The sequence below is a fragment of the Pagrus major genome, chromosome 8, assembly GCF_040436345.1.
Source record: "Pagrus major chromosome 8, Pma_NU_1.0".
In the NCBI taxonomy this organism is placed as follows: domain Eukaryota; kingdom Metazoa; phylum Chordata; class Actinopteri; order Spariformes; family Sparidae; genus Pagrus; species Pagrus major.
Window position 1 is genome coordinate 29,242,053 of NC_133222.1, and position 144,179 is coordinate 29,386,231.

At 40.4% G+C, this 144,179-nt stretch overlaps 3 protein-coding genes across 4 annotated transcripts in view; all 3 read left to right on the forward strand.

Annotated features, from left to right (window-relative positions):
- Positions 1-27,615: 27,615 nt before the first annotated feature.
- Positions 27,616-65,078, forward strand: smpd3 (sphingomyelin phosphodiesterase 3). Its single transcript, XM_073472845.1, has 9 exons — positions 27,616-27,917; positions 31,573-31,824; positions 31,951-32,908; positions 51,348-51,423; positions 56,045-56,206; positions 57,284-57,373; positions 59,814-59,877; positions 61,381-61,549; positions 64,977-65,078. The coding sequence occupies exons 1-9, from the start codon at positions 27,616-27,618 to the stop codon at positions 65,076-65,078; spliced, it is 2,175 nt and encodes a 724-aa protein (XP_073328946.1).
- Positions 65,079-78,095: 13,017 nt separating this feature from the next.
- Positions 78,096-80,797, forward strand: LOC141001048 (monocyte chemotactic protein 1B-like). Its single transcript, XM_073471982.1, has 3 exons — positions 78,096-78,236; positions 79,876-79,993; positions 80,085-80,797. The coding sequence occupies exons 1-3, from the start codon at positions 78,170-78,172 to the stop codon at positions 80,197-80,199; spliced, it is 300 nt and encodes a 99-aa protein (XP_073328083.1). The 5' UTR covers positions 78,096-78,169; the 3' UTR covers positions 80,200-80,797.
- Positions 80,798-93,402: 12,605 nt separating this feature from the next.
- Positions 93,403-144,179, forward strand: part of septin15 (septin 15) — a 57,942-nt gene continuing 7,165 nt past the window's right edge. The window contains exons 1-8 of one of the 2 annotated variants that reach the window (XM_073472257.1): positions 93,403-93,657; positions 97,738-97,837; positions 123,307-123,413; positions 131,435-131,535; positions 131,636-131,770; positions 135,363-135,480; positions 136,221-136,313; positions 137,284-137,380. In XM_073472257.1, coding sequence (XP_073328358.1) covers positions 93,619-93,657; positions 97,738-97,837; positions 123,307-123,413; positions 131,435-131,535; positions 131,636-131,770; positions 135,363-135,480; positions 136,221-136,313; positions 137,284-137,380 — 790 coding nt within the window. In that variant the 5' untranslated portion in view covers positions 93,403-93,618. The remainder of the gene's footprint in view (positions 93,658-97,737; positions 97,838-123,306; positions 123,414-131,434; positions 131,536-131,635; positions 131,771-135,362; positions 135,481-136,220; positions 136,314-137,283; positions 137,381-144,179) is intronic. The other variant, XM_073472258.1, reaches the window with a different exon arrangement.

The following is a 144,179-nucleotide window of genomic DNA, read 5'->3' on the forward strand; positions in this document are numbered from 1 at the left end:
AGGTCTTGGGGAGTACTACTGCATATGTGAAAGAAGTAGTATAAAGTCTGTAGTGGCTCCAGAGGAAGCTGCATCATGTTATGATGGGCTGGTAGTTGTTTTAAGACCCAAAAGTGGACACCAGAGCTGGGAGCAGTTTAAAAGGGATTTATTTTACACAAAATAAAGGTGAAAAAAAAGGTGAATGAATGAGCTCCGGCTCGGGTTAGACTCCACCGGCGGTGCGGGGAGAAAGCTCACTGTGGCGGTGGTGGATGGCTCAGGAAGAAGGCTCAGGGAGGGTCTCTTGTGTGGGTGGGTGGACAGAGGTGCTGGAGGCTGGTGGCGGGTGAAGTGGAGCAGATCAGGAGATATCCGATCTCACTAGGGAAGCAGCAAAAAAACAAAGTTAGATCATCATGAAAGTATTCTCACTATAAATATAGGGGCTAGAAGTGTCGACCATGTGCAACTCAGTAACTGGCAAAATCATCTGGCAGCAGGCATGGTGCAGACTGGGGCTTTTCAGCATGCACTGATTGCCAACACGCTGCAGGTCTGCAGCTCCGATGAAGGGGACGTCCCTCCCAGCCTCTCCACAGCACCTCTGAAACACACCAAGCACAAAAACCACCACACAAAAGGCCACAAAAATGTCCAAATATGACAAATCAGTGGCTAAAATGTATTGTGGTTAATGTAGTCGGCAGGTTTTGAAAAGCAGTCCACTGGTCTAGCATTGCGCTCCTATAACACTGTTGGACTCATTATTAACAGTTTAAAAACTCATGAGACGTTTGCCTTTTTATTCCATGCAGTCTAGACCAAGACCTGCAAACACAAACAGTTAGACTTTAACCTCTTTAAAGCAGCATCAGTCTTCAATCAATCTAACTTTTTTTTATGGCTAAGATGTGATAGTGTTGTCACAATGCTGAAATTTCTAACTTCGATACCATGCCTCGAAACCATTTTTTAAACCACGGGGAAAACTGACACAAACATAAGCATAAAAAGATAAATATAGCGAGGCTTGTGTACTGTGTGATAAGCACAACAGCCTTTGAGGTAATTGGGTGTGAGGAGGCGGGCCTGTATGGACACTGCAGTGGTGTGTGTGTCGGCTTGCTGTCAGAGAGAAGAGAGGGCGAGAAAGCACAGCTGGTGTCAGTATCAATACTGTGGAAAATGACCATTGAAACAGTTTCAAATATTCAGTATCAATATTTTTAAATATTTTGATATTTTTGACACTACTAACATACATCCGCTAACTGCTTATTGTCCACTTAATCATCCAGCAGACACTGAGGAAATTACATTACATTACATGAATTTGGAGTTGTGTTTCTGGCCACCGGATATTCTCATCTCTTTCAGCTTTCTTTTAGCTCTGCTGGCTCTTTAGCTGCTAAATGTTCCACTATGTACACCAGCTCATCACTAACTGTCTGTCTGCCTGCTGTTTGGTGCTGAGCAGGTAGTGTAAAGCTGGCTTATCAGAGGTTTTTTACCTAAAACCACAGCTGATAGAAAAACGTTAGAAGCGATGAGTGAAACAAAATTGAGTTGCAAGGCCAAAATAGGACACTAAGACATTGCACACTCTGAGGCAGGACAAAGAAGCTGCTCTGTAGTCCGGTGGTACGCCAGCGGATACTTCTGTATCTTGTGCCAGATGGCAGCAGGGTGAACAGATGTAAATCACACAGATCCTGGATGGCAGGACTGTTAAAACTCTAGGCAGTCTGGACAAGAGCACTCCCAGTCTGCAGTCCATATGCATAGTTTGGATTTACAGTAACAGGATCTTAAGAGTAGAAGGCAGACAACCCACCCAAGGTCAACTGTCCACTGCAGGGACTGTGACTGAGCACATACACAGACACACATACACTAACATGGTAGATGCACATTAACCTCACTTGTGCTCTGTGACACATAGAGGAGATTATATAAATCATCCCGTGCGTCATAGATAGGAGCACACACACACACACAAACACACACACACACACACACACACAGTCCCTTGTCTCGCCTGTATTGTAAATCGTTTTGTTGCTGTAATTCTAAATCCAATTGGAGAGCAGATGAGGACCATGGGTTGAACTGCTGTCCTCCAAGTCTTGCTCACTGCAAATGCTGTGAGAATGTGTCCTTAGGCACGTAATCTTTTCCTACCCTGCCATGCCGTCCCAATATATTATAGGGACTCACAACGTACACTTGTTTTAAATATTTAATTCTGGTGATTTTTAGACTGGCAGAAAACAAATGAGTCTTAAATCTAAAAAACATGACAGCCTTCATCTTCATCTCAGATTTATGGATGGAGTTACTCCACTGTGGCCGACTTTTTGAGAAACATCCAAACACTTTTGCAAAATCCTCGTGAAGTGGTGTGTGCCATAAATCAACTGTAACTGTCATCTGCTGCTGATCAAAGTCTACTGACAAAATCACAGGCATAGCTTTAAAATAATACGGATCAATACGATCGATCTTATAAAAAGGGGAAACGGCTCTCGTGCCAGAGTCTCTGACATTTTAAAATGTGATATTGCCAGTTGTTACTGAGGACTGCACATGACGGTTTATAGTTGATAGCATAGCAGTGTAAAGTTTACAGCAATGTCATAAAGCAGACTTGTAATGAATGTCACACTGTTTTGTGAGCGACGCATGCACATAAACTGGTGAGAGAGTATATGAAAGGTATTGGGGGGTCAGAAAAGGGGTTGTATTGTGTTTTATGTGTTTGTTGAAGGGAGGATTTTGTATTTTTCTTACCGCTTATTGATTTGATTCCCCTGTGAGTCTGTATTATATAAAGACAAGAGGAAAATAGTTAAATGTGCATTTCACCATATGAATGAGGCCAACAGCCATGTCTTTGTCTGATCGTAATAATTTAACAAGTTCTAACAGTGAGTGACTTATCTACAGCAAAAGCGGTTCATTATTAATTCACCTCTTATGTGCGAATTGGTGGTGTACATTGTGAAAATGTATGTTTAATTAATTTTAAGGTAGTTCTATTAAGATATTGTAATTATATGGTCAACAGAGATGTAGCAGTTCAATGCAGTCATTTTGAGATATAATAGAGAAGGGGGCTGCAGGTTGTTTCCAAGATAACAGGAAATATTAATATTGTGGGGGAGGGTCTCACTTTTTAAAAGATTCAGCCCATCTCTTAAGACCAATCATTTTCACACAGTCCCTAAATATGTTCTGGTGTTAATAAGAAAAGTTTGCACTCAGGGAAACAAAAAATGAAACTATACTTGGTTTCAATCAACTAGTGTTCTTAAATTTAAAATGTAAATGTTGAAATCAGATCTCAGTATCTAACCATGTAAATACACAAGTGCCCAACTGACCCGACTTCTTTAAAGACTTTGTTACAGATGCTAATCTTTAACCACTGGCTTTGGTAAGTGACTACTTTATGTCCGCTAATGTAAACTAAACCGCCCATGATTACAGCATCAGCATGTTCAAATTGGGGGGTTTTTGCAGGAGGATTAGGAAAGGGAACGGTTCGTCTTTGTAATCCATCTGAATGAGATTGGCTGAACGATATTTACTCTGGATTATCTTCATTTTGTTGAAATATGTGCATCTCACTAAAGCTACATTTAGGGTGGACAGATGTGCAGTGGATCGTGAGTGTGTGTGTGTGTGTGTGTGTGGGTCAAACAGGGGGTTGGTTGCCAGCCGGCTGCTGTTGGCAGGTCATTGAGAACCGACTGTGTGAATGTGGAGAGATTATGTTTTCACCGCTGGTCCTGTCTTTACCTCTGCTGAGAGGATGCAGAGAGGAGGATTTGGGTTTGGTTGAGTTAATCTTCCAGTCAGAGGTTTATATTTGGAAACCGTGTGAGTGAGTCTGTGTGTGTGTGTGTGTGTGTGTGTGTGTGTGTGTGTGTGTGTGTGTGTGTGTGTGTGTGTGTGTGTGTGTGTGAGTGCTGTCAGTCATCTACCCTGTTAACTGATTAAATCATAGACACCCACATCATTCAGACTATTGACTATGTGAGTTGATATTTGGCTCTATTCCTTTAATATTTATGTATCCTGTAACTTAACCCTAGCTGTTCCTATCACATACACATAAGCTGCAGCTGTGGTTCTGTTGCCTTTCTGTCTGCCCTAGAGGTGCCCTCCTGTTCTGTCTCCCAAAGGCCCTAATCTACTTCTCATGTGAGGTCGTAAAGAGGTGCTTTGGGAGTGGAGTCGTGTGTGTCAGATGTGGTCGACGTGACTGAACCATATGGTTTTAGAAGTGCATGGAGAAGCGGCCACACACTGATAATGAGATGAAACTCAAAAAGTACATGTGAAGACCGCACAGTATACGTCTGGAGCTCTACACATGGTCTCTCATTACCTGCATGGACTACAGGCCGTGTTCTGACCTCAATGTGTGTGTGTGTGTGTGTGTGTGTGTGTGTGTGTGTGTGTGTGTGTGTGTGTGTGTGTGTGTGTGTGTGTGTGTGTGTGTGTGAGGTTGACAGGGGAGGAATGGGGAGACAGGATGAGAGGAAGCCCTGTACGGTAATTAGTGAGGTGCTGAGGTTAAAGAGCTACTGCTCGGTGCTCCATGTTAACCTGATTTTAGACTTCCTCCTCATTTTCTTTCTATTTTCAGCCTCCCATGTGGTGAATTCAAAGTGTGTGTATGGCTGAGCTGATTCAAAATGCAGAGTTCGAGATGCAACTCGTGCAGCTGGCAGCATTGATTAGGGCGGGTACATGCAGATTTTGTTGCAGCCAGCGGAAGGAACAGAGACGGTCTGGAACAGGGCCTGGTGCTGTTTGGCCACAGCCTGGCTGCTTCCAGGTAAAACAAGGATGATCAGGCTATGCAGATGGTAAACTACAGTCTTAATCAATATCTCTGCACATGGCACTGTACAGTAGTGTCCGTATTTATTCTTTACCATCATTCTTTCTTGTTGTCTTAGTTGTATGACTGTTTCTGTGTAAGAACACTGAGAGCAATGTAGAATTGGGTTAAACTCCATATACTGTATGTGTACAAAAATTTGGCTAATGAAGTCAATTCTGATTCAGAACAATAGATTAACTGTATCATTTTAAAGGCACCATTCATAGTGATAAACCTACACAAAATCACCACCCAACTCTGTTGTTCCCTTCAGCTTCATCTGACATTTCAGACACTCTCAGCTCATGGTTTTGGTTCTGTCTCACCACTTTTATAAGCATTGTTTTTAACATCAGCAGACAGCCGTTGTTAGCAAGAAAAAAATCTGATAAATCAACTAAAACTGCACCAAAAAGGCAGACAGACAAGGTAACAAATAGCTGGTGAACATAATGGAGCATTTAGCAGCTAAACAGCCTGATATTTTTCTCAAGAGTTGGTGGCGACCAAATGGACCTAAACGGAGAGGGAATTTGGAGTTAAAGCAGGAACAGACAACTTTTCAAATTCCCCCCACCTAGTGTTTCCCTGTGGTATTACTGTTGTCCACAGCAAAAAACAACCTTAATAATCCCAATTTGACCTAGAAACCCTGATGTCAGTGTAATGAAAAGGTATAAAACACCTGGTTGTTTTGATAAGGTGGTAAGGTGAAACACATATAAGCGGGGGAACAGACTTTGACTCAACACCAGTGCTCTCCGTTGAGTGAATGGCCTTCTGTTCAGTTTCTCTTCGCCTTCTTTGCCTGTTCTATCAGTGGTGTTTCTTTTTCTTTTGCAGTGTAGAGTTTTCACAGTTATTCCAGTTGTTCCTCTGTTACCCAGGGATAGTGACCGGGGAAAACAGCGCCTCTTCCTGTTTTGGTTGCACATCGGCAGGTGCACTTTCGTTGTGCCTTAATTCGACCTTCACTGCAAAAATCTTTTCAAAGTCATTTTTTTTACAGCCACTGTGCAGTCAGTATTTTACTTCAGAATGACAAAAGCTGTCTATTGCCAGTTTAAGATCAACTGGATGTGTACTGTTCTGTAAAGGCAAGTGATGCAAAAAAAAAAACAGAAGAACTAAACAAAAAACATTTTCTGTTGAAGCCTTCAATGTTGCAAACTGTCGGTTATGAGCAGCACCAGCTCCCTGCCTCAACCCCCTGTCAGCTGAAACAAGCAGCTAATATCACACATATGTAAACAATCCCGTGGGAGCAGGATAAATACAGGGCACCTGCAGTAAATCACAGGCACAGCCAACAGGATTATATGTTACATAAACTGTGACAATCTCAGTCTTTCACATTTACTGGTTCATCTGCACTACAGCACACGAAGAAACTTTAATTGACTAGAAATAAAATGATTTTCAAGATAAGGCTTGTGTTGAGTGTGTGTGTTGCGAGGTTTCCATCACTTTCAATATTGCATTTCATTTGCAAGGTACTCAAATATAGAGGCTGACAGAGAACGATGTTATCGGCCGATATTGGGCTGTCACAGACGTATCGGTGTCGGTGTATATGTTGTCCCATATGCATGAATGAAAACAGTTTGTTTTTTTTAGATTATAATGCAGAAAAAGATGCTTGGGATGATTTATATTTTTCAATTCCAAGTAAGTTTTCTTTTTCAGCACACTAATGTCACTTTCGACAATAAAGTTGTTAAACATTAAATGTTATAGATATCAGAATATTGTGCGCTCTCTCTCTCTTGCACACACAGACACACACAGAAAAAAAATATTTGAGTGACACTGCTTTGTGGTTGAATTTTTAGAAATTAGACTTGTATTTCAAAATCAATAATTAATTGTAAAAGCTCTCGGAAGAGCATACCAAATGGGTGCCTAAGAAATCAGCATATACTGTTGTCTTTTTGTTGCATTGATAAAACAGCACAGTAAATCTAACATACTTGACGGGCACATCAACCCAATGACAAACCTAAAGTCTTTGTAACAGCACCATTTCAAACTATTGCCTACCTGAATGATGTAAGGTCAGCTGATGGTTAATTTCTTTATTCTAGCAGATGGCAGTTCTAACAGTCCTGTCACACTTATTCAAATTAGTTATTCATTTTTATTCATTTCCTTGGCGGCTGTCGCTCAGGAGGTAGAACAGGTTGTCCACTTACCAGAAGATCGGTTGTTCATTCCGCAGTATCGGCTGCATTTCAAAGTGTCCTCGGGTGAGAAACTGAACAAAATACAACTACATCCAACAGTCTCCACAACAGATCACAACAGTGATGCAGACACCTTAATAACAATAACCATACTTGTAAAAACTAGACAGTGTTGCTGTGAACCATGCCCTCTCATCAAAAGATGACTAGATGAGTTCTCCATTAGTCAGCAGCTATAGTATAACTCTATCTGCTCTGTGCAGAATGAGTCACTCCGACAGGCCAGATACAGTATGTGCTCTCCAACAAATAAGCATTAGTAATACTATCTTCCGTAAAATGTCCCTTAATTGCATTAGGAAGAGTATCCTTAGTGAAGCGTAGGTGCAAATAAGACCTGGATTCAGCACACTGAACACTTTCCAGACTTGTGTCTGGTTTCCAAAGGAGGGAGTGAGTGAGTGAGTGAGTGAGTGAGTGAGTGAGTGAGTGAGTGAGTGAGTGAGTGAGTGAGTGAGTAGTAGTAGTTGGTGTAGAATATTACTAATTTAAAAAATAAGACGATTAAGTCAAATAAACACATTCATTTTATAGTCTGGCTATCTGCCGGTTATTTGAAGGCCTGCTTTCCTCTGCCACATCCTTTGCTCTTAACATCAGAGTAATTTGAGACGAAAGCAAGGATTACAGAGCATCCCACAGTTCTTAATTCAACATGACTTTATTGGTCCCACCGGGAAATTTGTATTGGACATAGAGCAAACAAATATAAAAATGCTTCAGTGCTTTAACAGTCTCAGGGTACGGAGTGCAATATGCAACACAAAATAGGCTACAGATACACTTTAAATCTAAACTTTATGTCTTTAATGTGTTATAGCAGTTCTAACATCTCTAAAGGGAGCATGCCTTCTCTATGTGGCTGCAGTCAGATCAGATTAAGATCATTTCCCTCTTCCTGTATTAAATCATTTTCATATAAAAATGCATACTCTTAAAAATCCTTGGACATTTCATCACAGTGAGTAGTGTGAACTGAAGAATTAGAAGAAGCTGCTCAAGAGATAATACCAACCATTAATCTGTGGCTCAGCCAGCCATAACATGGAATATTCAATACAGGCTAGTCATCTTGTCGAAGGCATCTGTATGAATCTGAAGCAGTCTGGTGAGTTATACAGTGTGTTTTATTTGAAATACAGTATGCATTATGTAGACTACAGTAAGAGCCTTAAAAACTCCACTGGTGCAGGTATTCTTCAATTAAAATCACCCCCCTACAATGCAGTACTGAGTTCCCTCCCCAGACAGCTTAACAACCATTCACACCTGGGCTCACCTAGCTCTAGCAACCCACATGAAGGCCAGTTGGGTCAACGACCCACAAGTGGCCCTAACGACTCTGTAAGGACACTCCCACACAGAGTTTAAAAGCCTGCGACTCCCCTCCAGTGAGTTAGAACTAAAGAAGCCTCTTGGATGAGAGCTGAAACGTCTTCAAGAAACTGAAACATGTCCAGTTGCCTACGATACAGCACCTAGATTTACCATGACCTGGATGACTGAGAACCTTCAACAACATTCATGCAATAACTAAGTGGTAAAAGGAAAAATCAACACTGAATGTACTGTCAGCAATATTCATTTCAAATGTAAAAGGACATGTCACTTCTGTTCTCTCTCTCTCACCCAAACACTTACCTGTGTTTGCCATGGCCTGAACTTTGGGCCATTTCCATAGCAACATCCACCACACCAGTGACGACAGCCAGTAGACATTTGCTCTTGTGCTCCTTCTACTCTATCCCCCTTTCCGATTCATCTTTCCGTCACCATTCCCCCGAGCATATATAAAGTCTGACAGGTTGAGAAAGTCTCCATACCTCAGTATCAGTGATTTTAAATGTGTTACGATTAGGACTTTTTAATGATGGTGATGAGAAAAAATCACCATGAAGATTGTTTAGGCACCTTAAATTCAAAAACACATTCATTATTCAGGACAGAGTTCCCTTTGGGCTAATATCTCAGGGTGCTGCACAGAAGGATCCAAACACACTAAAAGTTGAACCTGAATGTGTAAAGGAAAAGAATATTCAAGACCTGTATGGCTATAACGCATACATTATGCACAAGGAAGGAAGTGCTGTCACAAGTATAATAAATAATAGCTAGAACAGGAAGAAGCTTTGGTTGTCAAGGGAGAGATGAGCACAAGCATTAACAGCAGCATGTAGGGAGGAGGGAGCAGTGTTGTGCTGCTGGTCGTCATTTCTGAGCCCACGGCCTTGCTCGTGGCAATAACAAGGGTATTTCTGAAACATAACATGCATTTATCTTTTGGGGTGGGAGGAAACCTGCAGAAACAGAGACCTTGCAAACTCAACAAAGTAAGGCCCCATGCAGAATGAGTGAGTTTAAACCCAGGACCTTGTGAGGCAACAGTGCAAACCACAGAATCACTGATCAGAGCAACTTTTTCTGTGCACAATGTGGGCTCACAGTCTTTTTCAAGTGCCACTTTAATTTATGATTGTACTTCTGGTTTTCAAGAGGAGACAGAGACCTTGGTTTTAGTTGAGTTATTTAATTAAAAAAAAACAATTGTTTTCTGTAAAAGCAGAATAAATGCATTTTAATCTTACATTCATAGATTTTTTTTTTAGTCACTTGAAAGCAATGCTACAGCCTGTAAACAAGACGATGGCAGATTTTTAACACATAAAGTTGTGATGTTGTGAGGCTATTGCCCATTTGCACACAGAGCAACAGCAGCGTGCATTTGGAGTCACGTTTCTGACTAATGTAATAATGTAAGTTCAGTACTCAGCCTTATTGATTGGTCTCCACCAACTTCTGTTATCTGGCTGTTTAGTTGCTAAATGCACCATTCACCATGTTCACCAGTTACTCGCCAACTTGGCTGTCTGCTGTTTGTTGTTGGACATGTGTACAGTGTGTTAATCAGAGCTTTTTACACTGAAAACAGCTGCCTGAAGAGAGCAGCAAGACTGAATAGAGTAATATTAGAGTAATATTCCCTTTCTGTCATATTACACAGCCATTGTTAATATAAAAATATTGGTTCGTGAAGCTTTGAAATGTATAGTTTTGTTAAAGCTTAGACTGCAAATTGGACCAGGTCCATGATATCTTTTAACGTTTAAGATTACTTTATATTTCCAGTGTAGGTTCATAGAGTTTGATGCATTTAAAATGTACACACATTAGCAGTTATCCTTTCAATATGGGCCCATGGTACCATGGTGTGGGCTTACAGCTTACTTCCTCAGAGTTGTGAGTATGTGACATTAACCTTTGTTTCGGTGCTGCTTTTTAAAAATAGATTTCTTTCTATTCCTGTATGTGCTCATGTGTGCGTATGTGTGTAGGAAGAAAAGGCAACACTCCCACTCAGTGACCCATACACTGGTTAAAGAAGCTTTGGGAATAGAAATACTGCACCTTTGCTCAAGTTCCTCACTTCCATGTTAGGGAAAAATCAGCAGGTCTGTTTTACCCTTCTGATGTCAGAGGGATGCTGAACTTTGCTTGTTTAATTACTGACATTCTAGTGAGAAGATATGTGTTAGATTTCTACATTAAAATGTGTAAAACGACTAAACCTTTGTTATATATTTAGTTCAGTTGTGTACTGCAAATGTTTTCAACAACGTTCAAACCCAGAGAAATTCACAAGTTTGCACAATGGTGAATATCATTAAGTCGCCTGTCACCTTTACTTACTTACTCTGTGAGCATTTGTGTCTGAGTCACATCAGATTTTCATGAGCAATGGAGGTTGTTTAACCACCAGCGTAGCAAATTTTTGTCTGGTGTTACTCGTTCAAGTATTTACTCGGCCCAAGAAGCCAGATTACTTTATTGTACATTAGCCATAATCTAGCAGGCAACGGCATACACCAAGGGTGTGTGTGTGTGTGTTTGATTCAGGTAAACCACTCAGTGAACTCAGCAATCACCAGACGCTCTGGTTCTCTCTCTTCTTTTCCCCCTCTCCTCTCTGTAACTAGAGTACATTTCCCATCCAGCTCCAGTCAGCAGTCAACATTACAGAACATAAACACCCAACAATGGAGGTCACCTCAGTGGATCACTGCTGCAGTCAGGTTGATAAACAGGTGTGAAGATAAATCCACTTACAATCCCAAAAGTTAAAAAGTAATCTCTGAGCTCCCCTCCCGTTGGTAAACGGCTCTGGATCAGAGCAGAATCTGATGTGACTGTGGGTGTTTATTCCTCCAGAAGGTCTGTCTCTGCACCTGACTCCCTCCTCCAGAGCTGGCCAGCTCTGAGCAGCTGAGCAGTGGGCATCATTTTGGCCAGACTCAGGTACAAGGGTTTAAGATTATTAATATAAAATTGAGGTTTATAAAGAGAGTTTAAGGAAGCTTTTACTGCCTCACCCAGTATACATTGTTTTTGAGGGTACAGAGGTACAAATTAAGGTCAAGACCTACAGTCACAATGGCCAAAACTTTGAGAATATGACCCTGGTTGAAAAATACACAGAAAGTGGTCACAAACTGCTTTTGTGAAAAGAAAGACAAACTCGCCACCAAATTTCAAGCTAGTACAGCTATTTTCCATCTGCTGTTGGTAGGCTACGTCTGTTTCTAGTTCTTTTTTTGTCTGTCAGCCTTTATAATTTGAGCTGAAAGACAACCTCTGGTTGCTTGCTGGTTTGGCTTTAACAAATACACATTTCCCCTTGCACTGCAGTTGAAGCCACATGGGAACTCATTTTCAGCATTCTCAATGCTTTCACTTGTAAGTTCAGCATTTACAACTTGCTCTGGAGTTTAAAAAACACCGAGTTGCCAGTGTGATCTCCTACAATGTTTTTTTTAATTATGACAAAGCTGTTGAGGGGTTTTAGTCTGAAATAAAAAACAAATATGACCTTCTCCCTGGAAGCATGTTTGGAATGACCTCAGGCAATATGTTTTCTAATTCAGGCCACATAATGGGAGGTTTCCCTGTTTTTTGTCTGTCACGGCAGGACGCCAAATATAATTTTAGTCCTAAATCATCAGAAACATCAAATGTGTTGGTGATAATGAAAAGGGGGCTTGTGAATATTAGCATTACCATTGGCAAGTAGATATAAAATACATTTCCATGGTGTGACTAGCAGTGTGATTGTGTTTTGACGGTAGATCAGCACATAGCTGTTAGCTATAACAAATGTAGAGCAAATCAATGGTGAACAATCTATATTGCACTGTCTGCAGCAGGGCCAGAGAGCAGAGTACAGTGTGAGTGTGACTGATATGTGTATGTGTGTGTGTGCGTGTGTGTGGTGTGTGTGTGTGTGTGTTCTGGGGCCTGGCACACTGTGTTTGCACTCGTGTGCACAGATAATGTGCATCTTAACGCCCCGGTCAAGTATTGATGACTTAATGTACCGAGAGTGAAAACTCATGTCTGTCTGCCTACATGTCTCCATGCCTGTTATTGGCTCTGTGTGGGTGCATGTGTGTGTGTGTGTGTGTGTGTGTGTGTGTGTGTGTGTGTGTGTCTTTGTATAACGGCTGTTAGACTGATATGGGGGGAGGGGACAAAGGTCAGAGTTCAGTGGGACAGAGAAGCCTGAGATTGGAAACGGAAGGAGAAAAAGAGAAGAGAAAAAGGGTGAAGAGGGCGGATGGGTAAGGGAAAAAAATAATGGGAAGTATGTAATGTGTGTAGACGCTCGTGCTTGTGGTTGTTTTCGCCACATATTTATCCATCTGCTGTTCCCCTGGCAGCACTGGTTATTTGACTACATGGTTCTTGTCTTTACGTATGTACATGTCATCTGCTTGTACATATAGCTGGTGTGGAAGATTTGCTCTGGTGATACAAATCTCTGGCACCATCTGACAGGGAATCATGGTTACAAATACCATAGATACGTATATGGCAACCAAGCCCCTCAGAGAGAGGAGCGATGTGGGTTAGGGTTTACATTTCCAGTTCACGTGATATTTCAGTGGATTTCCTGTTTTCCTGTTCAAGTTGTAGTTGAATGCTGGAGCCAAGAATTGGCTACCTGTCAAATTCATTGTCAAAACAAAAGGGGCAGCATATCGCCAGAGTAGCCACTAACTGCTGCTAACTGTAGCTGTTGTTAGCTAGTTTGCTTGAATTTTGAATGTTTACAGCTAAAATTCTTACATACTGCACCTTTAAGCTGCATTGTGGGTGCAAGCTCCAAGTAGAGCATTGATACCTGACCTGAGCCCATCAGGGTCTAAGCGATGTCGGGTTTGGGTCGGGTTTGGTTACGTCAGTTGACATGTTGCTTTCAAGTTCCTTTAGTGAAAATATATTGGAAAAAGAGTGTGATAAGAAATTAGTGTAATTTAGTGATAAAAGATCATTAGTGATGTCAACACTGTCTGCGTTGGGGCTATTTCCCCTGTCAAGTGCTGGGTTTCTCATTTATGTGACAACGCTTTGAATGCTGAGGATAGAGGACATACAGCAAAACTTGTCATCTGGGAAGGTTAAAACTACTGAAATCCAGGGTAAACAGGCACGCTGTAAACAAAGAGACAACTGTGTGACAGGGTAACACAAACTTTTAGCTTGCATGTTTTAGCTTGCATTGACTTACTTGGGCTCCAGTCTGGTGACATAAAAAAACAGAATGCATTTTGGGGGTTCAGGTCAGGCTTACTTACTCCTCTCTCAGAGAGAAAAATGCGACCCAAGCCAAGCTCTAGTTCCAAGAAAACAGGACTGTATACAAGTGACAGAAATCCGACCACTATGATGATAAAATAAATTTGATCTTCAAGCTGAAGCGAAAGAGAAAGAGTGACACTGTAAAGCAGAGAACACATACTTTGTTTTTCTCGTCCTCTTTTGCTGTTGATCATCTGACGAAGGGAAACAAGAGTGATGTGTTCAAGTAAATGAATTAAACTGGGTCCATCCTTCACAAGACATTCCAGTGTCTACACAACAGAGTGCAAAATCAGAACACTTGCCCACCAGAGACAATTCCTAAATACATAAGGTGACTAAACAGTGACATGCGCTTTGACACGAGTTGGAAGCAGGGTCCCTTGTCAAATTTTTGGGGCCCTGGCTTAATTTGCATTGTAAACATATAGGGCCGTCTGGCTCTGTTTGTGAGGAATTGATCCACTACTAACTGGCTGCTCCAGATTACACAGAACAAACACAGCAGCAGCTCTGCACACATTCATGCAAATGTACACACAGGCAGAGGCCATGTGCACATGAACACATGCGGACACACACATTGTTCGCCTGAGCTCCTGTGCTGCCTGCTCTGACCGGCCAGAGGGCTGTTGGGTAATTATGAGTCATGATTATAATCCGCTCAATGTGAAGCTAGCAGTGAGACGGGGCTTTGCAGTGGGCAGGTCTGAATGCATTGGATTGTCTTGTCATGTCTGTCAAGCAGTCATGCAGCTGTGAGGCGAGATAATGATTTCTAGAAAGCGAGGAGGGAGGACATTAGCAACTCTTGTCAGTGTAATTGAGTGGCTTCTCTATGTACTTAACTGCACTTTGAAGGTTATTTTTTTAAACGCCTCCTTGTTCGATTGTGACGCCAATTAGTGGTGAACAGTTGGTAGGTAGAGAACAGAAGGAGAGACACACATAGAAGGCAAGATAATTATTGATTTGGCTTTACTTGTTCTCCTCACAAGATCTCGTCTTCATAAAAATGTAAGCCGGTTGTGATTTTTTTGTTTTGTTTTGTTGATACAGAGGGTTAAGAAGGAGGAAAGGAAAAACAAAGGCAGGTGGGGGATGAGGGAATCTTCTGGCTCTGTGGTATCTCCCCTGTGGTCCTTTGTAATAAGAAGAGAAAAGACGAAAAGGGAAAAGTTAATGATGTTGCAGTGCCTCTGCTGAGTTTACAGGAAGTATGCAGCCTGGCCTCGCCCCTGAGCTCTTCATTCCTGAGTGTACGGTCTGTAAGCTGTTGCCTGGGACAAGGATGGACACTGGCAGGTGGTACATGCTCAGTATAGATAGCAAAGGGCCAATAAGCCTGTGAATGCCTCAGTAACAGGCACCACACAACAACCCTATCATCACTATTAATATTATTATTATTACTATTATTATTATTACCACTATTATTAAGAATGAAAACAGAAGGTTTTTTTGTTGGACAAACGTTTCTTATAATTTCACAAAATATAATGTTGTGACAGACATGAAACATGATATACTGTAAACTTGAAATATTCTATAATTGCACTTATACGGTAAAATTTTATACCGTACATATTGCAACATTGTGGCTACAGCAAATAAACTGTGGTTAAAGCAGCGATAATAAGTATTATTATATCAACACGGGATCACATGACCTCTTGTATAAGATAGGGTCACTTAAAGCCAGTTTCCCCTATCGTTGTAACTCACTGTTTTGGTTTTAATGTTTTTGATTCAGTCTCACTACTTATATCATCATTGTATCCAGCTGTAGCAGACAGTAGTTTGCAGCAAAACACTGTTTCTTTAACCCTTTTCTTGCCCTTTTAATGCTATTTTCAAGGACACTATGCATTAATGGTATAAGTGTTAAATCCTTTTACTCTCAGAAAATCACACAATATATTTCAATTAAATAAGATGTTACAAATACTTTCAATTCAGATTTAAATAATACTGTTTTGTCGTGGACAGATGTATTTACAGTAACAGAAAAAATGCACTAGAAAGATTATTATTGTTATTAAAATATGGATAAAAGTATTTCCGACAGCTTATGTAGTTGAAAGGTATTTTTTTTTACCTGTCTGGTTTTCTGGGAGAAGAGGATTTAACAGTTATTCCAGATGTGGTTGGTGCACCGCCTCTTCCCTCTGCCATTTTGAATTTATGATGTCATATCTCAAAATGAGATATAATAATGCTCAGTGGTCAACTGGAAATGTTGTCAAGGTTTTGGGGTCTGCCATTTGTTGGTTGGTTCATGGTACTCCAGCTTAAATAGTTAAAAATGACTTCTCTCCAATGTCTAAATCTGCTAAAATCAGACTACACTACTGTACGCAATCCACCACCTCAACCCACGCCCTTACCTTCTGCCTTGCTAAATAAAGTGCACATTACCTCTTGCATTTTCACTGGCACTGGATATAAAACGTTAAACGATTAGTCCAGTATGGTGATAGGGTACTGGCCTGCGGGCACAGTCACAGATTTTACTGCATAAACTAAATGTGGTCGCTGTACTGACATGTCATTGTGACAGTCATACACAGCAAATGCCAGTCAGGGCCCTAAATCAAAAGCAGGTTAATGGTAGAGAGGCTCTAATAGCAGCCTTGTGTTACATAACAGTCCAGAGGTGATGCTGTGCTGCTCTGCAGAGCGATTTATTAAATCATGTACAGGAAATAGAGAGGCGGTAAATGTAGGAGAGAGAGACAGACAGCCAGACTGAGACATGAAGGAGAAGGCGACATGAAACAAAAGGTCATGGGTTAGAATCAAAGCTGTAATGTCACTCAGATTGAGGACACTTGTGGTTATGTTCTAACCCATTTACACCAAATTATATTTCATGCTACCGGGAATGTTTCCAACCACTGAGTTCAGACTTTTGGAGGTATTTTGTATACCATCGAGGCAGTTGTTGGTATATGTTCCTTTCCGTATGATAATAGATGACCGACCACAATGAAAATCATAAGTCTCATTTTTATTAAAGCTACTTGTGATTTAGGGCAGTTGAAAGTGTCTTTTGTCAGAAAAGCTTTTCAGAGTGCAATCATGTGCTTTTGTTTGGCACAGTAACATGAATTTTCTCCCCGCGTTTAATTTTTATAGCGTTTTTGCAAAACAAGAAGCTGAAGTTTTAAACTAGCAGCTGAACTTTCAAATAATTGCACCCTTTCACTCTAATTTCTATTCACTTGTAATCTAGAAAAAAAATAAAAACCTACCAGCCATTTCAAAAACCTCTGTGTTCGCTCCTGCTGTGAGTCAGCCTTGTCCAGTTCATTTGTTGTCATGAGAGCAGCAATGTTGCTCAAGAGCAGGTGGCAGCAGGTCCTGATCGAATTATAGCACTGATTACATTGTGTCTCATAGTGATGGTATAATATGCTTCCACTAACTATGTTATACAACCACAATTACACTGACGAAATACACACACGACAGAGACAGAGGAGCAGGGTGTGATCTCTTGATAGCTCAAGATACTGATGGATATTCAAAGTGTAGGGGACACTGTCCATTAACTTTAATCACTCAGTGAAACTGAGTGTGAACATTAAATCTTTAGCTTTCAGCCATTTAGCATGAGTATAGATTTGACATGGATTGGCACCATTTTTTTGTACAGACAGTCATGGTGCCCAGAGACTTTGGTGCTCCCCTGGCTTTTCCTTTAGTGCCACCAAGAAGTGACTTTTTGTTTTTTATTAAAATATCTCAACAACTACAGGATGGACTGTCATGGAATGTGGTGCAAACATGAAATCACCTGGCATGAATTGTAATAACACTGGTGATCTCTTGACTTTTCATCTAGCACAGCCCCATGGTCCAAATGTTATTGTATCCAATACTTCAGACTGAATATTTGCTCAACTAATTACATTTCCATCAGCCTGTTGGCTTGTGGTTTGTGCTTATTAGAAAATGTCAGCATGCTAACACACGAAACTCATATACTGAATGTGATAAACATTATACCTGCTAACCATGAACATGTTAACATTGCCATTGTGAGCATGTTAGCATGCTGATGTAGCATTTTGCTCAAAGCATGTCTGTCTAAGTACAGAGCTGCTGACGTGACTCTATACTCTTAATCTCATGCTTCGCTTGAGAGTCCAGAAAGCATGTGTTTGGTTGGTCACAATATTAGCCATCTAATCTCACTTTAGACTCCATCACAGAATGTCCATCACTACATAAGTTGTAGTTTGATGTACAGTATATTTACATCTTTACATGTGAAAAGAGGGTTAATGGAGCAGTTTTTGCAGTGGTCTGTGGGTGCACCCGGCAACTTGACATGAGGAAGAATGAAAACGCCGAAACACAAGCACAATTCTGTTGCAAAACAAGTCCCAAAATTTGCCTCGCACAAACTGATTTGTAAAAACACAATTTCACCTGTGCCTCTTGACCATCCTCATTGCTAGTAGGGTCCTTTGTGGCCAGGAATCTAAAAGGATGAATCATCAGTGCAAGGTTGTCTTGTGCCTGATGAAAAGAACATTGAAGCTACATTTTGTCTTTGTTGTGTTGTTTGTGTTACAGCATTCTCAATGACTGACCAAGACAAGTGCTGGAGACATCGAGGAAACCACACACTGAACACACAGCAAAATGTGCAGCAAACATACACACACACATGTTTTTCTAACAGTAATCCATTGTGTTTGTTTGTGCCTTTTCAGTCATACCACACAAAAACACATACTATAGCATACTGTATATGTGCAGCTGCACACAAACACACAAATGAACAGACAACCTCCTGACATCCAAGCCATGATACAGCTGTGAAATATTGAGGGTAATTAGCTGCAGGCTTTCCTCTGGCTGATGATAAATAATTTGACAGTTTATCTAGTCCAGTTGAGAAGCCAGTGCACTCATGGGAGTTGTTGTTCCGTCCTGCTGTTCCCACAGGCCTGATCTCAGCCCAGATTGCTTTGTTGTTGATGGAAATATGGAACCATTCAAAGAGATACAGTTCTTAATTGATTGGAAAATAACCATTCAGGAGGGAACGTGTGACATGGGTATCACCTGTGTCAAGTATAGCTGTGGTTGGACCATAAAAAAAAACTAAACACCTGGCGTGCTTCATTGTAGCAGTACACATGCACTACTGTGAGTGTCTCACCACATTATATAGATACATACTTCAGCATGCATGTGAGAACTAAAGCTGTGTCGTCTCTGTGCCTGTGTGCGTACAGGCAGCCATACTGGTACAGTTACTAAGTGCATGTGACTAGGTCGCCATGACAACAGAACTCACTGGAGCATGCTGAGCGCAGAGTGATGTCACTGGCCTTTGCATGAGTGTGTGTGTGTGTGTGTGTTCATGTCAGTACAGTACATATGGCACTTGCTAAATTAACTGCTGGTCCTGCAGAAGCTGCTGGAGTACGCTGTGTGTGAGAAACAGACAGTGGAAATGAAAGACTCTTTGTCTATTGCTTTTTTTTCTAAATGTAGTATATTTTGGGTTATATCCAAATGGTTGACTGCACTAATTATGAAGTTGACTTGGATTAAAGGCGCCAGCTAAATACATTTAATGCATTGTAAAAAAAAAAAAAACAGAAAAAAAGAAAGAAAGAAAGAAAGAAGAATAAGGAGAAGAAAGAGAGGAAGAGAAAATAAGTAAAGCAGAAACGCAGATGAGAGGAGACAAAAGACTGACAGTGAGGGAAATTAGAAGCTGCATTAGATGCAGAGATGGCATAATTACTCTGATGTGCACTCCAGCACTATTTTAGTTTCTGCCAGATGGTCTTATTTGTGTTATCACTATTCCCACTTTATATATTTCTCTGTGTGTGTGTGTGTGTGTGTGTGTGTGTGTGTGTGTGTGTGTGTGTGTGTGTGTGTACTTGTACAGCTATTTTTGTGAGAACCATGTTGAGTTTTAGACCTTAAGAGTGAGGACATTTTGACTTGGGCTTGGTTATTATTAGGTTTGCTGCAATGGTTGAGGTTAGGATAAGGGCTAGGGAAAGCATTATGTCAGTGAGGTTCCTCACAAATACAGACATACAAAAGTGTGTGTGCGTGTCTGTGTGTGTGTGTGTGTGTGTGTGTGTGTGTGTGTGTGTGTGTGTGTGTGTGTGTGTGTCTGTGTGTGTCTGTGTGTGTGTGCGTGCATGCGTGTGGCTCGATGCTCTACTCTCTCCTACATAACAAGAGGAGGACATTGATCCATTCTGCTGCAGCTCTATAATCTATTGACAAACACTCTCACATACAGTACGTGAACACATGCACCAACGTCATACACACTCAAATACAGCTACAAAGTAAACACACATGGTATTGATGGATTCACACCAGCATAGTGAATGTGTCCCTTTTTACTTTCATTACTCACATCCATACATGCATGCGCGTACACACATAGGCAGTAGGCACTCACACACAGTTTTACTCCTGTGTATCCAGACAGACAGCATTGATTGGAGCTGTGGGGGAAATTCTCTGAGGCAGATCTGTGGGAAAACTTTAACAAACTACAGCTCCCAAGCTGACACAGTCATTCATCACTCACTTCCTGGTTGTCGATCTATGCGTCCTAATGAGCCTCCTAGTGCACTGAGGTGCATCCTAACGGGCGATGTGTTTGGGTGTATGATTAGACATGTGAAAATGTATTGTTAGTCCATGCTGTACTTCAGTGCTATGTTGCTCTATGATGCGTCTGCCTATAGACCATTTCCACAAATAGTATTGAAATAAAGAAATAGAAGGACAAAGGAGAGAAGAAAATTCGGTCTCTGTTTTGTAACTAGCAGCTTCTATCCCTGAGAATATGTCATATATCATATTTAGTTTCATTCCACTCACATTGTTCATTATGTATGTAAATGAGGGAAAGGTTATTTTGAAGTGTCATTGCTTTTGTCTAATTAGGAGACAAACTCCCACACTGCTCTTTGATTAAAGCACCACTCATCATATGTTATTCATATTGGACACTAGCTGTGAGTTTTCATCACTCTGTCATGTAAAACAGGGCACTCTCTTGGGATTCATTAATAACAGCCGCACGCAACCCACAAAGTATGAACTATTTTAAAAGGCTACTTGTCCTTTGGCATCTCTGAGAACTTAATAGAGTGTCAGTAAATGTGTAATTGTAAAAATGTGCTGAGCATGAACAGGCTCGCTGCCTCACAGCTATGACGTTTTTTCAGCTAGACACTAAAGCTGATCAGTTTTTGTTAGTTAGACATACATGCACAAATTAAATCTTCATCTAAGTCTCCACCCTTAAAGCTGTATCTTTATACAAACAATAGATGAAATGACTTTGCCTGACATGAAAGGTACTCTTTATAAAACGATCTACAGAGAATAACCGCCCAGCTCTGCAGTTCCTTTCTCTATTACTCAAACCCCCAGGAATAGGTCCTGGCTTTGAAGCCAATTTGAAATAGCGGCCAAACTGTGGAATTATGTTGCATGATCCACACTGGCCCACAATGTAAGCTTTTTCCCATAAGCTCACATTGTGAAAGAAGCGACTGTAAAACTGTGGATACATTTTTTCTTTAATGTCACAACCCCCGACTAAATGACAGAATTGGATCCATTCTGTCAAATAACATTTGTAAAGCCATACCATTACTTTACTTTTTCTTCCTCATTCAGCATAATGTAGGGCAAAACTGGAAGTTTGGCTGGTGGAAGTCTTAAGCACGGATATTTTGGATGGGCTGTACAATGTCAAAGCCATGTGGAAGATCCAGGTAATTTAACACCCAGTCACATTTGTTCTGCTTCATGCACTACGGAGCAGCTTTCATAGGAATGGAAACAGTGCTCCGCCTCCGACGCTGTACCCAGAGTTGCCTTAATTCATCTATGCTTCTACAGAGCTTTTTAGCATCTTTTCGCCCATTGTTTCTGTTTTCAGACCTGCAAACTTGGATCTCATCAGACTCATTTTGAGCATCAGCAGGCTGTTGTTTTCAGTGGATAAAACCATTGCTCACTACCAGCCCAGTACAGACAGAACAAGTTAGTAACTTGCTGAAGAATGCAAACACAAGCATTTAGCAGCTAAAGAGACAGATATTTTTTCTGGTTGGTGGAGACCAAAACAAGATTACTATTGTCCAGTGGCCAGAGACATGACTCCAAATGAATGCAAATGTTGCTCCGAATCTGCTGGATGTGTAAATATGGAACTGCTTGCAACACAGTCACTTTTACAACTTCATATGGTGCTAATACATGCTGACTATACTATTAGTCAACACACAAGCTTTAGAAATCAAAACTGATTCTTCAGTATGATGTTGATAAGCTCATGTTGATAATATCCTGGTTCTAAAATACCCTCTACCCTGTTGCATGTGTGTGTACACATGTTCAACTGTGATTTTGATATTTTTGAACCGGAGCCATGAGGATACACACAAAATCATCCTGAATCTGCCTGATATATCAACACCCCCATGCCATTGGCCCAAGAGGAGAGAAAATCACACAAGGGAGAACTCGGCTCCATCTATATTTACAAGGCTGACGTGACCCATGTAAATCTGAAGATAGAATCTATATTTTTCTGGCCCATAGCACAAAAAACAAGCAATTTCTGTGGAGGTTAATCAATAAAAATGCCGTTTGGCCAGTTGACCTTATAACTTCTTCTCTGGCTGGCAGTTCACTATAGACCAAAAAGTTAGTTTCCAAGATATTCTTCAAGTTAAAGTAGAGCGCTGTGTCTGAACTCAGGGGAGGCATTTTAAATTCGAAGTCTTCTTGAACAGGAGGTAGAAGTATAGACACAATGTTTGTCTCCATTAGTCAACATTGTTCCTCTGGTGATACCTCAGTGGCAGCAGGATTTCTGAAGCAGTAGCTCTAATTAGCACACTTCAGCTCCTCAGCGTCCTCATTTCTCTGTGTTACAAAACCAACTCACTGTAGACATGTATAGGCTATGTCTGTCCGTGAATCTGCATGAATCTGTGTCTAAAAGTATGTGTGTTTTTTACCACTGAAATGTCTGCTGACATTCTCTTGGATCTCGTCGTTATGTTTTCCAGTCTCTTCCTTTTAGCCCTTGTTTTGGGGTATAAATTATGCACTGCTGCGTTTCCCCTGATAAGTGTGACAGTTTGTGCTTGCTGATCTACCAGCTGTGTTTGATGGGTGTTTTTCAAGGTTTGGTTGTTTATGGAGCCTGCAATTCCAAAAAGAAAAAATCTCCACAGCATCAGAGGAAAAGAGGAAGCCTTAAAACGTTGCAGTTTATGGGATTTAACACAACAGAATAAAATGAATAAAGTTTGTACTGTAATTAAAGGTTCTCTCAGTTGGCCAGCTCCACCTTCTACCACTTGTCAATCATTTTGGCAAGCTGCCTACCTTGAAATGATGTCCAAGGAAAAAGGGAAACGTAGCCAATTTGCAATAATCAAATGAGCGCTCTTCATTCTGCTTGTCTCGCTTGTTGTTTACACTCTTTCCAAGCTTTACCTTGATAGAAACAAGGTAGAAGCAGAAAAAAGCTCACCTAGCTCAGTCCAAAAGTAACAACACCTCTAAATCAACATGTTACATCTCATTTTTTTATCCATACGAAAACAAAAATGTATGGTTTTACAAGGAGGTACACGCTTGAATTTTTCAACTACCGTTGGACAGAGCCTGGGTAGCTATTTCCAGTCTTTGGGTTTGGGCCCTGACACACCAGGCCGACAGGTGAGCATCTATGGCCCCGACTGGTGTGGTGTGTCCCGAATTGTGGCACTCGTCGAGCATTGTTGGCGGCTTTTAGGCCAACTGAGCATGTTGAATTGGCCGCTGAGCCCATCCATGAAAGAAACTAATCTACTTAACACGGCTTCATTTGTAACTTTTTATCAGACATAATTGGCAAGAATTGTGTGAAAATGGTAGGCAAATGCTGCTCATGATGTCTTCCAGCCTTCATGAATGACAAATTGAGACTACCACCACCTGGTGGTATGGAGAGTTATTTCAGGTGTATGAGCTAGTTGGCCGCTGACAGTCGTCTTTGCAGTGTGTTCAAGTGCAGCTTTTTAGCCGCGACACGGGCGACATGAGACGATGCAACAGTTTGCCTTTGATATTGGTTCGGTGTGTCTGGACCCTGAAGTTTAACCTAAACCTGTTATTTCAAGCCTCATGTTGGACATACAGAAATGAGAGTGGTTTCAATCTTGTCATCGAACTCTGAGCAAATGTATTTCCTGAAATGTGAAATTATATCTTTAACTCAAGGTCCACTTACTAGCTTTTTCTTGGTCTCCATCTGAGTCCATAAGCGGATGAAGACCATGTAATGTCATATATTAAATCATCAGGAAGCACTTTCTGAGCTGTACTCACCATTATATGACGTTTACTGTAAACTGTGCTGAACAGTGTCCTTTAGCAAAGGGAAAATACGTTTTTGAATACCAAGAAAATTAGTATCAACTGATCTATTTCTTTTGAATTTTTGTCAAAGCTAAAACAGTGAGCCACAAATAGCTTGTTTTAATGAGGAAATGCCGCAAATTGCAGCTTAAATCCCAGGCAGCAGTGCAATGAGTGAATTTGTGTGGATTAGAGTTTATCTGAGAGGTAAGCCTACTGTTTGCTTCCTTTCATTAATGACTGCCTTTCTCTCTGCCTGCTCAGGCCTCAGTTCATGCTAAACGGACACAAGAGTTTCCTTAATAAGTATGTTAAACAGTGCTTTAACCAGTTACCATCACAGTCATATTCACTGTCTTAAATAGCCAGTAACCACCAACTTATGTCACAAACCACCAGGAGGCTGAATTTAGTTAGTTAAAAGTACTCTGTGTTGACCTGCTAATCTGCCAGACTGTTGCACATCAAGTCAGTGAGTTGTTAAGACAGTAAAAACAGCCTGTCAGTCAGTCAGTCAGTCAGTTCGTAGCACACCAGGCCAAATGATGAGTCAGCAGGTCATCTTTTCATCTCTTACCCAGTCAACCAGCCAACCATTACACCGAGAAGACCATCAGTAGCATCTGGCACTTACTAAACTGACAGCTGTCCTGTAATAACATGAATCATTACTGTACACAGGATGGAGGAGACAGTGATGATTATTATTCTGATATAGATGGGTGCTTTTCAGAGCATGAGCCTGTCCAACAAAAGAGTCTTATTTCAGGAGAAAATACTAGACTTTTATGACAAATTGCACACATAGTGGTGTTTTGTTGAAAATTATTAAATCTTGAAAGTATAAAAGAACAGACCTCAGATGGAGAATGACATGTCCTGTTTTTGTTTTGTTTTTTAACTGGGACAATGTGTAGGTGTACTTACACGGGCAAAAAAGATGTCTAGCTAATTATTCAAAACAACTTTAATAGCATTATACAACACATCCGCATACCTAAACGACATACTGTATATCTCCGTTCCTAATACAACATTATTGTTGCAGCAAACCAGCAACAGGTGTGGCAGACTTTCATCGTATGCTGTTTGGTTAGGCATAGGTCAAATCATTACCTGGTTAGGTTTAGGCATTAGAATAGGTTTGACTTCAAATAACTACATTACTGATGTAACTTCAGTTAGGAATGTACCTATGTAACATACATAACTGCAGTTTCGCTTGTGGTGTCAGTATGTTACCAAGTTGAAATAACTCACTGTTGACTTTCGCTTTCACACTGGACTCTTACAGTGGTCTCCAGGGTCAAAGTCCAACCATTCATCCACCCCCCTCCTTCTCCCTATGCGACTTGTCCCTCTTTATTCTAATTTCCCTGACTTCCTCCTTTACTGCTGTGATAATTACTATGGCCACTAGAAGACACTGCCTAATAAGCCTAATGCAGGATGGCCTGCATTATCCAGCTCTTTTACTTTTTGAGGTTTCAGTGAAGTCTGGGTTAAAGAAGCTCTCAATTTATTTGTCACATCAGTACAGTCGTTTAACAGTTATGTAAGGTGTAACTGGAGACATTACCTTTGCCTACTGCATGGTTTTAATATGCGATGTGCATGTAACATGCGTTAACATAATGTGAGAACAACATATGGTGAGTCTCAGCTGTGTGGTTTGATGGATTATGGAGCCATTTGGTCATGCTGTAGATGTGACACTGCGTTAACTTAAAAGGTTGTACTATTGCTCTGGTGGTCCCAGGGGGGTATATGAGGTTACACTGAGGTCAACACTCTCTCTGACTCTTCCTAAACCCCCAGCTGTTGACATGAATGAATTAATCTATTCATTATTTATTCATGCCGGTGGGATTGATTCCACTCTGGCCTGCGTTGGTATTATAGCTGATTGAAAAGCATTCATTGTCTGTAAATTCTGGTTAAGTCATTTGTGGGCAGGAAGCGATAAGATCTTTTAAACAGCAGTGGTTAGCGTCACATTGATAGTCATCCTTTTTGTGACCATTTATTAACAGTGCTTTCAGGGATTACTTTCACAGAGGATTTCCTATTTAAAAAGGGACTTTAATTATTAAAATGTGGTAGGAGCATGATTTCTGTTGTTAGGCTGTAATGTAAAACCTTTTATTGTTATCCTACTTGTGCTCAAAAAGTTAACTCCAGTATTAGCTCAAGCTTACGCCGCTGCATTTATCTCTAGCGTCTATCCATTTGTCTATTAAACTACACCCAGAATTTCAACCGAATGTAATAATAATGCTACAAGGGTAGCTTTGTTTGTGGGCCTAGTGTTAAACAAACCTTGCTCCCAGGAAGGCAACAGTTTTGTGTTAGCCTGATTTTTGACAAGCTAGTTTTCTAGTCCTGCTCAGTAGTTTTCACCAGAAACATTAGTGCACTGCAATTATTTCTAAAAAAAAAAAATAAAGATGAGTAGCCTATATTCATGTTTTTAACAAAAACTGAAAACTGACTTGAATATCAGGAGTTAGTTTTAGAATTTCTTTGTTTATTTGTAAAGAAAAGATTAGTCTTTTCTAGACTCTGTCCTGCAGCGCCACACAAGATAAAATCATACATACTACTTAGTAAAAGAAAACATATTAACATCTCAACAACACATAGCTTCCATTTTACTGTTAGCACAACACCCATAGTCAACATCCTGCATTAACTGTTCATGTTGAGGGTATTCATGGACATAGGCAGGAATGATTGTTATGATGGTTCAGCCTGCTTGGGGGATCCTCAATCTTTTTCCCAAGGGTAAGAGCTGGAACTCTGAGTGGAGTATGTGAGTTGGATTTTCTTTGCCGACATAAGAACACCTGTGGGAACATAAATTTATCATGCACACAAAAACGTTAGGAAATGCACATGTTTTATTTTGCTTCCAGCATGCTTACAGAACAAGTCAATCACTGATGTTCTTTCTTTTCTTTCCCCCATCTCTCTCCCCCTCCCTAATTACTTCCTCTTTCTTCTATGGATTTGCTCACTTTGTCCAGGTCATAAAACGCTGACGTTTAATGGGTGCCCCCTCCCGAGGTCGTTGGAGTCCTCGCAATCATAGATCCATCGTCAACGGAAAAGCTCTCATCATGGAAACCCGTTACCTACACGCAGAGCTCCATGATCCCTCCGGTAGAGAGTATACTTGCTGAGAGAGGGGAAGTGAGACTGAGACAAGCTTGTCTGTGAAGACTAAAATCCCCCAAACCATGTAGTGTACCTCTTTCCAATGAGGGGGGAGGGTCTACATTTGAGTTAGATTTATTTTCAGTTTGTTTCCGTTCATGTAATCTTTAAAACAGATTTGTGTTCGCTTATTTAAAGAGTGCATGTGGGTGAGGACAGAACTTGTGAGGTGAGGAGAACGCGACAGAAAGGAAGAAAGAGAGAGAAAGAAGGAGAGAGATGGTTCTCCACACCACCCCTTACACCAGTGCCTGTCTGCACTTCCTGGATGGCTTGTCGTGGAGCCTAGTGTTCCCCTGCTACTGGCTGCTGGACCGGCTCCTGGCCTCCTGCGTGGCCACCTCACTGGAGAAGCGCCAACGCTCCCAGGACCCCTGCTCCTTCCTCACCCTGTGTGTCCTGATTGCCGCGCCCCTTTACCTGCTCCTCTTCCTCGCCTCCCTGCCCTTCGCTCTGCTGGGCTTCTTTATCTGGGCTCCCCTGCAGGCCATCCGCCAGCCATACCTGTACACCTACCACAGGTTAGTATGGAACTTGGTGACAAGGTGAAGGATTTTTTTTACTACTAAATGTTTTCAAGTCTAGTAAGGAATGTACATTTTGTAACCTCTATGTCAAACCTGTGGTGCTGCTGCTGCTGCTTTTCTTAAATCCTCCAACTTCTCTATTCATCCTCCATGGTGTCCTTTACCAAAGCGCAAAGGAGTTACTGCTTTCACCATCTAATCCCCATCAAATATACTTACATACTGACCATAGGAATTATGCAGATGTTGCAAGAATTGGGCTTTAGACAGTGGAGTCCAGGGATGCATGCTGAGTCCCACATAGGGGTAGATTTAGGGGAACAAAGGCTCTTTGGATAAGATGTGGAAAATATTATAGTTTCAGTGAAATATTGATAAAAACAACATGTCTTGATCTCCAAGTCAATGTTTTTCACTGTTAAACCAAGACGACAACCTATTCCTTACCTGATGTGGGGCAATATGGAATATATGACCAGAATGTTAGTTCAAAACAGAATGTGAAGGAACAACTGTGTTGACGTTATGATAAAGGCATCTATGTACTGTGTCGCAGAGATGTCTACTGAGGATAGCATGATAACCAGCTAGCCCTGTCCAGTCCTGTCTCTCTCCTAATACCACTTTGAACCAGCAAGAGGCGATAGTCCAATAGTCCCCGTAGCTCTACCTGGGAGATATCAGCCAGATGGTAGAGTAATAAATTAACAATATAATCACAAAATGTCAAGAAATAAAATGCTCTTCATTCTGTTTCCTTCTTAAACAGAAAAATACAATCAAGCACCTTCTGAATTCAAGTTTCTTTTACCGAACCAAGACAAGCTTGAGATATGAATATAAAAATAGTGTTGTTAAATTATACACAAGCCTATTGTGTTTACATGTTGGTTAGATTCAAGAATATTAATTAAAGAAAACTTTCAAATTGGATTTTAAACACCTGTTTGGATAAACCCACTATGCACTCGGCCATCAATGGTCTTTGCATCTGATTTTTATACTCACTGTTCTGAAAACAACTTTTCATTCAACAATTTTCCCCACAACCATACATCAAAATGAGTTTTTCAATCAATTTGCGGTGAGAAATGGGCCATGCATTTGCAGAGTCATGCTTCACTTTAAATCTACAGTGCCTGTTGTTGACAAGGTTTGGAGAAATCCAAGAGGCAGAAAATGGAGTCATTATGACTGTAAATAGTTTCTTCATTGGTCTGGCTTCCAGCCGCCAGGCTCTACAAGTTCTCAGCGAGGGTTTGCTTATCCAGACAGCCAACCAAGTGGCTACCCACCATAACCGAAAACACTGAAATACTGTATTTGACTCTGATTGCTGAGGAAGAGCAGCACTTTCCTCCAGTAACTCATCAGATGTCCTGATGGCAAACAATGTAAAATGTGTTATCTGTGTTTGTTTCCAGTGATTATATTGCTGCCCCAACATTAATGTAGTGATGGTTTGTTGAATTTCATTGGTACCACATTTTTTCATAATATAGGATCAAAGAGTAGTAATTCTTATGGAGTGAGTCATAGAGTGCAGGAGCAAAAAGCAAGAGGAGGATAAAGTCTGATTTGGGTAGAATACAACAGAACAGAAAAGGAAATTAAAATGAGCAAAGACGTGAAAAAAAAAGACTTCTACAGTACCTCTGTTGTTGTGAGTTAGTGCAGACAATATCCCACAATACTATTTAGATATGCATATATTAAAAGGCCATATTTTTTTGACACAAAACTTAAGTATCTTTTTTCTGCCCCCTTTCACAACATAACTAGAACATACCTGTACAGTATCTGCACTCCTTCCATTAATTCTATGTGTCAAAACTCACTCAGTCTGGAGTTTAAATTTTAACTAATAAGGCAGGGTACTAATGTCATGTTTAGATTACATACAAGCTACTTTAAATCAAGCAGAGTGTAGGACAGAAGGCACCCTATGAAAACTTGTATAGGAAGAGAAACGTTTTGTCATTGTAATTACTACTGTTTACCAATTGCTTACTGGTCAGCAAGAAACATGATTTACTTGATTCCTTGATTTCCCTAAAAAAGACTTAACATCATTTCTGTATCTTAAAAATCATACCAATGTTTTGTTTGTGTATTTTTTATTTACATCGATCAGCCAGAACATTATCATAACTAACATGTAATGTTACGAATATCATTCTGTTACAACGCAAGTTTGGTAGCTTTGGGTCCTGACATTCATGTGGATGACACTTGACATGCACCATCCACCTGTAAAACATTGCTGACCAACTACACTCGTTACTCGTTACTCATGTAACGGAGCAATGGCACTCACTGATGTTAAAGGCCTTCCCAACAGGACAGCACTCCTGGGCCACAGACGTCTGGGATTGCCGTTGCCGTTAGGGATTGAAATTGATCCACATTGGTGTTTTGGTGAGTGGTTTGTGTCAGTTAGATGCCAGGACCAGAGGTTTACCAGCAGAGCATAACATTGTAATGATATGATGTTATTCACTTCACCCGTTTGCCCATTTAATGTAGTGGCCGATTGATGTGTATAATTTGACTGTTTCCATGAAACTTTCTTGAAATTAACATTTTGAGGTAAATAATGCTGTTACATGTCTGTCCCCATAAATGTGGTAAGTCAAAGTGACATTAACTTAATAAAACTACAGTACGTATTTACACCACAGAGCAGCTGATCTGATCAGGTTTTACAGCAGCTTGCTGTTTAAACCTGTGTGTTAATGAGGAGAAACCTTGAAACTACCTTGACATCATGATTGTTTAAGATATTTAACTTTTGCAGTATTACAGTCATACTATCCATGAGTTCAGACAAATATGCTGACATAGTTCAACCTTTTGTAGATTATGCTAAATGTGAAGTTGAGTAACTTTGCATTATATAAAGAAACGGTACAGGGTATACCAGCTAGCCTGGCTCTGGAACAATTTCTTGAGGACATTTCTTGAGGAAATATGAGCCATGATGTAAGACTGTACCTAATAAGTAAATCAATATGCAATGATTGTTTCTTGGAACATTGGTATTTCTGTTTCCTCTGACACTAAGAATAGCATAAAAGACAAAGGAATCATGTTTTGCATTAAAATAGCTTTGTTCCAAACACAAAACAAACTCTAAACGAAGTTTTGAAAGTCCTGTGAGTGACCCACCCATCCACCCGTGTTGTTGTCCATCGTTGTAGGCTAACTGGTTTGTATGTGTGGATTTAATTTACATTATTATGCAATCTAGTACTTGTTTTGACTGGAGCCATTATCTTTTTTCCCATTTTTGTTACTAAACAAAACCAAATTACATCGTTTCACACCATTAACTATGTGACATCGGGAACGTAGACCTTATTCTTGTTGTGTTGTCAGGTACCATGTTGTGAGCCACAAACACACCATGGACAAATTTTATGCAAGTGAGATAAAGCTGGTTAAACACAAGCTGTTTCTCCCTGCTTCCAGTCTATATGCTCAAACTGCTTGCTTTACCTTCATATTTACTATACAGAGGTCAGAGTGGTATTCTAATGCAACCCTCAACAAGGAAAGTTTATTTCCTAAAATGTCAGACTATTATATATTTCGTGCTCCAGAGCTTCTATTTTACTTGACATAGTATTTTGTTGCTTGCCCTGTGCAGACCAGATAAACACCAGGCCGAGCAGGGCCAGGCCGGACCAGGAGGTGTTGGGATTGGGGAATGGAGACCACAAGGCAGAAGTTTCTGTTTCTGCAGTGCCAACGTATGCTTGCTGCCCGACTCCTTAGCCAGGTTCAACAACCTGTCAGACACCCATAGGAGAGCCCGGGAGGTGGGAAGGAGGATCCGCAATGGTGCCAGTCGGCCTCAGATCAAAATCTACATCGACTCACCCACCAACACTTCCATCAGGTGAGGAGAGCTTGCTCCTGGGTGCCTTCTGCTTATGTTTTAGCAAGGGTAAAGGCATTAATTCCTCTGTATTATTTTATCAGTCAAACAAATCCATTATTTCCTTCTTTCTGCTCCACTCTTCAGTGCGGCATCCTTTAGCAGCCTTGCCACAGGTTTCCGCCGTACCTCCTCTCTGGACCAGCGTCCAGACCAAACACACACCACCAACGGCCCAGCTGACCCCGAAACAGAACCCCTTACTGAGTGCCCAATTCACCCCTCAGGTGCCATCGATTGCCCAGTTCATCCCCCTGCAGGAGACCAGGGCTCCACCGAATGCCCCCTTCACTCAGAGAGAGCAGACACGACAGCAGAATGCCCCCTCCATGCTGCAGGGACCAACGGCAGCTCAGACTGTCCCGTTCACACCTCAGGGGAGGCTTCAGACTGCCCCATGCATTCCACAGGGACTCAGAATGGCCAAGGCCATCATGACTGTCCCATGCATGGGGAGGGGACCAAGCCAAAACCATCCCCAGACTGCCCACTTCACACCTCAGGGGTTCAAATCAGCATCAGCGCCCCAGAACCAGACCCCCAGGATGAGGAGGCCGAAACAGGGAACCATCGGCCTGGGGAGCATACAGGTGGAGACAACGGCAGCATGACTGCCTCCAGGGAATCCCTCGCTCGTTATCATGGAAGTGACTGTGGCATAGGGATATCTTCCAACAACACTCTCTCTCATGTCCCTCGTACATCAATCTTTAAACGCCCTGGACGAAAACGCCGCCATGGAGATGAGACATTCGACCATGAGATCTCTGCCTTTTTCCCTGCCAATTTGGATTTCCTGGCTCTACAGGAAGTGTTTGATCACGGAGCGACAACTAGACTGCGGCGGCAGTTGCATCGCTACTTCCCCTACGTGCTGAGTGATGTTGGGCGGTATGGCTGGAAGGGCTGCTGCTCAAGGTTCAAATTCCTGAACAGTGGGCTGATGCTGGCCAGCCGCTACCCAATACTAGACGCACGGTTCGAGTGCTACCCCAACGGGAGAGCGGAGGACGCACTGGCAGCCAAGGGAGCGCTGTTTGCCAAGGTCAGAAACTTTACTTTCTTTACCTCCTTTTATTCTTGTTTTTACTGTCTGATGCACAGCAATGCACAAAACCTGTAAAACTTGCTGAGTATTGTCATCACCATGATGTTGGTAATGGAAAAACTCCAAGATATTGTCTGACACAGGGCTTCCAGACTCTAGTCAGCATCCAGACTGAACTCCAAGTCAGTCCTGACCTAGTCCCAGCCCACACCTCGCGTTATGAAGACTACAGTACTTCATGAAGTGTAAAGTTTCACAGATGAATGTGGTGTAATGCAGCTTATTTCCCATTCATTGACATTGTGGCAACGTTAACTGCTTGGGAGAGTGACAGAGCTTGGGAGAGTGCTATTGTTGCTGCCGAGTTCATACATAATATTGTATCGCAGGTACATAATGTATACTAATGTATCAATCTTTTCATTTAATTCTCAGCAAGACAGCAAATTAGCACATTTCCCAAAATGTCAAACTAAATAATGGGTGCCACACAATCTGGAAAGCAATGAAAGAAATGATCTTTTTCTGCTAGTACACACAGTCGCCCCAATAATAACATTTTTAATTATAATATTTTTAATAAAGTTTTACCTACATAAAAAAGTGATTATTGCTCCAACAACTTTACTATAAAGTTTTGAGACAGTTATTTTTCAGATTCAGATTTGTTTTTTGAGAGGTCAGTGCAAAGACCAGTTTAATAAAGCAACAAGCATCTAGTATCGATCTAAACAGGGCTACATTTTGAGGTCTTGACTGAATGATTTTTAAGTCAAAAGAATGTGACAACTTTTGTCAACTCACTATTATCCTGGAATCCTTTTCATCAGGAGTCAGAAAGTCTATCTTCCCCTTCACATTGTGGACATAACAGGGATCATTCTTTTCATCATCTCTTTTCATTTCAGACTGAGCTGAATTAAAACTAAATCTCACTCTGGGTCCAATTTTATGCTTTTCCTGCAGCAGCGATGTGTCTGCTCTGATCGCTGCTTGGTGCCGTTACAGCCAAAAGCTCATCTTGTCATCTCTGACGCCGCTGTCTGTAACTTTGGCAAGGCGGTAATTGAATCTGCACATAAAGTCTATTTATACTCAATTATCGTATTATACAATTGTGAAAGAGAGTGTGAGTGTATAACAGACTGTGAAAGAGGGACGGAGCCAGCTGTCTGCATTAATTACCGTAGATCTCTGTACTGTAAAGGCATCCGACTGCAAAAGATCCCTCACTTCTGATTTTCTTTCTACTGTACCAACTGTGATACACCAGTATGCCAGTACTCCATTTCATAACCCATTTGATGGCCTCATTTACATAATGCCATTCAGTACATGTTTGCTGCACTGTTGCCACAGTATCGCAGTGATGGAGCATCTGCAGATTGCAGACAGTACATGGTAAATACACTTTCTGGTACTTGCACCCACATCCATTCACACACTACACATCTGTCATTGTGGTGACCGCATACACCACAGTAATTACAGAACACTCAAACTTTTCACATCTCCTGCTTCTGTGTCGAAAAAGAAAATAATACATGTCATCATCTGTTTTCAAGGTCTTCATCATTACATGTTGTTAAGAATTTAGCATAATTCCAAATACTGTATGTGTTTAAACACATACGGCTTATACAGGGCTCCAGACTAAGTTTTTATACTGGTTGCATTGGTGCGCCTTACTTTTTCATTCAGCACATAATTTAGGTTTCCCACTCCGGAGAATCGGGTTCGTATGTCGCTTAGAACATGTTATTATACTGTTCACTTACTATTTTTAAACTAATTCCACTTATTATTTGCATTATTTTCACTTTTGTATGTTTCTTTTCAGTTCTCCTTCACTGTTTGGTTCGGTTAAAGGAGCAAAAATACTTTTAGGAAAACATGGTTTGGTTTTAGACAGGTGTTGATGTACATAACTTTCTCGTCTTTTTCATCCCGAGTCACTATGCTATGATATTACAAAAATGTGATTGGTCAGTTTCAATGATGCCTCCTCCTGGTGAGACATTTATTTTGATGTTCCAGGAACAACACATCAGGTGATATCAGATGGTGAATCTGTTACTACCATGATCTGTACCCAGGTCAGCACTGTGATGTAAGGTCTGTAATAGTGGGTATTTTGCTTTTGTTAGAATGAAATGATGCTGACTATCGTTATACTGTGAGACAATGGACAGTCCTGCACACAAAGTTTTTATTTATGGAGACTTAAAGGTGCAGTAGTCCATTCTGGAGAAAGATAGTTACTGTAAATGGTGAGTCTCATTCTTCTGTCGTCAAATAACAATGCTTTGGGTGTGTGTTTAGACCCAAGAATTGGTTGTTGGTCATCAGCGTGAATGTCAACAACCAAATGATTGAGTCTCATTTCCGGATTGTCAAATACATAAACTTACGTAAAAATATGTAAGCTCCTGGGTTGCCTTCAGAGGCAACCCAGGAGCATTTTCTGACATCTACTACTGTAAAAGTTATGGAGTCCATTAGGCACTTTCAGCAGGAAGTCAGATCCCATATAGATATGGCAAGACATTAATGTACAGTGGAAGTACTTTCAGCCTGATTTTACTGCACAAGGCTAGAAGCAGGATGGGTTAATGACATGGATAACAGTGAACTAATGTGGGCCACATGCAGAGGGATGGATTTCTACAGTGGCAGCCATTGTACTTTTTCTGCTTGAGTTTAATTGGTGCTTCTGTTGAACTTTTTTCATATAAAAAGAAAATACAAAGTGTTCTGCCTTAAGAGAAAAAGCAGTAGTGCTCAGTGTAAAGCCTATAAATCCAACCTCCAATGAATCAGTTAGCAGCGATTGTGTGTGGATGTCATGTTGTATGTGAGTGTACCTGCATGTGTGTGACGAGTGTTGACAGTCTGTGAGTTCATTAATCAGCCACATACTGTGACTGTCAGGATGTGAGTCTGGATCTGATCCAGCTCCTGCTGGGATGGATCCGCTTCATGTGACCTGATGGCAATGACGGGTACCTCTATGTGTGTAAGCATCTATTTGTTGTGTCCGTACATGCCCTTACATATAGCAGATCTAATAAAGGCACAGTCCATCACAGCTTGCATGCTGACAGTCTCATCCTGTTAGCCCTGATGCCTACTGACTGTCACTACAACTTACAAGCTGGCCTCACATCACTATTTCACTGCCTCTTTGTGTATGAGGTCACTCCAGGTAACCCTGACAAGCCGGCTGTCAGCCAGCTGGCAGGTACATGTCTCAGTGCAAGCTGCTTCCATAGCCAACTGACAAAGAAGGACACCAAACAATATTAAGCAAAAGGATTAGTTATATGAGATTCAGACAATGTTTTTACTGAAGATTGGTGTAAAAGTAACATTGGCAAGACGTTCTTAAAGGAACAGTTCACACAAAAATTAAAATTCAGTCATTATCCACCCACCCCCATGCTGATGGATAGTCAGGCGAAGTTTTGTAGTCCACAAAACATTTCTGGAGCTTCACAGCAAAACAGCGTTGCAGCATTCTCCTAAACAACCGAAGTAGATGGGGACTTGTTTTAAAATGTTAAAAAAACAGCAGAAAAAGGAAACATAAAATGCATACAGTTCATTTGGCTGAATCCAAACCTACGGAAGCCCAGAGATCCCAAACTGCTTTGAAAAAAAAAACACCAATTACACCCTCGATGCACGGTCAAGCTTGTGCCTCTACTTCACACAGGGTCCACGCTAATGCTTTTAGCTTAGCAGCTATTTTAAAGATTTAGGGCTTAAAAAGGGTGTAAATAACATCTCTTCATATCAATTTGGGATCTCATGGCTACCATAGGTTTGGATTTATGTTTAACACAAGTCCCCATCTACTTAATTTGTTAAGGAGAAATACTGTTTTGCTGTGAAGCTCCAGAAATGTTTTGTGGAAAACAAAACTTCAGCTGACTTCAACTGGTTAGTGATGGATAATCACTAACCCTTGCTGCCACCATCTGATTGGGAAATGTCTTCATGGGTTAGTGTTACATCAGTTTGTACTGATTTCCTATCAAATACCCAAGCAAGTTAATCAATCATGCCAGAGTTCAAGTGGACATTTGAGACACTATTAAGGGCCATTTTGTGAGCCATGCTCTCAAGCATCAATGTTGGAGGAGCTTCTAGAGGCACAGTGCTTTTCTTCATGCTTTATGCTCGATTCCATCTGCGTGTTGTTCTCATGAGTGGAGTAGCATTTGCATTGGCTTTTGCTAGTCCTTCCTTATAACCCATGTCTCACAGCCAGCTGTAGGCTTTGATGTGCCTGCTGTTCGTTCCTCACCCCTCTCCGTCCTCCAGACGTCTTGGCAGGTTTCCAAGCAGCATCTTGATATGAACCATTGAATGAACCTTTGGTCATTCTCGCTCATTACTACTCGACACCCTGGCTCTCTTGGCCGCCAGCTGGGATGCATCTCATTAGATGCAGTTTATTTGATGTACCTGATGTTCATGCTGAGTTTGTCCTCGCAGCTACCAGACGCTGTGTTTGTTCTTTCATATCAAACACAAACAAGGATTGCTCTGTCAGAAGTCACTGTTAAGGTGACGATCCCTAAAATTTTCAATTTTGTGTTGTTTGGTTCTCAGCACTCATTACTGTGGTGCCTAACAACGGCTGTAATACCTTTTTCCATCTCTGTTCTGTGTCTGTTCAACCAACAACTTGCAGATGTCAATGTGAAAAGTTAATTAAGGGTTCGTCTACATTCATGTAGCTACCACAGGTGTTAAGTTCTCAGTTTAAAGTCTCATTGTGACTAATAATGGACATTGATTACAAAAATAAGATCCCATGAATTACTTAAACTGGCAATGAACAGTTTTTTAATCTTTATGATATTCTTAATGTTATGAAGTAAGTGTTGATGGCCAAAATCTGTATTGGAACCAAAGAATGTAATAATTTGTCAATGTGTTACAATGTTCCCTCAACTAAAAAAAACAAGGTCTACTAATTTGACCCTAGAGACAAACCTTTAATTATTATTAAAACATCAGTCTAAGCAGCATAGTATCATTTAGGATGATTTCACACCTCAAGATTAATGTCAACGTACAGTGTCATTGCAGAGTTGGAGATCGTAGTTTGTTTCCCATCATAAACAATTAATGTCCATGAATTTAATGTGTGCTTTTTTGTTGAAGCAGCATCAAGGATCTTTCTTTTTTGTAGATTCTAGCAGCCCCTGTGGACAAAAGCAGTATCAGCACCACTGCCTCATGTCATAAACATCTTGATCTGCATTTATTTTGGCTGCAAGTGAAAGAAGAACGCAGCATATTTTTAATACTCTTTTTCTTTATTAAACACAGCCGATGAGATAATGTATCCATTTGTGGCTATGTAAGATTAATAACTGATATGATGATGGTGAAACGAGGTAAACTTTGGATTAGTGCCATTCATACACCTCAGTTAGGTAGACTTACCTCAGTTGACTAAGGTCAAGTTATCAACAGTCCCTCGTCAGGTTATGATTTCTCAGGAAATAAGACCCAGTGACAGGCACTAAGAATAACTTTGAAGAAAAAGCCAATCTGCTGATGATCTTGTTTTCTTATTTTGGTCATACAGAGGCATCAGTAACTGAAACAGTTAAAACCTCCTTGTAGTATGTTTAATTATAACTTTGACCTATCCCTAACCGTCACCACATGTTTAGGTTACCTAACCATAACTTAATGTTAACCTTTCCATGACCTTAATCAGATGTACCATGGGCAGATGTGTAGAAAGTGGAATTTTAACACATTGACATTACATTACTGAACATGGTGCAAGGGTTTTGCATAATTAGTCACTACTGTCTGACACTTAGATTGGTGTGAGAATGTTCTCATTCCTCTGGCAATACATTAAATTGACAGTTTTTTTCCAGAATGGTGTGTTTTATGAGGGTCACTTTATTTCTCTATGTTACCTTACAGCAATCTGGATTACTTTGAGTTATCAGGAGCAACTTGGGGTTCGACATGCAGCTGGGGAAGCCGGGGATTCGAACCAGCGACCTTCCCATTACTAGACATTTCCGATTTCTCTACCTCCTGAGCTACAGCTGCCCCATGATTAATGGTTATCATTACGATGAACTGAATTTGATACCAGATGAGCCCATGATGTCAAAAATCAACCTCCAGCAATCTACACTATTGTTCCCAGAATGGTTTATTTCAATTCTAAGCAATTTAAAAGTTCTTCTCCTATTTTATGAATTTAGCCTCTAGCAAATCTCACTCAGGGCACACACACATTCTCATAATTTCCCCATGGAAGTATTTACCTGGAGAGCAGCAGGAGGTCAGCAACATAAATCTGGATTGTCTCTTGTGGAGAAGTGATGCACTAGAGAGAGAGAGAGAGAGAGAGAGAGAGAGAGAGAGAGAGAGAGAGAGAGAGAGAGAAAGGGAGAGAGAGGCAGAGATAGAATATTAATTAAAAAATGTTTCCCTGAAGAGAGAGCCAGCTCTGGCTCCGTAATTAAAGCTTTTCAGTCTCAACATTTATCCCCTCTTATAATTATTTCAAACTACTAAGTGCATGGTTGAAGAGTCGTGTGAGTGTGTGTCTGTGTGTAAATACACAGTTTGAATGCATTACTACGGATTAGGCTTCCAGACAGGGACACACTCCAATCTCGATTGGATAGAATGGAAATCAATGGCAGAATTTCCCCAATCACCCCTGGCCTTTAATGACCAACAGGACTGCTGTTCACCGTCGAGGTCAACTCAATTTATTGACACAAATTGCTTTCCTATTCAGGGCCAGAGGGATTTCAGCCCGGCTTTTCATGCAACACTTAATCAAACACTGATCAAGGTAACAGTACACAATACAGGTCTCAGCCCTAAAATACAGTGTCCTTTCCCTTTAAGCAGCACGGCTCATCGTTGTCACACCAACTAGTCTCCTTTTACGTTTATGTCAAAATGCTTTGTCTTTGTGATAGCCAAATAAGAAACCATGGCTCATTAATAACTGTGTTCATACAGTTTCTTTGTGCTCCAATACTAACTAAATGATAAACCAGAGCTTTTGACTTGTGACCCAACTTGAGTCAGATTCAAGTGACAAAAGTAGAAACTTGAGACCCTAACCCTTTGACGGCTACCTGGACTTGCTGTCAACAAACTAATTACACACTTTCAAAGTTATACAGAAAATTGAAAGAAAAAAGTTTGCATGCCATTTCATTTTGATGTTAAGCATTCAGAGACCTGAAAGACTTGTTTTGATTCACTTGAAACTCCACTTGAACTTTCTTGTTTGACTTGAGACTTGATATGGTCATGTCTAGATTTACTCGAGGCTTGACTTGAGCTTGTCTCTACTTACTCAAGAGTTGATTTTAACTTGTGTCAATTGACTCAAGATTTGAATATGATCCTGTCTTGATTGCTCAATATCCATTTAGCCCTACCCCTTTGTGTGGTATGTTCATGCCTAGAGGCAGGGTGGCCCGGTTCTTGTTGGATTAGAGGGGTCGAGTGAAGCGTTAGAGCTACATTACCCTCAAAAATGAGGTTTTTCAGAGGCACGGTTCAAACTGAGAGTTACACTGTAAGAACTCGCTGTCACAAAGTATTATGGTCCTTTTTTTTATAACAAGCATACACGATCGCTGCTAGTTTGCTGATGTTTGGTAGCTAGTAACGTTACATTGTTATTGCTGATATGTTCGTGACAGTCCTGAATTTTGATGGTGCACTGCAGTGCAGACTGGCAGGGTAGGAGCATGGGTTGCTAATGTTAGCCTATGCTAGCCACCACTAGTGAAGCAGTGTTCCTTTTTATTTGATGATTGATGGCGTGAAGTTGTGAATGAATTGCAAGCATCCATACTTTTTTGCCTTTATCAGTTAAGTGGCAAATGGCATTGTGATAACACCAGGATTAGCACAGCAACGCAAAGAGAAATCACCTCAGCTGAAGACAGCAGATTTTTTACATAAATACTCAGACATAAATTGCCATGAATAAATACTGATGACATATGAGGGTCTTGACGTGTTGTCTCATGGAAATGGGATTCAGCCTAAGACTTGGACTTGTATTGACTGAACCAAACTTGATTTGAACTTACTGGCCCTCAGCTTTTTTTGAGCTTGGCTTACCCAAGTAAATCTTTAGCACTGCCTATGATTTACAACAGCAAAACACACTAACTACACCACATTCTCTAAAGACACACTGCTGCCAGGCTTACACTGAAAAGACGGAAACATAAGAACGTCTGGTTTCGTTCATCTGGACTGAACAACAAAACCACGGCTCATCTGTCATCCTGCTGCTTTCTGCCGCCTGTCTGTCATCACGACATTTCGGCTGCTTGATTTTCAAGTAAAGCAATCAAAGTCATGCGAATAATGCAAGGTGAAATCTCGGTTCACTTCTTGTCTGATGGTAAAGTTAAGGCAATTAGTTACAGCAGCTTTGGAGGTTTCATAATTAGGCTTTTATAAGTCAGCTTGGTTTGGTTGGCTTGCAGTGTGAAATCATTTCTCACAGCTCATTTCAGTTCCGCTCGCTTTTGTCTCAAAGCCTGTAATGAGGGGAAGTCCTGGGAAGTTTCAGCATCTCATATCCGGCATACTGACTCACTTGCGGTTTTATTCTTAATGAAATGCAGTTAATTTGATATAATATTATTTTTATTCAGACTGAGCAGAAGGGAAAAAAACATTCTTTTCAGCATGAATAGCTTCCAGTAGAGGCTTTCCTTCGTCACTACAGAGAACTCCAGTTAGTGTCTTCATCATCTGAATGGATAATATATACACATTGAAAGTCCACTCTGCCTTGTATGCATGAGTGCGTACACACACATACACATACTCACACACATAAGAATCCCCTCAGGCCTCTTGTCAGTTTCAGGGTGCATACACACCTATTGAAGCATAGATAAGCCCCTAAAATATTAATGCAGATAGAGAGAAAGCAGAGGGGGGAGAAGAAAGAGGAATAAGAGGAGCGAGAAAAAAAGGAAAGAATGAGGACAGAGATGGAGAGATGGGAAAAAAAAAAGAAAAGACAAGATCATTAGATGAAACTTTTATGATCCTTGTGGGGAGCTTTACCCAGACTGAGAAATAAACCTATGAATGTCATTAATGTATAAAAACAAATACGGGCTTTAATGTTACTTTTACCATTTTTAACACACTAAAGTTTCGAAGATACCAATTGGGAAAACTCCTGCTAACAATTAAGTGAAGTTGGTTGAAAGTGAGATAGATTTCTGCATTAAAAGTGACGAGACCATTGTTATTATCCCAAATGTTTCCAACAATGTTCAACCTCAGAGAAATCTACAAGTTTCCTCAAGTAAATGGTGCGTTTCATTTTTTTGCCTGTTGCTGTAACTTCAGGGAGAGAGTCATAGAGTGAGGAAGGAAGTTGGCAAACAAGACTAATGCTGTTTCCCACTAGCGCTTTTGGCCGCTCCGAGTCAAACCGAGTCGCGCTGATTTGCTTTTCCATCACTAGTTTTACTGCACCGAGTTGAACCGAGCCGTGCCGGTGATGGACCTGCTCCGGAGTAGGGCCAAGCCGCCTCCAAGTGGGCCGTGGTGACGACTCAAGACTGTGACCAACCAGCAACAAGCACCCGTCTCCCCCTTAAATCGATACTCAACTCATGTCTGTGCAGGAAACCTGAGAGAAAGACGTTTTTAAAAGTCTGTGTTCAACTCTCAGTACTTTTGTAGCTTCTAACTGAATCTCTTTAGTTTCTGTTTGTTCTTTCAAACATCTGCTGTGTTTTACTGTTGCGTCTGTTCTGGAATTTTGTCTCGCTTGACCATTCAGGAGAGATGAAGAATACACAGAGACACCGATGACTTAAGTTGAAGTAGTTTATACAAACTTGATCAAGGAGGAACAACATAACAGTACATCTGTCTGTACAGAGCAATATCATGTTAATCCTACCAAGTCTTCCCAAATGCTCAAATTATATCTACAGCTTCAGGAAGCATCTCTCCCACACATGGTTATCTGTTTAACAACATATCAAGGGGGGTGAATGCAGAGTTTCTCACCTCTAGCCAGAGGAATAGGAGGTAAATAGGTCACAGACACTAAGTCTGCTAACATAGATAGATTGAAGGCCTCCTTACGAGTTTTACGCAAACAGTCAGCTTTGCCTGGGCTTGGTTTGTCAGACATCTGTTCTGTAGACATATCTACAGTAGCTTTGAATAACTAGGTTGCAGAGACCATGAGATATGCTCCTCATAGAGCAGTCTTCACTATCCTTATCCAGACTTTAACGTCTGTACAGGATACGTATGACCTCCTATTGTATGAGGACAGAATGACCTGGGAGAATCATATTTTTCTCCCACAGCGTTGTGTTCACTTTCAGCTGTTTCAGGAGTCATGTTTAGTTACTGGTGCTGAAAACACGTTTTCTGGAATGCTGCTTCATAATAAAAGCTTTTAAATTACTAAATAAAAGGGGGCTTTTCAGAAGTTATAGCAAATGAAATGTGTTTGTAAGTGAATTAGCTGAGCCACTTTGTTAGCGGTGATTCTTCAATCGTACTGTAGGGATTGGGACAAGCGCGTCATTGGTTTAAGACACACCTGTGAGCAGGTAGACCAGTTGTGTTGGAAATGCATCATACCCGCCGCGTCGAAACTCGTAAACATCACCTTGTCTGTGAACATTTCTGCCTGAGTCACACTAGATAGATTTTTATCTGCAATGGTGGTTTTTTAACAACAAAAAAAATTGCCTCCAGACAATAATATTACTTTACTGTGCATTAGCAGTAAGGACAATGGAGGTCACCTTAGTGGATCGCTGCTGCAGTCAGGTTGATAAACAGGAATGAAAATAAATCAGAGCATGATCCGATGTGACTCTGGGTATTTATTCCTGCAGAAGGTCTGGCTCTGCAGAAAGACTACTACTGGCTAATACTAAATACTAATTATAAGTTATTCAATTTTTTGCTGTGTGAGTGTTAGATGGCCGGTGTTTCTTGGCAGGCATATTGTCGTAGATTTTACACTTCAATTTGTGCACAGATTAAAAAAACAACATATATTGTGTTACTCTGAGCTTTAGGTGATCTCCTGGCTCGAACTTCATGTTTACCAGATAGACAAAGTGGTATCAATCCTTCCATCCAGCTCTCAGCAACAAAAGCAATCCATTATTTCCCACAATGTCAAACTATTCCTTTAAATATTGATTCCTAAAGATGTGATATCCATTATGTATGGAATGTAGAACATAAAGAGACATAAATATTTTTGGCATCTGATCAGGTTAGTGGTTATCAGCAAACCAACACAGTTTTATTGACTCACCTCTTATGCAGTATTATTGGAAAATTTCATTTACCATCGATTAGTGCGTTTAACAAAATTGGACAAGTTTCTTCTGTGCATCCAGCCCACTCATTCTTACAAAACACTCATTCCATTAAGAGCTATTGAATTCCAAATCGTTGTGTCCTTTGCTGTAAGGTGTATTTACTGTATTCGGTCTACAAAGTGAGCTATGTGTTTGGTATAAAAGTCAAGCTAATTAGGCTAATGCTTTGTTGTGGCTTTTATGATTTTTTATTGGGAGCTCTGCACGGATCCCAAGCCAAAACAGCCATTGCATTATTGGCAATCTGTTTCCATTTGTCGAAATGAAAATCCCCTCCGCAGAGGGGTGCTTTAAGGTCACATTTAATCGACCAGAGAGATTAATGCAGAGTTCTTTCTTCATTATAGTTGACATTAGCTAATCTTAATTTATGCACATTCATTTGACTGAATGAGAGCGTCACACAATAAACATGTTTTTAAGTCACTGCAAATGAAGTCACTGGAGGTAACATGGAAGTTAAGGACTAGGGAGCAGCCATAAGTCATAAAAGTTTGATAAAATAACTCTGAAAGTTAATTTACCTTTATAAGTGTGTTCTTAATTTTTTTATCTTTGACTAGATCAGAGCAGTTTATTCACCAGCTTCATTAGTGTAATCTGGGCAAGCTGCATTTAAATAAAGACACAGCTTTATAGCACATTTTAAAGGGCACAGGGCTCAGATAGATTCTAAAGTCCACTCTTTAAAGCTAAATGAAGGTTTTTATATTAACAATGCATCAAATCACTATTTTAATGTAAAAGGTGTCACTCAATGAAGAATCATCAGAATATCATCATCTGACTGCAGTTTCTCTCAGCTGAAAGGGGCTTTTTTTAGCATCTTTGAGCTCACTGTTTTGATTTTACAGCCCACAAATATACTATTTTGGTTCAGTTTCATCAACCTTATGTCAAACAGCAGCAGGCAGCTGTTTCAGTGAAAAAGCTTGGTAGACAGACAGAGATCGCATGTAGCTGGTGAACACTGTGAAGCAATTAGCCACTAACTGGCTAAATATTTCCCTCAGCAGTTGGCGGAGAATAAAACATAGCTTAAAAGAGACTGAATATTAAACTTAGATTTATTTCGAGGCAAGAAATAGGTGACTTTACAATATAGGCGATTACAACAGACATTTGAGATACATTCACTTTGCACTCTTCAAATAAGGTACTTGGATAAGGACATTTGACTGGGCTTTTTTTTCAGACCTCTTTAGTTGTCTGACCAATCACTCTGCTTGACTTATTGGACTCTGTTGTAAAGTTGTGGCTACTGGACTTGCCGGGAACCCTAGATCTTAGCCATGATAATGATTAATGCAATGTTATCATAACTGATGGTCAAGCCTTGGACTAAGAAATCCCCGATTGTCAAAAACAGAATTTTATAATTGCATGCTGTAAAGGGTGTAATAATTAAACAGTAACTACATACCCAAGATCTGCTTAGCTCTGTGTCTCTCAGAACTGGACAGAAACAAAAAAAAACTCACCAAAACTGTCTTGGTTTGTCTGTCCACAATCACCTCCAGTCTGGACAAAATGTATCCTCAAGTCACTGAGTAAGATGTGAAAATATTCTGGCCCTACATGCAGGTTTTGACCTCTCTCTCGCTCCTCGCCAGCTGCTTGCTTCTGCTGCCCCCATCTGCCATGTCTTCTCAGACCTGTTATCACAGTCCTGGTCAGAGCAGCTGTACTAATGCCCTGTCTTCAAACTGACCTCCGTCAGTCTTGGACGCTGTATTCAGAGCCGGTTTTGGCTTCCAAATCCAGTTAAACTGGCCTTGACTGCAAATTGCTGTGCCACTGGCTCCACGGCTAACTGAGCCATGAGCTAATTAGATAACAGTAGCTAGCTACAGCCAAGGATAGCTAGCAAGGAGCAGCAGTCGTTGGTTACTCAGGTGAAATGGTGCTCCCATGTGTTTTTGGGGCTACCTTCAAATTCTGGCCATATTTTACAAATTACGCCTTTGCAGGTGCAGTAGACTCAACAATCAACTGTCTTTCTGCAGCAATCAGATGTGTTTCTCCATGGACTTTGACTTGATGCAGTTTTAGTTTCTGGCACTATTTTTTGTTCAGCATTACTGACTCCTCATATTCACTACCTTCATCTACCTCTTCATCCATATATCCATCCATTATCTGTTATTATTTATTACCATTGGTGTATATCAGACTTGGTACACTTTGGACAAGTCACTGTTCTATCACAGGGCAAACACATATTTACACACAAACATTAACTAGTGTGATATTTAGAGTCGCCAGTTGCCCTAACCTGCATGTCTTTGGACACCCATGCAGGAACAGCGAGGACATGTGAACTCCACACAAAAAGGCCAGCTGTTGTCCTGTTAAATACAAAACATAAAAAGTCCCATTTTCCTGGGCAGAGGATTATTCCTGGCAAAAACCTTGCCCGCCAGCAAGCTTTTAGAACAGCAGATGGGTAAACAACATTTTAAGTGACTATTGTGTTGCAGCAGCAATAGTCTATATTGTACATTATCTTGTGCATACAGTATAGAGTAGGCCAAAAAGTCTGACAGCACTAGTCAAAATACTTTTTTTATTTGTTTCGAGTGAAAAGTTGATTCCTTGAAAAAATGTCCGTGAATTTTAGAATACTATAGTTTTTGGTATGTCTTCCCAACTCAAAGTTTTGCAAGAACTACTTGAAGACCAAGGAGTCCTGACTGTCATGGACTGTCCTCCACAGTCACCTGACCTCAACCCCACTGAACATTTATGGGGACACTTAAAGACTGAGAAAGTCAATCATTCTGTGACATCACAAGAAGCTTTGTGGACCACTGTCGAATCATGCTGGGAAAACATTTTCCCAGTTTTACAAAAACTTGTGGAGTCCATGCCAGCTCAAGTGCATGACGTTTTTAAGGCAAAAGGGGGGACATACCAAATACTGAGATATTCTGAAATTCATGAACATTTTCTCATGGACAACAATCCACTTTAAACTCGCTGTTGGGCTTATATTATTATTTGTAATGAAGAAAATAGTATTCCCTTCACGTTCCACAGTAGCTTTGTAAACATGATGGAGGCAGATGACTAAACGCTGCTGAGCATAGGCCTACTGAATGGAGTCAGTCCCGCTGTCACTCAAGCATTAGGTCTTCTTGTGTATTGAGGAGCTGCAGAGTTTATTCATGGGCAAACTGTAACCTGTTCTATATATTTACTGCCACTAGACCAGTTCACTGCTAAACTTTCCATCTGCTCCGGTGGCAAACAGCTGTCAGCTCTGAGCTCAGCCACCGAATGTCCATTATTAACTGATTCAGTCACCTACCAAAATCCATTTGCATTGAAACATTTTTAAATGCCTTTGGCAAATATTGCAATGAGCAATTAATTTTGATTGATTAATCACAAAGCTTGTAATTAATTAGATTTATCTATATACATACAACAGGTGTATTCCATTTTGTTATATATCTACTCCACCGAAACACCTTCCCACTTTAAACTAACCGCTCCACAATCACCATCTCCCTTTCTTTGCAACCCTTTATTCCTCCTCCTCCTCATCAGTCTGCATCCACCCACCAGTACTTCAGAGCTGCCAGCCTCTGCCTCGCTCCGTGTCTCGTTTCTGTGTTGCAGAAGGACTTCTCAGCGCTGATGCTAAAGGTGTCTGATTAAATCTTGAATGATGTTCAATCTATTTCAGCTTTGCTTACACTCTGCTGCTCTGGGAATGGAGAAATTGAGGTCAGGAAGAAGTACTGAAAAATGTATAAAGTGTATGAGGACATGTTGAAAAAATAAACTCTTCAGCTCCGTGTTTTGCTCACGGTGATTGAGTCAGCGAACCTCCTGTACAAAACATCGCTCACTCATTTTAATGGTACAATTGCACATACAACACAACAAACAACACGACTATAAAGGAGGAACACTCCAAACAAATGGCATTTTTTCATCTACTCTCTCTTCACTTCACTTGGTTTTGTTGACCAGACTGCGTTGGAGTGTTATCCCACTCCAGTCCAAATATATCATCTGTAAGCTGGCTGTTGTAGATTGTATTGTTGTAGAATAGTGCTACCTCCATTTTGTCTTTTGTTTATAGTGATCAATAGCTGGCATTTTTTTTCTGTTAATAAGAAATGTTTCATACCCTTGTGACCATGCAGGCCATTCATCATGCAGTGTAAAATGTCAAGACCACAAATGTCAGGAGGGAAAATGCAACATTTTCCCTTCCTTCCAATAATAATGGACCCATTTATATGTCGGAAAATGCTTTTGTCTCTACCTGTTATTCTTCATTGTTACGAAAATTTATACCAGCAATTCAGAATATGTCTATATGATAAATGCTGTTGAATTTTATCACACTAACCATCACTATCTGGAGCTCTTTTCTGTCTAAAATCCTGTGTTGTACAACAACATTTCTCACAGCTATAGTTTGGTTCATTTTGTCCGAACCAAGACATGAAGTCATACAGACTGAAAGGTAACTGTGATTCAAGAGTTTTGGCGATTGTTATCCTGTATCGTCATGACCCACGTGGGAAAAGACTGCAGTTTATGCAGCACTTTAACGCTTCTGATGTGTATTTATGTTCTGTGGTGTCACAGAAGAAATAACTGATCATTAACATTAATAGTATAATTAGACTTCAAATTAACAGCATGTAATGAATAGTGACTAACAGGTGGAGGCAGGATATAAAGGAGGCTTCTTGTACAGTAGTGATTTAGGCCTCATGCTGTGGGATCACTGTCACACTTTTTACCAGACGTAATGAACTGAGAACGTAAATGGAGCAGCACTATATACAGCACAGCAGTTTCAACAGCTTTTGACATATTAATCAGGGAAAATTCCCTTTGCTGATATGAATATCAGCCTGTGCTGTTATGAATATCAGCACAGGCAATCATTTATAGTAATTGAGATATTTCAGTCCTGACATAGCCACTCCTCTCAGTGCCAAGCTTTATATTTCATCCACAGGAGAGCAACTGGGATTGTTAGCATAAGCAGTGGAAGACAATACATAAAACACTGAACATAAGAATTAAAAATTGCCACTTAATCAAAAGGAAATCAAAAGAACTGGAGACTGTTCGATGGACAGGTGATCTCTGTAAAGTGCAGAGAAACAATAAGCACTCAGTGCTACATTATCATAAAGTTAGGATGTTTCTGTAGCCCACATGACAATTGTTTCATAATAGATATTAATAATTCACACCAAAAATGTTTGCTCTAAGTGCTCCTGGATGTCTGAAACTGAACACAAGAGGCAAATACAGCATCTGGATGTTGGATGCTGATCAGTAGAGACAACAGAGCTCACAGTAGACAGCAGCTTTCCAGCAGCGCTCACTGCATCAGCCTTATTTAGCAACATCAGTCAGCTGCAGCAAAATACATGCTCATGTTCTGGTTGCAGCAGCCTGCAATCAACTATCAGAGCACAATCAATGCAGCAGAAGAGGAGTGTTAACATATACATTTTAAATATGAAAGTTAAATCCTGTACAAGAGACTTGATTTGGACTTTTTTGGACATTTCACATTTATACCTCTTTCACAGGCTGCATTTTTAAATGTGGGAACCAATTTTTGTCTTTAGTCATGTGTACATCTGTAATTAAAAAAAAACTTCTACATATATATGACTTAATCCATGCTCTGTGAGATGTTTTCTCCATATTGTCATATCTGATCTGAAAGCTGATTTTTTCTTTCTCAGTTATGACACTGTGCATGCTTTACTCAAGCAATCTGCAGACAGTCGCTCATAATAAATAAATAATTACATAATTATGATAAATTATTTTAGAATTGCAGGATATAAATCTCGCAATCATAAGAAAACATTTTTTTATAATTAGGAAATAATTGTGTCGTGATTATTGGAGCCTTAACTTATGATCGTGCAATTTTAACATAATTATTACAATTTAAGTATCTTTCAAGGTGAGTTATTTGCCAGTATACCACACAGGGTAGCATCAAAATAACAGTGTGAAACTCCTTCATGCTACACAAACATAGGACATCTATGCAGACATTTCTATACATATATACATAAACTTTTTTTTTTTATCTAGGCCTGGGTGAATGTAAACAGCAGCAACAAGATGGTGATGATAATATGGTCAGCATCTACATTTTAAAAGTTCGACATCAGATAAGCACGGTCCATCGGTTTGAGCTGAATGTGAGCATCAAGCATCAATGACGTAAACACGGAGTCCACCTTTCCTCATCCCGCTGTAGTCCTGCACTCAGTCAGCTCAAAACACGGTCCACTCGTTGAGTGCGGCAGCTTGATCCGAGACGTTGAGGTGAAGACAGGTCCCTGTAAAGATTTATCTGATTTCGCGTTGTTTGTCCAGCCTGACTCCTAGTTGTCCATTTCATTTTCCAGTTGCAGATCTTAAATTACAGATTGGAATTATGGGATATAGATTGTATAATTCCCAAATGTTTATCTCATAATTCTTTGTTATGTGATTGTTGCCTATTTTGACACAATCTAATCATTATTTGGTGTGTATCTTGTAATTCTGATAATTAGGAAAATAATGATTATGACAGCGCAGGGATATCACAATTAGGATGAATCTAGTCATTATTAGATTGTTTTCTTTTTCATCATGAATTCCAGTTCTACTAATTAAGAGCTGGAAAGTACAAGGTACGGAAGTCAAAATTGCATTACATTATTACTTTTTAATTAATTTTGACTTCAGTGATTACAATGTTTTGATATATAATTTTATATAGTGCGCTTTTTGCCCCAACTGCTGTGATGCAGCACACCCTGCTAACTGCTGTTATTACATCACTAATGACTGAGTTTCCCTCCGGGGATCATAAAGTTTCACCTCGCCTTGTATGATGTAATTGTCGTCGCTGTCACCTGCCATGCTTTACATACGTTAACACACTTATTAAGTGTGCTTTGATGTTGCTCGTTTGAACACGGCTGAGTGACATCATGTCATGTTTGTCTCTGGTCCCCCTGCAGGTTCACGTGGGCACCTCCCATCAGGAGCAAAGGGTTGTGGGATATCTCACGTGTACGCACCTCCACGCCATAGAAGGTACAGTTACATCTTCTCTACTGTCCAAACTCTTGTCTGTTGCCCTTTTTCTGTCAATCAAATAAATACATACACACAAGCACATGCACACATAAATGTATTGATATCATTGGTGTGGTGTCTCTCTAGAACAGCCAGATAACAGCCATCCTTCTACACACAGAGCCTGTGTGTGTGTGTGTGTGTGTGTGTGTGTGTGTGTGTGTGTGTGTGTGTGTGTGTGTGTGTGTGTGTGTGTGTGTGTGTGTCCAGATAGTTAATAAATGGGCGCATCAAGACCCCTGTGTGCCTCCTCCTACGGTTCCCATGGCGACTGGCTCAAGCTGTTTAAGGCGTCACAGCCCTATTTAAAGCCTCCGGTCGATGCCTCCCTCATTTTTTACCAGAGACACGTCTCCCCCCTTTGCCTGCTATTCTGGGCTCCTCCTACGCTTCTCACAGGCCTAAATATAGCAGTGCCAGGGCTGTTTCTAAAGATACATCAAACATAAAGCCTTTGGGGGGGGATGTGGGGGTATGGAGAGAACAGGGAGGAAAAAGGGGGAGGAGCACGGAGACCTGATTCTTTTCTGGAGTTGTATACGTATAATCTGCCCTGAATTAGTGCAAGATACATGATGCAGTGTGATTAAAAATACTCAACCTAATACTACACTGATGATAACCCTTCATCTGACATCACTGTGATTTGTATTACACCAGTTTCAGAGTTGTTTTGATGTGCAACTGCAGCGCGTCAGACATTTCTATATTTTTGTGTGCTTCTCTCCTCCTACACACCTATCGTAACAGCTGGTGTGCTGGTCGTGACATCAGTTGTAGTAACAGCTGTAGTAAGGATTTCAACAAAGTGTGTGTATTTCAGTCTGTACATAATAACACAAAAAAACTACAGCAGAAAGAGCATAGCAGAAAACTACAATAAAGCAGAAAGGTGAGGGCTGAAGCAAAACTACAATACACAACCCATTTCATATCAAAAAGAAACATCAGACAACATTTTTACACTGTCTGTATTTTCACTTTACACATTGTCAGTTTGAAGATCCAAGTCTTTAATTTAATTGGGGTCTTGCAGTCTGACACACTATAAAAACCGTTCAGTAATGGCCCAAGGAACGTGACCACGAGTTTAAGGTGTTGACCTGGCCTTCAAATTCCCCATATCCCAATTCCACTGAACATCTGTCTGATGTGCCTGAATAAATCAGGTCCATGAAGGCAACACTGTAGCTCGAACTTGGCTCTGACCTTTCAAAGAATGGACACAGGACCTCAGGGGTGGTAGTGGTCCTTTGAGTCCTGTGGGTTGATAGGTGGAGCTTCATAGATTGGACTTGTTCATCCCATTGATGTTTGATCAGACTGGGATGTGGGGTATTTGGAGGCCAGGTTGATGCCTTGAGCTCTTTATTACATTACTCAGGCCATTCCTGAGTTTCCATTCCAGGCTTTGTGATGAGCAGAGTGTATTTTACCTGTTGGGGAGGCAACTGACATCCTGACTGTTGGTGCCATGAGGCCGTGTACTTTGTCTGGATGGGTGGTGCGTGTAAAGGGTCATCCGCATGAATGTCAGGACAAAGAGCTACCCAGCAGAACATTGCATTGAAATGCGATGATCAATGTCTTGAGAAGTTTTAGTGCCCAGGTTTTTGAACCCAGAATAAAGTAATTTTGATAGAGATACTGTGTCCCATTTAAGAAGGGACTATTTCGTTTAACCATTCCGTAGAAAAGCTACATCTGTCCCACTGACGCTATATTCGATTATCATGGAAGCTGCAGTCGCTATTAATAGGAACGCTTAACTTAATGTTTGTTAAATTCAGTAACATGTGAATACTTGTCAATACATCAAACAATTTGGGCAGCATGGCTTGAGATGTGATCAAGCCATGCTGGTTGAGCTTGTCAGCAGCACAAACATGTTTCTCAGTATTAAGTTGTAGTCAAATATAGTAATTAACATCATTATGAAACAATCTATTTACCACGAACACGAAACACTTATTAGTGTTGAAATGAATCATCACAATCCACATGAACTTCGACCAAATTCCCCCGCTGGTATTTACCATCTAGTTTTCTATTCAAGGAGGAATTCCTGTTTTTCAACTTGGAAATTCCCAAATGCATGAATTGACAATGACTGCTGAAATGCAGCAGTAAACAAGTGTTATTGTGCTGAGAGTGACAATACTTCCAAAGATGAACAAAAGAAGGCAGCATTGCTCATCTGGATTTGTAACAAGACTGTTACGCCATATTAGATGTAAAAAGTAGGGAGTTGGCACTTAGAATAGGTTGTCTGTTGAGTTACAAATGTATATATTATTATGTTATTCAGTTCTAAAAATGCATCATCCAATTTTTCCAGGCAAGTTGTCCTCACATAAAAGTTTTCACACATAGAAAGCCGAGCTGACACAGGCAAATGTACAGCAAATACACCCCCACATCCCCCAGCTTCATCCAACTCTAAGTGATCCAGTAATACAAAAAAACACACAAAAAAACATTGTACTTGAACCGGAGCTGAGAGTAATCAAAGCCAAAGCCACCTACTCACACACCAATATCTTGACACCTCTTTGTTTCTCACACTCTCCACTATTCAGCTGTTATTTCTCTCTCACAGGCTCTCACCTACCGCCTCCCTCTCCTCACCTCCTCCCTTCTCTCTCCAACTCCAGTTTATCAGATTTACTGGCAGGAGAGAGGAGAGAGGGACACACTGCCAAAGCAAATTAGCACCACAAGTGACTAAATATTATCTGACTAATATTAGTAACATGATGAATAAACTTACAAACTATATACATACAGCTACACACTAGATACACCTTAGGGTTTTTTTTGTTTAGTCATCAGAAAATTAATATATACCAGAGAAAAACTTCTTAAGTGATGTCACTCTAATGCATAGAAAAGCTAACACGTCCAACAGACACAAATCAACAGTAGCATTTATTTGGAGTCATGTTTCTGACCACCTGTACTAGTTTGGGTTTATCAAAACTGTCTCACTGAAAACATCTGCCTGCTGCTGCTGGAAACAAGATGGAACCACTGAACCAAAACAGAAAAATCGTGACCTTTAAATCAAATCAAATAGCTGAAAGATGCTACGACACTGCCGTGTCAGGTGATGATTCTGTGTGGGTTTGTTACTCAACGAGACCCCTCTCATATTGCACATAGTCATTTCAGCCATAGTCTTTAGAATACGGACCAGTGCCTGGTGGCTGGTGCAGCTTTAAATCAGTAACTGGGCTCCATCAGCTATGTATTCAAACACAGCCCAGTTCGAACATAAATTCTTACTTAGGATGGAGTATATGTGCTATTAACATTTTAGGGCTTGCAATAGCTGAAATAGTTCCAACAGTAGGCATTAGTTATATCTTACACCTACCCCCCAGTAGAGTTTACCACTGTGTCACTGTTATTTTGCACCAGCTGTAGTTTTAGGATGTATACCTCTAGTTATTCTAGTTTATGGAACTTTTTGTTGTAGGTGGTGATTATCGTTAACTGTTTTTAGCTGTTAGCCTCTTTGCTAAGTGTTCAACGATAACGAGACAAGAGAGAGACAACGCAGTATTTAACACTTCCTTAAGAGAAGTCCTTTTCACAGGAAGTGAAAACCTCATTTCTGCTACAATAATTTGGTTAGTTTGGACTTTATGCCAGAGTAGTTAAAGGTGCAACTTTTTTAAGTAACAGTTTTGGTTATGTAGTCCATCTACATATGTATATGTAGATGGACTACTATATGTGTATATGTATCAAGAGCTCTGTCTCATATAGGCCTGTAAAGAAAGCTCACCTTTAAGACAAACCTTACATATCAGTGGTTCAGCCACAGCGCTTACTAATTAGTTTCAATGTTCACTGTTTAGTCTGGACTTTGTACACTAACCTTAGACAGAACTGAGGTATGGCTGGTGCAGCTGGCCACAGGACTGTAAGGATAAGCTCTCAGAGACAAATTCAGATTTTTGGGCTGTATAAATAGAGTGCAGCTTTTGCACACCTTAAGGTGGACAGGTGCATAGGAGAGGATCGAAGGCCGACAAAATCAGGAAAAAGACTCACACACACACTGTCTTCCTTTCTTCACTTGCAGTTAAGTTTATTGACAACAACGTTTCGGTACTGAGACCTTCATCAGGTTATCTTGTTATCAGATAACCTGATGGGCTGTATAAATAAAAATGATTTAGAAAAGTTGTACCGCTTATTAAGTGGAAAACGTATATTTTCAGATAAAAGTGGATTGGACCGTAACATTGTGCTGGGTTGTTCTATATAACATATATATTTTCATATTTTATATTGTATGGTATCATATTGTATCATATCCTGAGGTTTCCCATGGTCTGAATATAATATATGCTAATGTCACAATTTCTGAATCATGGTACTGATACTGATTAATGCTGATAATACCCAGACCAGCCCCCCCTCTCTGACCGCCCCTCTCTTACTCCCTCTGGTAGATCAGTTCGGGTCGGTTTCATTCGGACATGGTTGGCTGGCTTTATGGCAGACATTTTGTATTCATTTGCTTCCTCTCTCCCTTTTTCCCACCTGCCTCCCTCTCTCTACACACCAGCTGACGCAGCCGTGCGCTGTGAGCAGCTGGACCTGTTGCTCCAGTGGGGGGCTGAGTTTCGCCAATCCTCATCCCAGCCACCTGCAGGAGAGAAGGTGCTGGAAGACCTGGTGGCCTTCGATGTCATCCTGGGAGACCTCAACTTTGATAACTGTTCTTCAGGTACACAGTCATCAGGGCTACATCAATATACCCTATTTTAAACTATGCATTTAATTTATGCCAATTCCTTTAACATGATGGAGGTTTCATCTTTCAATATCTCTTCCACCCCCGTAACATGTGTAACCCAAGAAGCCTGTCTGTGATGTATAATCTATAGAAGTATATGCAAGACCTCATATAGCTCTAACACAGGATAGTTGCATGGTGCCAGGGCTTTGACAGTGGAAACTGATGAAATATTAATGTATTCACCATCAGTGTGAAAGCTTGATTGTAAACTACTGCACAATGTAAAAAACACACGTCTCATAAGCAACACATGATGGGAGGATTATTGCTTTTCCCACAAATAACTAACATCACAGTCACTAAATAACAAGTCGTTATCTTCTTTCTTCCTCCTCTAAGTGTTATTGATGTGAATTCACCAAAAAACTACATGACACTGTTATCCAGCTTCATCACAGATCATGTCAGTCCATCAAAATGAAAGCATGTTACACAGCTCTTCTCCAGTACAGAATGCTTTATTCACTAAATACATCTGATTACCTTGAAGAGTTGTTCACATGTTTTAATTGTCTGCACTTCACTGTGTTTGTATGAAAGATTTTAAAAGTATTTTGCTTTTTATGTATGCATTTGCTGTCATAATTGAAAAAACTGTGTGAAAGACAATTCTTTTTTGTCTTTAATAACTCAAGAACGATCATTGTTATGAGGAGGTGAACAGCAGCTTTTTCTTTTTACATACCTGCCAACAATCAACAACCAACAACCAACCTGTCACTGGGTTGGATGCCGACTTATCCAGATTGGCTTTGTTATCTCTTCTTTTGTAAGAATAATGTCACAGATAGAAGTACGTATCACCTTTATTCAGACAAGGCTGCTCTATATTCTTTTTCTTTTTATATTCAGGCTTATTCACTTATTACCCCGTGTTCCCAGGCAGTAACTCATGAAACATCTTCAGAAGAAGAATCAGGAATGTGTTAGTCTTTTGTCATGTATAGACTAAAACTGGGACAGTGAGTAAAATTGTACTGTTTGTGCACACTTGTGTTTTTCCAGAGGACAAGCTGGAGCAGCAGCATGCACTTTTTACTCAATACAAGGACCCATGTCGCCTGGGGCCAGGGGAGGACAAACCATGGGCTCTGGGTAACAACACACACACACACACAAATCCACGCAAGCAGAGTCAGATGTTCCTCCAGGGACACAGTCGCACATCACATATACCGTAGCTCTTTAGGCTCATAAACATCTAATGCATTCATTCATCAGCAAACAAAAACTAATCCTCAGAAAGTGATGTTAGACTCCATTATGAAATGCAGGTGTTATTATACACTCGTGACCTCAGTGGCTCAGGAAATGTGGCGATCCATACAGTGCATGAAGAGCAGAGCCGCCTATAATCTGGCTCTGTCTGGCTAAATCAGGATGCACCCTCTGTGTGAATTAAAATGCACCCAGTACAGCGTGCTGATACATGGGCATTAGTGACGTAAAGACTGGAGGGTTTTGGTCTGGATGTGAAGCGTTATTTAGGCCAGCGGTATTTCGGGGACAGTGTGGGCAGGACAGAGTGAAAGGGCTCGTTGAGAGGAGGGCTTATTTATTTTGGACAGGAACATTTTGCGCGGCGAACCAAGGGAAATATCTGTGCCTCCTGTTTGGAGGTGCACATCTACGCAGGAAGGGAAAAAGGGAGGCAAGACAAGAAGAATGGATCAATGAATCAATGAAAGAAAGGGAGGAAAGATGATCCTACTTCATAAAGCTTATCCAAAAGAGATTAGAGCTAAATGAATACAATAGTAAGCCAAAACATGCAGGCAGGGAGCCCGGCTGCCCGCTACGGTCAGATGTTGTCCCGATGGTGTGACGACAGTTTTCATGAAATGTGCTGGAATCTCAGAGCTCCAGGAATCTTCTGCTGCCGACCGCCCGGCCTGCCAAAGACATCATGCAGGGCTTGTGCTGCACTCACATCACGTGGGAATTAGGAGAAGCCTGAGACCACTTCATAGCTATAAGTTTATAAAAGTGAGTACATCCAAAACAAATAAACGCTTGGGGCTTCACAGAAGCGATAGAGAAAAATTCAAAAACAGAGTTTGCACACTCTGTAATGCTCCCATGAACACTTACTTCCTCCAGGTTCAGGCAATTTTGTACATATGAATTATAGTTGTAAGTATAGTCTAGTATTTAAGTGTATTTCTTGTATTTTATGTTTCTGTAAGGTGTGTCTCTGCACTAGTTTTATATCTAGAAAGGGCTTGACCCCAAAATGTTACACAAGGAGGTAGTAAATGTTCATGAGAACATTCTGTAGTGAGTGGATTTCCCCTTTTGTTACCTTTTCACTTCCACAGTGAAACAGCAGTGACACGAAGACAAAGTAGAAGTGTATTGCTGTTGATCAGGGATCGTTTGGTAATGCCTTTGAGTTCATGTTTGATGGCAGATTAAACTTACCAACCACAAACCCAAAATGCAACAAGAACGGTACAGAAACTGTGGTTTCCCATATATTTTAGGAGTTGTGGTCAAAATTGGTGCAAAATAACATCCATGTTCCTGCCCACACTTACTGAATACTTCAGCTTGTTGGTGCTGCCAGAATATATGAGTGGAGAGAAACTGAGGTCACATTGACCAACTGGAAGAGGGAATCTGTTGTGTAGCTCTACTTTCCCAAACAAGCTGAAAGAAGCCCAGCAGACAGGCAGCAGTCAGTCTGCCTAACACCTCGCCATCTTTGTTTGAGTAATCTAAAACCTGCTCTTAGACTTGTGAAAAAATCAAACGCCTTCTTTTCATAAGAGCTCCCAACTCTTGTGAATTGACTGGAGTAACTTCAGAGTGGAGCGTTTTGAACACATTACCCAGCCCACGGCTTCACATCCTCATTGTATAAAAGATCTCTGAGTGCCCGTCTCTCTCTGGCTGTTATATTTCACTTGTAGATGACAGTGAATCACGGTGTGAGGAACATAAAGGCTGAGATATATGCTCTGAAAACGAGGCTTGCTGACGCCTCCATTGTTACACTGAAAGAAGCCAAGTTGGAATTATAGAACAGCTATACCTGAAGGGAGAAGATGGCCGTCACAGTGAGGGGAAGAGTTGTAAAGCATACACTCGATCAAAAAATATGGCACAGCACGTAAGGGTGGTCATATGTGCAGGTATGTTGCTGAAATACTTTTTCCTGCTCAAAACATGACCCAGATTTCAATCTCACTCCTCCCATCTCATCTCTGAGTGTTGTTCAGGAGTGAATACAGGCGGTGGGAATGAGGAGTGTGAAAGAAAGAAATATTTTTTACACTTTTGCTCACCTGGCCGATCATTACAGAAAGCATTACTGACTAATGGACAGTCCGTTACAGAAAGTTACAAAAATGTGTCAAACCAGACCCCCACCCAGCACCTTCACACTGACAACACAGCGCTTCTATCTTAGGTGGTTGTCATGAGGGACTCATGGGAATTAAACTGATACTGTATCCATGACGTATTATTATGACTCATCTCACTATTACTGCCAATAAGGGGTATTCCTGTATCTTAATGTGTCATTCAACAGGTACTTTACTGGATCCCAGTGGCCTTTATGACGACGAGGTCAGTTCACCTGAAGGTTTACAAAAGTAAGTCACACACACACTTACATGTTTTTATTGGGGCATATTGAGGTCGAGTTCACACAAAATAACTTGATGCTATCTGTCACCACATTGTGAGTATAAAAACACACATTTGTCCCACTACTCTACCTTACCCCAGCCACAGCTCTAGCCCAGTCTCAACCCTGAGGCCTCATTCAAATAAAATCAGGAGAAAACTTAATTCCTCCCATTCATTTTGAGTGTGGGTGGGTGGTGCATTTGATGAGGCAGTAGAGACCGGAGGGGTTGCCAAAGAAAAACGCAGAAGCCCTGCGGCAATGTTGAAACAACGGCAAGGCAAGCTGACATCACCCCGAGGTGGCCAATCACATAAGCGAGCAATCGGACCGGCTGGCCAACAGTATTGTTGTTCACTCAGTGTGATGGCACTATGATTATAGCCTACTGCTATTATACTTAAAATGGAAGTTCTTCATGTTTTCTTATCAGCGGACATAGAAGTCTCACTTGCCAGACCTCCACAACACTGTGTCATTGCTGGGGAAAGGTCTGGCTGCACCAATACTCTTTCTGGTTTAGGGGAAAACACTGTGGTTTGATTGCATGTCTTTAAATCAACCATAATCATCTTGGGCTGTGTTTAACCCAGGATGCAGCGACGGTGCCCCTGCAAAATAGTGTCATGGGGAAGTTGCACGTGGGGAGGTGAGCCCTAAAATGGCTTAATCACCACAAAAGGAAAGGTAACAGCTGCTGGCTTGCTTATGTTCGTGCCATCAGCAAACAGGTTAGTGTTTTAGTAACTTGCCAGTTTCAGCATGTAGGTTGCTAGCTCGGAGGTTGTTGTTGTTGGTGTTTCATGTAGTGATGGGATATTGAAAACAGTCAACGCAGATAGCGGAAGAAGGGAGAAAAGGTGTCCAGCGACATTCTTTATACCAACAGTTTACATCCGGTAAGTCAGACATGGGTCATACAGATACTGTCATATAGACCCAGAAATTCATTATACTCTTCTGGTTGTGTTCTACTACAATGCCACACAGCCCTGCCCTAATCGCTGCAACGCCTGATGTAGTCTAGATAAGTTCTTACCCAGACTGTGTCAATCAGGAGTACACGCTTGTTTTTATTGTTTTATTTAAGGGTCCCACATTCATCTCTTGGCTTTGTGACTGGACATACAGCAACAGGTTTAGACTTCATCAAGAGACCAGTAAAAAAAAAACACTGTTTTAGACTGGAATTATCTTTTGTCTCTTGAGGGTCTGAAAGTCCTCGTCAAGAGCCGACCATTTACTACAGGCACTACGCTCCATGATTTGTGGTCCTGTGCACTCACTCTTGATTTTAATAGAAATGGGAACATTTTTCTGTAAATCTCTGTTTTATGGCTTATTTTATGTGTTTGGACTCAAATAATGCAACATCAAGAGTGCATCCCTCGCCCTCCTGCGTATCCGTCTGTCTCAGTGTCTAAACTTCAGTCCACTCATCCTCTCCCATCCCTTCTGTCTTTGTCAGAGTGATGGAGAACGAGGAGGGTAGGAAGGAGTACCTGGTGTTTCCTCCCAGTAAGAGCCAGTGTCCCGCCAGCAGTCAGAAGGGGAGGAAGATCCCGCTGAAGGGCAACGGACGGCGGATTGACTACATCCTCTACAGCGATGAGGGCTTGCAGCAGGACTGGAAACTGGTATGGATCAGTAGAGGAGTACAGAAAAATGAAATGAAAACATCATCCTGTCTCGTAATGTGAAATGTAAATAAGAACACCATCTCGATTTCCCCTGAAGTACCTTTAAATCAATACTTCCATACTAGGGACAGTTTGCTTATTGGCGGTCTTGCTGTGATTTAGATAAGAAGATCAATCTCATGTCTGTACAGTGAATATGAAGTCACAGCCAGCAGCTGGTTAACTCGTTTCTTTCTTTCCTACAAAAAGCAAAATGTCAAAACAACAATTTGTGGTTTGACAAAGAAGTTTTTCTTTTTTTGTCAGATTTATTAAGCTCTGACATAAAGCAGATTTTTACTGCCTTTGGACTAGACATGCTGTGATATCGTTTTTCTTTCCCGATACCATTTCCAATACCTGAACTTTTAAACAGCTGTATACTACTAAACCAGAATGGATGCTGTGTTATGTTATGTGATGGATGCGCTTGTTGAAGTTGCTTACAGGTGTAAGGGGATGCTGGTTGGTCGGCATCGTAGATTGTACTTAGGTTTATTTCATCACTGGTTGTTTGAAATTTTGACAAAGAGTTTCATTTTTACTGCAAATGAATATCAGTCCCAAATATCAGTTTTCAGTCTGCTTGATTTCTAATAATCGGTATCTGCCATACTGATCGACCTCAGTGACTCGTGTTCTAGCTGATGCTGATTCCAGTGTTTTAGACTGAGGCATTTCTAATACTGCTATCAGTAGCTGAACAACCCTGCTTTGGACAGAGCCTGACGTGCTGTCTCCTCCAGTGTCCAGTCTATATACTAAGCTAAGCTAACTATCTTCTGGCTTCAGCGTTATAATACTGTAAGGACACAAGTCGTGTACATCTTCTCATCTAACTCTCAGCAAGAAAAAAATATGCATTGCAAAATGCATTTCCAGTGATGATGAATGACAAAGGATTTAGCAGGCATACACCAGTAACAATGTGCAGCAACCTTTTCCAACACATTTTGCAGTCTCACGCTGTATGAAACATCAATACTTTAAGTCTGCTAATAGGGTGAAAGTATTGTTTCCGTTCAGAGAAACCAAGTGCAAGAACTCTGCTGCATTGTGTGCCATTTTCTTGTCAGCAGGGAAGCGATCCTTCCTCATTCTGCCCTGATTCATTTTCTAACAACAAACTTGCCAAACGCTTGTTTTTGTGAGCCACGTGAAACCTAACTGGCAGCCAGTGAAACGATGTCATACCACAGGAGAATATTTGACTTTTTAAAAGGATAAAAAGATTTAAAGACATAAAGCCAAAGGGAGGGAACAATGAAACACAGCAATACAAACTGGGAGGGAAAGGAATGAGGCCAATGCTGTCATGGCTGTCTGTCTGTGTGAGGGATTGGAGAGGATTGGAAAACCAAATCACATCATTTACATAGAACATCTCCGCCTGTGTCTGACTCTCTCAACCACCTGATGCCACCTTGTGCCAGGACTGAGTTACTGTAATATGCCACTTGACTCTGACTGTCATGTTAAACTGACGATATATGAAGTTGATCTGCTTCCTCATAAACAAACCTCACAGCCCTTGAAACCATTGTGGCATTTCTTTACTCATACTGTTTCATCATGTGTTGTTTCTATTGACTTATATTCACTTTTGGTGAAAAACTTAGATCTGCTTTTGTTTTCACTTCAGTGAACTGTCTCCAATATTGCTCATATATTTCTGCAAAATTATCAAACATAATCATCAATGAAGATTATTAATAAAAATTAAAAACATCATTAGTAGTAGTAGCGGTAATTGTGGTATTATTGGAAATATCAATATATTGACAGTAAGAAGTATGTAAATATACCTTTCCACAGTGCTGGGTTTGTCTTTCTTGGTTCCAACAAGTGCCCTTAGTTCCAGTGAAGGGAAGTGTGAATGCTACATCACATGGGGCAGCACCCTTATTAGACAACAGTGTGCTTCATATTTTCAGTACATTAACAGTTTGGGTAAGACCCTCTCCTGTTTTCACATGACAACGCCCATGTCTATAAGCCAGATCGATCATAAAGTGGTTTTCTGAGTTTGATGTGGAAGAACTTGACAGGTGTCTTTTAAAACATACACAAAAGTCATACTTGTTTATACACCAGCCTCCACCTAAGAGTGGAGTGAGTGAGTTGGTGGCAAATACAGTGATTATTACTTATATCTGCCTACAACTACATTACAATGTGTTATAAAGCATTTATTACATCGTTCTATACCATTTGTGAATGCTAAATAGGGGGATTTATCATAAAATAATGCCATATTTTTAACTTTAACAGTGGGTAAGATTTATTGCATGTATTGTGAAAGATTACTGGCAGTGCACTGCAGTTCAGACTTTTTTCGCTCACTAGTTTGGTTTTCCAGCCCCAAACCCTGCTGTCATTAACCTCAGTTTTCAGTGAAAACATTCTGTTCAACCCCGCCACATGCTACGTGCCCAGCAGCACACAGCAGACGGACACATTTAGTGACCGGTTGGTCAAGAAAGTCAAACACTTAGCAGTTCTAGAAAATAGTATATTTGTATATAAATAACTGTACATGTGTTCTGTGTCAGTCCTGCTCCCAATGCATCAAGCCCGACACTGTAGGTACCCCTCAAAAGCAGTCTGTCTGTAATGAGACCAGGGTTTGAGTCCAGTGTGTGGCCAAGTGTCGAGGTTGATTTCTTATTCTTAAGTTATGTCACATAGGAAACATCACATAGGTAAATTGTGTAACATGAATTCATAAATTATGATGTGACAGAACTTACATAAGTAACATAAAGTCTAATCTTTTACTAAACCTAACCAAGTCATTTTGTGCCTGAACAAACCTAATCTAACCATTTCACAACGTTAAACCCTAGACCTAATTGTCCAAAAGTCATGTCATTATTATGTCATTATATGTGACCTGTTAGTCAGCAAGCTTTATTTTGAAGGTCTAACCAGACCTTGCATATTTATTACTGCTTATCACTTGAATGTGGATCCCTGCATGTGCAAATTAAAGCATCCCAGTTTGAAGCTTAAGGCCACGGATCAAACTGTCGTATTGGAGGCGTTGGGAGTGAAAACGTGTTGTCTATGTAGCATGAAAGAACTACAAACTTGATTTTCATTATGCAACCCTGTGTTGAATAATGACAAATACATTTCCTTGTTGTTGTTGCCTTGTTGTTAAATGGCCAGATACACAACCCCAAATCCATGCTCTCTGTCTGCTCGATGAGTAAATAAGTGAGTGTTCACGGACATGCTCACTGTAACTTTATACGGAGATAAGTGAGATGTTTTCAGTTAGTTACGTTGCCCCCAAGCGGCCAGAAAGACAATAACGCAGCTTTTAAGTTGTACAGATAAAAAATGACGACTTGATAACAGTTGTTTTCTCCCTCTCCTGCAGGACCTGGAGGAGTTCAGTTTCGTCACCCAGTTGGCTGGCGTCACCGACCACCTGTCTGTGGCCATGCGATTGGCTGTGTCCACCGGAGAAGAGGAGCCTTAGATTGATTGACCACCTGGGCTTTTTTTTTACTGCCATGGAGGTTTGACAGACGACGAAGCGATAAAGAGTTTACAGATATGGAGCTGCTTGAGAAACACAAAATGCAGTCCTGTGAGAGGATTGAAAGGACAGCGAAATGGACGGATGAATCACCGGAGGAGCGCTCTGTGGATCAACGGATATAGAGACGGTAGAGGAGAGCGACAGCAGAGGAGTGATATGAAAGAGAAAGAGTCTGGAGGGGAGAGATAAGCAGGGGGATTGAGTTTAGAAAGCCAGAAAGGTATTCATCTTCCTGGCGAACCCACCCACACACACACAAACACACACTACCTAACACAAACACAATTGATCGACATTTTGACTGTTGAATTTCGCCTGGCCTCTCCACTCTGCTCCTCCAACACTCCCTGTTGAACTAATCCAGAGGGTTTTATTTACAGTGAATTGTTTCATGTAGCCAATTTACACACACTCCTTTTATTGGATTTGTTTTAGATGTAGTGTAAGGATGATTTTTTTTTTTTTTTTTTTTTTTTTTTATGATTCTACCTTCAGGGACTGTTGGATCCTCATTCTTTTAGTGACTGTGTATAAAAGGAAAACACTATTTAAGTAATGAGAGTGAAGCTACTGACTGGCCTTTACACTGACCGTCTGTGTCCTTGTGTTGTGCTCCTTCCTGAAAGGCTCTTGGTCAGTTCATTCACCTTACTGCTCCCACATCAGTCCCAGGAACTTCAACAAGTGTCTTTTTTTCTAAAAAAATAAATTAAACTAGTCTTTCTAAGGGGAGAAAAATAATATGATACGATTTCTATTGTCGCCACTTCACTTTTTATAGGGAGATTAAATGCCTGTTTAATACTATATGGTATGTTTCTAATGAGAGGTATTGTATTGGGACATGAAACCAGAGGAAAAAAATGTTTGATGCAATGCTTATAGCATGTTTTTCATCCATGAAAGGACTCTCAAGGTTTTGCTGATGCATGATGGGAAACGGTATCAGTTTACAACATTAATATAGAGGCTTGATACACGTACTTGCTTGAGTCCGGCTGCTTGGCGAGTCAAGAAGCATTTTGCCCTAAAAAAATACACACTTACTGTATGCCAGTGTGACATTTGTGCATGTGAGACTCGTAACACACATAAAGGTATGCACAGGAACATACTGAGGATTTACATGAGGCAGTACACATCATGTACAGAGGGGTTTCAGGTGGGGTAACATACCCTCTGGTGGCCATATTGGAGGACATGTGACTTACCTATCATTGAGAGGGTAGATATTGTCAGCTTGTTAGCTAACAAACCACTGTAGCTGTCTGGTTAGCGAGCCACTACTGTCTTATAAGCATGTCTGATTTGTGCACTTGTCAAAATACAGTATACAGCCCAGTTTTGGTTTGAGCACAATCAGTTGTCTGAGGGATCACCATGACAACAGCCATATTGTGATGCAACTGCAAAACCTCGTAACACAAAAAAACATTTTGAGACCTACAAACTGCGCACACCCAATTCAGTACGCCAATTATACACATCTACATTTAATAAAGTTCTTAACGGTCCCAAAGATTGAGACAGCCCGCTCACAGAGATACAGACTTCAAATTAATGCGACATACCAAGTACACAAGTGCAAAAACATGAAGTTGAGGTGAGGTCAGACTGAAAGCAAAACTTTAAAACTGCAACAGACGCAAGTTTTATTTCACTCTGGATGTTGCAAAATGAGACGAGAACCTACACCTAAATGTTTCACTTAAAGGTGCAATACCTAAGAACTGGCCACTTGTCAAAGTCACAAATAGGAGGCAGCATATCACCAGAGTAACCACTTGCTGCTAATAACTGTAACTGCTGTTAGCTAATTAGCTTTGTTAGCAGTGCAGTTAGCAGTCCTATTACCTGACTTGAGTCTGTCTGGACTGGAAGCTTGGAGCACTGGGGGAGTATTGGGGCCATGCTTTTGATAGCAGGTTAGCATGCTAACTTCATAGACTTGTTTGACATAACGTCACACTTAACAATTTCAGATTTAGATTTAGATTTTTTAATGTTTCAAACTAAACATTCACATATTTTACCTTTAAGTGAAAACTTAAACTACATTTACATTGCAACCTTGGGAATATTTTCACTCATGATATGGTTATTGCAGCATAGCATCACATGCAACTCCCAATCTGTAACAGACCCAGACAGACCATGGTGTCAAACAGGAACTGAAACATTGTGAACAGCAATGTTTAGTTGTTGTAACTGTTAAGAGGCTCTCCTTGTGCCCCCTGTGGACCTGCTGCCATGGTGCTCCCTGTAAACAGACACCATGTTGAGTGATAGGCCACTGCCATTACCTCAAACTGTAGAAATTAACATGGAAGCAGGTGTAAAATTGAATCATTAGTAATCTTGAAGGAACAGTTCACCCAGAAATAACAATTCAGTCATTATCTATTTATCCCGAGGATGATAGGAAGTTGAAAAGCCATTATTTATACCTTTGACGTGTGGTCAAGCTTTATCACCCAGTTCAGACAGGGTGTTAACACTTTTAGCTTAGCGGCTACAGCAAAAATGTCGGCTTTAAAAAGGGGGTAAATAATGTCATTTCAAATCAATCTCAGGGCTTCCAGAGATGTGTATTATCTAGAGGAGCAGTATGCATACAACTACTTCAGTTGTTTAGGAGAATGCTGCAACTCTTTTGCTGTGAAACTCCAGAAATGTTTTGTGGACTACTGTACTTCCCCTGACTTTTCGTGGGCATGGTTTGTGAGTAGTAGTAGTAATGACTGAATTTTCATTTTTGGGTAAACCGTTCCTTTAAGTGAGATTTAGCCAAATCTAAAAATGAAAATTTAGTTGTGTTAAAAACTCAGCAAAATAACTCTGTAATGTCATTTATAATATTAGCTCCCATAAGCTGGTAGCTAACCAGTCCATGGAAGACTGTTGGAACAAAACATCTGAGTAAATTGCGTTGAGCGAGGATCTGCTTTATTACTAATGAATTCAACCTTAAATATGTAAGGGGGAGATTGTGTTACTCCTTTCAAAATTCACACGTTTTTCTTTAAAAGGTGAGTTGGGTGTTTCCTAACACTCAACACTACATGCTAACATGTTAGCAGCAACCTCCAGATCAGTTTCTACCGTACTGGGAACACTTGGATCATGATGGTTGTGTCGACAAAATCACGCTGTATTTTTATTTTCTTATATTTCTTTGTGAAAAATGATCCCTAATGTAGAAGCCTGTTGCTCTGAATAAAACACGTGTTACTGTTACACTTTAGGACTTCAGATACTGTTTGACTCCCATGGTCTGCATGGTGGAAAATGTTTACAACAGTTTTATGACCTGCTTGCCTGTTTCATGGTACTGAAGAGGAGCTTTTCAACTGTCACTATGTGTGTGTATGTTTGGGCAGCTCACTGTGTTATATTTTAGTAGTACAAATGTGCTGATTGATATGTTGTACGGTAACACCGGAGGGACAGTACAGTATGTGTTTACAGATGTGTGTGCGTGCAGTCGTGTGTGTAAGCATATTGGTTGTTCTTTTGTGTGTGTTCAACTGTCATTTTTACGTACAGTATGAGTCCACAGGTCACCTGGCTGCTCTGACACTCTCTTTATGACTCACATTATTATGACTAATATATTCTTCATATTACTAAGGTTTGTATCTGTGCTTTCTTTTTTCAAATTCAAGCTTTACCATGATTTTTCTTTTTTTTTCTTCTTTAGATTCACCACTCTGGTTAGGGTGAACTTCAGATGAGATCAAATGCTAGAACCTGTTATTTACTTGGTAAACAGTCGTGTAAATACACTACAGGTTCATAGTGAGTTACAGAATGGTGCCACAGTTTCCCTGAGGATTTGCTCTCAGGGTAAATAAGTTGTGTTTTAGGGGGCGCAGTTGTAGCTAATGTAAAAATGTGTTTAACAAACTTTTCTTTTCAAATGTCCTATTCTATTACACAACACCATGCAAATAAGTGTGGAGAGACAGTGCTGCAAGCATCCCAACAGTGGGTCCTGTGTAATGCTACATCTTCATGATTCTACTCTTTTATGTTATTCTTAAACGATGGGAAGTGGAGGTCATTCATTTTATATTTTTTATATTTTGTTTTGCTAATTGTTCTGTGTTTGTATTTTTGCATATTTTTGATAACAAAAAGTCTGTAGACAGTCTGGCAAAGTTTGGTTTGTGTCGGTGTTGCACAACCCCGATTCTCAAAAAGTTGGGACTCAGTGTAAAACACGATTTATAACCTAACGCAGTCATTTGCAAACAAACTGTGTTTACTGACAACACTTTTCTGAAGTGTTCCTGAGCCCATGTAGTCATTTTTTTCATACAATCATGATACCATCACCTGTCACCAAATGTTTACGTGTGGAATGTTGCAAATGGGTGTTTTTGGCTCATCCCACAAATGTTGTCTCCATTTTGTTCTGATTTTTGAAATCGGGGTTGTGTGTTCATGGTGAGTCCTACCCTGAATACAGTGGTAGTGGTGGGACCCTGACATTTCAGGCACTCATTAAATTGAATGAACTCACCAGATGGAAGGCAATCTGTTTGATGATTTCTAAAATTAAAAACAATAAGTTAGATGAGTGTAGAAAGTAACACAATTAAAAGTTGCATTAATACTTTTTTTTTGGCCACTTGGGGCAGCTCTGTTTTTGCTTCACCAGTGTCTCAAGAAAAAAATTCTGGCTCTAAATGCTCCAATATGATCACTTTTGGCACTGGGCAAGTAGTGTATAGTGGGTCTATCAGAGTTTGATTTATGAAAGCAGTTACCTATTGCAGCTTGGACTTGATGACAGCTGTGAGACTGAACTAAAACATTAAGTTGTCAGGCAAAACAGTGTGCTGAAAGACACTAAAACGCTCTGTGGAGTTGAGGTTCATTTCTCACAGTAATTTTACTGAAAAGTCACATAAATGCAGCTTTAAAATTGGTACAAACAATTTAAAATTAAAGACAGCGCAAGACTTCTTCCTCTCTTACCAGCCAGGCTCTTCTCAGCAGCAATGCGCTCAGTGCTGCCACTGGTGTATTACGGTAACACTGCAGATCAGACAGCTGTCTAATTTATATACTTTCTAACCTCAGTGTTGTAAGAAGCACCCAAAAGTCGCACTTGAGTAAAACTAATATAATGTGAAAATATTACTTTGGTAAAAGGAAAAAGACTTAAAGTAACTGATATTAAATGTGCTTGATTATCAAAAATACAAGTAAAAGTAAATTACACACTTGATTTTATCAGTTCTGATATTCAGCATTTATCTGATTATTAGTGTTTTCCAATACAATTATTTCATTTAAAAAAATGCACTTCTTTGGCCCTGAATTCAACAATCTTCAAAGTAACTAGTAACTAAAGTTTTCAATTAGATGTAGTGGAATGCAAATTACAATATTTGCCTCCAAAATGTAGGGAGTGAAAGTACAAAGTAGCAGAAAATGGAAGTCCATGCACAAGTACCTTGAAATTGTACACTTCTTGAGTAAATGTACTTCCATGTCTGATGTCATATAAGACCTCTCACTGGTGAATGTCATTATTTTTGTTACCTTACACTCGCCTGATGTAATTATTTTCAACCTTAGCAGTTGCTAAGATGATAAAAAACATTTTATGACCACCTGAGTGACTGAAATGTCTAGGTTCTATCATGTAGACATTCAGGCCCATGATACACAGTATGACGGTCCTGGATGAGGGCCCAGTATCTCCACAGAGGGACAATGTTTCATAATACTGTTGCTAATGACAATCAAGCAACCTGAAATAACCCGTCATAGCCTTCACAGGCTCTCTGTGGAGCTACACACTCACCACACTGCCATCGCCATGAGCCGACACACTGCAGGTTGACCTGAAGGAGTCCAGCGGGGGGGGACCATTGTGCAGGACAGCACACCACAACCGAGACTCCCATTATTATTTGTGTCTTTTCTCAAATCATTGTTGAAACAAACAGTGTCACTGATGGAACACACAAGGAAATCAGATCATGGTCATCTAACTTGTGAAGCATTAAGAAGACAGACACCAAAATTATTATGTCTGTGCTGAATGCAAACGCTAATAAGATGTCAATTAAGGATTACAGATTATAAAGTCCAAGGAGGGCTGGAGAAACGATATCAAACATGAGCATTCACACATATTTACACTCACAGGTCACTCTTCCTTCTGTCTGCTGTTAATCAGCCATGACTCATGCATTACTTTGGTGTCTTTGGCATAAAGTAAGCTAACCAATGGGTCCATTGCCGAGAAATGTTTGTATTTTGAGAATTCCTGAAATAATTGTAATATTTTGTAACATTTTCGATCACTGCCCCCCTTTTGTCCATCTCAAATTCAGGGGAGAATTGTTCTGTAGTCGGCCAGGACGCAGCGGGTCCAAGATGAGCTCCAAGCTTTTGTAGCTGCATGTACTGTAATAATGCTTCAGGCTTGTAGTCTCAGTAGAAGTGATGCCTCACTTTGCTTTCCTTTTCTAGTTTGATTTCTATAATTTGTCTCAAATGTTCATGTTTTTTTATTGATTTTTGTCTTTGGATGGGGGGTATTTCTCGATGGGGTCATCCAGCTTGGTCTCTGTAATGTGGCTGGGGGATCAATAGCTTTTCTCTTTCTAAGCTTCTTCAACAAACTGCTCATTTTCTTCTGCTTTTTTAATGAAACAAATGAGTTTCCCCTCTTTATCTGTGTCTTTGTGTCGTTATTTGAGCAGGTGGGGTTCATTCGCTGGGCTGCAGTCAAAGCTTGGATGGAGATAACTAGTCAATATAACACCCAGTGCTGATGTTAATACTAGTACGAAGGACTTGTGGTCAGTGGAAGCAGTGGTTGACCCCAAGTTTTACCCAAGGGAAAGAGAGTGGGTTGCGTTTAAGGTTCATTTCCTTATTTCCCACATGAGATTGTACCATTTTACCCAATGTGCAGAATATCTCCGAGTCAGTTGTTCTCAAGTGAGACTGGTATTTGATTACAACACTGGAGTCAGACCAAAAAAGAAACCGTTGTTTGTCTCTCTTAAAGGACAAGATATGAGGAAGTGAAATATGTTTTTTAAGGAGGCCTTCTGCTTTTGATGAACAGAGGGAGAAATCTAGCACTTAACATTTACATACGGTGCTCTGTCAAGTGTGAAAAACTCCCCACACACTGAAAGTGAAGTCGGATTAGTCATATGTCACAAACAAAAATCGTGAGACTGAGAAAGGGCAAGAGGGAGCTGTTTATTCAAGTACAATTAAAGCAACATTATGTAACTTTTTTTAACAGTTTCAAAATCATTTTGATAGTACAGTGTCTTATTATGGGGTGAATGGTGTCTCTGCCACAGCTACTCTGAACCCCCATCACTTGTTTCTGAAACCTCAGTGAGAGGACAGGATCACAGCGTTACATACATGTTTACTTCAACATACAAGTTTTCACGACATTTACAAGAGTGGTGTTGCACTCAGAAACTCAAGTAAAACCAAAAATATATACACTACCAGTCAAAGGTTTGGACACACCTTCTCATTCAATGGTTTTTCTTTATTTTTATTATTTTCTACATTGTAGGCCAATACTGAAGACATCCGAACTATGAAGGAACACATATGGAATTATGTAGTAAACAAAACAGTGTTAAACAAACCAGAATATGTTTTATATTTTATTTTCTTCAAAGTAGCCACCTTTTGCTTTGATGACAGCTTTGCACACTTCTGACATTCTCTCAATCAGATTCATGAGGTAGTCACCTGGAATGGTTTTCAGTTAACAGGTGTGCCTTGTCAAGAGTTAAAGGGTCGTCATCATCAGTGTCGTGCATCAGCAGTGACTTTCCCCCCACTGCGTCCTGTGAGCCGAGGTCTGTCCCGCTGTTGTTGCTGAAGAAAGTAGTTCTGGCTAGTTTGCGGGGTCACGAAGATAAAGCGTTTTGCTTCAAAAAACAATATCCGTTCAAAAGAGTAAAACATTTGCATCACAAAATCGTTTACGAGAAAAAAGTCAGACCTCACGATCACCTGGCACTATTTCCCCTCCCTTCGTATCACTGCGCGCTTCCGCCTGTTGACACACGGCACCGCTCCGTCAGCTGTTTCACGGTGTCAAAAGTCACTGCTGATGCACAACACTGATGGTGAGGATGTCATACAACTTCATGTCAAAAAATCCGAACTATCCCTTTAATTTGTGTAATTTCTTGCCTTCTTAATGTGTTTGAGACCATCAGTTGTGTTTGTGCAGAGCAATGGTTGGTTCACAGTTCAATACAGTGAATAGCCATATTTGACTACTGCTCTAATCCATATTATGGCAAGAACCACTCAGCTAAGTAAAGAGAAACGACAATCCATCATTACTTTAAGACATGAAGGTCAGTCAATCCGGAAAATATCAAGAACTTTGAATGTATCCTCAAGTGCAGTCGCAAAAAACATCAAACACATGATGAAACTGGCTCTCATGAGGACCGCCCAGGAAAGGAAGACCAAGAGTTCCCTCTGCTGCAGAGGATAAGTTCATTAGAGTTACCCGACTCAGAAACCACAAATTAACAGCACCTCAGATTACAGCCCACATAAATTCTTCACAGAGTTCAAGTAGCAGACACATCTCAACATCAACTGTTCAGAGGAGACTGATGAGTCCAAATTTGATAGTTTTGGTTCCACCCACCATGTCTTTGTGGGAGCAGAAAAGGTGAGCGGATGGTTTCTACATGTGTGGTTCCCACCGTGAAGCATGGAGGAGGAGGTGTGATGGTATGGGGCTGCTTTGCTGATGACACTGTTGGTGATTTATTCAAAATTCAAGGCACACTTGAAACCAGCATGGCTACCACAGCATTCTGCAGCGACATGCCATCCCATCTGGTTTGCACTTAGTGGGACCATCATTTGTTTTTCAATGGGACAATGACCCCAAACACACCTCCAGGCTTTATAATGGCTATCTTACCAAGAAGGAGAGTGATGGAGTGCTGCGTCAGATGACCTGGCCTCCACAATCACCTGACCTAAACCCAATTGAGATGGTTTGGAATGAGTTGGACCGCAGAGTGAAGGCAAACAGCCAACAAGTGCTCAGCACCTCTGGAAACTCCTTCAAGACTGTTGGAAAATCACTCCAGTTGACTACCTCATGAATCTGACTGAGAGAATGCCAAGAGTGTGCAAAGCTGTCATCAAAGCAAAAGGTGGCTACTTTGAAGAGTATAAATAATAATATAATATAATATAATATAATATAATATAATATAATATAATATAATATAATATAATATATGTAAAGAATATAAAACATATTCTTTTTTGTTTACTACATAATTCCATATGTGTTCCTCCATAGTTTGGATGTCTTCAGTATTGATGTACAATGTAGAAAATAATAAAAATAAAGAAAAACCATTGAATGAGAAGGTGTGTCCAAACTTTTGACTTGTAGTGTATATATATATGAGATTTCTAAAAATCAACTAAGCATACTTTTCTGCATAATATTCTGTTAAAACAATAAATAATAATAATTTTCAAAATTAATATGTCATAGCCACAGGTATTGGACAACATTTACAAAGATACTGATATATTAGTGATAGACCAATATCAGCCGAAACTCTACCTGTTCACCAACAACAGACTGATCAAGTTAGAGACCAGCTGCTGAACACTGTGGAGCATCTAGCAGCTAAAGAGCCAGAGATTTTTTCTCAATAGCTGTTCTGAAACACAGCCTCAAATGAATGTTAATGTTACTTTATGTTTGCTGGATGTGTTGTAGGCTGTAGCCTAACTGTTAGCTAACACGTACAGTGATAATATGACAATTTCATGATTACAGCTTGTTTCACTGCCACGACGTGGCCAGAAAGAAATCATTAAAGCTGTGTTAAAGTTGCACTAATCAATATATTATAAACAATTGGCCAAAAACTACAGTATGTGTGAAAGTGACTCATAGTGATGAAACAACAGAAAAGTCAACTCTGCAGTTCCCCTTTGCTCTACTGAGGGTTTTTTTGGCATCTTTCATCTAATTGATTTGGTTTCATGGTCTGCAGACTTTACCGTTCATCCAGTCTCACCACTGTCATCAGCATCTTTTAAAGTCTTCAACATATACTGTAAGATTGTAGGCAATGTAATGAGGGTATTGTATGAGATCATCAAATTAATTTACTCATTTCATTTCTTGGTGTTTTAGCATGTTTAACTAATAAACAATAAACATAAAATGGGTCATTTGAAAAGGTGATGAGTACATGTTCCCAGCGTCCCCAGTTTAAATGACATCTATGCTTCAAAAAAGTTATTTATTTTAGTGCTGAAACTTAAACCAACAACAACAACAATGAAACAAATCTTACAGTGAAGTAGTTGTAGCGACATGATTTAACTTGTCTCAGTGCATAACAGCATTATTGAATTGAGCGTTGAATCCATTCTTAACTTTGGATGTGTTTTGACAAATTTATATCACCTTAGGATCAGTAAACTAGCTTTGTCTGAGCTTTCAACCACATGATCTTCATCCTTCTTCACTGCTGGTGAAGACCAAGACATGGACTAATTTCAGATTATTTTTGCCATGCAACTTTATTAAAGAACTACTTCTGAAAAATCATTGTTTTCTTGTCCAGGTGAGTGAACAGCCTTAGTTTATTTAAAGACACAAAAAACTGAAGTGGAAGACGGAAACATTGCTGTGTACATGAAACTAACTAACCGTCCAGTCTAGATCATTTCATCAAGTCCAGCTCCTCGCCTGCTACAGGGTGTCTCCACACCTGGCTGGTTCACACATGGCATGAGGATCACTATGACTACCTCATGCTAAAAAACAGAGCAGAGATATGAGTCAGACCACCATAAGCCCCCATACAGATGTACTTGAGTTCTCACACAAAGCCCACCTGCCATGGTGCATTTTGTGCACTGATGATGGATACTGCTGCAGTATGTGTCTACTCTTCTGAAGCACACATTTTAAACAGGTTCTTCCAGTTATTTAAAAAAGAAATTTGGATGCATACTGTATCCAGGATATCATGTTAAATTAACACTTTGGTGAAAGTGACAGTCACCCATATGAAAAGTACTTGAGTAAAAGTCATAAAGTAAATGTACTACAGTATCAAAAGTACAAGTAAAAGTAAATTATACATGTATTGACATGTATGTATACATTGTATACTATGGGTCGACTGATAATCCGCCTGGTCTACAATCAGATCTGATATTCAGCTATTTCCTGGTCATCAGAATCAGGGATTTTTCTTACTGTTACTGCCAATAAACATAAATTCATTTAAAAATGTCCTACTCTGCTCTAAAGCAGTGTGCAATCTGTGGCATTACATCATTGTATGGAAGTACTAACCATACTAACCCAATGAAACTGCTGTGTAATGTCTTCTGTGGTTGTTCAGGTTGGAAACAACCAATTTAGTCTGCCAAAAAGAAATCTTCTTCCTCGTGCTGATTACATAATTGTTTTTGTTGCACAGAAATCCTTGAGAATCCCCAGACTGGTTGTACAGGTTAAACTTCCATTGTATTGAAGGCCAATAAAAGCAGGAATTCTCCCTTCACTGTCTTATGACTCTTCCCCCCAGTTTACTGACATGAATACAAACTGGAATATTCTCTGACTAAATGTTCTGCAGTACAGGCAGGGATTTTACACAAACACTTTGAATTTTGTTGGGAAAAAAACTGCTGCCTCTTTTTATATTCATTAGACCACATTCATATATACCTGCTGTCAAAAATCTACTGCAGTCTGTTCAATTCTATCATCATAAGTCCTTTTGTCTGTTTGTCTGTTGGTTTATTCAAGGTAAAGGAACAATTCAACCAAAAAATGAAGATTGCAGATTGAAAGCCGATTGAGACATTGTCTCTCACTCTTGCACAGGACCTGAAGATGTAAATTATCTTATAGCTAACTCTGGTACAACAAAGCAGCTGTGCACTGTCCCTGTCAAATAAACAAAGAAATAAAATAGAAAGTCAGGTGAAGTTTGAAATCCACAAAACATTTCCGGAGTGTCACAGCAAAAACAGTGGTGCGGAATCCTCCTAAACAACCGAAGTAAATGGGGAATTCTTTTAAAATAAATTTTTCAAAAAAAACATCAAACGGCTCCATACTGCTAGTTGGCTCACTCCAAGAGACCCTCAGTGCATGGTTGAGCTCTTGTACCCACTTCAGACAGGATAACCTTTTAGCTTGGCACAGTGAGGATTTGGGCTTGACAGGGGTATAAATGATGTCTTTGGGATCAATTTGGGATCACGGGGTTCCTGGAGACTTTGATTATGTACGGAGCCGTTTTATGTGCTCTTTATTGGTTGTTGTTTGTTTTGTTTATTTACATTAGATACTTTCTCGTGAGCACGAGATACTTTCTCGTGAGCACAAGATACTTTATGTTTTGGTTTTTTTTCCCCATGTCCCTTTAGGGGCTCCGTACAATGTTGATTTTGTTGTGGAAAAATTTCGTTTTTGGTTGAACCGTTCCTTTAATAACTGATATTTATGGTCAACCACACAGGTTTGCACTCAGCTACTGCAGAATGCTACTTCACTCACAATGGTGAATTTAAAATAAAAAAAAGGGTCAGCAAAAAATACTTCATGAGACAGTAGCTGTGACGTGTAGGAGGTGACACACACACATCTGAAAGTACAGAGGTTTTGATCACAAGCACACAAGCGAAGTGAAGTTTAGAGGAAACCACGTTTGAAAAGGTTGTAGTTCCTCATTTCAATAGCTGATCACTGTCAGTGAATAAGTGGAACTGAAAGGGACAAACAAACACGCAAATAGCCCACATGAAATCCCCACGCCTGGTAAAGTCCGGCACCAGCTATAGGTCAGATATGACACATCATTTTAGAATTTCCAAGCGGCTCCTGAACTGTATAAATGTGTCTGCGGATGGAGAACAGGTTCACACAGCAGAGAGAACAGACTGATACAGCACAACTTAGACTTTGACCTACTGCTACATACAAAGACTTCAGGATGGCTGCCCCTCGTCTCGCTCTGGCTGTGTTTGTGCTGATGCTGGCTGTCATCGCTGTGACTGAAGGTAAGATAGAGCTTGATGATGATATATTCAATCGATGTGTGAGAGAGGTGAAAAAAGTGTTTTGTAAAATGGATCAATGGTTATAGAGAGTTAACCAGCCAGCTGTAAAACAGTTTTAGATTTTAGACAGCATTGTAAAAGATACTCAGAAAGTCATAATTGAGTAAAAGTAAAGAGATCGTGTTAAAATATTACTCTGGTAAAGCTGAAAGTCCACCATACTAATAGTACTTGAGTCAAAGTCATAAAGTATCGGATATTATTAAGAATGAGAAGTAATTTTCCAGCAACAAATGTATAAAAGTGCAAGTAATTTATTGGAAAAATGTGGTTGTTAACAAGTGTCTAAATGAGACTACAGAGCTTGTCGGGGACATTAAACGTCATCACAGCGAACACAGAGACTCATCTACTCACTAGTCACTAGTTTATAGGCCGACTTTAGTTACAAACTATAGTCTGACTCAACAACTTTTAGATTAGTAGATTAGATTAGATTGATCAATTTATAGAAAACGTTATTAGTAATTATGTCGTAAGACACTTAGCCGTGGTGACGTTTAAGTTAAGACCGTAGCATGGTCTGTTTATAGCCTAACATAGCTTTTTACTGCTAGTGATTTAATTTAGGCTTTGAAAATCAAAACAGTGGTGTTCATCTGTGAAGATTACCTCGCTGAACAAAATGTCTAAGTATCATAAACTTGTGTTTACCACAGAGCTTATTTTCGGCGATAATCCAATATCCAACCAGGGCGATGCTAACTTAACCTACAAAATTATCCATACATCCCTACATCACTCTGTAGCCATCATTAATAAATGCTTGATTTATAGTTAACAAACTTTGGTTAATAGTTATTTGACTGTCAGCAAACAATGAAATGCTTTATAAACCAATTATTTAGCAGTTGTAAAGGTTTATAAAGATCAGCTGCAATTTTAAAATGACCATCCAGAAAATGTGTATAGATGAACTGCACAGTATTTATTAACCATTTACAAAGTATTAGAAACATCAGTCTGAACTTTACAATAAACAAACATAAACGTTAAAAATGACTTGTGGCCTGATGCTTTGTCACCACCAATCTGAACTCACTCCGGCTTCATTTCCAGCAGCATCAGGCAGCTCTGATAAACTGACTGTACACTGTACACCTGCCCAGCACCAAAACACAGTGGGACAGAGTTAAAACAGATGGAAATATTGAACGTAGACTCATCGTATAGCCGTAAACATGACTCAAATGAATGCCAGCGTTGGTCCTTGTTAACTGGGTGTGTAAATATCCAACCGTTTGCCAACAAATAAGCCATCACAACATTATAAAAAAAATAATTAATGCATCTTTGAATATTAATAAACACTGATAGATCCAGCATCAAGCGTTAACATTGTTCCAATCAATAAAATATTAAAATGTTGAACAGCTTACTTTCTTTAATTGAACCAGTCCTTTAATCTCAACAGCAGAATGAGAGCTTGTTTCCATTTCACAATGGAACAATATCAGACCTCGCCTCATGCAGGTCCACAGGAAATTAAAAAAAGGGAACAGAAAAAGGAACAAGGAGATGGTGTCTATGAGTCTGTGTGTTTGTTGTGGGTTGTTCATTTGTCCATGTTTGTTTGCAGGCATGCGTGGTGCTGGACCAAAGAAATGCTGCCAAAGTTTCAATGAGAAGCCTGTGCACAAAGGCAGAGTGGTGAGCTACCAGAAGACCAGCCAGCGCTGCCCTATCCCTGCCATCTTGTAAGTACACTTAGAGCTTAGAGAGCTATAGCATAACATATCTGTATACATGAATGCACTGAGCCTGACTGTCTTGTTTATGTGTGCTCAGGTTCAAGACAGTGGCAGGTCGTCAGCTGTGCGCCAGACCCTCTGCCCCTTGGGTGAAGGACCTCATCAGCTACCTGGATGGCAAAGCTGTCCCAGGAGAGACATCTAACCTGTAACCGTGCCAACAGTATTCCAGAGCCTGCAAAAGAGGAAATCTGGTGAATGATGGTGTGATGCTGCAACTTTGACTACAAATATGTCACTATCGCCATCATAGGGCCTGCACGGGGCAATCATAAGCAAAATATATACCAGTAAGACATCTACTTACACTATATTTTAAAGGGTTTTTTTAAAAAAAAGTTATCATTCCTTTAATACTGACATTTACACCATTTTTTGTTGTTTTTTTTTTTTTACATTTTCTACATGTCTGATTTAATTTTCACATATGGAAAAATATATTTTTGTCCGACCATAAGCACTGTGAACTGTGTCATTTTGAATTAACGCAACAAAAAAAAAGACAAAATGCCTCCCAACTCCACTTCTTCAGTCTTCAGTAGAGTATAAGCTAGTTAACCTCGCTATTTAATCCACTGTGAGTTCTTTGTCTTGTTCTTTATAAAGTGATGTTTTTTTCTATTATCAGTCATGTTCTGAACTCTGTTACTTGTACAGACAGGTAACACAACTTGACAAAAATATTTATTTCTGTATGCTTATGCTACTAATTTGATTCTATTGAATTAAAGGAAGGAAAAAAAACAAAAACAGTTTGGCTCTGTGGTTCTCTCTTTTTCATGTCATGTGCCTAGTTTCTACATATCCTGGTATTTATTTAATAACCTTTTCAATATCACACTGTAGAGACATAAAAATAAATACCAGCCGCTGCAAATTAGCTTAAATCACAACTTTTATCATGTTTCATATTTATTTTGGTCTTTTTACCTTTCATTTCAATGCCAAGGTCTTCTAATTTACTCCTAAACTCTGAGCCCTAGATTAACAGGTTTCTGTATCTGTCTGATAACACTGGACACTTCAGCAGGACTGAAGCAATAATGTTCTACCTTCTGAGCCAAAAAATCATTTTCTCAAAGCCTGACTATGTAACTTTTGGAGGAAGAAATGAAACATTAGGGTGGCTGTGGTTAGGTGTGAGGTAGAGCAGCTCGTCCAATAATCAGAAGATTGATGTTCCTTGGCTCTGGCACCATGTCGGAGAAGTGTCCTTGGGCAAGATACTGAACCCCAAACTGCTCCTGACGGCTGTTCCATCAGTGAGTGAGTGGATGAGCACAGGAATGTGAGCCTCCTATTGCCACTGATGAACAGGTTGGCACCTTGCACAGCAGCCTCTGCCATCACTGTATAAATGTGCAGACCAGAAACGTGCCATATAAACGCAGTTCCATTAACCATTCATATTCCTCTTCTTACAGATAAGAAAGCTGAATTATTGATCAATAAAAATAACACTCTTGCTCAATTCAACACACTTAGGGGTTTTATCATTAAAGCCTGAGTGGGTCTGGTATGACCAGTAGCTTGATGGAGGCTTAGGTCGCGATTTGTGCCACCCATGACTACACTAACATACATCAAGAGAACTCAAGAGTGGTGAACAGAGAACAATCTACTGCTCAGCATCAGCAAAAACCAAGAGCTGAATGTTGATTTTAGAAAAAAGGAGGCAAAGATGCACGTCCCTGTCTACATCAGTAGAGCTGAGATGAAGCAGGTGAACAGTTGAACCATCACTGAGAACCTATCATCGTAATCGCACATCTCCACCCTGGTAGATTCTTTTCAACTTTTACAGAGGAACAATAGAAAGCATCCTGACTGGAAACATCACAAACTGGCATGGTTCATCACGGCCCAGGACAGGAAGGCTCTACAGCGGATGATTAATACTGTCCAGAACATCACTGGTACCATCTGCAGAGCATCAGTGACATCAGTGAAGTGAGATGTCTGCACAGAGTCCAAAGGAGACTAAAGGACAACACCCACCTAGCCACAGTCTGTTCACCCTGCTGCCCTCTGACAATAGCAGCTTCTTTCCTCAGGCTGTGAGACTCTTCAATTCATCCTCCCTTCTCTACTCCATAAAATTGTTTCGTTTTTTTGTATAGATTGTCCTATTCAGCATTAAGGAGCTTAAGTTTAATTAGTTTTGCAACCGGGTTTGTAAAATGACTAGTAAATTCACCTTGAAGCTTAAATGCCACTTGCAGTCACAGTAGCAGAAAGTCTTGATTTACAGTTCACCTGCCTCGAAGGCAAATTTAACATTGGTTTGTGTGATGACAAAATACACAGTGTTGTAAAAGGTACCCAAAAATCATACTTGAGTAAAAGTAAAGGTATTGTACAAGGCAAAGTACATTATACATATATTTACATGTATGTATACACTGTATAGTATACTATGGGTCCACTAATTATTCAGCCTTTTTCTCTGATGAACCATGCAATTTGCAATGTAACTAGCAACTTCAGTTATGAAATACATGTAGTGAGTAAATAAATACAAGTACCTTAAAATTGTACAGTACTTAAACAAATGTATTTAGTTACATTCCATTTGTTCCATTCCGTTTAATGTAAGGGGGAAAGGTGGGTTCTTTTTTTATTGGGTCAAGACCAAAGAGCCAAAGTTCAAGGTAAAAACAGTTCAAATCTATTTTAGTCCCAAATATGTTAAAATTCCATCAGATGTTATGTTGTTGTTTCGGTGTGTGACTTCCTGTCTGCTCTGTGCTGAATTGCTGCGTCGTGCTCCAGCATCCAGCAGAAATAGAAGTCCTGCGTATCTGCTCCGGAAGGGTCCGGACTGCTGGAGCTGGGACGGAGCAGATACGCAACACAGTGGAGCCAGTGGGAGTTAACACATAGACTAGAGTGAAACCTATCAACTCCGCTGCCGTGGCGGAGCCGTGACGGAGCCGAGCCTGACCGGAAATGTATCTGGTGGAATTTAGGGGTAAGAAGGAGCGCTACCGCAGATCATTCATCCCCACAGCCATCAGACTGTTCCTCCTCTCAAAAAAAATCAGTACTGAGCGATATCATCAACATTGTCCATCTCTCCTGGAAGCGGCGGCCCTCATTACCAACTTTCCTCTTTTTACTTCCAGTTGCCATGGCAGAAATAAGGGTCAAGGGGTCACAGCATGATTCACACTGCCAGACAGAGTTACAGAGTGGTGCTGCCACCTTGTTGTGAAAATGAAAATGAAATTTAATTTCAAACCTTTTTTAAAATACTTTTAACATACATGTCAGTATATTGAAATAGGCCTAATGTAAGGGGGAAAGGTGGGTTCTTTTTTTTAATCAGGTGGAGAGCAATACTGAGGAGACCAAATAGCCAAAGTTCAAGGTAAAAACTGTTCAAATTTATTTTACAATTGTTTGAATGCATACATTTAAAAGTATGTTATATTAAAGCGGTTATATTAAAATCCAGATTAAAAGAGTCCCAAATATGTTAAAATCCAATTCAGTTTAAAGGATCCCCAAAAATATTAAAATCCCAGCATCCCTTAAAACCTGCAGTCCAGTGTAGCAGAGAAAAGGTGACCTCGCCACCAGCCTAGTATACCACCGTGCTCACTCTGCAGGTCTCTGTGTCTCTCCACACCTCCTCTGTGTCTCTCCACACCTCTGCCTTCTTTTCCCTCTTTTTCTGCTGTTCTGTGCCAGTCTCTTCATCATCACCCAGGTGGTTGGTCCCACCCATCTAACCACACCATTGGTACCTCGTACCATTCTCAGAAACCCAATTGGTGGTTGCCAGTGCCTGTTACAAAATCAAGCAGGTCTCCAGGTGCAGGTTATCAGGCAATCAAAGTGCTGTGTATTTCTACTGTGTATTTCTACTGTGTGATGTGTATTGCTACTTTGTGTTTCTACAGTGTATTTCTACTGTGTAGTTCTACTGTGTGATGTATATTGCTACTTTGTGTTTCTACTGTGTATTTCTACTGTGTAGTTCTACTGTGTGATGTATATTGCTACTTTGTGTTTCTACAGTGTATTTCTACTGTGTAGTTCTACTGTGTGATGTATATTGCTACTTTGTGTTTCTACTGTGTATTTCTACTGTGTGCTGTGTATTTCTACTGTGTGATGTGTATTGCTACTTTGTGTTTCTACAGTGTATTTCTACTGTGTATTTCTACTGTGTGTTTCTACTGTGTGCTGTTTATTTCTACTGTGTATTTTTACTGTGTGCTGTGTATTTCTACTGTGTATTTCAACTGTGTGCTGTGTATTTCTACTGTGTATTTCAACTGTGTATTTCAACTGTGTGCCGTGTATTTCTAGTGTGTATTTCTACTTTGTATTTCTGCTGTGTACTTCTACTGTGTGCTGTGTTTTTCTACAGTGTATTTCTACTGTGTGCTGTGTATTTTTACTGTGTGATGTGTATTGCTACTTTGTGTTTCTACAATGTATTTCTACTGTGTATTTGTACTGTGTGTTTCTACTGTGTGCTGTTTATTTGTACTGTGTATTTGTACTGTGTGCTGTTTATTTCTACTGTGTTTCTACTGTGTGATGTGTATTGCTACTTTGTATTTCTACAGTGTATTTCTACTGTGTGCTGTGTATTTTTAGTGTGTGATGTGTATTGCTACTTTGTGTTTCTACAATGTATTTCTACTGTGTATTTGTACTGTGTGTTTCTACTGTGTGCTGTTTATTTCTACTGTGTATTTCTACTGTGTGCTGTTTATTTCTACTGTGTGTTTCTACTGTGTGCTGTTTATTTCTACTGTGTATTTCTACTGTGTGCTATTCATTTCTACTGTGTGTTTCTACTGTGTGATGTGTATTGCTACTTTGTATTTCTACAGTGTATTTCTACTGTGTATTTGTACTGTGTGTTTCTACTGTGTGCTGTTTATTTCTACTGTGTATTTCTACTGTGTGCTGTGTATTTCTACTGTGTGCTGTGCATTTCTACTGTGTATTTCAACTGTGTATTTCGACTGTGTGCTGTGTATTTCTACTGTGTATTTCTACTGTGTGCTGTTTATTTCTACTGTGTATTTCTACTGTGTGCTGTGTATTTCTACTGTGTATTTCAACTGTGTGCTGTGCATTTTTACTGTGTATTTCGACTGTGTGCTGTGTATTTCTGCTGTGTGCTCTGTATTTCTACTGTGTATTTCTGCTGTGTGATGTGTATTTGTACTGTGTGTTTCGACTGTGTGCTGTTTATTTCTACTGTGTATTTCAACTGTGTATGTCTACTCTGTAATTCTACTGTGTATTTCTGCTGTGTATTTTGACTGTGTGCTGCATATTTCTTCTGTGTATTTCAATTGTGTGCTGTCTATTTCTACTGTGTGCTTAGTATTTCCACTGCGTATTTTGACTGTGTGCTGTGTTTCTACTGTGTATTTCGACTGTGTGTTGTGTGTTTCTATGTATTTCTACGGTGTGCTGTGTATTTCTACTGTGTAATTCCACTGTGTGCTGTGTGTTTCTACTGTGTGCTTAGTATTTCTACTGTGTATGTCTACTCTGTAATTCTACTGTGTATTTCAATTGTGTGCTGTATATTTCTACAGTGTGCTTAGTATTTCCACTGTGTATTTTGACTGTGTGCTGTGTGTTTCTACTGTGTATTTCTACTGTGTGTTGTGTGTTTCTACTGTGTATTTCTACTGTGTGTTGTGTGTTTCTACTGTGTATTTCTACTGTGTGCTGTGTATTTCTACTGTGTGCTGTGTATTTCTACTGTGTATTTCTACTGTGTATTTCTACTGTGTGTTGTGTGTTTCTACTGTGTATTTCTACTGTGTGCTGTGTATTTCTACTGTGTGCTGTGCATTTCTACTGTGTATTTCAACTGTGTATTTCGACTGTGTGCTGTGTATTTCTACTGTGTATTTCTACTGTGTGCTGTTTATTTCTACTGTGTATTTCTACTGTGTGCTGTGTATTTCTACTGTGTATTTCAACTGTGTGCTGTGCATTTTTACTGTGTATTTCGACTGTGTGCTGTGTATTTCTGCTGTGTACTTCTACTGTGTGCTGTGTTTTTCTACAGTGTATTTCTACTGTGTATGTCTACTCTGTAATTCTACTGTGTATTTCCACTGTGTATTTTGACTGTGTGCTGTGTGTTTCTACTGTGTATTTCTACTGTGTGTTGTGTGTTTCTACTGTATATTTCTACTGTGTGTTGTGTGTTTCTACTGTGTATTTCTACTGTGTGCTGTGTATTTCTACAGTGTATTTCGACTGTGTGTTGTGTGTTTCTACTGTGTATTTCTATGGTGTGCTGTGTATTTCTACTGTGTAATTCCACTGTGTGCTGTGTATTTCTACTGTGTGCTTAGTATTTCCACTGTGAATTTCTACTGTGTTATGTGTATTTCTACTGTGTGATGTGTATTTCTACTGTGTGCTCTGTATTTCTACTGTCTATTTCTATTGTGTGCTGTGTATTTCTACTGTGTATTTCTATTGTGTGCTGTGTACTTCTACTGTGTATTTCTACAATGTGCTGTGTATTTCTCCTGTGTGCTCTGTATTTCTACAGTGTATTTCTGCTGTGTGATGTGTATTTGTACTGTGTGTTTCGACTGTGTGCTGTTTATTTCTACTGTGTATTTCAACTGTGTATGTCTACTCTGTAATTCTACTGTGTATTTCTGCTGTGTATTTTGACTGTGTGCTGCATATTTCTTCTGTGTATTTCAATTGTGTGCTGTCTATTTCTACTGTGTGCTTAGTATTTCCACTGCGTATTTTGACTGTGTGCTGTGTTTCTACTGTGTATTTCTACTGTGTGTTGTGTGTTTCTACTGTTTATTTCTACTGTGTGCTGTGTATTTCTACTGTGTATTTCGACTATGTGTTGTGTGTTTCTACTATGTATTTCTACGGTGTGCTGTGTATTTCTACTGCGTAATTCAGCTGTGTGCTGTCTATTTCTACTGTGTACTTAGTATTTCCACTGTGTATTTTGACTGTGTGCTGTGTGTTTCTACTGTGTATTTCTACTGTGTGTTGTGTGTTTCTACTGTGTATTTCTATTGTTTGCTGTGTATTTCTACTGTGTATTTCGACTGTGTGTTATGTGTTTCTAGTGTGTATTTCTACGGTGTGCTGTGTATTTCTACTGTGTATTTCAATTGTGTGCTGTATATTTCTACTGTGTGCTTAGTATTTCCACTGTGTATTTTGACTGTGTGCTGTGTGTTTCTACTGTGTATTTCTACTGTGTGCTGTGTATTTCTACTGTGTATTTCGACTGTGTGTTGTGTGTTTCTATGTATTTCTACGGTGTGCTGTGTATTTCTACTGTGTAATTCCACTGTGTGCTGTGTGTTTCTACTGTGTGCTTAGTATTTCTACTGTGTATGTCTACTCTGTAATTCTACTGTGTATTTCAATTGTGTGCTGTATATTTCTACAGTGTGCTTAGTCTTTCCACTGTGTATTTTGACTGTGTGCTGTGTGTTTCTACTGTGTATTTCTACTGTGTGTTGTGTGTTTCTACTGTGTATTTCTACTGTGTGTTGTGTGTTTCTACTGTGTATTTCTACTGTGTGCTGTGTATTTCTACTGTGTATTTCTACTGTGTATTTCTACTGTGTGTTGTGTGTTTCTACTATGTATTTCTACGGTGTGCTGTGTGTGTTTCTACTGTGTAATTCCACTGTGTGCTGTCTATTTCTACTGTGTATTTCTACTGTGTGCTGTGTATTTCTACTGTGTATTTCAACTGTGTGCTGTGCGTTTCTACTGTGTATTTCAACTGTGTATTTCGACTGTGTGCTGTGTATTTCTACTGTGTATTTCTGCTGTGTACTTCTACTGTGTGCTGTTTTTCTACAGTGTATTTCCACTGTGTATGTCTACTCTGTAATTCTACTGTGTATTTCTGCTGTGTATTTTGACTGTGTGCTGCATATTTCTTCTGTGTATTTCAATTGTGTGCTGTCTATTTCTACTGTGTGCTTTGTATTTCCACTGTGTATTTTGACTGTGTGCTGTGTTTCTACTGTGTATTTCTACTGTGTGTTGTGTGTTTCTACTGTGTATTTCTATTGTTTGCTGTGTATTTCTACTGTGTATTTCGACTGTGTGTTATGTGTTTCTAGTGTGTATTTCTACGGTGTGCTGTGTATTTCTACTGTGTATTTCAATTGTGTGCTGTATATTTCTACTGTGTGCTTAGTATTTCCACTGTGAATTTTGACTGTGTGCTGTGTGTTTCTACTGTGTATTTCTACTGTGTGCTGTGTATTTCTACTGTGTATTTCGACTGTGTGTTGTGTGTTTCTATGTATTTCTACGGTGTGCTGTGTATTTCTACTGTGTAATTCCACTGTGTGCTGTCTATTTCTACTGTGTGCTTAGTATTTCTACTGTGTATGTCTACTTTGTAATTCTACTGTGTATTTCAATTGTGTGCTGTATATTTCTACAGTGTGCTTAGTATTTCCACTGTGTATTTTGACTGTGTGCTGTGTGTTTCTACTGTGTATTTCTACTGTGTGTTGTGTGTTTCTACTTTGTATTTCTACTGTGTGCTGTGTATTTCTACTGTGTATTTCGACTATGTGTTGTGTGTTTCTACTATGTATTTCTACGGTGTGCTGTGTGTGTTTCTACTGTGTAATTCCACTGTGTGCTGTCTATTTCTACTGTGTGCTTAGTATTTCCACTGTGTATTTTGACTGTGTGCTGTGTATTTCTACTGTGTGTTTCTACTGTGTATTTCTACTGTGTGTTGTGCGTTTCTACTGTTTGCTGTGTATTTCTACTGTGTATTTCTACTGTGTGTTGTGTGTTTCTACTGTGTATTTCTACGGTGTGCTGTGCGTTTCTACTGTGTATTTCTACTGTGCATTTCTACTGTGTGCTTTGTATTTCTACTGTGTATTTCTACTGTGTATTTTGACTGTGTGCTGTACATTTCTCCTGTTCATTTCAACTGTGTATTTCTTGTCAGGCCTAGGCTTGGAAGGAGGACTCAGGGGCAGAATTAGGACAATTAGAGCAGGCTTTTATTGTGAAATGTGTTTTCTTGAAGGTGACAAACAAATAGGCTATAAATCACAATATCTAATCTGCAGGCTGAGAAAACAAGAAACAGCACAACAACAAAATGAGGCAAAACAACCTCAAAGAAAAAGGATAAGGACACAGAAAATCAGTCCTGAGGAGGCAAAGAAAAGCACTAAGAACTAAACTACTCACTTGGCTATGAAAACTTATAACAAAAAAATCACTCCAGTCCGAGGAAGAAGAAAAGGCTATAAACATAAATTACTCTCTCGACTGACTATGAAAAGGAATGAAACAAAAGAGGCACTCCACCAGAGGCAAACAAATGGCTATGAACTAGACTTGAAATACACTGAGAAAAATTACAAACAAAAGTCACTCACTTAAGAGGATCAAGAAAAGAAATACAAACTTTGATTCTTGGCGTGAACAAGGCTGTGGACGAGAGCTGGGGTGCGTGAGGAATACAACACTCTGGCACAGAACAAAGGGAGACGCAGACTATAAGACACATCAGGTGAGGGAACACAGGTGGAAACAATTAGGGTGTTACTTTTCAAAATAAAACAGGAAGTTCGCGAGACACAAAACCCAGGACAAAACACCCCTCACCGCGGTGTGACATTCTTACTGTGTGTTGTCTATTTCGACTGTGTGCTGTGTATTTCGACTGTGTGCTGTGCGTTTCTACTGTTCACTTCAACTGTGTATTTCTAATGTGTATTTCTGATGTATATTTCTGCTGTGTGCTGTGTATTTCTACTGTGTATTTCTACTGTGTGCTGTGTATTTCGACTGTGTGCTGTGCGTTTCTACTGTTCATTTCAACTGTGTATTTCTAATGTGTATTTCTGATGTGTATTTCTGCTGTGTGCTGTGTATTTCTACTGTGTATTTCTACTGTGTGCTGTGTATTTCTACACAGCAAAATCTGTAGTGTTGTTTTTTCAGTGTAAATAATTTTGAGTTGGTGGGTGCTGATTTTGGTGTTGTTTCAACACTTGTAGTGATCAAATAGCTCTGCGAGCGTAGTGCCAATTACGGGGGGGTTGGGGGGGAAACATTTATTTTGAAACATTTATCTTTCTTATCCGTAATCACAAATATTACAATACACAGTATACTCCATATTCATGCCAGGAAGATGCTTGTAGTAAAATGTCAGACACCCCTAAAGCGGACTATACCATTTCATTGTCTGTCTGCCTGTTGGCTCACAATCCAAGTCGGTGCATGCAAGAAAAAAAAAACTTCACGCAGTTTCAGTGAGTGCTGTAGATGAATGTAAGTAGCTATCTAACTAGTTTATCACACTTAAGTTTCTCACTTTCAGAGTTTCAGAATTATATTGTGTCAGGTGTCTACTGACAAATGCTAACGTGCGTCTATGGCTTTCCATTTAATTGTTAAATGTCATTATGTGAATGTTAGCTTACATGTTATTAAATGTTAGCTTTGTGACCTGTGCATGTCACTCTGGTTAGCGTTAGGTTGTTGTAAACAATGCCTAAAGCCTGCTGCGTTGCCAGGTTTGACAGTTGCCCCCTTTTGGAAACAACATTAATTTGAATTGACAGGAGAAATATAATACGGATGTTTGCGTGTTTGTAGTGTTATTTGTGTATTTATTTGTGTATTAGCGTAGCACATCATATTATATTAAACTATTGTATAATATTGTTTCATTTTAATAGTCTTTTGAGTGGTGTTTTAGATAGGCTTTTGCCTTTTTGATATTAGCTTTTAAAATAGGCAACCCCTTGCAGTAGTTTTCACTCAGGTATGCAGGAGTTTAATCTATTTGGGTTGTTTTTCCAGCAATTAAAATCCATGTGTACTGAAAGCTGATTAATTGTAGTAGTTGTATTAGTTCAAATGTATGACTACTTTATTGAACTCAGATTAGATTTCATTTACAGAGCCAACATGAGCAAGAGGAAAGGAGATACAGGAGATATCAGGCACTATTTTAGTGCCAAAAAAAGATTAAGTTGAAACTTAGGACTTAATAATGCAGCCTGTATTTTCTGTGGTTGTCATGTAGGCTTAATACTGAGCATTATAGCATGAATAATGGTGAATGTTACATGTATGTGCTGTTGTATTAAGGAGACAGAGGGAGATATTGTGAGTGAGCAGGCAGAGGGAGGACAGTAAGCAAGCAAAAAGAGGACAGGAGGACAGAGAGCAGGCAGACGGAGGACAGGATGAGAGTGAGCAGGCAGGACCAAGTAGTAACAAGGTGAGTTGGAAAAGAGACTACAAAGATGTATTGCCATCATATCAGATATTCAGGCAAATACTAATTTTAGAAACTGATAAAATGCACGACTACCACACCCTATTGTTCTCAACTAATAACTAGGACTTATATTAAAGTGTTGGCCACTTGCAGTTGCTGGCAGTTTGGATCTACAATACTTTGTTGGCGACTGCTGACTGCAAAAGTTGTTTGTGTGGTACATTATGTGCCCCATGAACTGTAAAATGGTGTAAAATTTGGTTTATCATCATCTACAGACTGCAGACATTTAGTTGAACAAGCAAGATACTGTAAGGATCGTAAGACTTCTGTTAACTGAAGCACGCGCAGGCCTGCGCTGCACTGGGTTCCCTTTACACCCTGGAGAAAATGTTGACCCCCCAATTGTCATTGTATAATTCGCACTCTGTCTGCGAGCGTTGTCAATCAAGCGAGTTAAACGTTAACACCTGTGACTGAGTTACATTCACTCCTGGCGGAGTTGATGAGTTAAGGGGGAGTGCAGACATCAAGCAGTGACAAGTGCAGACAAACCAATTTGCAACAATAAAACCATGCAATAAAACAAACAAACTCATGCAAATAAAAACACAGCACGCAACAATATAAAATACTTAAAAACCGTCACTTCTGCCCTTTGACGCTAACATTATATGATTCTGTGTACTGGACAGGGAGCTTTGATAAAAAAGTCTTCCAAAATATTTATTGTCACAGCAAAAATGCTTTTCACCTACAGTCACATTTGGACTACAACACAGGAGATATGCATATATATAACTGAACTAAGGTAAGAATGATTGCTTTTCTTGGTTATTTTGGATTTGTAAAAACATTTGCTGGTCAGTCTGTAGTTGCTTTTTTGCCACTAGAGTGCGCCAACTGACCACTAGGCCTCCACAAAGTCCTGACCACAAGTGCATTCAGATCATGTTTGTTATATGTGATAAATACATGGCTGTGTGCTGTTTGCCATGAAATGATCTCCTCAGACTCATCAGAGTCAATGCTGAACCTAAATGCTCCCCTAAAATATTTTTGATAAGCCTATGTTTCAAAGAAGGCAGACAATTCCCTAATTTCATGGCTGTTAAAGCAATTACAGTTCTGTCTCACTTGATACACCAAATTAATGTCAGGTCGCATTTATCACCTTGTCCATAGTTGGTAATTGTTTAGTAACGCTGTTCACAGCAGTCTTTGAAGGCAGCGAATTTTAGCCTCCAGCACATGAAGGCCTCACACACACACACACACACACACACACACACACACACACACACACACACACACACACACACACACGCTCAGGGGCCGATCACAGTCCTGTTTGACCAATAGGAAGGTGGATCCAGGTCCCCTACAGGTGCATTAAGCTGGTCAGACACAGCTAGTCTCAGGCCGGATGTTGGATGTTCGTACTTTCAAAATGAAAGCCTGCAGCTCACCCTTTGATTGTTAGCCCTCATTGTACTTCACTTTAAGGTACTGTACTTTGTTTTATTGATATTTCCGAAAAGCTGAAATACGATGTGGGAATTAATTGTGCATATTTGAAGCTGAACTTATATATGAACCCTACTACCCTGCAGATGTGAGCACATCTACATTTTCAAGTATTTTTTTCAAAACAATGCTACAATAATTTAGATTGATATCAAATACTGATTAAATAAACATTAGTTTATTTTGGTGAATTTGACGAACTCTGAGTATTTCAATGTCGAGAATATGGAGTTTTTTTGTTTTTAACCTTTTTTCTGCCCTTTAGAAAAGCCAGAAAAGAAAGGGGAGTTGTATTTGAGTTTTTTTTTTTTTGCCTATGCTAATGGACAACCTTAGTTAAGAAAGGGGGACTTAACTTCAGCCCTTAAAAAAAACAATGAAACAAAAGGAAAAAAAGAGCAACATCCTTCTATTAATAATTCCCCATTTGGTGGTGTTGTAGCTCGCCAGCTGCTTTATGGTTCAAAAGTCTTAATGTGAAAAGTCAGACCGGATGTGTTACTGTATAAAGTCAGCTTGTTGGGCTCGTGAGGAAAAACAGTCGGGACATTTTCTCCACCGAACTACATCTGGTAGTAGTATCCGACAGCGGCCATATGTAATTTAATCTCATTCATTCATTTTCAGACGCACCTCGCCTCTTTTTTCTAACACCACACTAAGGTTTTAGGGGCTGAAAGACCGCGTGTTTCTCTCCGCTCCGTCTTTCCTTTGGACGTTCATCAGTGTATGCCTCGGTGACTGTCCGTTGCAGGCTGGGTGGTGACAGCATAGCACAATGATCGAGCGACCAGAGACTGCGGTTCCGAGCATCGCTGTAAGTCCATTTGTCTTCGACATATCACTTACCAATGTACATGTGTCAACAGTACTTGTGTGTTCAAAAGGCCAGTAATTGAAATACACATTGAATACCCTGTTTAACCGTATTCCTTTCCTGCTGGTGCCAACCTTTCTTATAACGTTATGGAGAGACCTGCACACCAAGCTCCTTTGACAAATTCTCCGTTTGAGCATAATTTGCATACCTACAAAAAGAAATACTTGGATAAAAAAATCACTCACAGCTAATAACAAATTGACAAAGTCTACTGATGACTTCGGCATAATGTGTAACATCAGCAACATGTATTTGAGTAAAGGCTATCGTTTGAAAATGAATCACGCCTCCCATCTCTGTGTAGCTGCTGAATCGACGTAGTGGGTGGCGAAACTACAACATACTTTACAATGTTGTTCAGTTATGTGTGGTGGATACTGTGTTTGCTTAATTTACCGTTTGGTCCTTACTAACAAAAAGGTAACACTATAATGTTAATGCCTGTTATGTGAATGGAGGCTGGCTTGAGGGTACCCAGAGCAGAGCAGCACGTAAAAGGGGTACGTGGTCTGGACTCTATTATGGCTCAGTGAGGTGGGGAAAGACATGGGTCACAGTAAGTTATTGTTCAGACGGGTTTTCACACCGACCTTGACAATGTAACTACTTAAAGTGTGTAATTTAACATAATACTGGTGGTAGCCTCATTTTATGCTTTTGGTATCGGAGCCCAAAATGAGATTTGCTCCCTTGTGCCAAATTCCCCTACGAAATCCTCCAGTTTGGACCAGCAGCAATATACATTACAAAACAATGTGAATTAAATGAGGTAAAACATTGCTTGGTGGTCTGCATTGTACATATCATAATAGTGGCTGAACCATTTACTATTAGACATATTAAACCCTTTCGCCAAATGACATTCATGTACCTATACCACATAGCAAGTCTTCATTAAATTGCCTGGATGCTGAATGGAGTTTGGTTTGACTATTGGAACAATTGCACTGGCAAGATGAACCCTGCTGATTGACCACATCTGGCTGGCTTTGTTTAGGGCTTTTGAGACTGACATTTAGCAGTGACTGATTGCTCATCACACAACATGGCATACATTATGTTTGTACTGAATCTGTTTGGGATACAATCTGATCTGGTATTACACCAATGGGGTGGGCATACACTATGTGCACCTAGAGACACAGTGAAGGAGCAGTAGGCACAATGTGCTCAGTGCTAAAAATAACAAAAGAAAGAAATGACACAGGCTCTGTTTACACATGATTTCTGTCCTCCTTCTGCAGTGTTGAGCAGTGCAATATTTAATGCGTAATTAATATTCTGTATGTAATAACTGAACGTTTAAATCAGCTGATGGGAACAGTGAGCGGTCCTCAGCATCAGCTGCTGAATGCATGAGGGGGGAGGACTTGGCAATACAGATGATGTCAGTGAACCAGGCAGCTACTATCACCACTGGCTGGACTGGGGGAGGGGTTAACATTAACAGACCAGCGTTCCTCTCTCACATTCCCCATTACTTCGCTCTGCCTGTCTTTCTCTCTGTTAGTCACTTTCTTATGTAAAAGAACCATATTAATCATAATGCATTGGATGAGGGGAAGTGCCACTTCACAATTGCAAGTATTACAGTATTACTATGGTGGTAACAATTATTATTCAGCTGGAAATGTGACGTTATATGAGTGTGTGTCTCTTTGTATACATACCCCATTGTGTGCTACAGACACAGGGGTTTTTCATTCATGTGCACAAGAACATGCACACTGTATCTTGATGCATTCACACACACAGACACACACAATGTTTTACTCATGTCGTGGACCCTTTGATCCACAGACTCCCACATACACCCACACACACACACACACACACACACACACACACACACACACACACACTCACAGAGCATTGTTTTGGCTAAACAATGAAAACCTGCACTGATAATTTCTTCCTGATGAAATGACTGACCAAGTGTGTCACATTACCTGTACCTCCCACAGTGCAGCTACAGCTCAAGTGGCCAGACCGTCAGAGGCGGCACCTTATGTAACACATGCATACTCGCACACACAAAACTTGTATGTGGGTGGATCAAACATGGAAATGGTGGAAAGTGCTTCAGGCTTGTTCAGAGTAGATATCCCTGCTGTTGAGCTGCATGCATCACAGAGTATCGATGAGGCAAATGGATTGCTTCCTTTTTTTCCACGTTCGGCGTGTCCATAACATCCACTGGTGATGTTGGTGTGTAAGCTACAGTTCTCTTAATTTGACACTCAGCAGTGGGGAATGTGTTATATAGAAGAATGTAGTATGGCTTGTGTGATGTGACAGAAGTTCCTCATTGATAACAGCTTCAGCATCACACTTCTGACATCCTGACATGACATATTATTGTGTTTCAACAAGTTTATTAAATTGCGCAATGGTAGGAAACTGTGGTAAATTGAAGCACATACTATTTCATACATGTGTCCCAGTGTTGAAGCTGTTTAGCCTGAAGAATACAACTTCATCTCATTTAATGACTTCACATTCTCGTGCATACATGGCCTCAAGTTGTTTTTGTCAGTAGTTACATCACGTATATGTTAGGGCTGTCCAGATCAAGATTTTAGGAGTTCTCCATTGTGCTGCGACCACGCTACGATGTGATGACATGTACAAGAGGTAACCGTGCTCGGGCCCGGTTGCGGCGGAAGCATTGTGAGTGCAGGCCAGCGGGGGACTGGGGAGGAGGGACAATCGTGCTTCGGCACAACTCTGAGCAACTGGGCCAAGTGTGAATGCGCCCTTAGAGTTCATACAAATGTGCTAAATTTGAATAGAGTCTTCTCTATTTCGACTTTCCTTTCACTAAGCCAGCATTTTTCAAGTATATCTTTATTAAAAATGAGACTGAGTGCTTGACTGTAGGGCTGCCCCCGACCAAGGATTTTCTTGGTCGACCAGTGGTTGTCATTTAGAGTTTGGGATTACATTACAGTTATAATGCAATCTTATAGTTACACTCCCCTACAAAATTTTGGGGTTTGACTTGTTTGTTGCATTTGGTATTTTACTGAGGGTTGTATGGAAGGTTGCCTGACAATCAACAGAGTGAAAGTTACCTGCAGTAGACGGACGTGGACATGAACTTGTAGTGACCTGTTTAATGTTGTCACAACCGAGGAGAGGTTCATTTGGGAGTGCGAGTTAGATCTGAGTCCAGCTCTTTCAGCAGACCTATCAGTGCAGAGTTGCACTTTTCCATCAGTGCCATGCATGACAGAGCCTGAGAGGCCACTCACAGGCAGGCAGGCTGGCCAACAATCAATTGTGTTTGCCTCACGTAGCGTGCAGGACACTGCACAGTGATTGGAGGGGGGTTGTTATCTGACAGCAGGCTGCGAGGTAGAGCAAGGCAGAGAGATTGGGATGGGAGCAAAGGATGAAGAGATATCTCGGCGTTAAGAGTGAGAGTCTGGTCTGAGACCCACTGCCTTTACCAGGGCCTGTCCTACATGAGGGACGGGATGGACACTATTCAACATGTAGGATTGCATTTGTTTGGTTGTGGTTCCTTGTCTTTCTCCACTCAGCTTTTAAGAGGAACCAGTTGGCTTCATGTATTGGCTTTGATTACTTTTCTGTTTTAGATTACTGGTTTGATGGACTTTGGCAGGGTTGACTCCATTTCCTCTTTCCTCCCTCCTCAGGGAAAGCCTGATATTTCTCTCTGTGAGTGCGCCTCCCCTCACCTCTTTTCCCCTTAAAACAGTCTATTTCTCCTCTTGTATTTATCCCAGCTGCACTTCTCTTCAAAGGGGCTCTGTCACTGCAGGACACAAATACTAATTGTAGGTTCACAACTGTGTGTTTTACACTCATAAAAAAACAAAGTAACAGAGTTTGTGTATGTGTTGCACACATGCATCTGTGTGTTCAGAGCTCATCTTCTAATATTATGCTCATCTTATTAAAGGTGACAGTATGTGTGTTTTTTATTATTCATTCAGGCTGTATGATTCCTGCTTTAACAGAAAGTGTGTACGTCTGTGTGTTTTCCTTCAGCAGCGGAACCTGGAGGGCTATGTGGGCTTCGCCAACCTCCCCAACCAGGTGTATCGGAAGTCGGTCAAAAGAGGGTTTGAGTTTACATTAATGGTTGTAGGTAAGTTGGGAACTTATACATTTGTCCCATGAGTGAATGTGAATGTGTGACAGTGTGAGTGTATTAGCCCAAGCCAAACCAATGTATGCACACCTGCCCATCTGTCTGCACCTGCTTGTCTGTGTGTGTTTTCATTTGAGTGTGAATGTGGGTCATCTGCACAGGTTGAAAGGAGGTAGCATGTCTGGCATCCAGCGCACTCAGCTGCTCAGGATGACAAGTTGACAATTTAAAAAGCAGTTTGTGCAGAGCAGTGGTGCCCTGTGTGGCCTGGATTTGAAAACATCTCCCGTGTTGTTCAGTGACGGAGAATGTGCACATGTGAAAAGTACCTCTTGTTAAAGCTGGATTCCCACAGTTTCCCAGGAGAGGTTTATTGGTAACCCCAGGACGCGCATAACACATCTGTGTGTTCTGGATGATTTGATTTGGAAATGAGCTGCAGGATGTTGGTTCAAGTATGAATGAACTTGGTTACAGAATGCGGCTAACAGCATTACAGATGGAGGGAAGTGGACAAAGAAGTGGAGGAACTGTGGGTTTGGCTGTCTGTATGGACACACACACACACACAAACTATGCGTGGGCGGTACAGTGGTGTCATAGTCATCAAGCGTGATGTTGTGTCACGGCAAGGATTTTGCAATACAGTCATCTTCAAAAGTACAGTTGTTGTCTTATTACTTGTCCTTATAGAACATATCTTGTTGCAAATAAAAAGCACAGCATATACATAATGTACATAATGTAGCGAGACAAGTCACATCAGTCTTTTGACTGCTGTTCTTCTATACAGTGTATAGTTTGTTGTTTGTTTTCACTGATGCTTCTTGGGAAACGTTATTTCATTGCACTGTGTACTGTGTATATGGCTGGAATGACAATAAACCCTCTTGAATTTTGAATCTTGAATATAGGCTTTATTGAATTTTTTTGCAAAATGAATGCTGTTGAGAATGCATATTACTCTCCCATGTCTCTGTATGATAAGTTTACATACCATTTACTTGTTTTGTTATGACATATTTACTTACATTGAAGGACAGGGCAGGCTACTCCTCCAAAAACTTCAAAGAAAGTGTAATACCTTGGCAGCACACGGTCAACATCCAAAAAGTGAAAAATATTGTGTTATTCTTAGGTCATATAGGCCACCGTTAACACAAACACACACATAAGTAGTGTTGTATAAGGAACTGACAGCTCGTCTGGGCCGGCCTCTTTCACCAGCTTCTGTACCTCACTGCAGCATTGCTTTCAGTGGTCTTTTTGAAAACATGAGGCCTGTTCCTGCGGTTTACTGTCCATTTTTTAGGAAAATCAACATCCACAACTATTATTGCCATTAGGAATTTTAAAAATGTTAAACTATTATTACTATGTGAGCACAGAAAAAACTACAGTTCCCACGAAGATATATCCAATAGAGTTAGACAGTGATAGATTGTCTGTACAAATGTAACAGCCACATGACATACTGTTGACAAAGACTGTTCCAAGGCTGGATTGTTGGGTCTTGCCGTTGTTGCATATGTCAACAGAAACTGAATGAGGTTTTCTTACTTCTGGAGCAGAACCTGGAAGATCCGGTTTCACTTCTGCTCTGTATTGACATATTGTGCACAATTTCATTGTACATGTGTATAGTCACAATAAAGAATATTCTATTCTATTCTATTCTATTGAACTGTGTCCTGTGTGAATGGGGCCTATAATTAACAAGTAATGAACAGATATGGATTGTACTGTGGAAGTCCGGCACAGCTGTTCAGCTGTTAGATTATCAAAATTGATCTTCACGTTTTCAGTGCAGACTTTGTGGAAGAAGTGAAGTGTGCACAGTGCACACAATTTTTACAATTAACTTTACAATTAATACAAAGTACACTACTCAAAATTAGTTAGGGATATTGGTACATGGGTGCATGTGCATGGATTTGTAATAAAAGTCAAATGAAATGTGTCACATTAAAAATATTCACAAAACACAAAATAAAACTTCAGATATCACAGAATAAACAATCAAATGAAACTAAAAAATATCCCTAAATAATTTTGAATATTGTTAAATATTGAATTGGGACTCAAGACTTTTCTACCTTGTAACTCTGCGATGATAGCTGTATTATCTGTTCTGTTATACTGCTGGATTTGCTGCTGTTTGAGTTTCTTCTAATTGTGAACAAATCCTGCAAACAGCTGAAAACCAGCACTGTGTTAGTCCGTCTCTCTCACTTTCTAACTTTCTTCCATCCTTTGTGGCACTCAGTCTGAAGCCCCATAGCTCTGGCTCATTTCTGACAGTCAGTTTTATCATTTGTACTCCTTCAGGAGTATTCTGGATTGGGCTGTTTTTTAGGTTTTAAGTTGCTCTTAGCCTCTGTTCCAGTTACCATTAAAATGTTTTATAAGGTCACATCTAACTCGTTGTATCTTGTGGTGACCCCAGTCAGTTCAGTAAAAGGAGAAAGATATTAACACAAAGAGGCGTCCAACCATTATTATTTCAGCCTGGGGTTTTAGCTTCCTGTTTAGTAAACAGCCTCTGTGGACAAGTAGCAGGAGGGAGACAAAGACAGCCAAGTGATGGCCTGGGAGAGAACTGGAGAGATCCACAATCAACTCGATCCTGTTTCAGGCCCTCTCACATATGGGCCCCTCTGTCTCTCTTCCCAGCTTGCTTGGCTCTCAGCCCTGCATACCCCAGCTGATCCAAATTTCACACATAACGAATGTGAGGGGCGTAGCAGAATGTTCAGCACCCAGAACAGCAGACATATAAAGAAGAGGATCAGAGGGAGGCTTCTTCTCAGCTGGGGTTTGTTTGCCCCAACACTAAATGCCTCAGTGCCTCAGCTATAAATGCCTCATGCCTCATAGCATGATGAGATATATTGTATGCTGTGACAAAATATATTGGTTAATGTCATTTTTATATTGACGAGTGATCAAACTGACTTAACCTCCATATAATGTCTTTTACCAGAAAGAGTTTACTGAAGATTTTGAGCAAAAATCATATATTTTTATTTACAAATCTACTGGAGACAAAAAGACAAAGTTTGTACATGGACTTTCATTCTCAGGGTTAAGGCCCAGTTACTCCAGTAAGTGACACAGCAAAATTCATCTGGGCAACTACACGATAAATGTAGTTTTAGACGTTCGGATACGCAAAGCTACTCCAAAAGTTAGAATTACGTTTAAACATTATTAAAAACATTTTAATGATTTTTTTATTATTTAAAACATGCTAGTGCTCTTCGGTCTCAATAGGTTTTCAAAACTCCTTTTTTCTCAACGCTTGGCCTCATTACTTCTTCCTGGCAAGTTGCTTTAAAGAGTTAGTGGCGGGGGGAAAGAAGTCCTCCAAGCTAGCAAGCTTGCCTAATGTTTGTTAGCAAGCTCTCAACTGTCTGCTGTCACCAACAGAACAATAAGCTTACCAAAAGACGTTTTGGTACCTTTGACCCCCGTGCCATAACTGTCTACAAAATAGTCTTCTTTATGTTCAAACAGAGGAGGCATAATCTGGCAATAGACAAGTTTTCTGCTTCAACGTATCATCATGAAGTAAATGTTGATTGCACAATGTAATAGATATAGAATAATGAAATGATCTGCGTTTACATTGGTTCCCCGAAACCTCGCCATCACTATGCAATTTTGTCTGCCACCAGGCACGCAGTCACCTGGGAATATTAAGGTTAAATGGTGATCCATTTCTATTAGACTAGATGATTGCATGAACTCAGGTTTTGTCCTGTATTGTTGTTATTTGCGACTCTGAGGAAAACAGAATTGATCCAGTTGTCTTTGCAATGTCAACAAGTTGCAGCAAGTGTGTGTCCAGCCAGAGAAGGAGGTTAAAAGGTTAAAGGTCAAAGAAATTTGGAGAGCTACTACTGCAAGTGTGAAGTTGGCAACTTCAGCAATCCAGTAGAAATCATGAGAACTCTGTATATAGTTTGTGTGGTGAAATGTTAGGAATTTATCACAGATTTAGAACAAACTCAGAATAACAAACGCATAATTAACCAAAAGTAAGGACCATAAAATATGATTATGAACATGATAACAATCCAATGTAGTGGAGAAGTGACAGAGAAAAGAAATGGCAGTGTTAAAATACCAGAGAGACAAAAGAGCTGATTATGTTTTGATTTGAGAAGCAGCCAGCTGGACCTACAGCACTAGGCAGGCTGTGAAAGTGAAGACTGAAGGCTGGATTCAGCACTGCTGTACTTGGCATCGTAGTGAAGTGTGAATGCCTGGCTCGACTCAGAGGCTGGGTATTGTTCCGTTGTAGTTTTGGAACAGACAAATGTTGGAGTACGAGATGGCTGGGCAGATGCCTGCAGGTAACTCGGTCACATTCCAACAGTGGAATTCTGGAGCTCGGACTTTAACTGAAATGTGAAGTTAAGAATGGGGTTGCTTTCAATCAGCCACATTCTGCTCCCCCCACCACTAGACACAGTCTATTTTACAAAATTAATTGTGTGTGTGTGTGTGTGTGTGTGTGTGTGTGTGTGTGTGTGTGTGTGTGTGTGTGTGTGTGTGAGAGATAACAGAGGTCAGACTGGCTGAAATATGAGCGCTAATATGTCTCATGACGGGACGTTTCAGATTTACAGATTGTGATGGCATCCAGCAGGACTTGTGTTGTATTTGACTGCAGCAGGCTGTGTGTTGGTGACTGGTAATCTCACCTAGACATCGTTGCCAAGACTGAAATTCTAGGCCTATTTAGTAGGGGTATGCATTTCTAGATACATCTACATTATTATTCAGGGGCGATACATTTTTAATAGGGGACGATTCAGTGCAGTTAGATCCAATCTAATAAAGTTCTTAACATTTCAGTGTTTCCCACAGAATCAGACTTTAATTGTGGCTGTGGCTGTCCAGCTGGGGTGCCATAGGACGTGAGCCGGCTAACTTCCGGTTATGCGCCCAGCTAACTGGAATGGCGCTCTCTGTGGGGGCTTTTTTTCGGCGATGAGGCCAGCCGTCCTCTTTACAGAGGAAGTTACGGTCAAGCCAACTGCATTGAATAGTCTTCCTCCTCTTCTTCGTTGGTATTACAGGCGGATTAAAAACTACACCGCCATCCACTGTATTGGAGTATATAACATCATGCTATTCACTGACGGGGGTGCTGTCTTGAGTGAGTGAGAATGGGATGCGTGGCTCCAAAAATAGAAAATCTATATGTGGCGGCCAATTAGGGGTGGGCGATATGGCAAAAATATCATATCACGATTTATTAAAAATAAAATCACGATTTCGATTTTATCACGATCTTAAATCAAAAAAAGAAAAACAGACAATTTAGGCCAAAGAACCTTTCTGAACAGATTTTAATTTAAACAGTTGCAGTTTTGCCAACATGTGCAAACAACATAAACATACTAAAAGGTAAACAACAACACCGATAAAGTGCACTCTTGCAACATAAAAGGTAGCTTTCAATAAACATGAAAGTAAAATATCAATGAAGACATTACTGTTTGTTTTATTCAACACAGTCATTTTAACAGGATTTAAGTATATCAAAACACTTAATAGCTTATTGAAAAGGGTCCGTCAGTGGTCGGACTATCCGACGGGGGGTTGGGGGGTCGCGGTAATTTGAACACTGTACAATTAGCGCATTTACGGTTTATTAGCGGCCAAGCGCGACCTATCCATGTGCCCGTGTGTGTGTGTGCGTGCGTGCGCACCCGAGAGAGGCGGCAGGTGGAGGGGCTAACTGGCAGAGATGAGAGATGGTGAAACGCTGTTTTTTTGTTTTTTTTTAAAAAGCGACCAACTCCTCCGTTTGGCTTTCAGCCATGGCTCTGCATGCGGCTACCGCTACACACATAAACAAGGAGGCCGGTAAGAAAGCGCGTCACTGCCCGTAATTCGCTATGATTGGTCGGTCAGGTTGACGACGCAATACGTTTGGTGCGTCGGTGCATCAGCATAGAACTGCAATTTATAGACTGTGCCCTAGACGATCCCTACGATCTCTGCACTTTGGCAGATCGTCTACACATGCTAATCCTTCACGATCTAATATTGTCATATCGCACACCCCTACGGCCAATGTTGATATTGTGGCGGATAGCCACAAATAAATTAATGTGTGGGAAACACTGCATTTGTTTCATGTAGCCATTCATTTTCCATTATAAATTAAAATAAGCCGTTGCTGTAAAAGTGGCAGTGCTTTGGGTTCCCTGGTCTTTAAACAAGTATATCTGAACAGATCAGGGAACCCCAGGGGCAGCAATGAGAACAATGATTGGTTGCCCTGTCACTAATGTCCACATCAGTATTGTCTTCTACTCACAGGCTGTTGCCAATCATGATTGTGATTGTATTTTTTGCAGTAGACACAGATGAAAAAAGACTAGACCTCGTCGAGTTGTAGCAGGAAAAGTGTCTGTTAGCCATGTCTTTAATCGCTGCGTTGTCGGACATGTTGTTTTTGTTTATCCCTCGCAAGCATAGATCCAATAGCAACACAGGAGCTGTGCTTACACAAATCCTGTGATTGTAACACAAGAGTGTCACTCTGAACTTTAACCTTAAATGAGATTTGGAGATGCTGTGCAGTACTGCACAGTTATTGTAGTGTTACAGATCAGGAGAACAATAACTGATATTTGGAACCAATATGCATTTACAGTAAATCTGAAAATGTTAGTGTCAAAATTAGTAAAGTAAAAGTATCCAGTTGTTCCACCACTGGAATTAAAACATACTGTACATGCAGTTCTGTTATGTCTATAGTAACTAACAGTAACATCCTGCACCTCTCTTACATCACAAGAAAGCTTCAGGAGACACTTCAGTAACATTGGTACAGTTAACTTGTTGAGACTGAGAGTAAGAGCAAGAAATAACATTAAAGCCTATCATTGTTTTGTGAGTCAGCTGGATTAATAATAGACCAGTTAATGAACTTGTTGACGTTCGCTTACACATTCAAATTAGCTCTAAGAGACTCAACATTAGCATACATTATTATTGGCTAACATTACATATAGCATGTAAAAACACCAACTCATACAGGCGATTAATGTTACATTTGCAGTGTGGAAGCTTAAATAAGTTCCAGCTGTACTGGCTCCAACGTTACTTAAAGCCAGAACATTAACTGTGGGTACAGAAATACACTGTATTATCTCGTTATTGTTAACTCTATAGGCCAACGTTATCCCTAGTGTTACAACAAAGTGCACTGTTCGGGTATTCTCAGTGGTGTAACTGGGAAACTGGGCATGCTTGTCATAACTTATATAGATCATAGGAGTGTGGTGTTTTTGGAACTTCAGTGGAGAGAATAGTCTGAAATACCTGCTACCTTACCTTTGTAATGCAGCGCCGCCAGCTCACCAGAGCTTTTCACCTATCTCTGCTGTGTCTCTGTGGCTGCCTGTCAGTGGCACAAAGCCTTTAGTGTTTATTGGCTGTTGCGCTTGTGATTTGTAACCAATCAGATAGTGTTTTGGGCGTGACAATAAGTGAGACCACAAAGTGGTGAATGCAGGTCATGACAGAGGGATAGCTATGGCATAGTCATAGTAGCACATTTTTTAAATGAATAAATCTTATCTGCAATCGGGAGAATAAAACGCAGATGCAGATGATCAGCAAAATGCTGGATATCAGAGCCAATAAACGACCAGGCCAATAATTGGTCAACCCCTAATCTATACACCTCTGCTATTTATCTTATAATTCATTGCTCAAGCACAAAATATGGGCATAAGTATTTGGAATGGAATAATCCAAACTAGAAGTCTGGTTGTTAAAACAACACTGACATTTGGGGAAATATAAAAAAGTTGCTCATTTTTGCCCCTTAGTCAGGTGCGTTGCTATGATGGGCCTTGAAGTTCAGGCCACCGGCTTGTTTAAACTTTTTTATCTGACTCTTTTCAAGCAGCACTCAAACATTGTTCAGTTGGTGCTGAGTTTGCTGTGTAAAAAGTAATTACTGTGACATCGTCGGTAGCTTCCGTGCTACCTGATCGGTCCTCTGAACTGAGTTGAGAATGAAGCGAGACGTCTCACTCCATCATCAGCTCTGGAAAAAACGATTTGTCTGATTTAGAATATTAAGACTTTTTAAAATAAGTTTAATGTCTTCAGGATGTAGTCTCATAAGATTTGTGATCTTTCAACTGTTTACCGTTTTCCGGTGTGTTCTTGATGACATGATGTAGTGGTGTCATTTTAGGTTTTATATATGGAATCTAACCTTCGCTCATCATGCCCATGATCATGCTCTGATCAGGCAGCAGCTCTAGTTGTTCTGCTGTCAGCTGGTCACTCCCTGAGAAGGAATGCCACCAGAAACTGCTCTTCTGGTGTTTTTTTCTTCTTTAGCCTCTCTTTTCTTCCTCCCCTCTGTCCAACCAGAGAGTTGGACTGTAGAATCTCTTCCCTCTCAATCCACCACTCTCTGAGGGGGAAAAAGCTGCTTCCTGCCCCTTTGTCCAACTGGCAGATTGAATAGGAACTCCTGGAAAGATTAGCAAGATCCAGCGCCAGTGCAGAGAGCTAAACAGAGCAGAGAGTCAGATCAGAGCTGAGGGGAGCTGGGAGGAGAGAGGAAGCGATGCTTGCTTCATGCTGCTTCTGATGTGTAACAAGGCCGGTACTTAACAACCCTGCTGCCTTCTCTTTCCGAGAGCAACTCAGGAGGAGAGCACATCAGAGGGTTTCCTTGAGCCTGAAGCTGCCAGTTGCATGTGGGACATTGCATTAGTTCTTTTAAGGTTGTGCTGGTTTTTAATGATCATGCCCATTCATTCACCGTTCAGAGTTTCCCCAAGATTTAAGTTTATGTCAGGGGGTTTAATCCCCTGATACAATATTTGGATCAAGGTGGCAGCTTTTTACTGGGAATCAAAAAATAGTCCCTTTTATTTTTGATACAGATCAAAATAGGTGAGTGTCAAATGCTGGCAATGAATCTTGTTCACTAATTTTTTTTTAATCAAATGTATACTGATTAAGATCAGTTCACCAATTTTAGTTTATTTTGCAAAGTTTTTGTATGGCTGCTTGTGTATAGACAACATTGTACATTTAAAAACTTTGACTCTCATCTTACTTATTAGGCTTATCAGCATTTCTAAATGCAAGGTACTCAAAAAGATATTTTAATATCGGTAGCATAACTCTGGTATCGCTCACTTGTCAAAAAAATTCAAACAATGCCCACGACTACAACAGCAGCAGCAACTACTTAGACTCTCAGTAAATCAGTTTGGTCTGTGAGGTCTTAGAACTGCTTATTTCATCTGACAAACGCTCCAAAAACTGATTTTAAAAGGGAGAAAAGCAGCACACACATTTGAGAAGCTGGATCAGGCACACGTGTGGTGTTTTACTCCACACTGCCGTGGCTTTATGGGTGGCAGCGTTGGTCTCCTGGTCCACCACTTTGGTTTAGACTGAAATATCTCAACAAACCTTTGAAGGGATTAGCCTGACATTTTATACAAACTTCCATCGTCCTGAGAGAATGAAGTGTACTGACTTCGGTGATCCACTCCAGATGAAATGTAAGAACATTATATTTAGTGCCACTGTGAGCCCAAACTATTAACATGTCCAGTACTTTGGTTTATGATCAAATTCAAGCTAATGAATGACATTCCCATCAGCCTCAGCTGTCTTGTGTGGCCTGTTAGCAGTTAGCTCAAAGCACCTCTGTACGTGAGTGCAGCTTCACTTAGCTTTTAATGTGACTGTAGACACTAATGGCGTATTCACATTATCATAACAAAAACCTTCTCCATTATTGTTGATGGAGGTTCTCAGTCATCCAGGTCGTGGTAATACTAACTCGCCTACGATATAGCTCCTAATATCTTTTTCTATCTCATTTGTTGTGTGTGTGGTTTGGTTAAACCATTCTGTGTGAATGTTGGTGGCGTAGGTGGACCAGAAGTTCAGACTTCAGATTGACCACTGCTTGACTTGAACTGAGAGATGGATTTTTAAAAAAAAGTTTAGTTGTATGTAGTTGTAGTTGTATGTATATAAATTTCAGAGTGGTAAATATTGCACTAACCAGCACAGAACATGCAGCACAACACCCTTGATTTTTCTGCTGTGATGTAAATACACCTTTAGTCTTGACACTTCACAATAAATGCCACATACCACCAGGCTGCAGACCAGTCTCTCTCCTCTGTAAATACAGTAATAGTTTATGTAATAGCTTACATAATATTTAACTATAAAAATGTCATCTATTACATCATATGTTACCATCCCTATAAATCCAAGTCTACCATATGAAAGTCTTAGGAAAATTGGACTGACACAAGCACAGCTCATTTAATGTCATTACAGGTGTTTTTGTAACAGCTGTCAATGGTAAAACGATTTGTGTTGTCCCCATTGGTGCAACATGTTTAAAGGTCCAGTGTGTAGGATTTAGTTGTATCTATCTAGAGCCAGCATTTGGTTTGTCCCTTCTTGGCTATTGTAGAAACATGGTGGTGCAACATGGTGGACTGTTAAAGAGGACCTGCTCCCTCTGTAGATACAAAAGGCTCATTGTAAGGTTACAAAAAACACAATGATTGTTACTTTCAGGTGATTATACGCTTATAACGAAAAAAATATTATGAATATTCCATTTATTAAATCGCCGAAATTCTACACACAGCACCTTTTTAAATATCAAACTGTATAGAGCAGTATAAAATGATTTTATACAAATATTTCTGTTTCCTGTTGTGTGTTCATTTTTTCCTTAAATCTCTAACCTAGTTTATAGGCATAACAGGACGTTCATTCACTAGTCAAGGCCCGTGAATTAAGCAGCCAGTGAAGTGCTGGATGAGCCTGAATCTCTTTCAGTCCAGTAGTAGTTGTCTGTATACTAAGTCAGTATCTGTTTATCTTCCTCACTGATCCTTGTGTGTATGTGTGATTGTAAGACTGTTTGCTGGTCTGTCTTGCTCGCTACCCTGTGGTTGTTGTTGTACTTCTCTAAGCTTGTGTGTGTGTGTGTCTGTGTGTCTGTGTGTCTGTGTGTCTGTGTGTCTGTCTGTGTGTCTGTCTGTGTGTCTGTCTGTGTGTGTGTGTGTGTGTGTGTGTGTGTGTGTGTGTGTCCAGATAAGACGGTCTGACAGGCTTAGGATTGACCGCCTTGCCTACTGACCTTGCAGAAAGGAGTGAGTGAAGGAAGGCTTTGGTGTAGTTAATCTGCTGGCTTAACCAGATACGTTAATACACACACCAAGCACACATACTCACTTACTCTCTCCCTCTCTCTCACGCACACACACACACTGTTTCAATGTGTTGACCCATGTGTATGAAACGTACCTCACTCATATTTCTTTTCATCTCTTAGTCACTGTTCTACACAACTCACTTTTTCATAAAGGCTTAGAATGAAGGATTCAACTTCACCCAGCTACTGTCACTGTTTCACCATTCAGTGTGATCTGAAACAAAGAAAAGAACAAACTGTGGGTGTTCACGTGACAAAGAAACTGGTGAAGCTCTCAGACACACCATCCACAGTCTGAACGTGCTGGCATGTGGCAATTGGTGGCTAAGTGCAATTCCTCATCTTGAATTTCAGTTCTCTCAAACTGCACGTACATCTTCAAGCTGTCCTTGTGTTGCCGAACAGTACTTAACTTGAAACTTGACCTCTGATGCTTAAGGTTCATGGATTGTGGTTTTCATGCAGCTTCAGAAATATGTGATTTTCGTAAGAATACCTTCTGTTCCCTAAAAGGGTTTAAACATCTTGACTTTGAGCACTGCTCATAGAGGAGGAGTAATGTCTTGAAAAATGATACAGCAGAATATGCAAATCATCAGATCTTCATATATATTTTTTCAGGACATAGTCCAATTGCAGTCTGCCAATTATGGCAGCAAGAGATATTTTGCTGTCCTCAAATAGTATTAAGAACTAATTTCCCCCCCGTTTGCTTTTTCCACTAAATCAAGTCAAATCAGATTTCGGACTAAAATATTTTCATCTTATTGTCATCTTTCTTGTCTTTTTTGGGGGGGAACCTTTGTCTTAGCTGGGATTGTTTCAAAGTTAAAATGTGGCAATTACTGTAGTTGATTCAAACATGTAGAACTAGAATGGTGCTCAGTAGCACCCACTGGCCAATGCCCAAAAGTCCCCTTTTGTACTTCCTCATAGATACCAGCCACCTAAATTTGTCAGATTCCATTAATGCATGCAAAAATAATAAAAAAGTGAGGAAAAAATTCATGGATCCATCCCTTTTTCTGGATCCGCAGCAAAAGTTAATTGGGTCTATTCTGGGTCGAGACCCATCCTCTGTCCAAGTTTTATGGAAATCTGTGTGACCTGCTGACAAACTAACCAACAACCCACATCCATAACCACAGTTGGTATCCTCAGCAAATTAAACAATTACAATTACGATTGTGATGTGTTTTTGTCTCCCAAAGGACTCAAAACATCTGCCCCATAAAAGTTTTTAAAAAATGTAAGTTTATTAAAAGTTTATTCTTTACTTCATTTGGAAACATTTAACATTTTGAGCCCAAATTAGCTCTTTGTCAGGTACAGAGGAGCATTTTGACTTGTTGTTACAAGAAAGACACAGGTGCACTTGGTAACATTAATACTGGCTGCATTCCATTCGGTTATGTCACCACCAGTGCTGCGGTATTGAGTTTACGGGATGGAATGGAACAGAGCCATCGTTCATGTTATTAGTTCCACCTTTGCTTTTCCTGCTATGACAAGCCAACAAGTCTGCTGGGAAAAAGGCCAACTAAAGAAGCACTGTTACATTCAAGACTGAAGGATCATTTACTCTATTCAGAGGAACTTTTAACAGCCTGAAATCTGATCAGATATCTGAAACATTTTTTAGCTAAAATGGCAAAGTGTATGTAAGTTACCTAAACTATTTACCTTGAATATCTTTCATTAGAACACAGTCTAATACAATATTAGGTATGGCCTGAAAATATCTTTCGAGTTGACCCAGAAATCTCTATTATATGAATGAAACTCAGATTAAGTTTTTTTAGTTTTCTAATGATTGTCAAGTTACTGTAATTCCTTGATAGGACTTGCTTTGGGGAAGATTTAATATCTTGCAGTCTTGTGCATGAGTGACGGTAATACTAGAGAAATAAGGAGTGTGAGATTGACAGGCATTTTAATACAGCACCGGCAGTGACGTGGGCATTGTCATCTAGTGAAGAAAAAGCTGAGCCTAAATGGCAACACACACTGCAGTGTCTGATGGCATCTGAGTCATTGGGATTCGCCACTCCCTGTTTCATCACCTGTAAACTTTCAGTAATTTTTTTACATTTGCTCCTGGGCAAATGACTGGATGGTTGAATTGCCTATTATACTGTTACATTGTACAGGTGTTGTTTTTATTGTTTCGACACCCTGTATAATGCATTATGGGGTTCACACAGCTGTGCTTTATGGCTATAAAAACCAGGTTATTCTTGCAAGCTGTGCACAGTTTCACAAATGCCAAACTCTAGCGTCAAATCCAAGGATGACAAGTTGATGCTTGTGTCCTGTTGCAGCAAAATGTTCCCATGTCACCTCATAGATAGTCTTGCTTAACCAGACTTATCTCCACACTAGGTTTTGGCACTGTTACAGTGCTGGAAAATGTCTGGCTTAACTCATTATCATTAACTATTGTAGTTGAAACCAATCATAATTATCTTAGGGAGTAGAATTCAGACTGAAATAGTCTTATACCCACAGCCTACGTCCTATGAGTCACGTGATGGCATGAAATTAGTTGTCTTTGAGGTAGTCTAAGACTAGCAGCTTCCCCACTTTTGCACTTGGACATCATGCAACACTTGTTGCTTAATTTTTGGCCTTCTTCATAGTTTTCATCATCAGATACATCCTTGATTAGCCAGAAACTTCTTGGATCTTGGATCTTGGGTCTGTCTAGGACACATGGTCTTTTTCCATATACAACTGCTGGCCTGGCTTTACTCGGTTCAACTCAGCACGGCACCCCAGTGCAGCAAGGATTTGCATTTCCACTACAACTAGGCTACCTGCTTGAAGGTGTCTCTTAGACTAATGACGCATTTGTCTCGATCCCCACAGTACTATGAAAGAATCACCGCTAACAAAGTGCCTCAGCTAATTTGGTTACAAACACGTTTGTCTGTGCTTGGCTCAGCGCCACCTGCAAAACTGGTGAACAGTTAATCGGTGCGGCTCAGTTTGACTCTCTGTAGCCAAAAGTGCTAATGGAAAAATGGACTGAGAAAAGTCTCAGTGCTCTATAAATACATCATGATACCCAGAAACGCCACTTCCTGGTGACTAAGCAGGCCAGCTGAAAGTTATAAAATGATGTCAAAGTCTGTAGTTCTGTATTCTCCTGTCTGATCTCTGTCCTAGATCTGTGGTCAGTATGTATTAAGTCATCCATGTTACAGCAGGACAGGCCTCGTCATCATCGCTGGACAGCATCCTGTTTACAAACCTACTTCACAAAGACTCCTCATTGCCTCAGGGCACAACACACAGCATGGGCTACTCTGCCACTGTGTATGTGCATGTGTTGATGGGGTCGTGCACATGTGCATGTTCATGCATGCTCAGTCAAACCACTGCAGGCAGGTCTCTCTCGCTTTTTCCTCAGTCTTTCTTTTTGCTTTGCTCCAGTTCTCTGTGTCTCTATTTTGAGATGCACATGTCTGCCATGACCCAGCACGTGCCAATTCTGTCAGATTTAGTCTCCGGCTCGGCGGATCGCAGCAGAACACTCACTATCTAATTTTAAAAAACCTGAGGAAAGTGGGCTGTGTCCCTCCAAGGTTCCTGTAACCAGTGCATGTGGACCGCCACTGTCAGGCAGAGTGCTGACACAGTTTAGGGTTGGATTCTGACTCTTCCATAGACTCTGCTGGCCTTGCAGATCCTTATCTTTTGCCAAAACACTGACCTTTGGCCCCTGTTTCTGCCAGTCCCATTAAGCCTCAACAATGGAGAATTATCTTGTCCAACAGTCTGGTGTTCAACAAACACAACTTCTCTCACCGCCTGTCTGTGACTCTGCTGTTCTTTCCTTCATGCCTGTATGTTCCCCAGATGTCTCATTTCACACTTTCTGATTCAGGTCTCACACATGTCTGTTTGTGTGTGTGTGTGTGTGTGTGTGTGTGTGTGTGTGTGTGTGTGTGTGTGTGAGTGTGAGTGTTGGGTGCTAGTTAGTAGGCCTGTCAGGATGTGAGGGGGCCAGCTGCTGCCTGAGGGTTGAGAGAGAGGGGGAGACAGAATGGGAGAAAAAGAGGGAGGAATGTCAGGAATCCCATGGGAAGCCCACTGTGGTCATTTGTGTGTTTGTTTTTCTGCCTCTCACAGTCCAGCTTGCCATAGTTCTTTCAACATGTTCATATTTAATATGCAGGGTTTTCATTCTGTACAACGGTGCAATGTGCTACTGTTAAACAATTAGTAAGCATCAATAAGCCAGTCAGATTTCTGGTGTTTCAGTTGGACTGTCCATTCAGTCCTTTTATTCAGGAAGTCTCACTGAGGTCAAGATCTCTTTTGCAAGAGAGAAAATACAGAGACCCAGCTTTACACCAATAACAGACACTGTAAAATATCATCAAGTAACTTCAAAGTCCCTCAGAGGAATGGTTGTCTTAATCTTCAGTTTGTGTTGCAGTTCGTATGGGTAGTCGTCACTTCTAAAGCTAAGATATCCTGTGATCTGGTGAAAAGCTTATTTGTTTTGAATTATGGAATTATTCATCTATCTGATCTGTGCAGTAAACCAGTTGAGATAGATGTTTGTGCTCAGTTTTTCACCTGACTTTTAGTTAATCCAAGTTAAAACAGTCCAACATGAAGGTCTTTCAAAATAAAGGTATAAACCGCATCCTGAATTTAGAATAACTGTAATGAGTTAAACAAATATTTGATGATTAATCATTTTGCCAAAATATTGACAGTCAGAATCCCATCTTGTGTTGTAATCGTGTTGCTGACCCACAATGCATCGTTGCTCAAAATTACGTCACGTTATCACTATCAGTAAATAGCGGACCCTGTCTGGCTCTCACTCTCGGAGGGATATGCTGTTTTCCGAGGGGAAGTTCACCAAAGACTCTGTCGAGAGGGCTGACCGGCTTGTGGTGACTTTTCCACATTAAAAGTGGTGATTTTTTTTCTATATAAGTTTCTCTTTTATTTTGAACATCTTTTTCAATACCATCAAAACGTCACACTAGGGCTTGGCAATATGGCTTTAAAATAATATCATGATATTTTAAGGCCATATTGCAATACTCGATATATACCTTGATATTTTTAATTACTAAAAAGCACTTCATTAATGCTAAGACTGGCAACAAAATTAGCCATCACAATATTTTTGACCAAATAGGCCCTACAATGATATTGATATTGCAACAGTATTGAAGGGATGATTATTGATACCTTCAAAAAATACTGACACAATGTGATTTTTGATAAATAGTCATCATGTATGTGGATATAATGTATAAGGGCTTAGATGAAGTGCTTGTGCGCTTAGAGAAAAAACGTTGCATGTGTGTCTTGTCTCCATGTCAACAAATTCTTGACAACCACCGCTGTATGATCGACACTGCCCCTTTGTGGTTTTCTGTCGATTTGCTTTTTATTTGACATCGGGACATTACAGCAAGGAGGATGTGGGTGTATGACATGATCCATAGGAGACAAAAATATGGTGAATATCACCTTGGCCAGGAAAAAGAAAAAGAGCAACAGTGACATCACCAGCGCCTTCCCGAAAAGTTGAGAGATTTTCAACTCGAAGCGCTCGGAGTGGCCGCACAAAAAAGGAGGGGAGCACAGAAAAGAAGCTAGGCACTGCGATGATGCTGGCGCTCTGAACAAGATGCAGTCACAGGCCTTGGTGGGTAAAGAGTAGTGTTTGAACAGGTAGAACAGGCTGGTAAGTTTTGAAAGTGACATCACATTACTGTAATGCAGCCTTTAAAACACAACTAAGATGATGTATAGTCCCATATCACGATAACAATATAAGATAGCGTCCTGCTTACACTTTCACAGACGTGGTTTTGCCTCTGTTACAGCGTGAGAGTGAGGAAGGAAGTTGGAGAATGTGACTAAACATACCACGAATAAAACTTTGTATAGATTAGCTCGTCCGTGAACATTTCTGCCTGAGTGACAGTGAGATAGATTTTCATCATGGTGGTTGTTTAACAATGAAAACAACAACTTCCGCCGTTCCACACCATGCCTAATGTTTTGATTGAGAGACCCCTCATAGCAGAACTGATGTTTCCTGCTCATATTTGAGTTATAAAATCCCAGCGCACTACGGACCGCCTCTCCTGTCGGCTGCTGACAGAGCAGGCCCAGCTCTACACATTTTGATGCCCCAGGGGAGATTAGGATTTGGTGCCCCCACATTGCAGCTTCTCTTCATCAATTACCACCATCGCATGTTGTTAGTTTTAATGGGACCTGGGACTCACTCAAATGACTACCTGTGGTTACCTGAGGACTCACTGCATGGAAAATCAACAACACAGATCATATACATACTTTAAGGCTAGATGAAGGAGGAGATGGTGTATCCTTTTCCTAATGATTACAGGAAAACTAAAGTTGATAATAAGGATTGTTTTCAAAGGTTCTGTTTTTCTATTGTGCATCATGGTTTAATTATAATGCAATGGCAAAATTGGACAAGACAGGAAAAACAACATGCCCCACAAATGATTCAGTCTCCCACCGGAGCAATAGATAATCAATTTTGGTGGGTTTTTTTGCCCACATGTGTTGCACCATCTATGAGCAGCCTGGAAAACTTAGAACAGCTGTAAGAGTGAGGACTTGTGAGGAAGCATGAAAAGATTACCCCATGTATGGTATAATGAGTGTCATACTAACACTATAAGTGTTGAGGTACAAAACAGACAGTAGGAATGGAGAAGAGAAATGGGACAAAATGGAGTGTCGTTGGAGGCTAAGTGACACAGAGCTTTAGAGAGATGGACCGATTGCTCACTGTTGGAGAGGAAGAGAAACAGCAGGGATGAGCTGGAAGGGTTAGCCATCCATCACTGACGTTCAGGTCATTAGTCTATTTACAGAGAGCTGGCACTGCGCTTCCACTTGTCATGTGGAACCAATATTTAATTAAAGCTGAACGAGGGAGGCTAATTGGGACGGACCTGACCTCAGGGGGTTTAGACTACTGCAGTGACTGAGCATAGCATACGTCACACTATGCGCCTCTCTGTCAGAGAAACAAAGCTGTTATCTTCACTCCAAATCCACCACTGTTCAGACATCAATAACCAAACTTATTGTTTTTACAGCATTTAACTTTACCTTAGAATTGGTATACCTGTTGCCCCTTTAAATTCAATCGAGCCTAATCCAACATAAAAATCGATAGCCCTATATCACTCAAAATGTAAAATCACCCATAACTGCTGAACCTGCTGAATTTAGGCTCACCAGATCTAGGATCAGCACCTATAGTTAATGGAAATATATTCTGGACAGAGAACCATCCTTCATTCAAGTTTTGTTGAAATTCATTCTGTACTTATTTTGTAATTCTGCTGACAAACCAACCAACCAACAGACATGGGTGAAAACGACCTCCTTGGAGGAGGTAATAAAACTCTGGATAGGTCACTGAGTAAAAAGACAGGCTGTCTAACAACGCCTCACTGCTGTGTTTGTGACAAACATTGCAGTGTTTGTGAAACCTGTTCAGTTCAGTTAGGACAGCCAACATACTGTTTGTTGAGGATTTACTGAGATGTTTGGTCAGCGGGACGTTTGGATGAGCTCTGGCCAGTTTTTGATCAGGACTTGTGGTTGAAGTGTTTAGATTATTTTCGACCACTGTCTGGACTTTTGTGATGACAGATCTCAGTATCACATCTGTTTCACAGACGAGACTGGGCAAGTCTGGTTCAGCAAAACCAGGACAGAGAGCCTGTGAAGAACAGAAACTGAAGCCTTTGACTTATGATTTTCTGTCCTGATATGACACTATGACCCTGCTTTTACACAGGTGAAGCATTTTGGTGAGATTTACACAGAAGATGAACAGAAATGTCAGGAAGATATAGAGCAACACTGTCAGGATGTAGGGCAGTCTTCCCTAGAACAGGTGGTGTGACATTGAAAAAAACGTGTAGTTTGTGTAATCAATCAAAACAAATGATAGCTAAATAGGTCAGTCAGTATTTTGAGGCAATGCAGAATAAGGGTCATTAAATCAAATTTTACTTAACTTTGTATTGGATGATATGACACAAGGTGAATGTATTTCGTATGGGAGTTTCAATCTATGAAGTGTCTGTTTTAACTTGTGCAGTGTTTTCATATGCTCCGTTGATCTAAAGTAAAATAACTCACGATACATCTGTGTCCCATCTGTGACTCCCAGCAACCATTACTGGGCTTGCCATGGAGGTCTGTTTGAGTGTTGGCTATACACTAGAAGTATTACACTTTGACAAAGGAGTGACAAAAACTAAAAAAAGATGTGCTGTGGGTGCATTTAAATATCGTTGGTCTGTATGAAACACTCTTAGTTGTTGCCAAAAGCTCATAGAGCACTTTTTCATTATTGTTCACATAAGAAAGTCGATTTCTATCTCCTCCAATTCAGAATCCATTCATAAATGTCAATGTCAGTGTTAAGAACATGATGTTGAGAGAACGAAAAAAAATCAAATCAACTGCGAGGACAGTGCAGCACCCAGAAAGTTTACAGCACGCACACGCTAGAGTTATCTTGAAGTTCATCTTCAAATAAGGCAGCAGTTGCAAGCGTTTTTTTATTTAATGACTGGATAATTACCTGTGCAAGATGAACATTATGCACATTATGAAAGGTGCAGCAGAGAGGCTGCTCTAACTGCTGTACTTACAACGCTGATAACACACCCCCTTATTTTGTTATTGATATACAGGCGTGACTGTTAGATGCTTTCCAATTCATTAATTGATGCTGTTAATTTGCTGAAATACAATATGAAACACAACTTTTTATTTAAAAAAAAGTTAAGGACACCAGTGAATAGTTTAGCACACAGTATACTGAAGACTTGGAAACCCAGGAATCAGAATCCAATCAAATTGTGACATTGCCAAAGATTCACACCCCTATTATTGTTGTCCAATGTCCAACGTGAGAGGTCTTGCTTGAACGACTAACCCTACAGAATTATCACCTGTCACTGCCTCTTTTGAGCATTTTAGTGCCATTCAGCTCGTTGTTTTGGTACTACAGCCTACAGTGTTATTGCTTCAGTTGGGTGTCATCACTCCAGTTGGACTCCAAGTAACTGTTTGTAGCTATAAACTAATTACTAACATATTTGTCAGGTCAACTTTATAAAGTGATAGAATGTCAGTGTTAATATGTTATGCTGCTCTAGAGAGGCCCCTGCAAAAAAATTATATTGTTTGAATGTCGCCCTAGATAACTGGAACAAAGTGCTTGCTAAGTAGCTGGCATAGTCACTTCAAAAAGGAGCCAATCTGAAGTGTAACCGTCATTAATACTGAATGAAAGAAGGCGATGGCTACCTGACCAAATACAATATTAAGCCATCTGATTTGCTGAAATGAACTATGTCTGTAATAAAAACCAGATTATCATAGCATCTTAAACACAACTGTTGTTGCACAAGAGCTTAGGACCCTTCAACTTGATTCCCGGGGGTTTTATGTTGTGAAAGCTATCTACAGGACTCCAGTTACAGAAACCTTTATGCATAACTGCTGATATTTCAACTGGCTACATTTGAAATGTGAAGTGGTTTTCCAGTCATACCAGTTAATCCATCATTGGATGAAATGTTCAATTTTTTTATGGTTAACTAAAATTGATGTTCCAGCTGCAGCCTCCATGTGAGTGCAGCCTTTGTTAGGTTAAACTTTTCACTTCATTTCCTGCTGTTTGTTTTGTTGAGTTTGCAACAGTGGTGACACTTACCCACCAACAGATGTACCGAAAGACACACATACACAAACACACTTAGCTGCTCCCCTCTACGTTTAGATAACCCTCCTCCTTTGCAGGACTGGAAGCAATTTGCCCAGCACTGAGTAGGAGGGTTTCGTACATCTGTGCTATCTCGTCATGAAATGGCCTTTTGTGTATTCATGTGTGTGCATGTTCTTGACCTCTACCTCCGAACAGTCCATCAAACGGGTGAGTCGTCTGGAGTCTGGCTTTGGAGGCTGAGGAGACACTGAGACGATTTGTGTTCATAACTCACACAGGGACAGAATATCATCCGTTACTGAGCAAACACACACAGGGGGCAGAATGAGGGGTTAAGAAAGGCTAAAGACTGGAATCCACCGGGGCTTCACTCCACGTCCACATGGACTGATGGAGTACACAGATGTCCTTTAGAAAGTTAAAATGAAAGCACCCTGCAGATGTTCACCTTCAGCAGGTGGCTGACTTTTATTGGGAATAAAAAGAGAATAAATATTGTATCCATAGAATGTAGCGAGTAGGTAGAATAAATTATGAGAACTCTGTCATTTCAATGATATGTAATAATAATAATAATAATAATAATAATAACAATAATAAACTTTATTTATAAAGCACCTCTCAAAACCAAAGTTACAAGGTGCCTCACAGGCAGACATTAAAATACACGAGATAAACAGGCAGATAAAAGACAGGTATATTAAGATGTTAAAATAACCACAATATAAACAAGTTTAAAAACAAGTAAACTAAATGGAATTTAAAAAGCACACCAGTTAGGAGAAGGCCATAAGATAAAGGAAAGTTTTAAGTGATAATTTAAAGGTGGACACCAGTGAATTCCAAAGTTTAGGGGCCTGAACAGCAAAGGCCCGATCGCTCTTCGTAACAAGGCGTGATTCAGGAACAGCAGAAGGTTCCAGCCAGAGGATCTCAAACAGCAATCGGGCTTATGAAAAGTTAAAAGATCACAAATGTAAGGTGGCGCCTGACCATGTAGGGCTTTAGAAACAAGGAATAAAATCTTAAAATCAATTCTAAATCTAACTGGTAACCAGTGAAGGTCAGCAAGAATTGGGGTCACTTCTGCTAGAGCCAGTTAAAATCCAAGCAGCAGCATTTTGAATTAACTGAAGCCTATGAAAGTTTACCTTACTGATACCAGAGTACAGTGCATTACATTAGTCGAGTCTTGAGGTTATGAACGCATGAATAACTTTTTCTAAATCTGAAAAATAGAGAAGGGGTGTCACCTCAGAGATCTGTCTAAGCTGATAGAAACCAGACTAACAAGATTAATGTTGTATTTGCTGATTATCTGACCCAGTGGGAGTAAGTAGATCAAACATAGCAAGCGACCTAAAATGGAAGACTGAGGAACCCCAAATGTGAGGGAGGTGCTTGAGGAAGAGGACTTACCGATTTTAACGGGAAAGGATCTTTTTGTTAGGTAAGCAGTAAACCAGCCTAATGCCACATTGCAGATGCCAACAAAATGTTGTGGTCGACTGTATCAAAAGCTGAGCTCAGATCAAGAAGAATTAAAACTGAGAGGGAGAGGGAGAGAGAGTAGAGGGCATGCAACAATGGAAGAGTTAAGTGAAGGACTGATAACAATTGATTGTCTTGAAAAGGACTGGAGTTGTGACCCTGGGAGGAGATGAGATGTGAGAAATACTGAAATATAGCGTTTTAGACAGCAACTTGGTAGGATGACATTAGATTTTTGAGCGCAGCATGAGAGAGTCAAGAAGTTCATTTTTCTTCCTCTTGCGCTCTGCTCGTCTGCATTGCCTTTTTAAAAGCCTCACATCCTCATTAATCCAGGACAGAAAAGGTGGTTTAGCTTTTTTATATTTAAAGGGTGCTATGGAATTTAAAATGGTCGAGCAGGTGCTGTTAAAAATGTTTAAAATTTCATCAACAGAGTGCGAATTATGAACAGAAGGAGCTAAGGGGCTGACCACTAAGTGAAGGTTTGGCAAAAACTGATTCAGAGTTTGGAGGGCGAGAGAGGATCTGATAAGGTTGCATGAGGGAGAGCGGGAGAGAGCAGCCTGAAAAAGTATGGCCATGTGGTCGGACAGTGCAAAATCAACTATATTCACTTTTTTAACACGCAAGTCATGAGTAAGAACAAGGTCCAGGGTGTGACCCTCAGCATGCGTGGGTTGCTCCACAAACTTAAACATTATGAAAGATAAAAAATCTGAAAACTCTTGAATAAAATGAGAAGTGGAATTTGGGGGCCTGTAAATTAAAACACGTAAAACGGACCATTTGTCTTTAAAATAAAGCTAAGAATCTCAAAAGATGAGCAGCGAAAATGATCTTTGAGGATAACTGCTACCCCGCCACCCTGGCTTGTCAGTCTTGGTTGGTGGAGGAGGGAGAACCAGGGGGACGGGCCTCAACGAAGGAACACAGTCACCAGGAGTGAGCCAAGCGTCAGTAATCATAAAAAAGTCAATGTTCATGGTCATATAAAATCCTGACAGACAAAGGACTTATTGGTGAGTGAGCGGACACTGATTAGACAAAAAGTGAGGGTAGGGTACTAGTGGGGGGGGGGTTCGTTGCAGTAGTCCTGATATTAATAACACTTCTACTGAGAGGACAGGAGAGATCTTGGAGTATTACATTGTCTCATAGTAATTCTGACAGGAATGGGAGATACTAGGCTGGGTGACAAACAGCCGCTGCCAGCAGGAGCCACTTGTCAGAAGCTTTAGAAGAGCTGAAATGTGGGGAGTGGTCCTGCTGGGTAACAAGTCAAACATTATTAAAAGCAATGTAATTGATACAATTAGAGATTAGCTCAGTAGTTCCCTTCTTATTTGGATGAAGAGCATCTGACTTAAAAAGATCATGTCTGGTCCAAATGGTGTCAAAATGACTGATTAAACCACGTCCACTAGCCGTAGTAAGATTTTTCAACCATAGGTGAAGGCTGAAAAGACGACTGAAACATTCAGAGCTATGAGACAGACAGGGAATAGGACCAGAAAAAATAAATTTCTTTCCCTTTCAATAGTAGTTGCCAGGGATTAAAGCTCAAATTGTATTTTGATTGACTTTCTGTGCCGGGTATCGTTTGTGCCAGTGTTCTCTATCACAGATTGAACTGAGGGATGAATGTCAATGAGAGTAGGAACAAGTTCTATAAAGTCCAACGTTAATTCTCCTTTAAAGACGGTAGGTAACAGCACCAAGTAGCTTTACAGATCTGAGAATAGAGTCATCAATAATTAGGACATCAGGAAGCTCCAGAGAGGGGTTGCTAGTGTAAACACACAGTTTAGGGTGCAGTTGTCGGACGGTGTCTGTCATGCAGGTAGGACACACCTGTTTTTTTTAGGGTTAATCAGCTTGGGGGCCAGTGTCCGGTGTGAGCACGCCACAGTTGTTGCCGGCAGGCAGGTGGTACTGGAGGAGCACCGTTGGAGGGCGCAGACTGTCACGGGTCCTAGGAGCTCACCTCGCTGGAGGTGGTGATATACTTAACAACCTCTGTATGACATCAGACAATGGGTGGATGGACTTTTGCCATACCTTTTGGGATTCTAGCCACACCCAGGACACACACTTACACTGAAAAGCCATGACGAAGTACATTCTGCATAATACACTGTAACCCCCTCAAGCTACTGTGTATACACCCTGGGTTGGAGTTCGGTCACAAATTACTGGGGTAGTGGCAGCTTTAGAATTCCAAAGCCTGAAAAGCAGCGGGATGGTGCAGTGGGAGTCAGTCAGAGGTCTTGCTAGGACAAGCAGCCCTCCTTCTCTCCAACCACATGCTCCTCCAACCCTTTTCAAGAGACACGAGCCAGATGCTCAGCCATTAATCACAGTATTGTGTGTGAGAGAGAGCGTATGCAATGTGTATGTTTGGACTGGCTGTGCTCTTTGTCAAGTAAATGTTAACTCTGCGTGTTTGTGCGACTGCTGCCCCTAACATCAGAACAGGAGCAGAGAATGGAAAGTTGGCACAGTAAGGAGAGAAACAGGACGATTGATATGTAAGGGAAGCTTTTATTGAAAGGAACGGAGGAAGAGTGGGTGAATGGGGTGGATGGTGAGGGTAAGAGTGAGCGGGAGGTGAAGAGGAAATGTTTTATCCCCTCTATCTGAAAGCTTTTCTTGCTGGCAGACACGCTTCTGACCTTTTCCCTCGCAGACAATGAATCTACTTTATTTTTCTGCTCCAGCCCCGTCCCTCCAGGGTGTGTGTGTGTGTGTGTGTGTGTGTGTGTGTGTGTGTGTGTGTGTGTGTGTGTGTGTGTGTGTGTGTGTGTGTGTGTGTGTGTGTGTGTGTGTGTGTGTGTGTGTGTAGTTAACATGTGGTCATCTGTCTTTCCATGTGCTCATATCAGATATAATATAGAGACGGCACTAAATCAGCACTTAAACTGAAATTTATGTGTGTGTCCTCAGGTGAATCTGGTCTTGGGAAATCGACACTCATCAACTCCCTGTTCCTGACTGACTTGTACTCCAAGGATTACCCTGGGCCCTCCCAGCGCATCAAGAAGACTGTGCAGGTGATTACAGATTAATTTGGTATCACATCTGATTTCCAAGTTTAGTTCTTGTACCCCACCAAAATTTGAGTTGTGAGGAGTCAAATGGGGGTGGCTGTAGCTCAGTGGATAGAGCAGGTGACCCCTGGGCGGAACTGAGCTACATGCCGAAGTATCCTTGAGCAAGATACTGAACCTCGAAATTGCTCCTGACGCGCAGTCGGCACCTTGTGTGGCAGCCTCTGCCGTCAGAAAGGGCCCTGCGACGAGCTGGCGACTCGTCCAGGGATATACCCTGGCCTCCGCCCATATGAAAACTAGGATTGGCTCCAGTAACCCCCGCAACCCCCTGAAAGGGGGGGATAAAGCGGTAACATCCCTCACGGATAAAGCGGTTAAGAAAATGAGATGAGATAAGAGAGGAGTCAAATGTTCAGATATTATACCAGAAATGTTAGGATTGTTATCTCCCCAACAAATAAACACTTGGGCAACAACTGTAACAGTAGGAGGTAGGAACTCACACACAGCACACACGGATTGAGTGGCTAAATAGTTGATGATGATCTGATGATCTCACAGCAATTCAAATAGGTCTAGTGTTATGGTCATTTAGAGCTTTTTCCCAGGTTGGGAAACAGCCAATGAGAGCTAACACAGATCAGAGCTTGGTAGGAAAGATTTTCATTTTCATTCGCCTGCATTTGCATATAATTTATGTTACCGCAGACTACGAATGAGAACGTCATCTGTCTGTGCCAAAGCCAGATAAATAGCCATATCATTACACCCATCAGTGTGACACGCAGCTGCTCAGGTTCAAATAAACTGACTTTCTTTTGTTCAGTGTTAATTGCTATTGCTGCTTGTGTGTCAACTGAAAGGGACCACCAGACTACACAGTAGCTTCTTTCTTCACTCCTCAATTCATCCTCAGCACTGAGCCTCGGAGAATGTTTTAACTTTTGGAAAACTGATCTGATGGCAGGCATTAAGAATAACTGTTCAGAAACAGCCAATTTTCACACTGATGGTCTGGTTTGCTCATGTAGGTCAAATTGAGGCATCAGTGTTAAATTGAGACTGTTTCATAGCTATTTAAAACCAATATCAATCCAAGGGTTATTATTTTTCAATTGGACTGGGTTTACTTACTTGAAAGCAGATTTTTTTTTTTTTTTAGTCAATGGGTTTCTGTGCAGTTGCTGGAAAATGACATTATTCAATTCAATTCAATTCAAAAAACTTTATTTGTCTCTGGGGGGTAATTAAAGGCACGTGGAGTAGTTGTACACATTATACAATATCAGATTACTGTCTCCCTCAGAGTCGTTCTGTATTTTGGGAGCAGCATGTTTTCACAAGACATGTGTTGTTATAGTCAATACTGCGATCTATAGCCCACATTAGGACTGAGCTGTATATCGTTTCAGCATCAACATTGGAACATGCACACCCGCAATCGTCACATGCAGGATGTGTAATGTCAAGTAAGGCAAAGTGTCCTGTTATAACATTTCCTTCTGCTTGATTCAAAAACAAAACTCACATGCCTCTAATTTTCTAATCTACAGCTAGTCTACAAGAGACATTTGTCGTATTTAGTCCAATTTAAGGGTTCTTGGATACATGGGGTTTGTTGCTTGTGAGTGACGTGCAGGCTCTTCATTCTCAGCAAACCACTAATCACAATCCTCTGTATCATTTTAGCAAATAAAGCAGGGTCGACTTGTTTTGATAAAATGCGCTTCCAAGAAAATCACCCAGTTATTCTAGAATTATGCATTCTTTCCTAATAGAGCTATTTAAGTTATCTGAAGGAAATTCCTGCATTTTTTCATTTCTCAATATAAATCACAGATAAACCAAAATATTGTAATGTCAGTTTTTTTCCAATATCGGGCAGCCCTAGCCGAAAATACACCTGCTAGTCAATTGTTTGAATTGTTTCATTCATAACGTCAGTTTTTGTGTCATGAAGTGTGTAATGTCAAATGTATTCACTTTCTTCAGTGGTAAATAGGACCTCTATTTCAACTATTGTCACTTCTTTGCCGAAATAATAAACCCACCTTAGACTGCTCTCTCATTTCAATAGTCGTAGTAGTAGTAGGCATTCCTAGACATGAAGTGTCCGAGTACAGATAACAAAAGGTCATGAGTCAGGTTTGAGGGGTGAAAAAGTCAAAGACAAGCTCAACATCCCTGCTGCTTTGAGAAACTCCTCATATCTACATCTATGAAACCGCCTAATGGTGTCCTCCTGCCTGTTGGTCCATTCACTGATTAGATGGTGAAAACCTAGACACTAAAATTCTATATTATGCTAGTCGCCTCCTGTCTCTAAAAGCTCTGTATGACTTTTTGAGAGCATTGACTACCAAAGTTGGCAATGTGTCACTTAACCTCCTTGCTTTGAAGATAATTTGAACACTTCCTAGCCACATTGCTTGAACCAGTCCTAGTTGTCATGCTGCCATGAAGAGTAAAAGGCTAAAAATCATAGAGAAGAAAAGAGTTTGGTGCAACACCTGGAGTATCTTCATGGAGTATATGAAGAGGAGGAAGCAAGAAGGATGGAGAAAGGAAAGTGAGACAGAAGGATGGAAGAACTAAGAGGGGAAACAGCAAGGCCTGGTTTTATCCTTTTATGGTCATGACAAACTGAGAAGGAGGAGGAGGAGGAGGCTACATCTGGATCAGCAGTGGGGAGCAGAAGACAGAAGGGGTTGGAAAAAGGGAAGGAGGGAAAAGAAGAAGATGGTGAGGACAACTGCAAGAAGGTGGAAGAGGAGGGTTTGGGACAGAGTAGCGAACTAGCCAGGAGGAAGAGGGGATTCAGGTAGCGGGAGAAGAGGGACAAAAAGGCAGAGTAAAGGAGGAGGAATGTGACCAAGCAGGGTCTAACTAAAGAGTGTCTCTGAGGACTGAGGCGATGATGGGTGAGCAAGAGGTGACAGGGGAGAGACAAAGAAAAACAGGGAATTGGGTGAGAGTCCTTGTACGCCCCCTAGGGCCTGAGAGGGTCAGTAGAATGGCAAGAATGTTCCCAAAAAATGTAACACCCACCCACCCACACACAAAGACACACACACACAACCACCGACCAACCCACCCACACAAACACACACACACACACACACACACACTGCTAAAAAGCTAAACAATCGTCCTCTCTTCACATGATTAATAAATTGTTTGCCTTGTCATGATAACTGCTCCCACACAGACACAACAAATTGCAAATCACTTCGCAGCAGGATTTGGCTCCCACTAACACTGTACACTGTCGTCTCTGCACATTAACACGAACAAGCATCACCCACACATCCACAGTACACACAACTGCCTTTTCCTAGAAGCCAGCTATTCAATTTACCGCTCAGCTAGCCAAAAGTGCTTCTGTGTAGGCAGGGGAGTGTTTGTTTCATTCAAATTATCGGCCCTGCACTACTTTTGGTCTACTACCTGGTTTTGAGATGCCCTCTTTTGAGATTTCTGCCTCGACCTCAACACAGTGGAAATAAACATCAGTGTATTTTTCAAAAGTGTCCATATTGTTGTCAGCAGTTGTCATTGGAACTACTTTCTACAAAGAAAATGGTTCAATTTATTAAAGGAGGAGGGCAACTTTTAAAATGTATTGTGTTACAGTTACACACTCACCTGGTAAAAAATGTAGTCAGTAATGTAATCCAAGTGTAACAATATTAAAGTAATGTAACTTGATTACTTCCCGTTACTTTTGGCTGACCGCAATACCGAACATATGCAAATAAAGAAAGGAAGACTTAATTATAAGGTGACTCTTATTTAATCTTAATAACGAGTGTGTATTCTACATTCTCACTAAAAACTTGAAAGGCCCATTCTGGAGCCAGTGTTTGGTTTGTCCATTCTGGGCTACTGTAGAAACTTGGCGTCTCAATTGAAGAGGACCTGCTTCCTCTGTAGATATAAAAGGTTAGTTCTAAGCTACAAAAACACAACTACACTTAGTTTCAGGTAATTATACACTAATGAAAACATAATTAATCGTATTCTATTCCATTTTTGCTCTTCATTCCAACAAACTGGACCTTTTTTAAATAGTTTTCATTTCATCCAGGTTTTTGCCTTTTTAAATGGTCAGTTTTTGTACAGCTACTGGTGTTAAGAGAAAATCCAAAATTTGACAGCTTTGTCTTCAGTTCTTAAATGAAAAAAAAAATGTAGAAACAAATATAAAGTAACAAAACTAGTACTAATAGTACTGAACTGACTCTAAGCTCTAAAAACTTCATGAAATCATGAAATCATTCAATAAAAGGGCAATACGAAATTTACCAAAAACTTCATCATTTAAATTTTGGCATCCTTGAAATTTTTATCAGACATGTACATTTTCCAACTGTTCCACTTCATACATTGAAATTTTGTGCTCATGGAAAGTGAAAGTCCTGTTTTTTGTTGTTTTTTACCTTCAGTTTGTGAATTTGAAAGCTGTATCCTTGCACTCACGCATTGTGTCCTAAATTATTGATTGTAGAAACAAATCAGATGATGTCGCTTCCCCACACGACAGCAGCTCTGTTATGTTCCAGTCTGTGCACCAACACAGAGCTAAATTTACTATGTTATGGCAAGACTGAAAACATTTAAGAGCCTTTTGCTTCCAGCTCCCTTTTGGGTCCATTGCTCACAACGAACCTCATGTGAACCCCATGAGCGCAACGTGGGCATACATGCTCTCCTGCAAGTAGCAGTTAGTGTGTGTAAATGTGTGTGCTGTGGTCTGAGGCTGAGGGGGAGAGACAGGGTCAGAGTATTTATATTCCCGAACAATCTCTCATGCTTTGTCGCTCACTCACATTCCCCCAGATCAGATTACTTTTAAATGATGGTGTTGAGACTGACGGCATTTTTGAGGTTTTCTCCCAATCTGTTTTTCTTCACGGAAACGGTGGAAATAGCAGATTTGGTTTTGAGATGGCCGACATGTCATGCACAAACACTTACAGTACAAACACACATCTTAACACACACATGCTGGATGCACAATTAAGCTCAGATATGTCAAATGAGTGTGGTGTGTGATATATATGCTCAGCTGTAAAGTTAGACAGATTATCTGAAGGTTTGTGGAAGCTGAAGAATGCGTTCAAGCGAGAGGGCTGTAGTTTTAGTTAAAGGGGTGATCCTAAAATAACTAGATGGCCTTGTGAAAGTATGCGGCGAAGTGAGGGAACAGCATACAAGCTGCAGGAAATGATAGATCGGTGGGACTGAATGTGAATATATGTGAGATGGAAGAGTTTCGCTTGTCTGATTTTTCTCTTTCAAGCTAAAGCCACACACAACTCAATCAGACAGACATTTTGTTAACAATAATTAGCTTGATCTTGTATTTATTTAGCACTTGTGTTCCTCATTAAACATACTGTGGCACTGCAGATGGAGAGAAGCGAGCAGGACCAGGTTTATCTCATTATAACATGTTAAATATAGTGAATGGTTTTAAGTAACACTACTTTTAGGTCAGTACTGGTCTTCCAGTCTATACAGAGATGGTTGTACATTTTAGTCCATGTGTTTACAGTCGTGGTCACCATTTGATAGTTTCCATAGTTCTTGATAGGGATGAGTGAGTAGGCCTTTATCTGTATCTGTTCAACCAACTAAATGATCTGTATCCCTGTCTGTACTCGGATAAACTCTAAGTGACTGTAAGTAGTTCAATTAAACCTGAAATTGATATGGGTTGACTCTATGTTGCTATATTTAGTACTTATTAGAAAACTAATAACAAATCAGCCTCAGAATTGAACTTCAAATCAATGTTTTTGATCACAGAGTAAGAATTATTTACAGAACAAGTTTTTTTATATACTTCCGTCAGCCACCTATGAGGATTTTCCTTCATCACATATACTGTCACGTTTTACTCAGGTGGTACTCGTATCCATCAAAAGTATCCATCAAAAGTATACTGAATATCTGTACTGGAGGTTTGTTTTAGTGGAGTGCTTGCTCAACCCTAGGAAAATGCATTTTCCTATGCAGACATTGCTTTTTCTGAAGTTTAGTAGAGTATGAAAATCCAATTAGTAGAGATTTTGAAGAGCAACTTAACACCCCATGCCAGCTTGATTAAATCCCTCCCATGTAAGCACAAAATGCTTTCAAACCAAGACACACCACGTCACCCCTCACCCAGCAGTTACCTCACAATCATGACACTCCTACGGCCCAAAAGTAAGTTCAGACCGATCATGAACCTAGTTTTAACCCTAAAGTCTTAACCTTGTTTCATTCACAAGCATTTGCATCCACATGCAACATTCTATTGAGTTTGCATGCATACTGGCAATAGCCTTGACTGGAGGCATTCTGTTATCGGGTTGTCCGTACGTACGTACATACCTACATCCATACATCCGTCCCATTTTTGAGCACAAAATATCTCAAGAACGCTTTTAAGGACTTTCTTCAAATTTGGCACAAACATCCAATTGGACTCAAGGACCTGATTAGATTTTAGTGGTCAAATGTCACTGTGACCTCACAAAACACATTTTTGGCCACTACTTAACAATTCACATAATTATTTCAAAACTTCACAAAAATGTTTAAATGATGAAGTTATGACATGTTATATCCAAAATGTCAAAGGTCAACTTCACTGTGACATCATAATATTCTGCAAAAATATGTCCTGGCCACTATTCAATGACAGAGCTCAGGAATAGCAAATTAAGGCTGCAATTGTGGTATTTGTTATGTGGTAGTACAGATGACTGCACATTGATTAGACATTTCTGTCATGGCACTGGCATTTGCTGGGGAAAAAAAACTCTGACAGCTCTGACCATCATATATCATGTCATCATTATCATAATGCTGAATAACTTGCACAAACTTGTGTTGAACCAGTGCATCATGTTAACCTAATACTTCGTCAATGTTAACTGCAATTGGCATAACGTGTGCCATAACATGTCATAAAACAGCAGTTGTACTGGTAGTTAAGTTTTCTACATCCTTAATTAAGAGATGTTTGTGCACCACTCCAATTCTGCAACAACTCTGGCCTCAATTACATCATTGTAGCAGCGTGTATGCTCATGTATTAATCATGAACATTGTTTTAAGAGTACAGTAGCTTCACCCAGACTAATCAAGGAGTTGTCTTTGTTGTTGAAAGCAGTGCTTTTAACTCCATACAAGAGTCAGTCTGCAGCCTCCTTGGGTCAGTTCTAGATTAATCGATTAGTTGTCACCTATCACATTATTAAATAACTGTGATAATTTATTAATCTGTTCGAATAATTGTTTTAGATAGAAAATAGAGTCCAAAATTCTTTGATTCCACCCTCTTAAATATTATTAAAAATATGTTCTGGTTTCTTTACTCCTCTATTACAGTAAACTGAATATCTTTGGGTTGTGGACAAAGCAAAACATCGAATGAGGACATCATTTTGGGCTTTGTGAAACACTGATCAACATTTATCACAGGTTTTTTTTACCTTTTTATAGACCAATCTACATATCGATTACTCAAGAAAATAATCAAAAGTGAAAATAGTCAGTTTCTGCATCTCTAGATAGCACCAGGACTGCCTGAACTCAGGAGTTAGGATAGGATGGAATACCCTGTATAGTGAGGAGGTGGTAATCATCCATCCCTTCCATACACACCATCACGGCTCTGATGTTTGCAGCTCAGAGGACGGAAAGAGTTAAAGATTGCTCACACCAGTGCCAGCAGATACTGGTATCTATGAATCTCCCAGCAGGCTGTGTGGGTGCACTTACAGCGCAGTGATGTATCATCTGTGCCCTGAGTGGGAAAGGATAGTGTTAAACAATTAAACATGTAGGCTTGTGTGTGTGGGAACATTGTGTTGCCAAACAGCATCCTGAATTGTAACAAAGTGTTGAATCCATACAAATACAGACAGATTATCAGAGGACTGCAACAATTCAGATTTAGATGTGAGGCATAGGTTTTTATTCAGCTCAGTAGTGTCCTAAATAGTGTGAATGTTGTTGTGTTCCAGGTGGAGCAGTCCAAAGTGCTGATTAAGGAAGGAGGGGTCCAGCTGACACTGACTATTGTGGATACACCCGGGTTTGGGGATGCAGTGGACAACAGCAACTGGTGAGGAGTGCATAGTTTGATCTTACCAAATGATCATGCGTTCTTTATTATCAGATGGCCTCTTCTTTTCTCCGCCTGATGTCTCTCTCCATCTTCCTAGTTGGCAGCCAGTCATAAACTACATTGACAGTAAGTGCGAGGACTTCCTGAATGCAGAGTCGAGGGTGAACCGCAGGTCCATGCCCGACAACAGAGTCCACTGCTGCTTGTACTTCATAGCGCCCTCTGGACACGGGTAGGTCTGCATGAGATGAAGGTGTAATAACGATTCAACAGATGTAACATTAAGTAAGGTGACACAAACTGAGGCAATAATAAGAAAAAATACTTTAGATATGACACTGGTACTGTCGTTGTTCTTACAACTACATTCCCCTTTGTGTCACATGTTTTTACCAAAAAGAAATGCATTTTTTGAGCTATAAGACATACTCGAGAGATAATGAAACCCTAGAGAGTTGGGTTATAAATCTCTGTGGGTCTGTCACCACAAGCGACCCCTATCACATTGAAAATAGTGGTTTAATCAATTTCTAAAAAAAAAAAATGATCATAGGAGCTTTAAGTTGCTTCCAAGGCTATAATTTCATAAAGTATCATAGTTGTAACCAGGTGAACCAAGATATTCTGAAGCCAGCGTTTTAGAAGCAGCAGATGGCAAATGGAAGGATTTGCTCTGGTCAAGATGCTCCCTGTGCCAGTCTATTTGTATTCAAAGGTGTTATTCACTAGCACTAACCACATTCTTCTGAACTGGTCCAACTGACAGTGCTGTGCCAGTCAGTGAAATCAATTGATGCAGTGTTTAGAATGAGATGATCAACCTATTGCCTCTCTTTGGCTTGGAAACTCCTACTTCATGGGAGAGTCTACCTTTCAATTCAGTTTCCTATCCCCTGCCAGCTATACAAGCTGAGGCTGAAGCAAAAGGCTGTGTGTGCATGTGTGCGTGCGTGCGTGCGTGCGTGCGTGCGTGCGTGCCAGCCAGTGTTTGTGACCCACAAAGGTTATATAACCCAGTTCTGCCCATGCTCAGTAAGTAGAGCTCTGCTCCCCATCACTGAATTATCCAATCAGAGTGGAGGCTCAGTGCAGCTCACAGAGGCAGGCCTCTCATCTCAGACAAACATACTGTGTCTTCTCTCATCTTGCAGTGTCTCAAATGGTTGTGCGTGTGTGTGTGTTTTCACTTGGCATCACTGGAACGTTCCCTGTTCCTTAGTATAGCAGCAGCACCAGCCTGACTAAAAATATGGAGCTCTGTTTTAACATCCAACCTCTCATGTTCAGTGATGATCTGTATAGATCTAAATCACTCCTTGATTGCTTACAGATATGTACAGATGGCTTTTTTTTTAAAATGACATTACTGTGCAAATCTTTTGATGGCATCAGCCAGAAAGTGTGTAAACACATTGTTTTCTGTAATTGAGGCAATTAGCCTCTTTCTGAACCCTCTATTACCAGTTTCCCTCTGAAATACTGCTGACTCATTCAAGCTGACACCTACACCTGATAATTAAATGTGCTGATTTTGTAGAATCTGAATGGTTGTGTTTAGAGATGGTTAAAGTATGAGCAGCGCTCAGTTCAGACTTGTGTCTTGATGAATGTTATTGCAAAATTACTAGGCCGACCTCGTTAGATTGCCATCGTGCATAAAAGTGACTCAGGATGTGACAAGAGACATGAGACCAACATTAAAAATGACATTTACAGAAATAGAGGCATGTCTGAAAGGAACCTACAATTGAACTATGATGCAAAACAAACAAGTTTTTGAAAGAGAGTTTGAAAGTATCTTTTTTTCCCCCTGTTGAAAAGGGTTATTTGTCTCAATATGGCAAGTTTTGTCTCACTCGAGTAGATGGTCTAAGGACAGAGGATGTCATTCACTGTACAGCTTGTAAAAGCCCGCTGAGGCAATGTTATTGTGATTTTGGGCTGTATAAATAAAATTAAGTCGAGTTAAGTGGCGTCTCCATCTTTGACAGCTCTATAAATTCCAGTAATTGGTGTGGCGTACCCCACTCTTGTATTCCAGTATTGTTGATAAATGCAAGCAAACTATTGAGTCACTGACAACTCTAAATGTCAGGACAATTTCTCAGCATTTCTCTCGGTAAATATATCAAGTAATGGTGATTTTCCTGTCACTTTACAGGAATTTGACAGCTATAGTTTCTAAGTGAATTGTTAACCTTCAAATGTGCTGCACCAGCTGCAGAGTTGCTGTTTGAATACTGCTTCTTCCCAAGTCACACATGACTGTAAAATCTGAAATGTTGTAAACTGCATGGTCATGTTTCCAAGCTTAGCCTGTCTGTGATGTATTATACCCCAAGATACCAAAGGGAGAAGGAAGGGAAAGTTCCAGCGCAGAGTCCAACCAGGAGTAAGTGCTGCTGGCTGGATAAATCACTGTCAGTATGTAGAGACAATCTATGATTTACGATAACATTGAAAGAAAAACATTTTAAGTGTCTCGACAGTCGGTATCTCCCTCTGCTGAGAGCAGACACTCTGACTCCAGTGTTATCTGAGACTGCGTTCTGATGCTGCATTATACAAAAACCTGACCCTGTTCTAACCGAGCAGTTCCTTCACTCTGTGTCTGTGTCCCTCTGTGAACTAGTCAACCACTCAACAGCTGTTTTGTTGCCCTCTCTGTATCTCTGCATTCCTGGGATGAGTACCTCAAAAGGCCCTTTATTACTCAAAGTCATAACACACAGACACAGAACCATGTCCGCATATAGCATGAATCATTTGAATGCACATGAATAAAAATAATTGCATTTTTATGGGCACAACTGGATACAAGTATTCAACCATGTAAATAGTAAATGGCTGGATTTATATAAAGCTTTTATCCAAAATATTCATTTATGTCTTATTCCCCCATTGACCCATTCACACACAAACTTCCACACTGCTGGCAGTAAGCTACCATGCAAGATGCTGAACTCACCATCGGGAGAATTCAGGGGTTCATTGTCTTGCCCAAGGAAACTTTGACATGTGGACGAGAGGAGCTGAGGATTGAACCACCAACCCTGTGATCAGTGGACAACCCACTCTCCCTCCTGAGCCACAGCCGCCTCTGTACAGTTATTTTTACATAATTTTCTCTCATTATGCAGTGCATACTCACTTTCCACATACACCGCCCACATTTGCAGACAGCCCACCAGCCTCATGCCGGACCAGATACGGATCCCACTTGTCATTTAGACAGAGATGGAGCCTATTAGAGAATTACAAAGACAGTCCCTCAGCAGCCCAGCAAGACAAAACCGACAGTTGTCAACACAGAAGAAGGAAACGTAAGACACAAAGTCTGTCACACTCAGCTGGCTTCATTGTGTCTTTGCTGTGGGCTACATGCAAAGTACAGTTGGTTGGCCCTCTGCTGGTGACCCTCTGAACTGCATTTACTTCAAAAAATACTAAGGAAGCCACTGTGGCAGTTTAAGCTTAATTGTTTATTCAAATGATGTGTGACGGGGCTGCTGATCCTCATGAAATGATGTCATTGAAGAGTTTGTATTCATCATTTCCCAATAAGAGGTTATCCTGTTCAGGTATGAGGAGGGCGGAGACTCACAGCTCTGATTGGTAGAGACAGGGTACACCCAGGACAGGTTACCACTTACCTGTTGCTAACACACACAAACTAATACGTTTAGCTGTGTGCTTCTTCTACTATGATAAACCTGTTGAGTGTACTACACTGGTCAGATTTAGCTCAGCTGTACAACAAAGTGAATGCCTCTGTTGACTTGTAGATGATTTTGGTTAAATGTTTTCTTCTCTCTATCCTACAGTCTGAAGCCGCTGGACATCGAGTTTATGAAGAGACTCCATGACAAAGTCAACGTCATCCCTCTCATTGCAAAAGCAGACACTCTGACTCCAGAAGAGTGCCAGCTTTTTAAGAAACAGGTATTTATGTCCATGTGTCACATTAATGGGATAGGCAATGCTGCTGTATATCTAAGGTGAACAGATAAAAAACTTAGTAGCATATGTGTATCTGTTTTACCCGCAACATGCAACATAGACATGTAAAGCAATAGGAAACATTTTGGGAAATATGCTGTCTAGCTTTCCTTCCCAGAGTAAGTTCATGAGTCCATTAATCCCCAAGTTGGCAAGCAACAGCGGGATGCAGTGACCTCCCAGAGTCTTGTGTCACCTTGAGGTTGACCAGCACAGATGCTGCCTGGAAATACTGGAACATTGGATAAACAGTTGTTCATCAGAAACAGTTCCAGTGCATGACTCCCTCTCTTGATAGTTCTCTCTAAAAGTTGTCATTTTTATGTTTCTGTTAGTGTAAGAATTATACAACTTTGGTACAACATATTGAGTTTTGAAGTTGATGGTAGGGATATTTTCAGAATATGGATAGAGCTATGCTAAGCTAAGCTAATCACATCCTGGCTCTAGCTATATATGTCACGCATAGACATGAAACTAGTGTCAATTTAACTCCCAGAAAAAAGAACAAATGGTATATTTCAAATAAGCATGAAATGTCAAATTATTCCTTTTAAGTGTACAAGGATTGTTTACCTAGAAGAGAAATTAAAATTCTTTTTGAGCTACATATGTATGATGGCCAATTGTGTGTACTTCATTCTGATTACTTTCTTCTACTACTCTACTGTCTTCTTTGTCAGATAATGAAAGAGATACAGGAGCACAAAATAAAGATTTATGAGTTCCCAGACACGGAGGACGACGAGGACAACAAACTCATCCGGAAGATCAAGGTAATGGACCACGCTGTCTTGTTGGTAAAACTTGATTTGAGCACTTCTGATTGATCTCAGCAGGAAGACATAAATAGAGAGTCACAGACAGCCAAAGGTCAGTCTGTCCTCTGATCAGTATCCAACCGCTGCAGCTGTCCTGTATTCCACATGCCCGGCAGCATTATTGCATAACTCTTCAGCAACTTTATAGACCAGCTCATTGAAGAACTTTCACTAATGATGGTTGTCCATGTAGCTCTGCCCCAGTAACTGCTGCCTCAGGCAAGAGTCAAGCTTGGTACTACACGTGACAACATATCCCCAGATCATATTAATGTTGGCCATCAGTGACTCTGGTGAACGTTGACACGTGAATTTTGGCTGTTGAGCAAGCCGTCGTGTCAGAGCTGACCTTTGATGGAACAGCTATTGTAGCTTATTAGCCACATTGCACCATTCAGTTGTTTAAACCCTTCTCTGTATGTCTTTTACATACAAAGCAAGCAGTCCTGCTAAAGCTCCAACCAACGGTGGCCACTATAGATCTCTGTGCAGTGTGACATTTAATTAAAAAAACGTATAACTTAATAATTTGCGACCAAGCTAACTAGCTTGCTAACTGACCGTTAATGAGCTTTCTAGCCCAGAGAGCTTTATCCTTTTTCAATATCCCTCTATTGATGAAGTGATGTACAATCCTGAGAACACAGTGGTAGTTGTGACTGACGAGTGCTAGCATGTTTCCGGCTTACTGGTGTGTTAGCACTTGGCTTTCTCGCCATAATAGTTCATTAACTAGCCTTGCACCAAGGCTCGACATTACCAAGCCTCTAGCAGCACCTATTTCACAGGACACATAGATACATTTAGCTGTGCCACTTTTTGGACTGACTGGGCCTTAAAAGTATGTAGACAAATCTCTCACTGAGGAAAATGCAGGAGGCTTTTACAGCAGATTTGCAGAAAATTGTGTGTCTTTCCTCTCCAGGAGAAGATGCCACTGGCAGTGGTGGGCAGCAATGTGGTCATCGAGGTGAACGGCAAGAAGGTCAGAGGTCGTCAGTACCCGTGGGGCGTGGCGGAAGGTAGGTTGATTCCGGTCCATTGCCGGAAAGGAAGGATACGGCTTCCATTTTGTGGCCAAACAGCAGGTGCCTAGAAAATGAACTTGAAAAGAAGTGTGACAGTTTTTTAAGAAAGACCTTTGATACACTGTATGTCACCTTGCACCTTAGTCAGACACCGACGGATGTGAGAGAGATGCTGATGCATGTTTGCGTTTGAAGGTTGATGTGCATGAGAATGTCGAGCAGTGACAGTGTTATCTCTATCATGATGAATGAAGCATGATATTCCTGAGAGTGTGGGACATAGTGCATGTTTTCCACAGTGACCCACTGTATCCACTGAATGTATTAACTACCAGGTAATACAGTGACTTGTCAAAAATGTGTTTTACCGTCACATAGCACAGCATGGTCATAGTTCACCTCTTGGAGCTTTGATTAGTCTTATTGAATATGGATTTAAGTAGATTTTGAGTCGTGTTGATGAAGGTTCTCAGTCATCCAGTTTATGGTAATTCTAAGTGCTGTATCGTAGGCAACTGTACTTGTTTCAGTTTCTTGAAGACGCTTCACCTCTCATCCAAGAAGCTTCTTCAGTTCTGTAGAAGCCTCTTGGATCTTACTGGTTCTGGTTAGTCTCCTACTGGTTAGTCAGCGTGTCTTTATTCTTTTTTTCTTAAGTTTTCTTCCACATATTGTGCCAGAATCCTGCTGAATGCCTTTTGAGGGGTTTTCCACCAAAATAGCTCTGGATCTTGAACAGAGACACACACACACACACACACACACACACGCACACACACGCACACACACGCACACATTAACACCAGTATTGAATTGAACCATTGTGATGAATAATGCGTCATCAATCGACAGTATTGCACAATGCACAATGACCTGTAGTACAATATAAAACACCCCATTCGGTTCACACTTACTGTAAGGTATTTTTTGGTTCCACATGGAGTCCAACTTTTCAGCTTTTTTGGGTGAAAATGCTTGGTTCTGGATGGTTTTCGAGGATCAGTTCCCCATGACTTGCTTCTTTGGTGTTTGAGGCTGTGTGAATGGAGGGATAACAGTGACCAGGACTGTTGGAAATTAGAACTTTTCTCTTATAACTGGGAAAATGAAAGGGGTCAACATGTTCCCAAAGATGTTGTTAGATTATGTAGTAAGTATGAAGTACTGTACACCCACCTGCCTTCCCCTCAACACAAACAAACTCCCATGCACACAGTCCTTTTGATAGTGATGGTTTTGACCCTGGTAGGGATTCTGGAAAAGAGGGACAGACATGGTGTATTATGGAATAACTTCTTTCAGTATGGCAGCGAGCACTGACTTACCCAATCGACCAATCAGAGACTGCCATTGGCCATGATGAACTGTTGTTGCTCTTACTGGTGTGTTAGTTTTCACTAAGTTTGTTTTAAATTCCTCTGAAAGATGATTACTGTTTATATCTTTATATAAAGTAATATACCGTTGTTGCTCTGTGGTTGACCGTTTATCAGTCTTTCACTTTTTCATTCTTTCTTTTCTCTCTTTTTTCTTTTTTCTTTTTGTCTATTCTTTTCCATGACTGACAGAGGGCATTTTTGGTAAACCAAACCATCTTTCACTTTATTTCAACCTCATCTTCTCCCCTACTTCTCCCCTCTCAGAGTGTCCCCCAAACTCTCCAGCCCTCCTTTTCCCTTCACTTTTCTGTTGCTGTGCTGTCTCATCATTAGGCTGATGGTCAAACCAATGCTCTAATCAGACTTGGGCTGAATATTGATGATCAATCAAAGTACTGAACAACACCATATTTACGAAATCTTTGAAAACAGTGAAGAACTTTGACATTAAAATGTGAACATGTTATATTTTGAAATACAAAAGAAAATAGAAAATGATTCATGTGTTCTCAGTAGATTATTGGCCCCTGCATTCTTTGTCTGTCATACACCATGCTGACTGAACCTGTACAGCTAGCACTGTCCACAGTAAGACTAGAAAAAAGTTCTAGAGACAATTATTGATATTATTATAATGTACACTTTAGTCTTTTATTTTACAGATTTAAATATCTATGTAACTGATGTTGTGGGGTTTAAGTACTAAGAAACTGTGGTTGAGGAATCCCAGATTCAAGATTATATACACTAATTAATAAATAACTATCAAGTCAGAAAAATTATTCTATTGCGCCTGTACAACTATTGATGGTGGAATGCTGAGGATGAGTTCAGGAGTCTCAGTCCAAAGAAAGAAGCTGCTCTGTAGTCTTGAGGTACGTCAGTAACTCTGTATCTTTTGCAAGACAGCAGCAGGGTGAACAGACTGTGGCTGGGGTGGGTGTTGTCTTTTAGTATCCTTTGGGCTGTGTGCAGACACGTCATGCTGGAGCAATGTTGAAACAGTGTTGCAGTTGCATAGTTTGTCCACCAGAGAGCACTGATATGTTTTTGTGTCAGTGTCATATGTCATATGTCTCAGTCAGTGCAGAAATTTGGTGACAAGTTACTTGTTTCAGGGATCCTTAGCAAAGAATGTTTGTGTTGATGTTAAAAAGAACACTTTTAACTATACCCTAAAGTACCATCAGTGTCAGCCTGTAAAATCTCATGTAAATCTTTACTACCATCTCTTTAAATGACTACACTCAGAACAAAAGAGAGCAAATGTTTCACTCTTTTGAGATATTGATAGTTTCAACCCTAAGACAGTGTGCAGTACATCCAACACAAAAATCTACACCAGTCCACCCTCAGCAAAGGGAAAGATGATATTCCTTATGCTTTAGGAATGCAAGGTCTGGCCATGGAGCAAAAGAGCCATCGATCTACTGGGTTGACACATGAATGATTATTTTTGCTGTCACTTAATTTGATATCCCGTAAAAAAATCTTTCAAAAACCTCACTGTGTGTTGTTGAAGGGCAATTCCGGTTTATTACAAATTTGGTCTTATTTTGATGTTTTTGATCATTTCTGTCAGTTACCGACAGTATTGAACTCACCACATTAATTACTGAGACCAGGGAACAAGGTGAAGTCACTACTATGAAGTCTAAACAGATGAACTGAGAAACAAAAGTTCCAGAAGCCCAAACATCAGTGCTGTATTATTCACACAATAGCATTGTATAGGTAATATTAATGCAGCATCAGGAGAAGTGAAATGATTATGATTTTAGCTCCTTCCAAAGAACAACAAAGTAATGACAGTTATAGGTCTATGCATTTCAACCACGGAAAATAATAATAATAAATTATTATATTATTATAAGTTCTATCTATGGGGTGCATCTGAATGCACCATGAAGTCCCTGTTCCTTTGCTGTCTGTCTGTGTTGGAGTTTCACACATGGCAGAGGACAGAGGTTCGTCCATAAATGACACCAAAACGTGCTCTCAGCAGAGTTTCTGATCACATGTTTTGGTACAAACATTTACCCACCAGTGTGGCAGTTAGCTTTGAGAGATTAACTCGCCAATTAGAAAATGTACCCACATTTGGTGCTTGGCAGGTGTTAAAAAGATTTTTTTACACCCAGCCCTACCTGGGGGTTTGTTTCAGGCTAGTATGATCATCTGACTGCTCAGGCTTCTTGTCCTGTCAGACTTCTTTTTAGTGACGTCACTGTGTTCCTAGATCTCATTAATTAGCGTAATTAGTGTAATACATTACTATTTTAATCAACAGGAATTATCCTGCAAGGTGCATTTGAAGAGGTTTATGTACTTTCAAAATTTGAAGTCCTCCCTTATCTGGTGTTATCAGTGGGTTTAAAGCTTTCACATCTCACATGTTTTGTCCCAGGTCTGATGCTGTGAATAGTCATGGAGAAAACTAGAGGCTGTTTACTGCTGAAGCTACAGCTGCAATAGAAACATCACTCTAATACTGTGGTTCCCTTCTTTGCTCCAGTTGTATTACATACAGCGATACCGATAATTACTGCCCTGCTTCACCGCATGATTCAGCTCTTTACATTCTGGGTTCAGGTCATTGTGTTGGTGCTGGGTCAGAACAGTTTACAGGCCTCGCTGTATCGCTGGATCAAAGACTGGGATCCACCATCCTAACGCATTGCTTATAGGTTCATGAGCAGTTAATGGTGAGTTAGTGTTTTCCAAAAGGGCATGTAGCAGCTCATTTAAGTCATCAAGGTAACATGTGGCTTGGTATCATGAATTCTCACTCATAAGCACACTTGGAGCATATTTTAATGTAAGACTTTTAACGTACAAACATGTTCTTTGCTAAAAATCCTGGACACACATATGCACACACACAATGCATGTTTCAGATAAACAGTTGTGTGCTCTTGATTCATTTAACCAGTGCAGTTCATCATCATGGCCTAAATACACACTGCTAATGGATAAAGCACTCAGGCTCAAAACACCTGATGGACTGAGACAATTTTCTATTCGTCCATGATTGGCAAATAAAGTAATATGATTTGAGTTTTTTAAAAATTCATCAGGTATTTTCTGCCATTCATCAAGAAATAAGATCTGTATACTATTAGTTACAACCTTTTTTCCCCAATGACCCTTGACTCCACTTAGCTCCTCCACTTATTCCCTCATTGAGACCTGCAACCCCAGCTGGTCATGCATAGAGCCTCATGTAACACCCCTCCAACCAACCACCACACTCCCTCTACAAGCCCTGCACTCTTTAGCCAGTCAGCTTGGACACATGCAGGTTATGGTGTTGATCTGGGCCAAATCTGGGCTGAATCTGGGCCAAACATATGCCGATTCTGGGCTCAAACCGGGCCAAGTCTGAGCCATAATAAACCCAGCTGCTCCAGACCCAGATTTAGCCCCCACTGGGTGCAGACAGTAACTGAAAAACCGTACCCCTCCCCTCCGTCAGAGCTCCCTCCTCTAGAAGAGACAGGAGGTCAATGGCTGGCTTTCGAGGCCAAGGGGCTGCGGGACCGCATAAGTTTCATCAATGGTAAGGTGTCCCTCCTTATTCGCTCCCCTGATGATGATTGACTGCCAGTGGGGTGGAGGCTAGCCAATAAGGAGCAGCATATTTGATGAAGAGGAGGCTGGAGATCCACCACATACATCCTCAGCAGCAGTTTATCTGCAGTCCTTTTCCAGAATCCCGTCTGACCGTGTAACCATGTCTTTGTCACCGAGATGAAAACTCACAGTCATCTAACTGTACCATGTTGAAATGAGATCAGTTCTGTTTACTGTCGTCTGACCAACAACCCTTGTTTGTTCTAACTGTGTGGCGTCTTTGGGTCCAACAGTGGAAGGCTGTGATCAGATAGGAGGATTTGAACACACATTCAGAGTGGGGGGTGCAGGCAAAATGGAGAGAAGGTTAACATTGTTAATTTGCATATACTACCAACAATGTCGTTATATAAAGCTGGTTGAAAAGCAGCAAAGTTCCCATTTAAGTGGAGAGCACCAGAGCTGAGAGAATTATCACCAAATTTTGCAGGTCCCATTAGTGCTATGAAGCCTTTTAGCCTCTTTCAGCTCATTCATTTGGTTTTGTGGCTTCAACTTCAGTGTTGACGTGTTCAGTCTTGCTGGTTTCATCATTAGTTTTCAGATGCATCCAGGCAACTGTTTTCAGCAACAAAACCTCTAAAAATCCACGGTAACACTACCTGCCCAGAATCAAACATCAGACGGACACAGTTAGCAACTAGCTAGTAAACGTAGCTAGTCTCTAACTAGCAGCTAAAGAGCCATATATTTTTCTCAGGAGTAGGTAGAGACTAAAACAGAGCAAAAAATGGTTGAATATTAAACGTTGATTCATAAAGTGGACAGAAACACAACTTTATTGTTCTGTGTCTCCTGCACCTGTTTGCTAAAACATACAGGGCTGGATGATATGGCTTTAAAATAGTATATTAAGGCAGTATTTGTAGGCTATATTGCAAAATATGAAATCTCCCCAAAAGCACAAATGCTAGGACTGGCTGACAAAATCCAGTATCACCATAGTTTTTTACCAAATACCTCAATACTGATATTGCAACAATATTGTAGAGATGGTACTTTAACAAAATATTTACACCATGAGGCTTTGATAAATAATCATCAGTAGTGTTAATATAATGAAGTGGGTAAATGCAGATATTAGAACATGTTGAACGGTTGTTAAGTTCAGAAAATGACATCACACTGTAATACAGTCTTTAAAACCAGGAAAAGACAACACTTATGACATATCACGTTGTAACAGTATCCAAAATCTAAGATGGTAGTAGCTTTTTGTATAAGCTGATAATATGTGACTGCTGCTATATGCAGCTTGTTGCTCTTACCTCAACTGGCAAAACATCTCTTAATGCTGCTTTGAGGTTTAGGTGTGTTAGTAGGTGTGTCTGAAGCTCCAAAACATTACTAGTTGTAAGTACGACCTGTTGCAACCCAACCCAATAAAATCTAGAATGAAAGCCGTGTGCTCATATTAAAACCATCCTATGTGATCACGGCCTCGTGTTCCTCCGCCAATTGTTTTCTGTTAATGTGCTACTACAGCTGATACTCTACAGTGTCTCCTTCAACATAAACAGACTTCACCTTGTAATGCACCCCTCCTTTTATAACTGATGAATGAATATTACAATCTGTGATATGTGTGTGTTGGTGCCATCAGGTCTCCATTGAGACTGATAACATGAATTTTAACTTGTGTTGTTTTGTTTGTTTTTTAATCTTATTATAATACCACTACACTGTACATGTTTTATTGTGTAAATAACACACTACAGCTGTGTTGATCTTACTCACCACAAAGACAATGACGTGTTTCTGCTGGGACTGCCTCTTAATGT

Excerpts from the sequence above, each read along its gene's own strand:
- smpd3 (XM_073472845.1), top strand. The coding sequence starts at position 27,616 with ATGGTTCTCCACACCACCCCTTACACCAGTGCCTGTCTGCACTTCCTG. Across the intron at positions 56,207-57,283 it reads CTTTGATAACTGTTCTTCAG|AGGACAAGCTGGAGCAGCAG; the intron begins GTACACAGTCAT and ends GTGTTTTTCCAG. Across the intron at positions 57,374-59,813 it reads GGACAAACCATGGGCTCTGG|GTACTTTACTGGATCCCAGT; the intron begins GTAACAACACAC and ends GTCATTCAACAG.
- LOC141001048 (XM_073471982.1), top strand. The coding sequence starts at position 78,170 with ATGGCTGCCCCTCGTCTCGCTCTGGCTGTGTTTGTGCTGATGCTGGCT. Across the intron at positions 78,237-79,875 it reads TGTCATCGCTGTGACTGAAG|GCATGCGTGGTGCTGGACCA; the intron begins GTAAGATAGAGC and ends GTTTGTTTGCAG. Across the intron at positions 79,994-80,084 it reads TGCCCTATCCCTGCCATCTT|GTTCAAGACAGTGGCAGGTC; the intron begins GTAAGTACACTT and ends ATGTGTGCTCAG.